This window comes from Mesoplodon bidens, assembly GCF_964165515.1.
Source record: "Mesoplodon bidens genome assembly, chromosome: 17".
Taxonomy (NCBI): domain Eukaryota; kingdom Metazoa; phylum Chordata; class Mammalia; order Artiodactyla; family Ziphiidae; genus Mesoplodon; species Mesoplodon bidens.
The window spans coordinates 76,477,403-76,599,298 of NC_138174.1; the positions used below are offsets into that span (position 1 = coordinate 76,477,403).

Consider the following 121,896-nt stretch of genomic DNA (forward strand, 5'->3'; position numbering starts at 1 on the left):
TCTGTTTCTCCGGAGAATCCTGACAAATACAGACTTGGGTCCCCCTCTAGAATCTAAGTACAAAGTGCAGAAACTGTCCTTCATGGTCAGGGTCATATCCTCAACCAGCCAACCAACGGATGCATTAACACCTCAGTCATGAGCTCAGAGGAGCCCATGGCAAAGAGCCCCAGAGGACCAACCACTTGCCTCCCCAGATGAGCCTTCAGGTAAGCATGGGCCACCCTGTGGGATGGAGCCACGCAAAGTGCTCGTGGCCCACACACCCAGGTGGATTAGCTCTGGTGACATGGCAGAGACAAGGAAAAGAGGTAAACCCGTAAAAAATGTCACTTTCATGTCCTGAGCCCTCTCTCAGCCCAGCTGCCCATCCTGACCAGGGGGACCCTGCCCCCCGCCCGGGGGGCAAACTCGCATGATGTTGAGGAATTCAGCATTTCCTCCGAGCTGAGTCCTGGTCGGAAGGCTGCTGAGAAGTTCATTACAAAGTTCGTGCATCTGGAGAGCTTCAAGTCCACTGGGCACGTGGGGCCCACAGGACCCGCCTTTCTCCAGAGACGTGGGCAGGCTTGGGGAGCCCCGCCGGCGGAGAGAAATCCCCCCTGAGAAAGTGAGAAGAAGGTCCCGGAGAGGCCGGGTGAAGAAATCGCTTGGAAGGACTGAAAAACAAAAGGTAAAGTTAGCAGCATAATGATGGCACAATTTCCAAATACTATGTGAGAAGCAGCCTCGAGACAAATATTTTTGAATTTCTAATGGAAAAATGGCATTTCTTTTATTTATTTTTTATGTATGTTTGAGTGTTAACAAATAGTTCTAGTGATAATTAGCATCTTTGTATATTTATTGAAAACCAGCACTAAATCTGTATGTTTACAGAAAAACGCCTTCGACATAGATAATAGCACAATTCCATGTTGGTGAATTGACGGTTTCCTCTAAACATAGAGTAGAAACTCAGCAGTTGTCACTACAGCTGTTTGTGAAAATTTGACGGTAGATAAATAGTGACTAGAAATCAATCTTCTCATTAGAATGCAAGAGACAGAAAAGTATCTAAAGGAATTTTATTATTCCTTTAGCAAGTCCAGGCTAGTCTTTAGGAAGCTCCTACACATACATTTCGGCGTTGTTTCCATTTTTGTAGACCCAGAACCGTCTTTTTCTTTTCAAAGACGTGCATCGCGTTGGGGGGGGGAGGGGGTGTCTGGGGGGCGGGGCCTGCACGCCTCCAACGCTTAACTCACCTTTAACACACCTGCCCGACTTTTCGTCGCTTACTGAAGCCCTGGGCTGCACACACACACACTCACATATACACACTGCACACACACTCACACACACACAGATGGTGCTTCAACCAAAGGGTTCACACTCCTTATTCCGTCCACTGACTGGACCAGCCAACGTGTTCTCGTCCCAAATAACCCCCTTCCTCAAACAAAACAAAACAAAACAAAACAACACACAAACCAAAACTATTGGCTTGTGTCTTAGCTGTTAATTCACTGAAAGCCTTGAGTTAGACCTGATCTGCGCCTGAGAATTAGCTGTGTCGTGGGCTCTTCTCACAAAGAAGAGATAGGAACCACGATCAAAGCAAAGATGGAGAAACACGGTGAGCCACATTCTCTTCGGCTGTCCTCAGCAGGAAAAGGTGGAAAAGCTCCATCTCCCAGAACAGCCCAGGTGCCTGGAGCCGACGGCACAACTAGACAGCGGAGGGTCAGCCTGTGGAAGAGCAAGCAGAGGAGGATCTTCAATAAGAGCCTCCGCAGGGTGCGTGCCTGGTTGTCACCTTGTAGGGATGTGGGCAAGGAGAGAGAAGACGCTGATCGTAAACCAATCTCCACCCAAGGATCCGGCCGCTGGAAGCCCCTTGTCTTGTGATTTCTGGCATTTCTTCCTCGTCCCATCTTATCCACGGCATCTGTACACAGGCACGTGTGAGTGGACGTCCATCCCCGAGCTGTGGAGTGACCGATAAGGTGACCACTCACACTGGGGGAACGGGATAATCACCATCACGGGAGCCCACAGAGTTTACAGATCTTCAGTTTCACAGCTTCCTTAAAGGATAAATATAGTACTTTCCATTTTGAAGCTGGAGACGTTTTCTTTCTCTTTTCCCTTCTACCCTTCTTAAATAGTCCATGTTTTGGATGAACTACAGCGGGGGTGTGACCTCACACAGGGAAATTTTACAAGTGTAGCAATTGCTTAGAAATTAAACAGAGAAGTCGGGTGTGTCTGGAAGCGTGGTGTCACCCCTTCCACCCAGACGAGGTGCCCTCGCCACCTACTGCGGCGTGGCCTCCGGAAGGAGATGCTGCCAGAGCCACCTTGCCACCCCTCGTACGGCCTCGGGGAGGGGGACAAGGCTGGTCCCCACCCGTGGGCAGCACCTCGCCCATGGTCGGGAGCAGAAAGCAGAGCGTGGGTGGGTGGGACTCTTGCTGACACGACCGTGTGACAGGTGAGCCAGCCTGGAGGCGGGGGAGCTGATCATACCTGTCCGGAAGATGATTCCTGCCTTGTCCAAATGTCTTAGTGGAGAGGAAAGCCCTTGAATGCATCTTGTGAAGGTCTCTGTGCTGGGTCGTGGTGGGGATGGGCGTGTTGCAGTTGCTTGTCTGGGAAACACACACTGACTCACTAGCTGTGAAACGTCCTTTCTGCTCAAGGCTGGATGCTGGGGATCCCAGGACACATGTGTGTGTGTCATGTGGTGTATAAACATGAGTAGAGGGCGGGAGAAGGACCAGGAGGACGTGGCCGAGTCACCTGGGGAATCCGGGTGGTCTGGGTGGAACGTTTCTGGACTAGCTTGCACCCCTCTTGCAAAGTTTCAGTGAGACCGAGACGATGTTAAAGCTGCCTCTTCCCCGACAGCTCCAAGCGCCGGGCAAGGCTCGAGGGCAGCAGGAGTTGAGGTCCCTCCCACCCCCTGCATGCAGGGTTCTGCCGGCCTCCCGCCCCTCCTCCCCAGAGCCTTCATGGGGGTCAGCCTCACCAACCCACATGGCTGGCCAGGAAGAGGGGTGGCTTCGCAGAGGGAGGCTGGGTTCTGTTGTCAAAAGGAGGGGACACGGTGTTGTCACCCGCCACGAAACTCTACCCAAGTGGTCTGTGTGCTTCACTGCTCCTGGTCTACTAAGCAAAAGCCATCAGACCACGATCACCAGAGGTAAAAAAAAATCTGCAATTCCAACCCAAATGGTCTCGGGATTAATGAAATCGTGCTAAAGCACAATTCAAACCAGCACTGGGGCCTCATGGGTTAGGAAAACGGTCATATTCTTTTTGAAGAAAACTATCTTCCTATTTGTTTACAAAAGCACTTATTTTCTGCAAAAATGGAAATGGACGTGGTCAACGAGGTAATTTTATCAAAGTGTTCAGTGACATACAGTAATTGTGATTAAGCACTGAAATCCAACCAAAACCAAGCCCTTTAAATGAACTCAAACACATAAGAAAACATCAAACTGGTGTAAAATGTGGGGTTGGAATCTTCCGCAATCCCTGCAGTGGTATCACTCAAAACAGGACCGAGTACAGGGGAGAAGCCCCTCGGAGCCCAAAGACAATCTCCAGAATAAAGCGGGATGGAAACAAACCTTTTGTGTACTTTAAGTAAAGCATAGAGACAATCCTGACCCCAGACAGCGCTTTTTGCATATTTATTTTCTGCCTTTTAGGTGCTTAGGTGATGGTAACATTTTAACACTGCTCTGGAATAAGTGCTTTTGTGAGAAGTTCATCCTCCAGGTTCAAATAGACTGAATTTCCTGGTAAAATTTTAGTTTGCAATTAGTCCACTTTTAAAAAAAATCTTCATGCCACAAGATGCAAAGTCCAAAATATTTATGTTCCTGATTGTCAGCCTTTCCTTCTTAGAGATGTCAAAGCGAAAACAAAATAGACAACTCATTTTGTTGAAGCAATACAGGCATATTATCACAGCAAGATTGGAACTCAGGTGCACAAAACCTGCATTTTCAGAGCCCAGTAAGGAAGCGAGCAGGTGCTCAGAGGCACAGCAGGTAACTAATATCAATAAAGTAGCCCAGATTCGAGTTCCAACAACAGAGAAAGGGTCAAACTGCAACCCACAAAAGTGGTGAAAAGCAGACCTAAGGCCAAAGTCTCCCTAAACCACCTCACGTCTCGGGGAGAAGCTGCCACGTGGGGATACATCCTGCATCTCCTCCAAGGCTCCACCACAGAAAGCCCAGGACTGGGTTAGGGGCAGAGGCAGGTCCACCAACGGTGACCGGAGCAGGACGGGTGACTGGGCACGGGCACCTCCGTGCGCGGGTGCGTGGGCACCCTGTCTCTCTGCAGCTCTCACCCCACGCATCCTGGCTGCCCACCCATGACCTGACATCCCCTCCCCTCCTCATTGGCCTTCTCTGTGCCCAGGTCTCTCTGCCTGGCGATGTTCTCTGTTCCAGAAACAATCTTATAACAAAATAGAATAGACCTCCATCACACTCAAGGAAAGCAATACTTTACAGTATTTAAGCTCACTTCTGAAGGTACTGAATATACATATAATTTGAATGTAAATGTTGTGTCTCATTTGGCTTCCAGAGTCTGGCTCTAGAACTTAAACTACATGCAGAGTTTCCTTCAATGAGTCAAGAGCAGACTCTAAATATAGAACATTTTAGGGGTTCGAGTTTGCCCGGCTGACTTTCAGAGCAAAAAGAGCGCTGTGTTCACGCGCACGGGTGTGAGCTAATCCTGACCTGGACCACACAGGGCCACCGAGGTGACAGGTGGCAGCCCCAGGGTGTCACCCAGAGAAGCCCACGACCCAGATCTCTGCGCAGAGGAAGGTTATGAGAGTTTGGGTTTACTTTTAGGACATCAAGACGCTATTTTCAGATATGTGAGTCATCATAATGTTCCCTGAAAAGACCGTCTCGGTCCTGAGGGTGACTGCACATGGACCCCGCCCAGCCCGGCACCAGGCTGAGCCTCAAACCCACCGCCTGCCCCAGGGCCAGTGGCACGGGGGTCGTAGCCACGGTGCTTGGCCCATGAGCAGGTGGGTGCAGGTCACCCAGAGCCACAGGGTGGCGACTCCAAGCCCCCAGACAGCCCATGGGGTGGCAAGGCTGGGGCCTTGGCGGGGCCCGGCACCCACTCACCTGATCCCTGGGGGCCCAGGGCTGGCGACGCAGCATGGCCGGATGTGGCAGTGCCTGGACCCGTTAGGGACCAGACAGTCTGGATGCAGCTCCATCCCAAGTCTTTGTGCGACCGTCCTGGGCCTGGCACCCCCGGTGGGTGAGGACTGACCAGGGGGCAAACGGCGAGCCTCACGCCCGGCACCGTCCACACCAGTGCCGTCACCCCGACACCCGAGCACTTCCAGGTGTTCATGTGCTACGGGTCCAGCCTGCCTCCCGCCCGCTGCCCATTTCTCACCCACCCCTGAGCCGACCTCTGGCCCCGCACCCTCTGAGGAGCCAGCCTCCTCCTGGGGTCGGGGTGCGGAGGGGTTGAGGTTCAGAAGTGGGTCAGGGAGTGTGTTTCCATCACTCCAGGGGATTCAGAAACCCCTGGGAATGTGGGCTCTGGTTTCCAGCTCGCTTCCAAGGGTCCAGGCCCCCTGCCACATCCAGCGCCCTGAACGTCTGGGGTCTCGCTCCAACGTCCACACCGGCTGTGAGTGGCCCTGCCCGGCCCGGTGTCTGCATCTTGTTGCTGCTGGTGGCTCTGGGTGGGCCTCTCTGGGCCTGGATCCCACCCGCACGCGGAGTCAGCAGGGCCTCGGGTCCCCTGCAGCCCCCCTTGCAGGTGCTTGCTCGATGCTGGGTGCAGATGTGACCTCACAGTACCTTCTGGGTGGTGCCCACTGGCCATTCCCCTCTGGGTCCATCCAGACCCGTGATGTCCTGCCCGGCTGGGCTCCTGCTTCTTCAGGAAAATTCCTTCTTCTCCGTGCCGAAGTTTAATTCCTTGCAGGACCTGGCCTGTGCTGTGCAAATAAACCTGTGCTCCTTGTATGAAGGGAACTCGGTGTAACGTTCGAAGAAAGACGTAAAAGCTGCTCTCTGTTTAAACCTTGGAGACCATCCTCTGCCCCGTGGGACAGCGGCCAGTGGCTCAGGCTGTGTCTGCAGGTGCACAGAGGCCATGTGGCTCCTACAGGCTGTTCTGACTGACTTCTCTGCTCGAGGGCACAGACTGATCCAGGACAAGTGCGGGGCGGGTTCCGCCCTTGATGGGGCCCCGGGAGGACCTCTCCAGAGCGGCCCGGGGCAAGGCTGACTGTGCCTGGACCCGCCCAGCCCCGGGGCTGCTTTCGTTCTACGATGTGATTCCAGGGGCAGGGAGACGCCCTCTGAACCCCGCACTCCCTCCCACCCACTCCATCCCCATGGACGCATGGCGTCCACCCACTGGAGCTCTTTCTCTCCAAAGACGCCTCTTTAAAGTGCAAGCTCCCTTGGGTTTTTTCCAAGGCGCGTACTCACAGGGGCTGCCCCGGTGGCTACTTGCAGGCTGTCCACCCACGGGACAGGGCTGCGGGGTCCGGGGACAGAGCTGGACGTGGGGTGGCAGCTGTAAGGGGGGGGTCCACTCATGAGCTCCTTCTGCCAGTGACTGACCCCCAACGCCCTCTACTGGCTCCTGACGTGAGGGGCGGGGAGGCCAGGGTCACATCCAAAGAGAACAGATGAGACTGTATAGCCTCTGAGCAGGGCCGCCCCCGCCGCCTGGGGTATTTCCACAGCCTCAACCATCGCTGTGGGAGGTTAGGAAATCTGATTCAGTACGAATATCCACAGCATGTGACTTTAAGTATGGGTGTCAACCTGACGGAGCACCCAATAGCCAAATCCCGGACAATGTAAACTAATAATAACAATAATGGGGTATTATATCCCATGGGAGAAAACAAATACCCAAGAGCTTACACTGGTACAGATGAATCATTGCATAAATGAAGGGGAAAGGAGGCTCTTTCTTCCAGTGGAATTCCAATGAGTAAATGCAGATGGAAGGACAGAAACAGAAGCCCCATCGGCAAGCAGCACAGTAATAACTGTCGGAGGCTGAAGTGTCAGTGGTGCTAAGATCAGTGAGAACATAATGAGAAACAGGCTATCTAGGTCTTTCCAAATATCTTCCCATGAAACACTTAGGAATTACAAAAGGAAAAGCCACCAGCTCACAACAGAGGGGCTGGTGGGCGGGACCCTGACGACGGACCACAGCCGCCTTCCCCAGGAGTGACGGGACGTGACCCCCGGGGGCCTGGGAAGGACCCAGCACCACTTCCTCAGCATTCTCACCAAAAATGCGTAACCTCAGCTTATTCATGGGGAAGCCCCAGGCAAACCCCAGCTGAGAGGCGTTCTAGAGAATTCCAGCCAGCACTCTGCAAACCGCCAAGGACACTGGAGGAACGCACAGTGAGGAACCGCCCCCGACGCAGCGAGGTGCAACAGGGGGTCCGAGATTGGCTCTCGGACCAGAGAAAGGACATTAGTGGGAAAATCGGTGACATCCGATCACTGATCAATGTACTGGTGTCAACAGTCTGAGGTCGATTCTGCACTGTAATTCTGCAAGATGCTTGCGTTTGATGGTGAGACCACCCAGAAGTACTGTGGTAACTATTTTGGAAGTCTGCATTATCTCAGAATGAAAGTTAAAGGCTAAAGTAAGGCTGCTGCCGAATGGCTGTTTCTTGGGATCTTCACTCAGGACCTGCTTTGATCTGGGGCGCCACCTGCCCAGACCCCAGCGTGGAGGAACTGCTCGGCCCACGGTCACCCTGAGCACCTGTGCAGCTGCAGTTTCTCCTCCCCCTTCAAGGCCTAGTGTCCCCGGAGAGGGGCGTGTGCTTCAGGTGGCGTTTGGGGCCAAGGTGACCCCAGAAAACTGCAGCCAGTTCTTCTGGTTCTTAGTGAGACTCTGAAACATTAACAGGCTTCGAGACCTCTGCAAAAGGACCTGGGGACATTTATCAACCTCAGGTCGACACTGGCTTTGGTTGGGCGTAAACGGGACCATGGGCCACGTGGCAGAAAGGGGCCCTCAGGGGCTGTGAGATCACGTCCACTTTCCATGGCTGGACAAGGAGACATTCGTGCTCTGCTCGGCATGGTCCTGTGAACCCCCTAAGAGTCGGCGACAAAAACTGGCAAGTGGGACGTCCCTGGTGGTCCAGTGGTTAAGACTCCATGCTTCTGCTGCAGGGGGCACGGGTTTGATCCCTGGTTCAGGAACTAAGATCCCGCGTGATGCACAGTGAGGCCAAAACAAAAAACAAAAAACAAAACCCAGTGAGCTGTTCCATCAGGACCCAGGCAGCAGGAAAGAGCGCTCGTCACCCCCCCCTCCAGCCACCGAGGCCACACACACCAGACACGGAGCTTCCAGGGCCTTCTGAGCTGCTGCGCAGTGTTGTGTCGGACTCATTCACAGCACGAGTGGTACCAAAAACTTGTCCTATCTGGCTCATCAGATTCCAGGCCACCTCTGGTGATTTTCGTTGCTTTAATTTAATTAACTTTAAAAAACCCGCAGCATATTGGTAAACAGCCTCTCGGGGCACATCGTGGGGATGGGTAACGACCTGGCCAATTACAGGAGGGGTCCCGACCCCCGCACCTGGTAATTAAAATTGCTAATCACCAGCAATTTTCTGGCTGGGCTTTAGAGGCTGAAGAAACTGTTTGACCCTTTGCCCACGGCAGGAACAATGTTTGCTGTCCATCGCCGGGTGCTTAGCCAAGCCTCCGGCCCTGCCTATTAAGTGCCACTAATAGGAAATCAACAAAAGAGCCGTGACATCTGCGGGGGCGTCCGGGCCCCAGGTCTGAGAGCACAGGTGCCTCGCAGGGCTGCCAAAGAACGCGCCGCCGAGCAGGGAAATCCAGCGGTAATTAAGCGGCTGTATTTCTGCAAAGTTGGCAGCCGTGCCCAGCAGCCGGCCTCCAGGCCTCCACTGGGTCCCAACCCCCGGGGGAGAGAAACGCCAGGCGCCTTTTGTCCTGAAGGGCGCTTGGACAAAGGCACTGGATGCGGGTTTCTTTTTTCTTCTTTTCTTTTTAATGAAGCTTCCCCCTGCTCCAGCACAAGTGGGAGAGGTTGGGTAGGCTTTTCTTTGGTGGGGAGGTTGGGGTTTTCCTCCCTCGTTCTTAGAGGTCGTTGCTGGGTTGAAGGGCTCCCAGGCCAGACGCTGTGATCTGCTGCTGGGAAAGTCCTTAACCAGTTCAAGCCCCCAAGATGTGGCTCCCGAGCCTCCCGGTATCAGCACAGCCCACGCCAGGCTTCCTGACATCATCTCCTGAGGACACGCCTCCCCATTCATCACTGTCCTCCTTGCGGCTTCAGGATGAAGCGGTCCCGGGTTAGAAATACGTGCTCAGAGTGGCCTCAACTGCTTTGGATATAAAAACAGTACAAGATGGAAATTTGGATGGAGCTGCCGTGCGGGTGCTGTGATCTCAGACTCCGTCACCAGGCAGCCTGCGAGGGAGAGGACGAGTGATTTCTTGCCAGCCGAGGGTGCTGACGAGGTGATCATTCTCCACAGCTTCCGTTGGTCCTTCATGAAAAAGTAAAGTGAAATCAAGTGTCATACACTTAAAGACAAGGATTCTGAGGGAAACACACAAATAAAACCAATAAAGTGAGACGCTTTGCCTTTGCATGTTTCCGTCCCCGCTTTCCCTTCTCTTAGCCTCCCTCTCCCTGGAGCCCAGGGTGACCGGTGTGGTGCCTGGTGGGGAAGCGGGCATCTGGCATCAGCAGGACTATTCTACCCAGGGCTGTTCTAACAAGCGGAGGAGGAGCTGGGGTGACCAGAATCTTCTGGAAGCCACAGAGTCATCACTCAGGTCTGGTTTCCATGCGTTCCGTGGAGGGCACAGCTGGTTCTGGAACTCAATATGCAAAGGGCTTGTGGGAAGCAGAAGATGGGGGTTCCTTCCACGTCCCCGATTTCCTCTGCTGAGTTCCTGCTCAGGGGCTGGCCTGGACTCTGAGTCCCTGCAGAAGGTGATGGGAGGGGTGGCCTCTCCCACACGCCCTGGAACCAGACCAAACCCACACCCCTGTCGACCCTTGTCCAGAGCCAATGCGACTGGATGCTCCAGAGGCAGACGTGGTCCAGTCACCGTGGTGCCCCCATGCCTGGAGGTTAGGAGATGCTCACTAGTTACTTGCAGAGTGGATGCAGGATAGGACCTGACTCCTGATCCCCCCGGCCTCTGCCTGACTCCTCAAGTAGCTGGGGCCCTGCGTTTTCTTCCCAAGCCTTTATCCTTCTCAGACTTGACGTGTCTGTCTATTCTCCTGTCCCCCAACTTTTCTGCCCTAGACCTCACAAGCCTGCGGCTCCTGACCTGTCTTCTCCCCACCGACCTCACCTCCACCCTCTTTCCAGCATCCCTGTTCCGTCACAGCCGAGCTCCACACCCACTGTCCCCAAAATGTGGCTGTCAGACGTGTGGGGCCTCCAACACCCTTTCAGGGAGTCAGTGAGGTCAAAACCCTTTCTGTCACAACGCTAAGATGCACCCTTGCCTTTTTCACTGGGTGGACACAGGCGGTGACGGCCCAGAGAGATGGGGTGCAGACTGCGGGCGCCTGAGCGTGAACCAGGCAGGGGATGAGGAAAGAATCAGTGAAGACAGAGCCGTGGAAATCACCAAGTCTGAGGGGCAGAGAGAGGCTGCAAAGAGGATGAGCAAAGTCTCCTGTGGGCCCGAAACAGAAATCTAATGTTTCTGTCACTGGAGCCTCAGAAGACAAGGAGGAGGAGAAGGCTGACGGTATTTCAAGAAATAATGACTGAAATCTGGTGATAAATGAAGAAACCTTCAGAATCAAGAAGCCAAGCAAAGTGCAAACAGGATAAATGCAAAGAAGTCCACGCAATACTCAACCTTCAAAAAACTGAAGGCAAAGACTAAGTCTTGAAACAGCCAGAGAGAAACGATGCCCATTTACAAGGGGAAAAACACAAGGCAAAGACAGCAAATTGCTCATCAAAAACACTGGAGACAAGAAGGAAGTGTCACAAGTGCTGAAAGAAAAGAGCCGTCAACCTAGGATCTTATTTCTTCAGGAATTAAGGGGAAATCAAGACACTCTCAAGGAAAATGAAGAAATTTATTGTCATCAGAAGAAGAGATAGAGGGAGTTCTCTAAACAGACAAGAAGAGTTGAAAGAAGGAATCTTGGAACATCAGAAGGGAAGAACAGAAAGAATGAAGATACGGGTAAATACAATAGACTTTCCTTCTCCTCCCGAGTCGTGTGACTCATGTTTGTCGGCTGAAGCGCAAATGACAACACTGTGGTTTTCAACGTATGTGGAGGAAAGCTCAAATGGAGGAGGATAGGGAGACCTAAAGAAAGTTTCTATACTTCACTTGAACTGGTAAAATGACACCAAAACAAAATGCATAAAAGAATTGTATAAATAAAAAATGAAATAATTCAAGGATTGCAGAAAATTTCAAAAGAGAAAACTCAGTGAGGATGGAAGGGGGAACTCACAGGGCGGCCACTGGGACGTCAGCTGGGGGTGGGACAGGTGGGGGGAGGACACCTCCCTCTGAGCCCTGCGGAAGCCAGCTGAAGAGACGCCACCTCCTGCCCTGCACACAGTGAGACAATCAGGCAACCTCCACAGCCCCTTGTAAAGTGGAGTAAGAATTCGAAAGCCAACAATAAACGCTGGAGAGGGTGTGGAGAAAAGGGAGCCCTCCTGCACTGTTGGTGGGAATGTAAATTGGTGCAGCCACTATGGAGAACAGAATGGAGGTTTCTTAAAAAACTAAAGACAGAGCAAACATATGACCCAGAAATCCCTCTACTGGGTATATGTCTGAAGAAAACTCTAATTTGAAAAGATACATGCACCCCAATGCTCATAGCAGCACTATTTACAACAGACAAGACATGGAAGCAACCTAAATGTCCATCGACAGATGAGTGGATAAAGAAGATGTGGTACATATATACCATGGAATACTACTCAGCCATAAAAAGGAATGAAATAATGCCATTTGCAGTAACATGAATGGACCTAGAGATTATCATACTACATGAAGTCAGTCAGACAGAGAAATACAAATATCATATGATATCAGTTATATGTGAAATCTAAAATATGACACAAATGAACTTATTTATAAAACAGAAACAGACTCACTGGTTAGAAAACAAACTGATGGTTACCAAAGGGGAAAGGTGAGGGGGGAGGATAAATTCAGAGTTTGGGATTAACAGATACACACCACTATATATAGAACAGATAGACATATTATATAGCACAGGGAACTCCACTCAATACTGTGTAATAACCTATATGGAAAAAGAATCTGAAAACGAATAGATATATGTAAATGTGTAACTGAATCACTTTGCTGTACACCTGAAACTAACACAACATTGTAAATCAACTATACTCCAATATAAAACAAAAACTTAAAAAAAATTAAAAACATGGAAAAAATTGCATACAAACAAAAGAAGTAAAATTTAAAAAAATAAGAAAGTATGTATATTAAAAATGATAGTTTTCCCTTCCTCTTTTCATTGATGAAGTAAACACCATTAACAGTTTGCTGTGTACTCTTTTCTGTGCCTATAGAAACATAAATATACGTTGATATATATATATATATATATATATATATAGTAGGTTAATAGGGAATCATACTTTGTATAGTATTCTGCAACTTGCTTTTTTTTTTTTTTTTTTTTGCGGTACGCGGGCCTCTCACTGTTGTGGCCTCTCCCATTGCGGAGCACAGGCTCCGGATGCGCAGGCTCAACAGCCATGGCTCACGGGCCCAGCCGCCCCACGGCATGTGGGATCTTCCGGGACCAGGGCACGAACCTGTGTCCCCTGCATTGGCAGGCGGACACTCGACCACTGCGCCACCAGGGAAGCCCGCTTTTTTATTTAACAGTATAAAGTGGACATCTTTCTAATGTGCACATGTATAATTATTTCTCCTGGCTGCAGAGTATTTTACAGTATGCATGAACCACTATTTATTCAACTATTTGCCCATTAATAAACATTTGTTTTGTAAAAAAAAAAAAAAAAAAAAAAAAAAATCCAAAAGCCAAATGCAGTGTATCTGCTCCAATCCAATGGTTCTCCACAGCCCCTCTGCTTACTAAGATGTAAGAAATACTCAAAGCCAGTAGGCTTTCTTCCTGTCCTGAAATGTGAGGGAGGTTTAACACTTTTAAAGAACTGTAGTGATGTGCAGACGGAGGGCTGGGAAATCTACTCTTTGGTGGTTTCCTGGGTGCTTGTTCTCAAGCGTGGCTGCAGGTGAGAACCCCCAGGGGCTCCCAAAATTCCTGCTGCCTGGGCAGTACCGGCCGCAGGCCCCCCGGGTCCAGGCATCTGCCCATCTGTCAGTCTGTCTGAAATCTAATGTCACATTTCACTCTAGCAGGCAGCCAGGCGACCGATGCTCTGGAGTGAATACCAGACCTTTATCTAGTCTTCTGAATTCAAGAACCTTTTAAAATCTCACTGTTGACCAGAAGCCAAAGAAACAGCAGGTGACACAGCCAGAGGATGTGGGCACTGAGGTCTGGCGTCAACCCCGGCTGCCGCGCGTCATTTCTGGACCTTGTGGAGTCTTGTTGCCTCGTCTGCAGGATGGAGATGGTCCCAGCCTTGCTCGGTGCTTGTCAGGGTGAAACCCATGAGGGGGTGGATGGCGGTGCCCAGGAAGGTGTGTCCACATCCCAGCGCCCGGAACCTGTGACAGTGACCTTGTCTGGAAAGGGGGGTCTTTGCACATGTGACCAAAGATCTCAGATGAGATCATCTGGGATTCTCTGGCCCTGAATCCAGTGACGAGACAGAAGACGTTAAAATTGGCCCATTTCCCTTGTGATTAGAACCACGATATTGATCACAGCACTGTGAAAAAGAGCTTCGCACGTGTGTGTTCATGGGGGCGGGGCGGGGGGCTGGCACGTACAAATAAATAACTGTGTCCACACCTGTGATGGTTAATTTTATGTGTCAACTTGACCGGGCTAACGGATGCCCAGCCCCCCAGATGGCTGGTAAAACATTGTTCTGGGTGCTTCTGCAAGGGAGCTTCTGGAAGTGATGCGCGTTTGAATCTGCGCGCTGAGTAGAGATCGCCCTCACAGGGCCGGCAGGCGTCCTCCAGCCTTGGACTCTGACTGGGACCCACACCACTGGTTCTCAGGCCTTCGGGTTTGGACTGGAACCGACTTTCCTGGGCCTCCAGCCTGCAGACAGCAGTTAAAGGGACTTCTCAGCCTCCATCGTCATGTCAGCCGATTCCTCGTAATAAATCTCTTTCTGTGCATCTCTGTATATCCTACGAGTTCTCTTTCTCTGGAGAACCTTGACTAGTACAGTATCTGGACATACACCTAGGCATCTATCTATCTGTCTATCTATTATCTATCTATCTATTTATCATCTATCTCAAAAGCTATTGAATTTGTACAGGGGTTAATAGGAGTAGACTTTCTAAAGGTTTCCTTTCTCCCATGCAACTTACCATAGTTTTCCTTCTTGCTGAATGTGCATTTTTATTTTACACATTTTACTAAAAATTTCTCTAGTTTAGGATTCAGAAAGAATGGGACCTATTGCCATACAGGCCACCTGCAAAGCATTCCTTTTTTTCTCTTCTTTAGATCCTAAGACATCCATAACATGGGCAAGACGAGACACGCATGAACCTTCTCCATACTTTCTTCCAGGGACAAGAGCCCTGGACCAGGGGCTCATCAAGAATCAGAGGGTCCTTAAGGACACCTGTCCCTCTGCTGTCCCCAGCAGACAAATGTACAACAGGAGACCATTTCTCAACATCCTGTTAGAGAAGTGTAAGGTGACACCGCCAGTGCGTATTCAGGGTTCCACGCTCATTAAGTTCTCCAGGGATGAGCTGTTCGTTGAAGAGGGTTGGGCTGTGCTGTGCCTTCTGTGACCAAGAGAAGAGGTGTCCCAGGGGTCCACCCAGAGCAAGGCGCTGCAGGAGGGCCAACCTCACAACACAGGATCCTGAAGGTAACGGACTGCAGAGTCCATTTGTTTTCTGGAGAGCGTCGTTGCAATGATGTCATAAACACATCCTGTGGTCTGATAACCAAAGCTTCAGGTTTGTTTGCTTGCTTGTTTTTTAATTGTGGTGGAAAACACAAACCATGCCATGCACCACCCTTACCGTGACTAAGCGCTGTCAGCTGTGCACAGGCTGGCGTGGGGCTTCGCATCCTCACCCCAGAGCATCTCCCCTTTCCCTCCCACCAGCCCTGGCCCCACATCAGCTTTCGGCTTTTGAAACTATCAACAAGGATCTGATAGAAAACTACGGAAAGAAAGGAAATTCTGACCAAAGGAAGTGGGGGCCGTGAGAAAGATCGAGGGTGTCTCTGGAATGGGGGGAGGCCCGGTGCCAGGTCCCGGGGTCTGCGTGACGTCGGAGCCACAGCTGTGTGACCGACGTGCGCGGCTTCCGGGACTTGAGAGCGTCTGCCCCCGTGCGCCTGTCTTTCACGACTGTTGTTGCTGACCTCCTGCATGAAAGGTGCCAATCCTTGTCAATCTCGCTCTCCATGAGGTTACGTTGCTGCCCCCGGCAGTTCTGAAACTTGCTAGAACCCTCTGCTTCTGCGGGCAGATTGCTCCCCAGCACTCGCAGGCCCCAGGGGACACTTTAAACCTCTGGCATTTGGGGAATCGAGTTCGCAAGCCCACGCCCCTGCCTCTGACCCTGCCTCTGCGGTGGAGGTGGCCCTCAGTCCCAGCACGGGCACAGCCGGCCACCAGGGAGGGGACCCAAATGTCCCAGCACGTCCGCAACTTATATCACAGACTCGGCTCTTTATGGAGCTCACGCACTGCCGTTCGTGTCCTTTCCACACACCACGAACCCAGCAACCGTATTCATTGTGTGGTTCTCACACTGATCTTCTCATCAAGAAACCCTCAAGGTGATGGGACACTGTGACAAGGTCGCTCCTGAAGGGAGAGCCCGAGGCCAGGGGAGTGGTGTTCTAGGTGGACGCCCAGCATCACTCAGGCCAGTGTCCCCAGCAGAGGCATTCGCACGCAGCAGGAAGGCTAGCGGGGCCAAAGCCTCACACACAGGCCTCCGGAACCCCACCTGCGCCGGGAGCGGGCACCCGGCGTCCCGGAGCGAAATGTGTGTGGACCAGGTGCCATCTGGGGCCAGACCTCCTCCGTGCCATCCTGGGGACACCTGGCCTCAGCCGTCCCCTCTAGGGGCTCCGGGGAGTAGACGCCAGCAGCCTCAGGCTCAGACCAGTCCAGGGCTCTCGGCAGGCCAGGGTCCCCTCAGGGGACGCCGGAGGACAACACCCTCTGCTGGCCCAGCGGCCCTGTCAGCACTCATCAGAGGCTGCGGGAAAATCACTTTGCACGGAGTGGGGGGGAGGCAATTCCCTGAGACTGATAACACTAAATATGAAACCGCATGTACCCCATCCATGAAGCAGGGAATCAGAGGCGTATTGTTAGTGGAGAGATGAATGGAACTTGAGATAACCTTGGCAAATCAGGCATATGTTAGCATTAGGCTTTGTCACTAAGCAGGCTATAAATTACAGACATATTGTAAGTCCGTAAACTCTTCTAATGAATTGAGTGACAGTGGTAATTCAATGCGGGACATGCCAGCTTAACCCTTTTAAGAAATTAGCCCCAGGTCGCTACAATGCAACAAGCCAAAATGCGTTCAAAGTTAGTGTTTAATATCTCCCGGGGGAGCACAGGCAATTAGATACAAATACCTGGTTAAATGTTCCCACAAATGAAAAACAGAAGTTCAAGACCCTGTGGGCAATTACATTATTTCACAGTTACTTCTTTTAGGAGATTTTTTTTTTTCCTGCACATAATCTTCATTATAGTCCTTTTCCCCTAAAATGATGCCAGTAACTAAATGGCAGGCGTAAGTCCCAGCGTGCGTGCAGTTCTGGTGATGACTGAACTCATCGGGGTGCATTATGTGCTCTGGGGCTAAAGGCTCAGACGCTTTAACCAGAAATGGGGGCAGTAACTCCATACAAATGTACAGCCCGTGGCGTCTTGTTGCCATAATGAAGTGGAATTTATAAATAAAACTAAGGTGCAAAGACAGACCCCGTGCATTTCCTGGCCGTTACTGACAGGTATGACACTGGTGACAGCTAAGCTGGGGTCGGGAAGCGATTTCAGAAATTGCTGTATATTTTAGTAAAAGTTGCATGTAGAAATAAGTGACAAATCAGTGTTGATCAAAAGAAAACTGTAAATTCAAATGCGAGAATTAAAGGTAATATGTCATGATTTAAACTGTGTTGACATGGTAAAAAGCATTCTTTCGTTCTTATTCAGATGGAAGTAATGCAAAACAGCACCAGCGGATATAATTATTGTATAATAGGTACTGCTCTGGTTCCTAATGTTACAAAACTAAGAATTTTAAGACTAAGTCACCGCTATCTAGGTATACTTTCTCTCTTACAGAACACAATTATATTTTACTATAGGTGTTCAAGGGAAACGCGCTTTTTATTTCTTTTATCGTGGGACCAGCATTCTGTAGCCCTCTCTCTGCCACGGCAAGGAATTCTAAGCAGATTCAACACCTGCAGATCTTACGTGAGCAGACCCACAATTTGCTTCATTTTCTCTGGCTCCAGGACAAGGTGTTCACAGAACATTTCTATCCAATTGAACTGTACGATTTACAAGAACAGGGACAACAAGTACAAATCATAATTTTATTTCACATATTCTAACTGTATCTTTACTCAGGTGATCTACAAGGACCTTGGCCAGAAATGTCAGAGAATAGTCTGTTTCAGTAACTTATGAAATGGGATCATTCTTTTAAATTTTTAATTAAATTTTATTTAATAAAGTTTTATTTTTTTAATTTTAAATTTTTGGCTGCATTGGGTCTTCACTGCGGTGAGCGGATTTCTCATTGAGATGGCTTCTCTCGTTGTGGAGCACGGGCTCTAGGCGCGCGGGCTTCAGTAATTGTGGCACGCAGGCTCAGTAGCTGTGGCTCGTGGGCTCTAGAACGCAGGCTCAGAAGTTGTGCTGCACGGGCTTAGTTGCTCCGTGGCAGGTGGGATCTTCCCAGACCAGGGCTTGAACCGGTGTCCCCTGCATTGGCAGGAGGATTCTTAACCACTGCGCCACCAGGGAAGCCCCTGGGATCATTAAAGAATCTGAATCATTTACCTAAAAAAATCTAATTCAGAAAAACAATCCATGGACCTGCCATTAGCCGTTTATGTGGGAAGCAAAGGACAAACTCTGACCTATCGAATTTCCATTAGTTTTCTGGGGGTGCATGCATTCTTTTGTTAAATTGGACCCTAATTTTTGAACTAAGTAAGCGGGCGTGGTTTCAGCTTGCAGGCGAGCAGGTGCCTTCCTTCTGGGGAGGTCAGTGGCGGTGCACCGGCACGGAGACCCCGCCCGCCCGGCTGCTGGCTCTGCTGATGGAGGGGACAGACAGGGCACAGGTTCGCAGTCCTGCTCCCGGGCACCCTGCTCTCCTGGTTCTTGCCCCCCTCTCCTGGCCACTGGAGTGCCCGTGGGCACACAGGGCCCTTGATGGTCACTCTTGGTTTCTGTGAATGAAAACTGCTGCTGCCGTATCAGTAAGCCGAGGGTGGTGCATCCATCAAGCCGTCACATTCCAGCTGCCCCCACGGCGCCCCTGAGGGGACCCCGGGTGGGAAAGCACACCCGGGTGGGAAAGCACAGGACGCTGGCCCCAGAGAGCTGAGGTGCAGATCAAAGGGACGATTCCAGTGAGCCCCGACCCCCGTGCCTCGCCACACATAGAGAAGCGCTACATTCCTTAACTGGAGATGTCTGGTTTTCTCTCATGAACAGTAATCTTTGGATGTTCCGACTACCTGGTCTATGTTGCGGAAACTCCTGTATATCCTGGCTCCCCCCCTCCCCCGACCTCTTCAGAGGAGCCCCTCCGAGCCGTCTGAGAGGCTGCGTCCTGGGCTGGAGTCCTCAGTTTTGTTTGCCAAATAAAACATAATGTTATCAACTTCTGGTTGTGCATTTTTTTCAGTTGACAGCTTCAATGCAGAGACGAGCATGACGTTGACGCCCAAATTTCGAGAAGCTTCTCCGCCCTCAAGGGTGGCCACAGGAGCTGAGGGGGCCATTGGCTTGTTCTGTTGGGCCTGCTAAGTACTTAAGGTGGCAAATTCTATGTAAAATGCAGCTGCAAGACCTCTCTCAAACATTGGGCCCGACCACGCAGAGCTACAAGTCTGCAGGCCCCCCGCTGGCATCGCCAGGGCCTCTGCTCAGAGCACATCACCACCCACCCCGCCCTCCCTACCTGGCCCCAGACTCACGAAACACCCAGGGTGGGCGTCTCCCGCTGGACCCTCTGCTCGGTGTGTCTTTCCAAGCCCAGGTGGGCTTCAGCGCGCAGAGACTGTGGCCGTTAGTACGTGCTCATCAAAGCACGGCCCGAGGGCCGGTGGCATGGCCACCACGTGTTAGAAATGCCATCTCAGGCCCCTGCTGGGATCCACTGGGTCAGAGCCTGCTTCGTCCCGGGATCCCCAGGCCCATGTGAGCACTTGAAAGTTTAAGACACCACGAACAGGCCCTCTGGGTGCTCAGTCAGTACAGGTGGTGGCTGAGAGGGAGGTGGTGAGTAGTGACAGTGCTGAGCCTGATTTTTTTTAAGCAAACTAATTAAACCTACACTCAGATAAATTAAAAAAGTGAGCTGCACCTACTCCAGAATTCTCAGATGGGGGTGCGGTGGGCTGAAATTAAGGAAACTGGCCAAAATTAGCAATTCCTGCCTTTCAGCTGGCCACTGCACTGGGGGCTGAATCACAGCTGGGACTTGCATTCACCAGGTTTCCAGAGGACCGAGCTCCCCTCGCCGGACAGGGCTGAGAAGCGTTTCATGTCACCTGTACGAGCCTGGCATTCATGCCGCTGAGAGCTGTGCTCAGGGACAGAGAGGAACCTTCACCACAGGCCCTCGGGAGCCTCCGTCTGGGCCCCGACTTTGCATGTTTCCTAGTGCGTCATATGGAAGATGCCAGGAATGGTGGCCATGGGCCCAGAGAGCCTGGACAGCTTGTTACCCACGTGCACCCCACACCGGAGGGCCACAGGCCGAGGCCGTGTGTGCTTGTCTCGCTGGTGCACGCACACTGGTGCAGGACTGGGGCTGTCTCTCACTAATGCTGTTCTGTTCCTGTCCCGTCTTTCTAACATTACTGAATTCTGGACGACCCAGGACAATATGCCCCTTGGGCCCCACGTGAGGACAAACCAGAGGGAGGTTTGGATTAGTCACATCAGCAAAGCCTCGGTGCTCACCCCTGCTGCTGACGCCCCCCCTGTGGGCTCGGGAACCCGACGTGAGGACCCAGCCCCTCAGCCCCCTTCTACCCACCGCCACACCTGAGCCCGTCTGCTGGCTGCGGAGGGAGCCTGTGGCCCCCTTGTCTCTGGGCCCCGTCGTGCCCCTGCGACTCAGCGCAGCTTCACGGGTCCCCGAGGGCAGGGCCGGCTTTCCTGATGGGCTGCCCACCTGCCCCTCACAGCCGCCCCACGTGCAGAACCCCCTCCTCCGTGTGGCTCCCACCCGCGGGCCAGGCCTGCTCAACGCCCAGGGGCAGGAAGCACCCACCCAGCTGTCCCATGACGCCACCAGAACCGAGGGAGGAGCACCGGCTGTACGGGCCAGAACAGCATCGGTCTTCAAATCTGCAGGTGAGAAGCTCCAAAACCCTCCTCCGGCGCCTACATTCTATCATGAGACGCTGTCACGGTCTCACTGTTTCCCAGTCGCTTTCACCACAGGTGGAAGCACCGTCACGTGTGGCTCAATAGCAGCACCTGCGCAGCTCTGTGTTCAGGTGCCGTGCGCGGCTGGGGACGCTGGTCCTCGACTGTGGGCGGTTCTATATGGTCGTGCGCGGCTGTGGACGCTGGTCCTCGACTGTGGACGGTTCTATATGGTCGTGCGCGGCTGTGGACGGTGGTCCTCGACTGTGGGCGGTTCTATATGGTCGTGGACGGCTGTGGACGGTGGTCCTCGACTGTGGACGGTTCTATATGGTCGTGCACGGCTGTGGACGGTGGTCCTTGACTGTGGACGGTTCTATGTGGTCGTGGATGGTTGTGGACGGTGGTCCTCGACTGTGGGCGGTTCTATGTGGTCGTGCGCGGCTGTGGACGCTGGTCCTCGACTGTGGACGGTTCTATATGGTCGTGGACGGTTGTAGATGGTGGTCCTTGATTGTGGATGGTTCTATATGGTTGTGGATGGTTGTGGACGGTGGTCCTTGATTGTGGATGGTTCTATATGGTCGTGAACGGTTCTATATGGTCGCAGATGGTTATGGATGGTTCTATGTGGTTTAGATGGTTGTACATGGTTGTGGAATGTTGCAGTGGTGTGGATGGTTCTATATAGTTGTGAAAGGTTCTGGATGGTTGTAATGCTTGTGGGAGGTTGTCCATGGTTAGAGATGGCTGCCCATGGTTGTGAATTGTTGTCTTTGTTTGTGGACAGTTGTATATTGTTGTGATCAGCTGCAGTGGTTGTATAAGGTTGTCCATGGTCGTGAATGTTCTAACAGCTCTGGAGGGAGCAGGGTTCATCTCGCTTACTTCAGGTGGATGAGCCTCTACAAACTCTGCATCTCCTCGGCAGCACCTGGGGCCACAGGATTTCACCCAGAACAATCTGAATGTCGTTTCACTTCTTAAACTCAAACGGATTCATTCAAAAGAAGTGCAAGTCTTGGTCCATTTCATTTTGCTCCAGGATTTACATGTTGAAATAGAAACTATTATAAACTAATTTCCTTTTATTACAGTTTGTTTTGATTAATTTCCCATTAAGCATGATATTGTTTTTCAGGTGCATAGATTACTACATTAGCGAAGACTCTCATTCCAGGGAAAGGGAGGTTACAACCTGTTTGTTACAAGAATGGTGGCATTGGTTCGATTCGGTTGTAAACTGCGGTGTGGACATGTGGCCTGCTTGGGAGCACGTTCAAATCATCAGCTGATAGACTGGGCTCAGGCAGGCAGCTCTGTAGGCGCTCAGTGGAAAACACACCCGCTTTCTATGATAAATAAATAAGTAACACTTTTGGTAAAGCAAGAGGGCCGTCTACAGTCTGCATCTGCCCACACCCAGAAGCTGCTAGAGTCATGAAGCCACCAGAGTTTTTGCATTCTGACCCAACCACACAAAGCCAGCAAATAGCTGGAGCTCTGAATTTAATACCAGCTTTTTCAGAACAAGGAGCTCTTGGAGCCTCATAGCTAAGCCGGCCCCAGTGGCTCTCATCCTTGGAACCACGCATCTGCCAGGCGTTCGTGGGGAGAGCTGACTAAGGACGATCCATCTTCCCAAAACATTCATTGTTTTCGACCAAATGACAACCAAAGTTATTTCAGAAGTTTCTTATTAGCCTCATCTCTTGAGGACACTTCATCTCAGAAACTTCCCTTGACTTTCAGTCTCTCAGACACTCCCAAGGAGCCAGGGACCTTGCCTGGCTGCCAGAGCTCAAGGGTGCAGTGGGTGGATTCTGGGTGGTGTTTTCAGAAGAGGAAATCTTAAAACGCTTCCCAAAGTCCAATCAGTGGGCAACAGGCTGGAATAAAACGAGAGGCCAAGAGGAGAGTGAGGACAGTGGGTGAAGGAGAGACGAGTTCAGTTAAATCCCAGTAGGATGGACAGGTCACCAAATATCCAAAAGCCTTTCAAGTACTTGGCGGAGGTGATGGCTTCTGTGCCAGTGGGGGGCACGCCGGCTCTCTTGAGACTGAGAAGCAGGTGGCATTGCCCTTCCACAGCTCTGAACACTTCAGAGTCAGGAGGCGCTGGGAGCTGGGTCAGGAGGAGGTCTGTCCACCTGAAGGAGCCTGTCCTGCTGGGCCCAGCATGGGAGGGACGGGGAGCCAGCCACGGCGGGACCCCACTGGAGCCCGGGGTCGGTGAGGGTCAGGGACTGTGGCGGAGAGGCGGAGGGGATGGCAGAGTCGGACCCTGACCCCAAAACTCCGGGGGGAGCGGTGCCAGGTGCTCACCTCGGAGGGGCCTTGGTGAAGGAGCTCATGCTCCCTGAGCCTCCAAGAATGGCACCCGGGGAAGTGACCGTGACCTCTGACCCCTCCATTGCCCCTACCACTTGGCCACCCGGTGAAAACACCCAAGCTAACACTCAGGTCCCCTCCTGCCATCTCTCCTACCTTCACCTCCTGCTGCACCAGAGAGGGGATCCCACCCCTGGACAAAGCAGCTGACAGGCCTAGAGCGGGGCTGGCCCTCTGGGGATGGAATAGCCCGGCCTCAGGTCCCAGGTGCACAAGGAGCCCCCGCCCCCCGAAGCTGGCATGGCGACTCAGAGGTCCCCCAAAGCCAGCGGGCTCAGCACGGCAGCCCTGGGCCCCCCGGGGCCATAGGGCACCTGAGCAATCGCCCTTGATGCTGTGTCCTGATGTGAAATTTGGCTGCAGAGAAATGCATCCGAACACAAAACAAGAACCAGCTTTGATTTCCTTCCCTTCAGAGTGAGATAAAATTTGAAATGTTCAAGTTCAAAACAACCCTGTTGTTCAGGTTTTTAATTTAGACGTTGCCTTGTTTGGCTAGGTCTAGGTTTTCCACCTCTGGCGCCACCTACCCACTGAGTCCATTAAGTCATCATTTGCAAAGAAAGGACTTGCCGGGACTTCTCACGTGGCGCAGTGGTTAAGACTCCACACTCCCAAGGCAGGGGGCCTGGGTTCGATTCCTGGTCAGGGAATTAGATCCCACGTGCATGCTGCAATTAAGACTTCACATGCCCAACTAAGGAACCCTTGAGCCTCAACTAAGGAGCCTGCATGCTGCAACGAAGACCCAGTGCAACCAAATAAAATAAATAAATATTTAAAAAAAAAAAGAACCTGTAAGCATCCAGCCTGGTGTCCCTACACATGAAGGGACGTGGCTCTGCAGCAGAGCAGTCACTGGGCCAGGGCCAGGTTTGGGTCCACTTGGCTTCCCAGGCTAAGGAAAAGGCATCTTTCTTTTTAAGATCAAAATTAAGTTTTAAAATCTCCCTCAATTATTTCAGACAAAAATCTGAAGAGAAGTGCCAACAAAATCACTGATTGTTGAACTTGTGATAGATCAGGACAGTGTTTTTGGCAGGAATCTCCCAAACCCGCCTCCTGTTGTCCACAGAACGACGCTTCCTTAGTTGTGTGTGCCCACGAATAAAGATTCAGAGGGTGCATTCACCTACTTGTGCCCCAACCGCCAGATTTTCTGTACTTCAGCCATGGCATTGGCCTGTGACCTGCTAAGCGTTTGGCATGAATTTGATCTCGGAATAAAATTAGCCCTCGATTCCTCATCCCAGTGGAAATTGTATGGCCTACCCTCTCCACTTTCTTAATGGCTCCTTCACTACAAAGCCTCAATTGAATGGCCAAGTCGGCCATCAATAAGATTTGGAATTAGATGTACCGACCGTAAATCAATAGAAAGGAAATCAAAACTAAAAGGCCAGAATTATTTTTGCAGCTCGCTTTGTGCAAAACAACTTTGCATTGAACCTCCAGGCCACCTGGAGATTCCAGAACAACTCTGCATTCCCGCTTCAGGCCACTAATGTAATGAAGCAAGTTTTATGAGCAGCCATTAAAGACAATGTCCATTAAAATGGGATTATATACCTGGCCCATTCACCTCCAAGATCTACTAGATAACAAAATTAGAAAATTCAGAATTCCAAGTGTTTGATTCCAAATTGAAAGAGACGATGCATTTGCAAGGGTTTCAGCTGTCTCTCCATGGTTCCTGACTCAGATTTCCACAGAATTTCACTCTCTTGTGAATTTAAGATGCATCGTTTCCTTGATTCAACAGGCGGAGATATGAGGAAGCCCTTCAGGCTCATTTAGAATTGAGAGGAAGTTATCATCCTCCCTCCAAGACAACCTCCCCCAGAGCTCTGGTCTTTCTCCAACAGGGCACACCAGGTAGGGACCTTCATCCATCGCTGCTGGCCCACCCTGGTCCTGTGCCTTCAGACTTGCCAACCCTTTATCACATTAGGAAAGTGATTTTCCAAGCTAATCAGCTCTTGGCTACCAATGGCTGGTCAATTATTAACATGTTATCCCTTCCAAAAGTATTTCATCTTACATGGTACCCCCAATAACATAATATTTTAAGCAAAGGAAGAACTTTCTAATGGTAAAAACTCAGCCGTCTGAGCCAATGAGAAGACAAGTTTGTGCCTTTATGGTTTGAAGGAGCTGCGTACTGTGTCGCCATCTATGGTTGGATCTGTGAACTGCAGATCCCTGTTGTATTTCCACAGTGGGCAACCGAGCCGTAAAACATAGCAGAACTAACTGTTCTATTCTGAACGTTTATTAGTCAAGAGAACCATTTCACTTCCACCCTTCCTTCTAGTTCCAAAGCATGGAAACTTTTATTTATTCTGCATTGTTATAAGAAACATGAGTTCTTACTCACAATGAAGCGTAAACTCTGATGAGCGGGTGTTGGGATGTGTAATTTCAGGGTGAAAGGAAACAGCAGACCCAGCTGTCTCAAGGTTGTGGTGTTATCTTAAGAAAATCAGCACCTAGAGTCTGTCATACAGAGTGAAGTAAGTCAGAAAGAGAAAAACAAATACCGTATGCTAACACATATATATGGAATCTAAGGAAAAAAATGTCATGAAGAACCTAGGGTTAAGACAGGAATAAAGACACAGACCTACTAGAGAATGGACTTGAGGATATGGGGAGGGGGAAGGGTAAGCTGTGACAAAGTGAGAGAGTGGCATGGACATATATACACTACCAAACTAAGGTAGATAGCTAGTGGGAAGCAGCCGCATAGCACAGGGAGATCAGCTAGGTGCTTTGTGACCGCCTAGAGGGGTGGGATAGGGAGGGTGAGAAGGAGGGAGATGCAAGAGGGAAGAGATATGGGGACATATGTATATGTATAACTGATTCCCTTTGTTATGAAGCAGAAACTAACACACCATTGTAAAGCAATTATACTCCGATAAAGATGTTAATAAATAAAAAGAAAATCAGCAAATGAGAAAACTATTTTTCACTCATTCACTGCAAAATTTAACAGCAGGCAGAGTGAACTTTTCTGCTAAAGTTGATCTTACCTGTAGAACACTAGAATGACAGAAAGAGATCTTTGCACTTTTTTTAAACTGACAAATTCTACCTCTTTTCTGGAATCTCTGGGTTCTGGGATGCACTTACCGACATGAAGAATAGAAGAGAGAATTTCTATGGGAGAATGGAAACAAAACATGAAAAATTGGTGCTAAAAAAGAAAAAAAGTGAATGTGTGTGTGTGTGTATATATTACATATATATATGTGTATATTACATATATATATATATGTAATAAATAAATACCTGATGGGATCTGCATGTTTTGAAATAGAACTCAATTCTATTTTGAAAGTGAGGTTCTTTCAGTACCCAGACAATGAGCGGTGATTGATGACCTTTGATATTTTTCTCCAAGACTGATTTCAGGTTAAATAATATGTTCCATGTTAAGGTGAAGTTCTCACCAAATGTAAAATTTTACTGCCAGTTCACACATTCAGCCCAAAATTCCTTTAAGTTAATTATACATTATCTGAACAAGTGTATACACGTTCAGTCTCTTCATATCTGTACACATTTTCTAGTACTTTTGTTCTGATTTTTAAAGAACCTTGACTAATTCACTTTAGCGTGAAGCTAATCCTACACCGGGGGGGCTAAGTATAAAACAAGTGACATTCTCAAGTGGGTGACAAAAATGAACAGACTGGGGACAATTAAGTCTCATTAGCTGCGTGTTGTCACATTAACTACGGGGTGTGGCACCAATTTTCTCTTCCCTGTCATGAGCCAACACTCCCCCCGCTTTTATGGAGCAAGCCTCTTGGTGATGAGATGCCCAGAGCAAGCCCTGGTTCAGCTCTGTTCATGTAGAGCCCTCTGGACTTTATTTCCATTGCCACAATCTTAGAAGTTCACCACTCAGGTCTGTTGGTCACAGCGATGAGTAACTGAAATGGTCAAGTATCAGAAAAAAACTTCTTTCCCTGCTACTCAATCCGCACCGCAGTTAGAGCCATGGGTGGGAACAGAGTGATTTTATTTCAAGTCATGAGTTTAGAATCTTAAAGGCGGTCATGAGACCCAGACATAGAGGATGCCCAGTTTTAATTCTTAGTCACTTAATCCCAACAATTGTAGGACAGACAACTGTGGATTTGTGAATGCACCCAGGGGTATTAACTGTTGTCTGCTTTTCCACAGTGATGGGGAAAAACAGCAGTTAGGCTGAAGCACACGTATTAGTGGGAGTGTTGCTGGTTTAAAAGCATCTTTAAAGTTTCTTTACCCTGTTTCCCTTTTTGTCTCTCTCTAGTTAATGATGTCCTTTGGGGAAAAAAAACCCTGCATTTAAGCTCAGCTAACAGAGGTCCTACTCCATAGTGGTATGTTTTGCAAGGAGTGGGTCTGGATAAACTTTTCTGGCACAATTTTATATCTAAGCCCTGATTGCTTTTTCTTTGAATTTTCCAGTTAATACTTAATTCTATGTAAGCAACTTTTTTTCCCCTTTAATTGTAAGGTGAGCCCATCCTCAAACAACAGTGTGTTTTGTATAATATATTGGATTTTGCCAAAATTATTTCTTAAAGCAATATTGGATTCTTTATCTGAATTCAACAGAATGATACAAAACAGAAGCTGAAAACGGAAGTGGTCTCAGGGAGCACGTCTGCCCAGATGTTCTAGGCCAGTCTTTGCCATCCTGAGGCGCTCACAGCTGAGCAGCTACACTGACCAGCCATTGCCAAGAGATGGGATTTTATTACATGTAGAAATGTGTAAATAATCTGATTTCCTGTAACAGCAACATTGAAACACAGTCTTCTCAGAAAACACAGCCCATGTGGAGACAAAGAGGATGAATGAATGAACGGATGAGTGGATGGATGGATGGATGAACGGATGGATGAACAGATGGATGAAGAGATGGATGGATGGGTGGATGGATGGATGGATGGATGGATGAACGGATGGATGGATGGATGGATGGATGGATGGATGAACAGATGGATGGAGAGATGGATGGATGGGTGGATGGATGGATGAACAGATGGATGGAGAGATGGATGGGTGGATGGATGAAAGGATGAATGGATGGATGAACGGATGAATGGATGGATGAATGGATGAAAAGACGGTTGGATGGATGAATGAAGAGATGAATGGATAAATTGATGAATGAATACAGAGGTGTTCTCATGGGTCCCCTTACTCAGGCGAATCCTCCCTGCTGCTTCCTCAGCAGAGGTGGCATTTCCCCTGGGTATTTCACTTTTCTCGCCCACACTTAGAATTCCCAGTAGAGGGGTCCTGGAAATGCAGAGCTATTTTGGCCCATTGAGGTCAAGGTTGGGGTCCCCGAACGCAGCGCCTGGTACCACCAGCAGCCTCGGGCTGGGCAGTCGCAGGGCTGGTCTGCTCGGACTCACCTCCCGTGGACCCCCCACCCCAGGTAGGAAGGGCCACTGGCCACAGCCCACGTGGCCTCCGTGCGAGACCCAGGTCCCTTACTGCCTTTACAGTGTCCACATAACCAGTCCCTACAGTTAATCCGTGAAGCATCAGAACTTGGTGACTCTGACACAGTTCATCTTTCCCAGCAACTCTATTTAAAACTTTCTGAGGACAAAAGTAAGGAGACAATTATACAGATTTCGGAGACCAGAGAAAGAGCAGGAGCAAGAGAAGCTCGGAGAGACAACCACAGTGGAAAGTGCACAGCTCAGCAAATAACAGGGCACCGTCCCAGCTGATAGGACGACGGCCCAGCACCTGAGCACATGCACACGCCTGATTAAACACCACAACACACATCCAGGAAGAAGACTGTAAGTTGGGATATGTCTTTGCAAGAAGCAGCACATTAACCGCTGCTTGTGTACTTCAACTACAGTCCTTTAATTCTTTCATTTAGAAAACAGTTTACATTATAATAGCCAGCATCACTTCTGTTTTAAAACAATTGATTATATGGCTATTGCCAAATTATGGATCCACTGGATATTTTCATAAGTGAAAACAACTGCAAATGTGCTTTGAAAATGACCTTTAAATGGGGAGTCTGGTGACACACAGAGGCACGGCCTAAGGGTCCTGATGCCCCTATTCCGAGGCCTCCCGGGGGTTGAAACATCTCCTCTTTCCTCTCAAGTTTTCTGGGAGCAGCGGGCTGCTCTGTGGACTTGGCAGCAGGAAGCCCGTGAGCTACAGCCCCTGCCCCCCGCCCTGGGGTCTCTGCCCCGCAGACCCCAGCCCTTGCAGACCGTCATACTGCATCGGAGGGCCACACGCTGGTGACTCCACGCGTTCATTCTGTGGCCGAAAATGCCTCAAACAAATCTTCCCGGAACCTCAAAATCCTGCCAACCCCACCAGCTCAGCCCCCGGCCAGCAAGGAATCTTCCCAAGTCCTAAACATCTCAGAAGCCAAGGTGCGGCAGCAAACAGCAGAGGCCCAGAGATCAAATGCCCCCGGGGTGAGAGCAGGGCCTTGAGGAGCTCCTTCAGGGACAGGAAATGGCACATTCAGTGGGGGGTGGAGGGGGCGTGGGAGGGGGGGGTTGGGACATGACCCCCGAGGCCAGACCCAGCCCAGTGATCTCAGCATTAGCCAGAGACAAGTGACCCAGCCCCCAGGGGAGGGCCGTCCTAGTGGGATCAGTGTAAGAGGCTTGTCTGAAGTCACCACCCAGCACAGTGGTTAAGCTGGGAAGTCAACCAGCCCCTGCCACTGGAGCCGACCTCTTAACCGTGGTGCCCATGGCTGCTGCAAAGCTTAACCCAGCTGGACGTGTGCCCCCCACGTTTCACAGGGAGCCTGCACGCTCTTCTACTGCATGAACATTGGAGCAGACATCTTTTTCCCTGGTCTTCTCACTAAGCACCACGAAAAGCCCTGGTCGTCACGGACACAGCAAACACGGGAAGCCTCTGGACGGTGCAGAGGCAGCAGAGGGACAAGGACCCCGAGGCCCAGCTTGGCCGGGAGCCCCTAGTTTGCGGTTTGGCTTGTGGCTCCCACCAGGTGCTGGAGAAACTTGGCAAACCTGGAAACACCCTCAGATCCATACAAGAAAGCCTGCTCTCCAGCCTAAGGACCAGATCAGTCGGCCTCCCAAGACCAGCAGTGTTTCCACAGTAATGGCTCCACCCCAGCCAAACAGCACAGAAGAAATTCAGGCCCTGTCCCCAGCCGGCCAGCAGAAGCTCACTGGCGAGTCAACACCTGCACCATCGCGGGGATGACAAAAGGCGGCCAGCCCATGTTTGGGGTCGTGGTGGAGCAGGCTGAGGGGGGAACATGGGCTTCCAGCCCAGCCGACAATAACACGGTGCACTGGTGCAGGGTCAGGAGCCTGCCTGCTCGAGGACAGGTTTAAATGAGATCCAGAGTCTTATAACACACACACCACCCACGTTTCCATCAAAGACCATCCGCCACACCAAGAACCAGGAAAACGTCATATGGAACAAGAAAAGAAGCTCAGTAGATGCCAACACTGAAATAACAGATGTTAGAATTATCTGATAAGGACGTGAAAGCTGTGATGGTAAAAATCCTTCAACAAACATTACAAACACACTTGAAACAAACGAAGAAATAGTCTCAACAAAGACATGAAGGCTTCAGCAAATAAATAGAAAATACAAAGCAGAACTATCTAGACATTTCAGAACTAACCAATATTGTATATGAAACAGTATCAGATACAAATATTGTATCTGACCCACAAGGTTGGCTCAACAGCAAAATGGAAAAAACAGAAAAAAATCAGTGAAAAAAGGTAAAACAATAGACATTCCTCAGTGTAATTGACCATTTTAGCAAGCTGATGAAGAAAGAGTCACACAATCATATCAATTCATGCAGAAAAAATATTTAACAATTCTCCTCAAATTGATGTACAGGTTTCACACAAATTCCATCAAAATCCCAGCAAAATATTTTGCAGATATAGACAAGATTATCCTAAAACCTATATGGAAAGGCAAAGGAACTAGAATAGCTAAAACAATTTTGAAAAAGAAAACTAAAGTGGAATTACTCTACCTGTTTTCCAGACTTTTTATGTAGCTTCAATAATCAGGGCAGTGTGGTATTGGTTGGGGCATAAACACATAGATCAATAATACAAAAGAAACAGAATAGAGAACCCAGAAAGAGCCCCACACAATGACGGCCAACTGATTCTCTAAAAAAAGCAAAAGCAGTTCAATGCAAGAAGAATAGCCATTTCAAAAAATGGTGCTAGAGCAATTTTAAATCTTAAGGCAAGATAATGAACCTTGAACAAAACCCACAACTTATCAAAAAGTAACTCAAAGTTGACCATAAATTTAAACGTAAAATTATAAAATTTTTAGAAGACAGGAGAGAAGCTTCAGGACCTAAGGCTTGGTGAAGAGTTCTCAGACGTGACACCAAAAGCACAATCCATAAAAGGAAAAAAGCAATACATTGGGCTTAGCACAATTAAAAACAGCTGTCGTTCTACAGAAGACCTTGTAAAGAAGAATAAAAGGCAAACTATGGACTGAGAGAAATTTTTTGCAGACCAAGTGTCTAACAAAGCACTCATAGTTAGAATACATAAAGAGCTCTCAAGATGTAACAGTGAAAACCCCCAAACAATCCAGTTGGATAATGTGCAAAAGATGTTGTCTGCAGAATAACGGTGCCCCAAAGATACCCATATTCTCAGGCCTGTAATCTCTAGAACCTGAGAATATCTTGAGTTTTATGGCAAAGGATAACTAAGATTGCAGATGGAGTTAAGATGCTAGTAAACTGAATTTGAAGACGGAGATTATCCTGGATCATCCACATGGGCTGTGTTAGGGTTCTCCAGGAAGCAGAGCTGATGTAGTAGGGATGTAGGTATGTATATAGGTGTAGGTGGTGTCGGTATATATATATATAGGTGGAGGTGGTATAGGTATATATATAGAGAGAGAGATTTATTTTAAGGAATTGGCTCACACAATTGTGGTGACCGGCAGAGCCAAAATCAGCAGGGCAGGAGGGCGGGCTGGAAACCCAGGGAAGAGGTGATCCTACTATCTGCTGGCACAAGTCCCTCTTGCTCAGGAGACGTCAGTCTTTTTTTTCTATCCCGGCCTTCAACTGATTGGATGAGGCCCACCCACAATCTGCTTTACTCAAAGCCCACCAATTTATTTTTTATTTCCTTTGATAGCTAACATTTATTGAGTACTTAATACATGCCACGGACTCTTCCATGCACTTTATATTTTTAATATTTTTTCCCTTCCAATTTGAAAAACAACATAACATAAAATTTACCATTGTAACAATTTTTAAGGGTATAGTTCAGTGATATTACGGGCATTCATATTGTTGTTCAATCATCACCCCCATCTATCCCCATAAATCTTTTTCAGAAAAAAAAGACATTTATTCAAAGAACAGAGTATACTTAGAATTGTGTGCTTCGCAAAAGCCCATTTCCCCCAAGCTTTAACTTTATGATTTCATATTCAGCAGTGAAGTTATTTTACACAATCGAGTTAAACAATTTTACAGAAATAGTCCCATCACTCTGTTTATCTTGTGAAACATACAGTCTATACGTTCTGCCCTCACTCTGCTCCTTGCACCTACCCATCTACTTTCTATCTCTGTGATTTTGACAACTCTAAGCATCTCATAGAAGTGCAATCAGACAGTACGTGTCTTATTGTGACTGCAGAGCCCACCAATTTAAACCTAAACCTCACTCCAGACACCCTCACAGAAACAGCCAGAATAGTATTCGGTACATGTAGGCACTGTGGCCCAGCCAGAGCGGCCATTGTAATCACAGGGATCTATAGATGTCGCAGCAGAGAGAATCAGAGACAGGACAGGCTTTGAAGATGCAGGAGAAGAGCCACAGCCCCAGAATGTGGTGGCTCCTGGGAGTGGGAAAAGGCAAGGACACAAATTCCATGGAGCCTCCAGAAGGCACACGGCACTGCTGACACCACGATTTTAGGCCAGGGACGCCCGGCTGGCGCGTCTGGTCTCCAGAACCAGTAAGATTATAACTTTATATTGTTTGAAGTGAGCGTGTACAACACACCTGCCCAGGGTGGGTCTCTCTGGCTTTGCTGTCCACACCCTTCCAGGGAAACGTCCAGAGCTTCATTCGTGAGAGCCCAGCTCTCTCTGCTTGGTCTAAATTGGAAGTGGAGACAAAAATTAGGAAAACTGTCAGTTACTGATCAGATCCCGGCAGGGGCTGTTGTTTACCTACCTGGAACTACCTGGACGGTTGCTGTGGATGGCAATTTTTGCTCCTGGATGGTCACCACGGACACTGGTTTCCCTTCCCGGGCTGGTCACTGCAGACGGTGGGTCAAAGTTCTACATCCCTTCATGGTGCTGTTTTCCATTTGAGGCTGCTGGTCAAAGGACCACACTTGAATGGAAAGTGTCCAGACCACTGGTCTGTGTGTCATCAGACCATTAATTAACTCAGATGGGACACAGAACCCACCATGCCACCTGCAAATGTAAGCTGTGCTTAAATTCAGCATGTCCATGGACACTGCAAACGTTTGCAGTCTCCTCCGTGGCTATCCCTCAAGGTAGACTGCTTACCACTACATCTACCGGAAGAAAATCTTTAAAACATCTGCAGTAGTTCCCCATAACAGCAATAAAAACATAAAAGCCAAAAGATCCCTGGTGGGCCTGCCACCTTTGGGTCCTCCCCGGGTTTAGGGGGCACCGTTGTTGTGCATCCAGGACCACCCCCCTGTGGTTGGAGGACTGTCCACCTGGGACCCAGCCCTGCCCTGGGGTGGACCAGCTACCCCATTCTGAGCCCCAGACATAGGAATCGGTCCAGGATTCGGATATGGGATGCGGCATGGTCCAGGCAAGCCAACCAAAATCCTGTGGGATTTTCTCACTGGTGTGAATGGAGCAAGAATCTCTGAGGGATGGAGCTGGGAGGCGGCGCGGGGGGACAAGCAGCCTTGTTCCTGCTGAGATGGAGGGGGGACTGGGGATGGTGGGGAGACTTAGGCATCAGCCCCTGCCCTCCTGCTGGCTCCAGCACCTGCCCTGTAACTCGCTGAGCTCCCAGCCTCCTTCCAACGCGCCTCTTTTCCCCGAAACTGGCTTTGTTGGGTTCTGCCAGGTCTCAGGGCCTGCAGGACTGAGGGACAACCGGAACGGGCAACAGAAGTAAGGAGAGGGGATCCCCGTCCCCCAAGGCCCCAGGGGTCTCCCACATCTTCCTGTCTCTGCCACCCACACAGGCAGGACCCTGCTCACTTCCTGCCGTGATGTCACACACCCTGGACATTCCACAGTGTCCTGGAGACCACGCGGGAGAATCTGAGGGGACCTCAGGAGAGAGTCGTCCTTCCGCAGCTGGAGGAACATGGCAGCGAATACAGGAGTGGCCGTCTTCGTCCTGCTGCTTTACTGCGGGCAGGGAGCTGAGCTCCGGCCGATAAGAATGTTTACAGGTACGGTCACGGGGCATTGCTGTGGCCGGGAGAAAACGGGCGCCTCCCCGGGCTGAGTCAGGTGGGCCGTGGCCTTCTCCTAGGGGTCCCTCACCTTCATGCCTCCCCAGATTTACCACTTATTCCCGGGTGAATGGAGCAGGTTGAAGTCTTGTTCTATATTTGAAGCTTTTTTCAGATCCAATACTCCATGTGAGAGTAGCATACATTATATATTTTAACTTTTAATTATGGAAAATTTCTAGCTTACCCCAAAGTGGGGGAATCATGGAAACTCCATCACCCGGTTTCAATCGTATACGTTTTGCCATCTTGTTTTACACACACACACACACACACACACACACACACACACACACTTTAGTTGTTACTGGATCATTTTAGCATCGTCCAAGATCTCTTATGATTTTTTTTTTTTTTTTTTTTTTTTTTTTTTGCGGTATGTGGGCCTCACGCTGTTGTGGCCTCTCCCGTTGCGGAGCACAGGCTCCGGACGCGCAGGCTCAATGGCCATGGCTCACGGGCCCAGCCGCTCCGCGGCATGTGGGATCTTCCCGGACTGGGGCACGAACCCGTGTCCCCTGCATCGGCAGGCGGGCTCTCAACCACTGCGCCACCAGGGAAGCCCCTCTTATGATTTTATGCAAACGCCTTCTTGCTAAGATAAAGGCATTTTTCTCGTACATACCTACAGTGTCGTTGAAACACTAACAAAATTAACAAAAATCCTGTGCAGGGCTAGTACCGGCCCACACTCCAGCCTCCCCCCAGGTCTCAGAATGTCCTTTACAGGCGGCTGGTTCGAATCCCACCCAAGCAGGCCCCACTTGGCTCCGGCTGTTGTGTCCTGACCTCTGAGTTGAGGAAGGGGACAGTGGACGCGCCCCCTTTGCTGGGATGTGGCTTGCTGGCTGAGGAGGCCGAAGGTGCAGACAGGGGCGGGGCCCCCCCGACGCCCTCTTCCTGGCAGGAGGCTGCAAGCCCAGGCCCCCTGCTCCCCCTCCCCTTCCTGTCCCCCCCAGAGGTCACCAAGGGCGAGCTCGAGGAAAGGGGCCCCGACAGGCTCCCGGCCCAGCTCCCAGGCCAGAGGAGCAGGCCCTGGAGAGTCAGCACAGGGCCCATGCGGCTCCCCTGAGAGCAGGACGTGGCCCAGGCCGGGCCCAGAGTTACCAGGGGGGCGGCCCAGCCCAGCCTGGGTCTGGAGGTCACTCTGCCTGACCTCGTCACGAAGAAGCTACTGTTTCCAGCTGCTTTCCTGCAAGAAACTTTGAGTTTTGAGGCTCCTACCAAGGACGGCATCCTCTGGGTGCTGGGGTGTCGAAGGGTCTGCAACAGGTGGGGACGTGTGGTCACCCCACACCGCTGGGCTCCCCCGGCTGCCCGTTCCTTTCACGACTGTTGGGCCCCCGGTGCCCCGGGCGCTGCTCCCACACAGGCTTGACCCAAGCACTCCTGACGCAGCCCCAAGTCAGCCCGTCTCCTTGTGCAGACAGAGACGTCCGCAGGTGACCGTCAAGGGCTTGCCAGCTCGGTTATCCTAACGCGGGCACAGGGCGGGTGGGAAACTGAGAATGTCAGGGAGAGAAGGAGGCGTCAACAGGCAAAACACGGCGAGGCGGCTACACTTGACAGTGCACTCTGCAAACCGCCGAGACCACAGAACGTAAATTTTCTTCTGCATGCGCTCACTGGCTGGCTGGCACAGTGGCTCCATTATAATTGGGGACAGACACAAAATGAGAAGAATATTTTTAACAAAGTGCTTGCACGAGCAGCTGTACTCGTTCGTAATGACTCGTTAGTGTTGCATCCAAAGAGGACTGTACTTTTGTTCGCTGCGTTTACGGAGGTCAGCGCACTGGGGAGCCATTGTCATCACAGCACGGCCCGCTTTATGCCGGTTTCCTGTATTGTTCTAAGCCGCGGGCGCGCAGATGAGCCGATTGGTATGCAGATTGTCCATCATTAAAACTGTTTGAAAATCAGCGTCGTCACTGCTTTAGTGCTGGAACTTGAGCGTCTGCAGGCGCCACCTGAGCGCTCTGTGTGTCCCGAGGGGAAGGTGGCCCTGCCCGGCCGGCCCCTGGGGGCGGCTCTCTGCTCTCTGCTCTCCCCAGGGGCTGGAGGAAGAGGCTGACCCTGACCTTGAATGGAGGACGTGGAGCCCGACACCCGGCTCTAAGAGGAGGGGTGGGGGCCCTGGGTGGTGCTGCCGGGGGACCGACACTCAGAGTCCCCGCCCACTGCCCGGCCCGCGAGGCTGCTTCAGGTCGGCCAGGCCGGGGAGGCCGGCGGCCAGGAGCCCGGGGGCCCCGCAGAGGACTGGCTTCCGGCGGTCAGCTCCCCCAGGGGACTCGGGCCACCCGGAATCGCTCGCTTACGGAAGAGGAGCCGGCGGGGCCGGTGTCTCTGCCCCCACCCCCCCCCGACCCAGAGAGGCACAGGGCAGGTGGCCGTGACGGTGTCCCTTCCTGCACGTCACATCCTCAGCCCGCCGGCCATACGGGAGCAGCGTGGGCGTTTTACGGAAGACGTGCGGGTCCCTCTTCACCCGCCCGGCGCTCCTTCCCCCCCGAGGGGCGGCGCCAGTGAGCGCTGCCCGGGAGCGCGGGTGTCAGCTCCAGCGCCCGGCGCGCCACCCGTCCTCACCCCTCCCTCCCGACGGGCCCCGAGTCCCAGGAGCCCCGTGCAGGGCCCCTCCCCCTCGAGCAGGTGGTCGGCCCCGCAAAAGCCAGTCTGCCGACGGACAAGTCGGTGCAAATTCAGGGAACGTTGCTAAACTATTGGGGTTTTTTATCTCCCCTCCAGGTCCAACCGCTGAAGTGCGAACCACTTCAAAAAGTCAGGAGGAAATACCCGGAGAATTCGGTAAGCAGCCTCCTGTTATCACACATCTGGTCCACGCCTGGAGGGGGTGGGTGTGTCCCAGATAAGCTGGGGCAGCCGCACAGGGTGGAGAGAGGTGACTTGGTCTGAGGCTAGGGTCACGTTCCCACGGCCCGCGCAGGCCTGAGCTGCGGGGAGTGAGACCCCCTTCAGGATGCTGCTGGTTAGGACGCGCAGCTCTGGGGCCGGCCGGTGGTCAGCTGAGCGCTCGGGGAGAATCCGGCGCCACCAGGTCAGGGAGTGGCTGGGACGAGGTCTCACACTTGCCTGGCGGGTCTGACAGTTACTGTAGCGGAGAGTTATAGTCCCGACACCAGCACCCGCTCCGCCCGGGCGGCCCACCACCCAGAGCCCCAGACAACCTTTGGGAAAAGGTCAGAAACAATGGAGTCACCGGGATTTCTGATGATTTTCTGGGCCCAGCAAGCTAACCCTGCAGGGGAACTGCAGCCCCTGCCCTACCCTCACCTCCCAGCTAGAAAGTGGAGAGCGTTAGAAGTGAAAAATCCTTGTGTCTGGAAATAAGCCAAGGCGACCCACATGAGAACAGCAGAGGTGCTGATTCAGAGCTCGCTGTGCAGCGTCAGCCACCGTCACTGGCGTGTGGCAGAGTCTCAGGCAGGTGGGGAGGGGAGAGCTCATGGTGGGAAAAGGGGTTCAGGGGTGTCCCGGGGGAGGTACTGGGGGGACAGCTCAGGGGTGTCCTGGTGGAGGGGCTGACCAGAAGCGGGTCCGTGTGATGGGTTAGGGGAGCACGTCTGACTCTCTCGCGTCCTGAGTTGGAAGCAGGGAGGAGCACGGGAAGCCACCAGTCACTGATCAGGCCCGGCCGTCAGAGGGGCATCGATCCCTGCGGGCGGGTGTTTGGCCTCCGGCGTCAGCTTCCTGTGATGTCTGGGTGGCCAGCTCGCTGCCCTGCAGGGCGCTCACACAGTGGGCCAGAGTGTTTTCTGTGTTATGTAGGTCTGGTCATTGTCCATTTGCACGTTCAATATCTCATTTCTCAAAAAGGAAAATTTTAAGTAGAAAAAGGACAAGGTTTAAAAACACAGAGCTTTCTCACCTTGCACACCTGGTTGGCTCATGTCTACCTGAAGGTTTTTCCAGCTACGATTATACGCACACCATACAGAGGTGTGGAAGTTTCCGGCAGCTTTTGGTTTTGGTTTGCCCACCTTTGGGGCGTCCCCAGCCCCCACCCCTGAGGGTGACTTTGGCCCCTCTCACCCGAGGTTGTCCCTGCCCGCCAGCAGGGAGTGTGTCCTGCTGCAGCTGGGCTGTCACCACCCGCTCGGGGACCTGTCAGGATGTCTGCGGGTCATGGCGTGGGGGGTCCCCGGAGGCCACCCCAGCGTCCTGCGCGTCACACTGACCCCAGGAGGCCTCGCTTCTCTGCGCTGGTCGGCCGAGCCGTGTCCCCTGCCTGGCTGCCACGCCAGCCCCGGGTAGGGGCCCTGTGACAGCCGGAGTGCTGTGCACGCCTCCTCCTGCCCTCACACACTGCTGGATGCCTCACGACAGAGACCAGGGACCAGGGCTGGGCCCTGACCCTCCAGCACCCAGACCGTGTCTGGTACTCAGTAGGTGCTCAGTAAATGCTTGTGGTTCCCATGAGTGTCCACTCTTCCCCGTGACCCCCAGTCTAGCCTGACGCCACGACGTTTTCGGGACTTAGCGGTGGTCCTTCTGCACAGTAGCTGCCAGCAAAGGGGCCGAGGCCGGCTCGAGGTGGGGGAGGTGCTGCGGAGCCCCTGCAGAGGCCGCGCGAGCGGAGCTGGCAGGGGGGCAGCCCTGCCCCGCAGGGTCCAGTCCTGTGTCCCCAGCAGCCCCACCAGGAGGCCGCGCCCCTGAGGTCACCCTGGCAGGCCCTCCAGCTTGTGCCCCGGGGCCCCGGGGGGCGTCCACAGCTCTAGACGTCAGGGCCGCCACCAGGTCGTCAGAAAGAAGCAGGGCTGCAGGTCCAGACGCTCCGCACATCCTGTACCCCCCACCCCGGCTGCAGGGGTCTCAGAGTGCCCCTGGGTGCACACAGCCAGGCCCTGGCCAGGCTCAGGCTCTGGGGGGAGGGAGCCACAGAACTGGGAGAGCCTGGCCCCGTGTGTGGGGCGAAGTCTCTGCTGCCCGTGATGCTTGCGGGCTTCTCCCCTTCCCGTGTGTCTCCACGTGAGCTGGAACCGGGGCACCAGCCAACAGCTTCAACTTCCCTGGGACCGAGGGGCTCCCGGGACTTGGGACTTTCATGCTGAACCAGGAAAATCAGGGCTCGAGTCAATACAAACCCAGCGCGTGGATGGCCGGTCACATGACCACCGGGCTCACAGCTGGGACTCAGCGCTGCCGTGTATTCATTTAGCCTCAACCCCACCCCAGTCTGTGTCAAGTGCTCCCTACATGCCCTGCTTCATTTGAACCTCGTAAGAATCCCGATGAGATAAGCACAGACCCCGTTTTACAGATGTGAAAACCCAAGTTTCAAGAGAAACGTGTGTAAGAGCACAGCCAGTGAGAGCAGAACCAGAGTGTGGTCCGGGGCTGCCCGACACACAGTCCAGGACGCCTATGTTAGAAGCTCCCTGGCAGAGGTCAGAGTATTTACAGGAAGGAAACCCTGCCGCATTAGGTAGAAATCAGGAAAGGTGCTCGTGCCTGCCTGGCGGGGGACAGCTAGAGGGAGAAGTCTCAGAGAGCAGACAGAACGGCAGCCGGGGCAGGAAGGAGAATTACGACGACGCCCGGGCCGGGTTTCCAGCATCGTATCTCCGGGGTACCTGGATGATCTCAGGTTTTCAGAAGTTATTTAGGGAGGTGGTGGTCTCCCCCCGAGACAACGTTCTTTAGAAACCATGTCCATCTCCACGGAGCTCCTTGAGACCCTGTGTCCAGTCCAGCATTCGCCGCCTGCCTTAGGTCTGTGTAGAGCAGAAGGATGTAAGGTCTTGCATTGCTGGTTTAACTGTCCTTGTGTGCTTTTTCCAAGGTGAAATTCCGGTCCAAGAGATGTTGGAGCCAAATAAATCAGCATTGTCTAAAATGCAAAAGGGTGGAACAACGTTATCAACAAGATTATTCAAGGAAAAAAGCAAGTACACATTTTTTTTTTTGCGGTACGAGGGCCTCTCACTGTTGTGGCCTCTCCTGTTGCGGAGCACAGGCTCCAGACGCGCAGGTTCAGCAGCCATGGCTCACGGGCCTAGCCACTCAGCGGCATGTGGGATCTTCCCGGACCTGGGCACGAACCCGTGTCCCGTGCATCAGCAGGCAGACTCTCAACCACTGTGCCACCAGGGAAGCCCACAAGTACACATTTTTTAAAGCCTTATTACATGTATTCCTAGAGGTCTGTGGTATATACACACAATCCCATCATGGTAGCATTCTTTGAGGCCAGCTACTTCTGGGGCAAAAGCAGATGGAGACGTGGATGAAACAGTAGTCCCAAACACTTCTTATACTCTTCCCAAGATTGGGGAGGTCACACCTAGACTGGCAGAGACAAGTTCCTTTATCCTGGCTGGTCTCTGGGTGCACGTGCAAGAAGGGCCTTGTGCTTGGGATGCAGGTGGGGTTTAGCCACTGCAGGAACCCGGGGCGCATGGAAATAGGAGCTTTCGACCACCCGGCACGTTTGATGCTCACCTAAACCTCTGAGAGCAGGGCAGTGACTAGGACCGCATCCGACAGGGGATAAAAGTAAGGTCTGGAAGAGGACTGGCCCAAGGCCCCGGAGCTAGTAGTGAACAAAACCATGTGCTTTCCAAACTGCAGCTGCATGTGGTCCAAATGCGTACAGATACGTAAAATAGCACCCTGAGACCCAAGACGGAACATTTGGTTGACCCTCACTAAGGAGAGGGCCACGTGACAGAAATCTACACGCAGCGCGTGAAAATGCGTTCAGCAGCAGGGAAGTTCAGCATTTTCTTGAAATGTTGCATCCAGGTGTAAGTTCCAGTAGCTCATGGAACATCTGCCAAACAGCTGGGTTCAGGAGGTCAGGTGACGCCTGACTGTTTACGTACTAAGTTGCCAGAGCACGTTGTCACTAGAAGTTGAAAACTGTGTTAGCATCCCAAGCTAATGTTTTCAAGTACGGTACGGGTCGGAACGCTCACGGGAGTGTACATTTATGTTTTCCCTCATTTTTTTCCATGCTCTTCATCAAAGATGCCAGCCTTGATGAGAACTATCAAGTTGGTGGTCCTGAGGATTACCAAGAGCTCTCAGATATTTCATCATTATCTCTGGACCCTGAGGACAAAATTGTCAATAACGGTAAATGCAGCCTGGCAGGTCCCAGCCCGAACTCAGACGAGGTGGGAGGACGGGAGGATGTAGGCAGAGACGCCTCCTTCGTGGGGGACGAACAGCGTGGTTGGAGGGTTGGAGAGCGATGCTGCTTCCGCCACTGTGACACCTCCCTGATCAGGCAGATTTCCCCCCTCCTGGGGACGGAGAAGACAAGAGCTGACTCCAAGACACATTCCCGGGCCCATCGAACGTCTCTGCAGGTGGAGCCCGGGAATCTGCATTTCAGCCCATTCCCCAAACAGTCTTTCCAGTGAGCCGGTGGGTGTCTGGTGTTTGGAAGATTGAACAGGAATAGGGTTGCAGTTACAGTTAATATTTCTAACACCTCTGGGTGTGTCCCACACATTGACCTGTGCAGATTGCCCGATGGCCAGCGTGGTGTTTGCTGAATGGCAATTGTTTATTTCTATCATCCTTCTCTGATATTAATCGGGATTCTGGTTTAAGGAAGAGCTTGCCCTTTATACGTATGTATGTACGTGCGTATTTAAATGTTTATTCATATCCATTCGCGCTCATAAATATTTATTCTATCGATTTTAGCTCATTAATGTCATTACTGTCTTGTCCAAATTGCCCCACATTTGCTTTGGGAAATCCTTCCATTTGGTTCTTCTGTCCTTTTAATGCCTCATCCCTTTGGGGCGCTTCCTTACTTTCTGGCACCACAAGATGTCCTGGGCCTCCTGTACTGCACCTGCCCCAGCCTAAGAATCTGGTTTCTTTTACTGGAGAACTGAACTTAGAAACCAAAGGTGGGTGCCAGGTAAATTCAGTGGAATAGCATTGCTTCCAGTCTCTCTCAGCAGACGGAGCTGGAAAACATATGAAGACACACAAACACCCATGCAGATGCAGACGGAGACACATGCACACACAGACACAGATGCACACTCGCACGCAGACACGCACAGACACCTCTGCGCTGACTTCTCAGTCTCCCTCCCTGCTTTCTTTGTTTCTCTGTATAAACCATGAGTTCACACTGGCACCTCTGGTTCCACTCCAGTATCAATTTCAGGGGCCCTTCTCGAAGCTCCTTCTCGGTACCACTTTGTTAGGAACCTGGCTCCCACTTTCCACACAGATTTAACTGTTTGCTTAGTACTGGAGTTCAGAATTGCTATCCCCACCCCTGAGAACATCCAGTCACCCCACAAGAGAACAATATTTTTCACCGGTCCTTTCATCTCTAAGTGTCATTGTTTTCCAGTGTCGCCAGGGCCATCCTCCCTGCCCACCGGGCACCCTGCATGTGGCTCATTTCTCATGCATAAGGCTCCTTGTTATTGTTTGCTTTCCCTTGTCGGTCCCCTCATCCTGTTAATTATAAATACTTATTTACATTTGACTCTGTGAAGCATCACCATGGTTTTGAAAGTCACACTCTAGAAAAAGGAACACACAAAGCTCCCCGTAGCCCATCATCCCACCTGTATAGGGGACCAGTCTCCTTAGTTCCATCTTCCTATGTCTCCTTTTGCACAAATGAGGAGATGAGGGATATTCGTGCATCCCTCCTTTATTGCGTGAGGGGTACACACCATAAATCTCCTCTAGTCTTTTTTTCCACCTAACAATGAAAACTGAAAATCACTCCACATGAGTTAATATAGATCTCCCTCTATTTTTCACAGCTGCAAAATATTCCACAACATGTGTGAACCATACTTAGCGCCCTGCTATCTGTGTACAGTCTTTTCACTTGGTTCCAACCTTCTGCAGTTACAAATACTGCTGCAGTGAACAGCCTGGTGCATAAGTAGTTTCCTATTGTTGGAGATGTATCTCCAGGGTAAATTCTTAGAACTGGGATGGCGGGATCAAAAAATGAGTGACTATGTAATCTGAATAGTCAGATAATGCCTGATTCTATATTTACACAATAACTTTCCAAAATGCTTTCCAATAAAATTTGAAAATAACATGAGTGTTTCAACCCAGCCTTTTAAAATGAAGTGTGAGCCAAAATGTTCATAACTATGTAATCAAGGAAATGCTCCCCCATTTTTTCCATGTTCTTCATCCAAGAACCCAAAATTGAGGAGAGTTACCAAGTCGGTGGTCCCGAGGTTTACCATGAATCGCAGCTCTCCTCTGGCCTTGAAGACAGGTCTCGCAACAATGGTAAGTGTAACCTGGTGACTACCCTGGCTGGCATCCCGCGTGCAGTGGAGGGACGGGGCGTGGGCATCGAGCATGGCTGGCACAGCAGCCTCACCATCAGTGTGTGCTCACACTCGTAAATTATCACCAATCTGATGGGGGAGGAGGGTGTTTCTGTCTTGTTTTAATTTGCAATTTTCTAATTATGAGCGAGTTTGAACATCTCATATTTTAAAGACCATTTTTTTTTATCATTTCAAAATCTTTCCTTTTATCCTTTCCCTTCAGTCTTTTTTCAAGGCTTATTTTTAAAATATAGTTGGAAACATACAATATAAATTCTGTATCTTGCTTCTTTATGTAATATGATCATGATTTTCTTTTTTTCTTCTAGTTTTATTGAGATAGAATTGATACACAGCACTGTGTAAGTTTAAGGTGTACAGCATGATGATTTGTTTTACATACATCATGAAATAATGATCACAATAAGTTCACTGAACATCATCTCATTTAGATACAAAATTAAAGAAATAGGAAAAAATAATTTTCCTTGTGATGAGGACTCAGGATTTACTGTCTTCACAACTTTCATATATAACATGCAGCAGGGTTAATTACATTTATCATGTTGTACATTACATCCCTAAGTACTAATTTATCTTATGACTGAAAGTTTTTACCATTTGACCACCTTCACCCCATTCCCCTCCTCCTGAGCCCTGGTAACCACAGGTCTGATCTCTTTATCTGTGAGTTTGTTTGTTTGTTTTTGAACTATAATTGACTTACAACATTACGTTAGTTCCTGTTACACAACATAGTCAATCAATATTTCTATACATTTCAAAATGATCATTGCAATAAGTCTAGTTATGATCTGTCACCACACAAAGGTATTACATAATCGTTGACTATATTCCCCACACTGTACATTTTATACCTATTACTCATTTAGTTTGCAACTGGAAGTTTCTACCTCTTAATCTTCCTCAACTATTTCTTTTTTCTTATTATTGAAGTATAGTTGATTTACAATGTTGTGTTAGTTTATGGTGTACAGCAAAGTGATTCACTTAGATAGATAGACAGGTAGGTAGATAGATAGATAGATATACATATATATATATTCATTTTCAGATTCTTTTCCATTATAGGTTATTACAAGATATTGAATATAGCTCCCTGTGCTATACAGTAGGTCCTTGTTGTTTATCTATTTTTTTATTTTTATTTTTTTTATAGTGTTTATTTTTACTTGTTGACAGTTTGCTTTATTTATTTATTTATTTTTGGCTGTGTTGGGTCTTCGTTTCTGTGCGAGGGCTTTCTCTAGTTGTGGAGAGCGGGGGCCACTCTTCATCGCGGTGTGCGGGCCTCTCATTATCGCGGCCTCTCTTGTTGCGGAGCACAGGCTCCAGACGCGCAGGCTCAGTAATTTTGGCTCACGGGCCCAGTTGCTCCGCGGCATGTGGGATCCTCCCAGACCGGGGCACGAACCCGCGTCCCCTGCATCGGCAGGCAGACTCCCAACCACCGCGCCACCAGGGAAGCCCCTGTTTATCTATTTTATACACAGTGGTGTGTATCTGTTAATCACAAACTCCTTATTTATCCCTCCCCCTCCCTTTCCCCTTGGTTAACCATAAGTTTGTCTTCTATGTCTGGGAGTCTGTTTCTGTTGTGTAAATAAGTTCGTTTGTATCATTTTTTTTAGATTCCACATATAAGCGATATCAGATGATATTTTTCTCTGTCTGACTTACTTCACTCAGTATGATAATTTCTAGGTCCATCCATGTTGCTGCAAATGGCATTATTTCATTCTTTTTTATGGCTGAGTAATATTCCATTGTATATATGTTCCACATCTTCTTTATCCATTCCTCTATCAGTGGACATTTAGGTTGCTTCCATGTCTTGGCTATTGTCAATAGTGCTGCAATGAATATAGGGGTGCATGTGCCTTCTCAAATTAGAGTTTTCTCCGAATATATGCCCAGGTGTGGGATTGCTGGATCATTTGGTAGCTCTATTTTTAGTTTTTCAAGGAACCTCCATACTATTCTCCACAGTGGCTGCTGTAATATTTATAAACCTTTGGATTTGAATGCCTCTAGGTTGGCAATACTTCTATAGGTAGTCATCATCCTCAATAACCCCTCCTGGCATTCATGTAAAGTAAGTGCCCAGGGGAAGCAAGGATCTAGGTGTTTAAATCCTGACAGTGAAAGAATGTTCTGATTTCATTCTTTTCCATGTAGCTGTCCAGTTTTCCCAGCACCACTTATTAAAGACACTGTCTTTTCTCCATTGTGTATTCTTGCCTGCTTTGTTGTAGATAACTGACCATAGCTGTGAGGGTTTATTTCTGGGCTCTGTCCTCTCTTCCATTGATCTATGTGCCTGTTTTCATGCCAATACCACACTGCTTTGATTACTGTAGCTTTGTAGTATAGTCTGAAGTCTGGGAGGATTATGCCTCCAGCTTTGTTCTTTTTCCTCAGGATTGCTTTGGCAATTCTGGGTCTTTTGTAGTTCCATATAAATTTTAGGGTTATTTGTTCTAGTTCTGTGAAAAAATGTCTTGGGTAATTTGGTAGGGATTGAGTTAAATCTGTAGATTGCTTTGGGTAGTATGGCCATTTTAATTATATTAATTCTTCCAGTCCAAGAGCATGTGATATCTTTCCATTTCTTTGAATCGGCTTCAGTTTCCTTTATCAATGTTTCATAGGCTCAACATATGTCTTTCACCGCCTTTCCTTTATTTTCAATCATTCAGCATCACTTTAAGTATACAGCATACTACATATACTTGATCTTGCTTTCTAAGGAGTATTGCAAAAAAAAAATTTAATGCATGAGTTAAGCCTACATACACTGTAAAAGCCTAAGAGTTTCACACTGATAGAATTTTGTTTTAAAACAAACTGATAACTATGGGGTAAATCCAAACAAGGATTCCTAGGTAAAACAACAATCATGAGGCAATTCCTGACTCATCATGATCATGCAGCCATGAGTGCTGGTGACCCCTCTTTCAGGTGCTGGTCGACCCCCAGCCTCAAACAGACGTTCCTCCTCCCCAGCCAAATCATCCAGGCACGTTTCACTGCCTCTGCGTGATGAGGAGTTGGTGCGAAATACTCCCCCATCTCCACTGCCACCACGTTGATACTTGTTCAGTCTTTTTCACTGCATGAATGTAATGTTTCCTATTTCCTGATCAGGCATCGATTCCCCCTCCTTTTGCTCTGCAGGCGTCCATTTCTGATTTTGCAGGGCATCTAGGATGGCGGGATACCAGGGCCAGGAGGGGTCGGGATGACCCACCAGGACCTGCTAGTTTCCAGGGAAGAATGGATTGGCAGAAGGGCTACACAGCCAGTCAGTGGCTGGTGACATCCTGTTAGAGGTTCAGCCCATTTAATTAAAGGGAAACGGCGTCATGAAGCCCAAACCTGCAGGGTAGGTGTCTGAAGACTCTGAATGAATGAACAGGCAGATGAATGACTGAAGTGTCCCAGCTGGAAGTGAACACTGAGCCTTGGAGCTCACCTGAGCAGAGGACCGGCTTCTACAGGCATGTGTTTCATTAACACGGAGAAAAGGCAAAGTCCCATCGTGATCTAGTAACTTCACGAGCAGCTCAGATGCAACCTGACAGAGTTTCTGCTGTGGCAGAAGGGGCGGGTTCTGGGGTCCGCAGGCAAACCCACCGAGGGCCTCGCCGACGTGCTCACTGTCCTGTCGGGATCAGGCCAGGAAACTGTGCCAGAGAAAGACCCTGTGGTCACGGAGGAACTGGACTGGAAAAACAGTGGGGAAAAAGTTAAAGGAATACTCCTCCGTGTTCACTGAAGGCAAAGGGCAAAGATAAAGTCTGGCAGAAACAGAGGGAACATCAGACAACAGCACGGCTATAGCTGGAGAGGAACCCGTCTTCTTGCTGGGGGTTAGGACACAGCTGGTCCCTTCAGCCCCACCTGGTGGGCTGACACCTTTCCATGGGAAGGGGAGCTCCACCAGGCCAGTGGTTTCCAAGCCACTGAGTGGGTCCTGAAATCAGTTCATTGGGTTGGCACCAACATCTAGAAGAGAAAAACAGAATAAAAACAATGCATGTGTTGATGAAACTTTTGTTTTGAGAGACAGGATGTGGTCACTGGTCACGGTACAAAGCGCCTTCCTAGCTGTGTGGGGAGATTCAAAGACTGTGAAAGCCACAGCTTAGGGGGATGCGCTCACCCTTCTGTGAGTCTGAGATCTGGGCCGTGTGTGCATCACGGGTCTCCTCGCTGCCCTGGTTGGAGCCAGGACCCACCTCCTGCTGGGGAACCTGCGGGTGCATTCTGTCTACACTCGGGCCCCCCTTCCCCGGCAGATGTCGGTGCTTGAGGGAACTGCTTGCTTTCAGCTTCTCATCCTGAGCAAGAATGAGGCCCATCGCTGGCACCTGCGGCCAGTCCATCCGCCTGTGTCCGGAACAAAATACTGCAGACCCGGCGCCAAAACACTAGGAACCACCCGCCTGTCGGCTATGCAGGCAAAGTCCAGACCAAGGGGGACTGGGCCCTTAATGTGCTCCATGCCCCCTGACCCCAGTTCTGGTGGTTTGCACGGTCCTCGGCTTGTAGAGACATCACTCCATCTCTGTCCCTGCCATCACCTGGCCTCCGTCCCCGTGCACGTCTGTGTCTGCAGCTAAATTTCCCCTTTTTTCTTTTTTTTTTTTTTTGCGGTACGTGGGCCTCTCACTGTCATGGCTTCTCCCGTGGCGGAGCACAGGCTCCGGACACGCAGGCTCAGCGGCCACGGCTCACGGGCCCAGCTGCTCCGCGGCATGTGGGATCCTCCCGGACCGGGGCACGAACCCGTGTCCCCTGCATCAGCAGGCGGACTCTCAACCACTGCGCCACCAGGGAAGCCCTAGTCTTAGATTCTTATTGGCATCTGTCATAGTCCAGAGGAATCCAACCTACCCTCCTTCGTCTTTCTCTGCTGAACAGGAGCGGAAACGGAGAAGTTTCTGTGAGACATGGGGGCGTGGGGAACAGTGCAGGGTGGAGGCCAAGAGCTGGTCGGATCCGGGCTCTGCCTCTTATTAGCTGTGCAACCTTGGTTAAGTTACTTCACCTCTCTGAACCTGTTTCATCGTCTGTAAGCGACGGAGTTACTGTGAGGATTAAACGAATTGACGGAGGGTAAGCAACTTGGGGCAGACAGAGTCTGGTTCATAAGAAATGTCAGGCATTATTACAAGACTTTTTGGTTTTTATTAAGGTATAATTTACATACAGTGAAATCCATCCTTTTTACCGTCCAGTCCTGCAAGTTTTGACAAATACATAGGGTCACGTCGCCATTGCAACGAACAAGACAGAACAGGTCCATCACCCCAAATTCCACGCCTCCACTGTAGTCAATTCCTTCCACCACCCCCAGCCCTAAAAGGGACGGACCTGTTTCCTGTGCCTCTAGCGCTGCCCTTTCCGGAATGTCGTCCACGCGGTGTCGTTCGCTGTGTAGACCGTGAGTCTGGTTTCCTCCGTCAGCAAATTGCCATGTCGAGTGTGTATCTGCCATTGCCTCCTTCTCAGTGAGTGATGCTCCGCTGGAACCACAGTTTGTTTATTCCTCACCAGCAGAATGACATCCAACCTGTTTCCAGGTTTGGGAACTACAAATAAAGCCACTGTAACCATCTGCATAGTAGTTTTGGGGTGGATACAGATTTTCTTTTCACTCAGGTAAATATCTAGAGATATGGTAACTATGTTTTACTTTATAAGAAACTGTTAAAACAGATTTTTGCATTGACTAGAAGGATTCGAGTTGCCCTGGGTCCTCCTCAACATCTGATATTTTCTATTGTTTAACCAATCTAATGAGCCTGCAGTGGTATGCTATTGTACTGTTAATTTGCATTTCCCTAGTAACTAGCAATGTTGAGCGTCTTGTCCTGTTCATTTGCCATCTGTATATCTTCTTTGGTCAGATGTCTGTTCAAATATTTTGCCCATGATTTATTAGTTTGTTTTCTTATTATTGCATTTTGAGAGGTATTTGTATATTTTGGATACAAGTCCTTCACCAGATATGTGATTGGACAATATTTTCTACCAGTCTGTGGTCTGCATTTTCATTTGCATAACATTGTTTTTCAAAGATCAGAAATTCTTAATATTGATCAAGTCCAATTTATCCATTTTCATTTTATGGATCATGCTTTTGGTGTCAAATATCAGAAATCTTTGCCTAATTCAAAGTCAGAAATATTTTCTATGTTCTTTTCTAGAAATTTTACAGTTGTAGATTTTACATTTAGGACTATGATTTATGTTGAGTTAATCTGTGTCCATGATGAAAGGTATAGATATTTTGTTTTGGTTTGATTTCTTGCATACTGATGCTCCATTGTTTCAACACTATTTGTTAAACAAACTCAGCTTTCTCTGTTGAGTTGCTTTTGCTGACACTTTGCTCTTTGAATTGCCAGATGGTGACAATCAGTTGATCACATATGTGTGGGTCTATTTCTGGATTCTTTCTTTTGTCCCACTGACATAAGATCTATTCTTTTTCAGATTTCACATTGTGTTGGTCACTGTATGTTTACAACAAGATTTGAAATCAGGTAGCGTGAATCCTCCCAATTTGGTCTTGATTTTCTAAATTGATTTAGCTATTCTGGTTCCTTTGTCTTCCCATATAAATTTAAGAAACAGCTTGTTAATTTCAACAAAAAAAAATTGGGTGGGATTTTGATTGGGATTGCTACAGATCTGTAGATCACTTTGCAAGACGCTGACATCTTGACATATCCAGTCTTCTGACCTTGCAATGACTTCATCTCTTTAGGTCTCCTGTGACTCCCCTCATCAGCAACAAAACCCGCATAATTAGATTATACATAAATATTTCCTGTTTCTTGGTGCTACTACAAATGGTACTTATTTTTCATTTCCAACTGTCTGTTTCTAGCATATCGAAATGTGATTGTTGCACACACGGACTCTGTAACCCACCACCCTGATCAACCTGCCTTCAGTTCCAGCAGTCTTCCTGTGGATTCTTCAGGATTTTCTACAAAATTATATTATCTGTGAACAGTTTTGTTTTTCCTTTCCAATATATACACCTTCTATTTATTTTTCTTGCCTTATTTCACCAGCTCCAATACAATGTTGAAGTTAAATAGGAGTGGTTAGAACAGACATCCTTTCATAACTTAGAGTGAAAACATTAAGGATGCTTTTACTAAAGCTGATGTTAGTTGTGGGCATTTTTAATAGAATCCTTTTATTAAGTTGAAGAAGTTACCTTCTTTCTACTCCTAGTTCGCTGAGCCTTTTGATCACAAATAGATGTTGAAATTTGTCAAAGTTTTTTTCTGTTATCTACTGTAGGCATAGTGAACTTTTTGGTAAAAAGTCAGATAGTAAATATTTTAGTCTTTGAGGGCAATATGGTCCCTGTTGTAACTACTTAACTCTGCCATTGTAGCACAGAAGCAGCCAGAGACAATACATAAAAGAATGGGTGTGGCTGTATGTCAATAAAACTTTATTTACTAAAACAGGTGTTGATCCTATTATATCTTATGGCCCATAAGCCATCATTTGCCAACCCTGATCTTTTGAAATCATCAGCTGGGTTTTTTTAACCCTGTTCATATGATGAGTCACATGTGATTGATTTTGAGTGCTGAACCAGTCCTGTATTCCCAGGATAAACCCATTTGGTCATGACATAGTTTCTTTTCTATATTTTTGAGATTCGATCTGCTAAAATTTACTTAACAATTTTTGCATCTATGTTCATGAGTGATATTGGCCTCTGGTTTTTTCTCCTTCTGATGTTTTTGTCTAGTTTTGGTTTCAAGGTAATAATGGCCGCTAGAATGAGTTGAGAAGTATTCCCTCTTCTTGATATGTCTCTACGAAATGGAAATTATTCCTACCTAAAATGTCTGGTGTACACACACACACACACACACACACACACACCTCTGGAATTCTCTTCTGACCCCGTCTTTGAACTCCAGCTGCTTTGGCCTCTCCCTGCCCCCAACCCCATCTCCTCCGCACATTGAGACCTCTGGGCTCGGCTGTGTCCCTCATCGCTGTCTGGCCTGGAAAGTCTCCAGGCAGTAAACTGGAGGAACCATAGGAAACCCTTCATTAGTTTCCCCTCTCAGGGATTTCTATCCTTTGCTGCCTGTCTGGTGTATGCAAAATCAATATTTCATATATTTTTTTTCTAGTTTTTAAATTAACTTGGGAGGATAAATCTGTTCCTTGTTATTCCATCTTTTCCAGTCATGAAAATTCAAATACTAGGTTATACTGATGTGGTTCCATTGGGAATCCTGTAGCTATGAAAATCTCTGCATTTTAACCCAGAGAGAAGATTCAGGTGGCCTGGAAAGAGCAGAGGCCAGAGACCCTCGCCCCCTGGGTTCTTTCCCAACTAGGTCACCTGCGGCCCCAGTGACCTTAAGCAAAATCTGCCTCTCTGGGGTCTCACCTGTAAAAGGAAAGTAAATATCATTCCCGAGCTTCGTCAGGTGCATTGACGGTCAAATGGAACCCCACCTGCATAGGGACCATGTGAACGTTGTCATGATATGTGCTCCCTTGGGACTCCCAACTCCACAAATAAGCAAATTTAAGATGTAAACTTTTATATTTATTGATGAATTGTATGTTTTTCCATAAATTCCCTGCCTGAATTATCTGTCAAATTTTCCTATACGATTTCCTCTTAAAAATACAGGTGTGGTTTTAAATATTCAGTGAGAGGATGATGTTGGTAATAATCTCTACGATGTGGAAAATCCCTGGAAGGACAGGGACACAGGGAGGGCATGACAGCTGTGGCTCCAAGAGGAAACTAGAGTCAATGACTGGAATGGCCTGACTTATCACGGACAGACTTTTTCAATTTAAAAATTGTACCATTAAAAATACAAATGTGGTACTTAATAAAATTCAGCTTAGTATTTTTAAAGCCTGAAGCATCCTGAAGGATCCTGGAACCGCAGACACCTTCCCTTCCTTGTTGCCAGCACAGCCAGCTCTACCTCTGTGATTTCCGGGGTGTCTGAAAAGTCCTCTTGGTCCCCGACACTGTCCCTGACATCCTGACTGTGCCTAAATGCCCAGTTTAGACGTGGGGCTCTGTTGAGATCAAAGTGTCCCACGGGATAGATATAATTTTATGCCATAATCATTACTTTCCTATTAACATTAGCTTTAACAAAAGATTCATTCACTCACTCAGTAACTATCTACTGAGCATCTGCTCAGAACAAGGGGTTCTTTTCCAACAACCCACAGAGTAGCCAACGACTAGTTATTTCTCATGGGTTCAACAAATATAAAGGTCCAAACCTGAAGGTTTTTCTTAAGTGTTCCAGGCTGTACTTATATGAAGTTTTGGGAAAACCGAACGGAAGCAGGTCTTCTTGGTGAGCTTCGTGAGTAGGGCGGGTGGGAAGGGCTGCTTCCTGCAGGGGAGGTCGTCCCCCGACCACAGGGACCCTCACGGGCAAAAGCTGCCTGAAGTGGCCCCCGGCCCTCGTGCCGCTCTCTTCCTTGGCAGCGGGACCAGTGAGTCCTACACAATTATGCGTGCAAAGGGGTGGACAGGAGGGAGGGTGGAGAATCGCCCTTTTGAGGAGTGAAGCATCTTATAAAATGTGTGTCCAGGACCAAGGACAGCAGCCAAGCGGTCAGGAGCATCTCCACAGAAGGAAGCAGTGCCAGCACGCACAGTAGACGACACAGATGACGCTAGCGTGTGCTCAGAGCCAGGAGAGGCGCACGGGAAGCATGTAGACGTGGCCTCCACCCCGTGCCTGAGTGCCCAGCACGCACTCTCGGCTCTGGGCTCCTGCAAGGAAGGATGTTTCGACAGCCTCACCTGAGGCCATGTCACGTCACGTGCTCTGCGGAATACTGCTTTCTCAGAGCTCATGGTTGTCTAAAGCTGAAAAGATGTTTGGAATCCTGCCTTAACTCTTCACCAAAGCTTGATCGTTATACTTATTTTTCCTCCAGGAAAGAAGAACTCAGACGATGATCAACACGCGAAACAATCGGTTCTGGACACAATCCTTCAAAATATTGGAAAATCTCCAGGTAAATGGGAACAACAGTTTGGCTCTAATAGGGATTCTCTTCCCTGGTGAGAAGGGACGTAAGGCGTCCACTCGAGGGCCCCGCGTGCCCTGAGAGCAGCTCTGGAGGAGCAGGTGGCGCCGTCCCGGGGGCACCAGCGTGGGCGCGCAGGGGTCTCCTGGCCCACCACGTGCGCGCTGCAGGAGTCCCGGGCCACCTGCGGGCGTCGCCTCCCTTCCCGCTGAGCCGAGCGAGGCTGTGCCTCTTTCCCAGGAAGAACTGGGACGCGGGGCCCCGTGACACAGCCACGTGCGGCGGTCTCCTGCCCCCGTGACCGGGCCCAGGGAGGCCCCGCGCGGCCTGTCGGATGCGCCCTCCTCTGCAGGCGCCCCCCACCGTGCCTGGGACCCCGCTTCCCCCACCCGAGGCCTCTCCAGCTACGACCCCCTCACCGCTGAAGTCGGTCCCCGCACTGCCCCGCGCCTCCTGCCCTGGGCCCGCGCTTGTCACCGGAGCCTTCCTCTGAGCCTCTTCCCTAGGCTGGCCTCCCGGCCTCTCCGAGGTAGACTTGGCAGCCACGTGAAGGCTCCAGGCCACTCCTCGAGCGCACCTGTCACCCACGACCGGCCTCACCTGACGAGCCACGAGCACCTGCCTCACGCCAGGCACTGTCTCAGGTCCCCGCATTTACCACCTCCAAGCCCGACCCAGGGCCCCGCCCTGGCCGAGCTCACGTCCTAGGGCGTGGGGGAGGCTCAGGGGGCCTCAGCGGCCCAGCCTGTGGGAGCCTCTGGGTCCTGGCGCTTCCTATCGGCTGCTCCCCCAGGCCCCCATCATCCTCAGACGGCAGGACCTCCATCCTGTCCTGGGTTCAACGCCCCTGAGGGCGGGGTTCCAGGCTCGGCGCTGGGACCTCCCAGGGGCTCAAGGTGTCGCCAGGCACAGGCCCAGCTGCTCTGAAGTGGGGCCTCCCCACCTTGGACTTTGGGGCCAGAGCTGGTCCGGGGCTCCCCCCTGACCTTGGCCGAGGCCTCTTCTTCCCCCAGAGCTGCCGGCTCTCTCCCCTCCTGGCTCACTGAGCGTTTCCCCTCAGCCCACGCTCCCCACTTCCCTCCGCTTAAACATGCCCGGGTCGCCTGCGGCTCTGTCCTGCGTCTTTAACATCCTCTGAGCCAACCGGGGTGACGCCCAGCACCTTAAACTCAGAACGCCCGGCCGGCCTCCGTCCCCCACTGGACGCCCGCCTCCCCCGTGTCCTTCCAGCCTCATAGCCCTTTCGCTTGCTGTCCACACACCAGGGGCCCTGGGAGGGGTCTCCGGCGTCTCCAGATGGGACCCCACGGGAGGTTCTGAAGTGCAGGCTCACGGCAGTGCGTGGAACTCTTAGAATTTCTCAAGGCAATCTCTCTCCGAACAGGAAACTCTTTCCAGTAAGTGGAAGAGGAGGAGGGGGTCCCAGAGAGTCGCGGAGACGGTGTGGGAGGCCGTCTGCTGAGGGAGCCCCCAGAGCAGCGAGTCCAGACTGCGCGGAGCGGCCCCTGCCCTTAGCAATAAAGAGCTCACATGTGCACACACAGGCGGGCCGTGAGCCCTCCGCAGGCAGAAAGTTGTTCTGTTCATGTGACCTTAAGGAGAGTTCGTTTATTTAAATGTTAAGCTAGAGGGTATGTGCTTTTCTTTCTGTTTTTGTTTTGGTAAAGAAACATGGAACCAAAAATAATTCCATTTGAAAGGAAGAGCACTGAAATGTTCCTCTTTTCGAACAGGATAAGGTTTGAGATCCTCTGAGAATTCTGTGAAGAATCAGAGCCTGAAGGCCTGAACGGCAGCCCTCCGACCTCCCCTTCTCAGGCAGCAAAGTGCACACGCGTGTACAACATGCACGCAGACACACACACAGACGTGGACGCACACACAATGCCACTGTGTCCTCGCGTTTGCCGGGCTGGGGAAATGCAAACTGGGTCTCTCTGGTGTGGGAGGTGAAGCCGTGCTCCAAGTGGGGTTTCTGACCTATAGTGCTTTCTTGGCGGGGCGACTAGAGCACAGCTTTCGGCAGGTTATTTTTATCCAAACCCATTCTGACTGTGGGGAGGTTGTACCTCTGCCTGACTCGTGGAAAGAGTTCCTTAGGACAAAGTGGGGTTGTCCCATTTCTCCAGAAAGGCGGGTCTGGAGAAGGTCGTGAATCCTGCCTTAGAAATAACCACGGAGAGAGAACTTCTGTTCCGAGGTGCACACTTGGCAATGGATTGGTGTTGGTTCTAAAACCCCACTTTTTTAAAAAAATAAAATTATTATTTATTTATTTATTCTTGGCTGTGTTGGGTCTTCGTTGCTGCGCGCGGGCTTTCTCTAGTTGCGGCGAGCGGGGGCTACTCTTTGTTGCGGTGTGCGGGCTTCTCATTGCGGTGGCTTCTCTTGTTGCGGAGCACGGGCTCTAGGTGCGCAGGCTTCAGTAGCTGTGGCACGTGGGCTTCAGTAGTTGTCGCTCGCGGGCTCTAGAGCGCAGGCTCTGTAGTTGTGGTGCACAGGCTTAGTTGCTCTGCGGCATGTGGGACCCTCCCGGACCAGGGCTCAAACTCGTGTCCCCTGCACTGGCAGGCGGATTCCTAACCACTGCGCCACCAGGGAAGCCTTGATACTTGGTTTTAATGACTATCACGTCTGGAAAAGATTCCTTACCAGGACACGTAGATCAGAATGAGAAGCGCATCACTGGCTGGACTTCTTCATCGCGTTGGGGGTTAGACCAACCTGTCGACCGATCCTACAGGGGATTTTGTTAAAGCCTGGGCAGTAAATCTCTGTGCTCCACGACCACCACCAGTTTCTGCTCCAGACCACTTAGAATGTGTTGCATTTTAACAACTCTAATAAATGGGCCCCACCAACTGAAACCCTCCGCTTGGAATACCTTAAAACAAGTTTAAAAAGTGGATTCCCAAGTTTTTTAAGTGTTTAAGCCCAACTTACAAAAAAATAAGGGATACATATCATTCTTCACAATAAAATCCCGTAACGATTATATAACATTTCTGAACGTTCATTTTCAAAATGTTTTCTCTGCAGAACGGTCACACCGACGGGCACCCAGCTCAGCACGGGCGGCCGGGAGCCTGGCTGGAGCCGCGACAAAGACACCCTTTTCTTCCCACACCTTCAGCCTGAACACTCGCGATCCAACAGCCCTCCCAGGACCCCCTCCCCCTGCAGCTGGAGACCCTCAGCCTCTGTGTCTTCCAGCAGCGTGAGGACGCCGCCCTGTTATATCATGTTATGCCATGTTATATAAAACACATTTCTTTTGAAAACTAGCTGCTTCCTCACTTGCCACTCGGGAGGTTCCCCTCGCGGCCGGCTGCGCGTCTGAATGCTGTTGGAAATGTTTGTTCAGTGGCCACTTCTCCTCAAGGGAGGACCCGCAAATTTGGACATTTATTGTTCAGTAACATCGAACATCTGACTGTGAAGGCTCAGCCCTGAGGTCACAGGGCATCACAGAGGACTTCCGGGGCCTCTTCCCATCTCCTGGCAAAGTACTGTGAAGGTTCCACTACTTCAAGGGTCAACTGATGCTTCTGCTCCCGCTTGGGCTGTGAAGGTCAAGTGGAAAGGGGGGCGGCCCAGCTCCTTCCCAGGCAGGGCCGTCTCAGGGGCCCATGTGCAGTGATGTCCCAGGAAGGGGGGCAGCGAGGAGGGGGCACATCCGAGACGATGCGAGGCCTGTGGTCCTGGAGGAGCCGTGCCCCGCAGACCCCCGCGGGGCAGCTGAGACGCAGGAAGAGCGGCCTGGAGACCCCGAGAGAAACGCTGGGGCCCTCACTCCGCTGGGGGCCGGCGTGTGGGGTCCTATGTGCCCCTGCTGGGGACACTCAGGAAGCAGGCCCCCTCGCCCGCCGACCGCAGGGCGGAGGCTTGTCCGGGGGGACCCCTTCCCCCACGTACGGCTGGTGTCCCCGACACACGGGCGGCATCGTGCCGCGCCCTCCGGCAGTGCTCTCAGGGTTCGGAAAGCTTTGCATTCCCATGTTTCTGAGCATCCGTCCTCCTCCTCCGCAGCCCCAGCCTGTGACCCCTCCGGCCCCATCAGGGGCTCCCAGCTCCCGCCTGTGGTGCCGGGGTCACCGGGGCCCCCAGGGCTGGAGCACACGGCTCAGCCCTTCTGGAATCTGCCCTGGAGCCTTGGGTGGACCACGTCAGGCTTCAGGATGCCCTCAAAGGGCTTGGCGCTCCCTTGAGGGGCCCAGGGGTCAGGCGCAGCTGCTCTGGGAGCCCAGGCTGGTGGGGTGACCCCAGCCGGCCCAGGCCTGCAGCCCACAAAACGAAGCGGCCTTCCCCCAGCCCCACGCTTCACGTCAGGGCATCTAAGGGAAGGACCGCAGCTCTCCGCCAGGTAGGGTGGGCAGCACAGGCTGCACGACAGGGCGGCCCGTCAGGTGTGGGCGGAGGCTGAGACAGGCCACCCTGGCCCAAGCATCCCCGCGGGCAGGGCACCCGCAGGCCCTCCAACGGCACGAGCCCAGCTTTGTGAGAGGAGGACGAGCAGAGGGTTGCTCTGACGGCAGAGGCTGGTCCGCACGTCCGGCGGGGACAGATGCAGGCTGCCGGGCTCTCTGGCGTCCCTCGGGGGGGACGGGGTTCGACTTCCGGTGGAAACGGGAGAACATATGAGAAAGCCAGTCGAAAGCGCTTGTCAGCAGCATGAATCTGGGCTCCAGGCAAGTTGCTATGCGATTTTCCCTGGCTGCATTTTTATTAAAACCTTAAACCGGAATAAAGGCAGAGAGATACAAATTTATTTCTCTTCTTGAAGAGACACCTGGCAACACGTCCACAGAACAATATCCATAATCACTTAGCCAAATTTCCATACCATTTGACTCAATTTTCTGGAAAGCAGAGGCATATTTTCAGTGCAGAGAGATCCGTGTGTGATCCACGGCCCCCTGCGCCCCAAGCCCCCGCGGAGCTGGGCAAGGCCGGCGGGGAGGCTGCGGCGGCAGTGCCCCGGCCCCGAGCGCCTTCTCCAGGCAGGCGGCGGGACCTGACCCAATGTCGCCAGGGGCCCAGGTCCCAGCGCGCAGCTTTAGCACCTGGCGGCCCGCTCTGGCCGGGCCTGGCGACCTCAGCCACCTCAGCCCCTGAACCTGGGTCACCCCGCAAAACCACAGCAACGGAGACACCTCTGGGGCGGCTGGAGGGGAGGGAAAGCGCGGGCGCTGCCCGGTAGCCCCGGGGTCCGTCGCAGCCTTCCCGCCCCCCCCCGCCCCCCGCTGCCGTTTCTGTCGCGTCCCCCGCTCCCGTGGCTGTGGTGCCTCGTGACCCAATTTGAGTGTAACGGTGGCTATTTGATCAAAGGGCTCTTTTCCCACCAAGTGGGATTTTCAGCTTGGCTGTGCCCTTCTGCCCTGCAAAGCCTGCAGGACACATCCTCCCCAGTGACAGAGAATCACACGCTGGGAGTTCTGCTGGTGACATGGTCCAAGGCTAAGCCATAAGGCGGGAGGGTGGCAGGTCCTTCGAGCCCTAGGACGGCCTTCGGCCTTCAGCCTCGGCAAGTGGCCTCCTGCGTGGGGGGAGGGCTGGGCCTGCGGGGGCCCAGGCAGGGCCTTCTCTCCACTGAGCACACGGCCCCAGGACCACGGACCTCATGCGCCAGGCCCTGCACGCAGCTCCCCAGCCGCGGCTACCTAAAGCTCAGAATGATTACCACCTTCTGGGTGAAACGACGGTCCTGTCCTCCCGGGGCCGCGCGGGGCACCTGCCTCCAGAGATGGCTCAGCCTGCAGTGGGCTCTCCCCTCCCCACCCCAGCACGGAGCCCCCCGCTCCCCAAAGCCGCTGCCGACTCTGGTTGGCGAGACCCTGCTCGGGGGTGACAGGCTGCCTGACCCTCTGCAGTCAGCGCCTCCGTCTTCCAGGCCCACAGCCCCTCCTGAGTGAGCCCCTCGACCCGGCCCGGCCCGGGCTCCTGTCGGAGCGACTCCACAACCCACGACTCAGCCTGATTACCTGACGGCTCCTAAGTCAAAGGGCATTTCTGTCCCCAAATCTAGAGTGGCGTTTTCTAGAGTGGCTTCTACTGAGGAGTCATCTCTGGAGAAATGCTTCAGATAAATTAAAAGCAGTGTCCAAGGTCAAAAAGCTTCCAGCAGTTTCTCCGGGAGATACACAATACATCATCATTTCTGGGAAGCTCTGCAGTAGAGAAACCTGCTTCAAATTTCTGATTGTATGAATTTTTAAACTGAAATTAAACGTATATCCTAAGAAGTTCTGACCTTCGCCCTGGGTCCATCTCTGCACAGCCAGCACCCCTGATGCCCCTTTTCTTCTAAAGGGACTCTGCACCCAAAGAAATCGCACGTGGGTAAAAACTGAAAGGATGCATCACGCAAGCAGCAAGGGGGGCGTTCCCTCTGGATCTGCACTGGAAGTTGCACACGGTCTGATTTCTTGGTTTCACTGATTCAATAATTCACATACTGAAGCACAAACTCTGCCAACCCCCAGCCACCGAACCTGGCAAGTGAACTACGTCTCTTCATAGACAATCAAGAAAGAACCAACACATCTGAAAGATAATTGCTTTTAATTTTCTAAGTTTTCACTTACGCAACATGATAAAGGCAGATTTATGTGACTCGATATGACATTTTTACAAAAAAATGTCCCCCCAGCATCTGGGCAGTAGTATATAAATATTTACAATGAAAAAATAGGCAAGGAAAAAGGAAATCTTCATTGTTCAAGACAGTTTCTTTCCAATGCTTATCAGAATCTTGAAAATAAAATACTTCATTACCTTTCTTAGTCATCCGTATTTACATGTTGATTCAGCTGATGGTTCAAGAAATCTAGGCTTAAGGACGTTTTGTTCTACATCACTCCTGCTCTTTTTCTACACTATTTTCCAAGTTATCTGAGAGTAAATTAAGTATAAAAATGTAAACTTTGAAGGAAGAGAAAAAAAGAACACGTGTAAATGCACTGATAGAAAGGTCCTTACAGAGGTTAATATTTTACAACACTAAAAACCAAAATAAAATGCTCTATATATTTCTTTAGTAGGGACATTTGGTTTCAATTTAATTTGATTATATTAACAAAAATTGTCTCTAAAGAGGATGCCAAAAAACCAGCAACGATGTTACCACCCTAACTGATGAATATCCATCACCCTAATTCTCTCTAAAAGAAACTGTGGTTTTTTTCAAAAAGTGACAAATATGAATTACATCACAGAGAGCTTAAAAGCCTCAACAAAGTGTGGTATCTTTTAAATATGAAGACTTTGAAAAATAAATTTGAATAGTGCAAGCCAGCCTCTTTAACGTAGTGATATTACAAATATGTTCAACTCCAACCTAGGAAAGCGCGACCCTGCCGCCGCCCGCCGCCGGGCTGTCGAGGTTGCCGGGATCGAGGGCAGCAGGCGGTCCCCGAGGATGCGATGCGAGCGTTTCCATGACGACGCCTCCAGCGGTACCTGCCGCCCTGCAGCCGGGGCCTCACGTGTGGGAGCTGCGCCGGCCCCTGGCGCCCAGGGACACGCGGAGCCGCGGCTCCCGGGCACGGTAATGCTCGTTGAAATCCAGCCTGAAGCTCAGGAAGCGCAGGCTCTCATCGGGGCTGGTCGTCAGCAACACCAGGAACTGCTGCACGATGCCCTGGAGAGACGCAGGGGACACACGCCCATCTCAGGTCCAGGAAGGAGCTGCCCACACAACCGCCCCGCCTTTAACCCCCCCCCACCCGGGGTTATTTCCACCAACACCCACCCTAGCGGTTGTCCCTGGGACCAGAGTTCACCCAGCCAAGGGCAGCCCATGGGGAACAGATGCCCATTTCCACAAATGCAAATTCACAACAGTAATTTCATGGAAAAGAACTAACCAACAGATTTTTCCTTTTTGCCCCTAAGTTCTACAAGAATTAGCGAAACAGCAAAGCAACTGGTGGGAAAACATCCTATTTTTTAAATTTTGAATAGATAACTTCAGCGTGACACTTTTCATCTTTCACATGAGTTATGAAAGAGTATTCAACCATAAAGCCCTGACGGAAGGACAAACCGAGAACACCAGGAACGGACACGTGATGTCAACCACGGCCTCGGGGTCCCGGCGCCTTGGGGGGTGTCGGGCTGCGACCGCCCCCGAGGGCAGGCGGAGTGCGGCCCCATCACCTCCTCATCGGGGGGTTTGCAAAGACGACGACAGGGTGTGAGAGGCGTTCACTCAACTTATCAGAACAGAATCCCCAACTGCTTCTGTCCGGGCTGAGTCGCTGAGTGAGGACACCCCCATCCCTGCCAACCCCCCGCACGTCTCACGTCAGCTGACCGTCACCTGCTCAGGGGAAGCGCTCGGGAAAGCTCTGATCGGCAGAGAAAAGGTCACCGACACACCGTTGTCCATCTTCCTGAACTGTCGGGGTGGACGCTGCCCCCCACCCTTGCTTCTGGTGGAGCTCCTGGGAGCTGGGACGCGTGCAGATGCGTATATGTGACACGAGTCACTTTACACTGAGCGAACACACTGCCTGCGTGCGTGTGTGTGCGTCACCGTCTCTCTGGTGAGGAGGACTTGGGAGAAAGTCCCTAAGGAACCATCTGCTCAAAACACTGCCAGGGCTTCTCGCGAGCGTGAAACTGAAACACGCCGACGAAGGATGCCTCCACCAGGACACGTGAGGACATGCCTTCCCGCGGGGCCGCGCCCAGGGCCGCTCACAAGCAGCAAAGCACGGATGGCTGTTAAGACTCTACAGTGTTTCAGCCACCGACACAAAGAAGACAGCAAAGGACTTACGTGTTCAAGAAAAGAAGTCTGAACGGTAGTGATTTACAAAGATCAAGGTTGTAATGTTTTTGTTTTTGTTTTTGTTTTTGCGGTACGCGGGCCTCTCACTGCTGTGGCCTCTCCCGTTGCGGAGCACGGGCTCCGGACGCGCAGGCCCAGGGGCCATGGCTCACTGGGCCCAGCCGCTCCGCGGCATGTGGGATCTTCCCGGACCAGGGCACGAACCCGTGTCCCCTGCGTCGGCAGGCGGACTCTCAACCACTGCGCCACCAGGGAAGCCCAAGGCTGTAATGTTAAGTGATGCTGGGATTACATTAAGATTACTTTTTAAAAACTGTACTAACTCTACCGGGAAAACATGTAACCACCACTGTCCTTTTAGAAATCAGCACTTGGACACGTTTTAAGTTACTGAGTACTCCTCTGCAGCTGGGCAACTATCTTAATTAACAGCACGAACCTAACCATGAGGCACCCATTTCTGAGAATTATGAACCCACACCACATATGTGACCTGGGTCAAGACAGTGCTTCATCATCAAAACACCTGCCCAACAGATATTTTTGCAGTGGACATAAACCAGTCATTACCACCATTTATGAAACATGTTTTCAACAAAAAGGTAACAGGAGGCCAATGCCAAAGTGAGGCCACTTACAAAAGGGACATATTTACCCCTTAGTTATGCTGAAGAAAAATTCAAAATTAAAAAGTATGAGGACCTTGGGAAGCAAACGGGATGCCTAGGGAACAGGGTCGTGACGTTTCGTTTAGAATTCTGAACCAATGAATACATAGCACAAAAACATAATTTTTAAAGGTCTGGGGTTCGACGCTTGATTTGTCTAATTAGTTACCAGCAACTGAGTGGAAGAACTCTTCATACAATCTTTTCATCTCTATTTCCATCACTAAAATCACCCTGAGAAACATGAAATCAGAAACCAAACCCTCAAAAGAGACAGACAACGCAGAGCATGTGGCCTCCGCGGCCCAGCAGCCTGAGGCCCGGCCTGCAGCAGCTCCCCGCACGCTCCCCGCGTGTCCGCAAAGGAGGGGGCCGCAGAGCCGCGCCCACCAGAGCGGCCATGGGAAGGGCCACCGGAGGCCGCACAGCACCGAGGGCAGGACTCCCACCCGGCGGCAAAGGCTGGACCGGCTGGAACGACGCCCCTTCCGTCATCCGGCATCGAGCGTCAGTTACGGGAGGACAGCAGTGGGACGTGGGCGGCCCCGTCGCCAGACACGCACCTGGTAGAAATGCGTCAGTATGCGCAGCTGCGAGCACAGCCTGGGTATCGACTCCTGGAACTCCCGGACCCTCTGGTTCTCCTGCTCTTCTTCTGCGGCCGTCACCCCCCACTGGCCCTGAGAGTCAGAGGGAAGCAAACGGGTTAGACTCTGGATGGAAGACGCTGCGGGGTGGGGCTGGGGTGGGTGTTAGCGGCGGGGGGCTGGTTTCCACCCTCTGTGCTGCTGGAGACGTCTGTGACCGTTTCCTGGTGCCCATCTGTTCTCTAGTTACTCTTCTCAATTAGTAACCTACCTCGCAAGTACTTCACATCAACACACGTGAGCACACGGAGAGCTCCCGCACTGCCCTTAATAATGGTCCTCAGCCACAGTGTTACATCCTGTGACGTCCAACAATTCAGATGACGTGTCACAGCTCACCAGTCTTCTGCTATTAGAAACAAGGCTGTAATGAACAGCCTTGTATCTGTCTGTCATTTTGTACGTATTTCAGTGCAGATAGTTTACGTGCCTGTAAACTGAACCCGATGGTTCAAAGCACTGGCACCCTCACACGCTGCATTAACTCCTGACTTGAACGGGAACGTTTCTTACCATTTCCCTTAGCCGAGATGCACGTAAAAGACTGTTGTTCTCAGTCACTGGGGAAGCTGACTAGCTGCTTTCCAGCAGCACACGCAGGAATTATCACAGGATCATTTCTTATCAATTAACATGGTAAATTACAAGAATAGATCTCTTGAACCCCTGCATTCCTCAAATAAACCCCAGTCTTGGTGAATTATTCTCTCAATATTCTGTTAAATGTTTCCACTGTATTTTCTGTAAGACTTTTCCCATCAACATGTACAACCTAGGTCTGGTATAAAGATTCTCGCATCTGGTGTCAACTTCACAGAGCTTCCCAAGCAGGCTCTGGACGCTTCCCTCCCTGTGACTGAAGTGGCGCACGAGCACAGCGCTGTCCACGCCGCCCAGAGGTCCGGCCGCTCCCCCTCTGGTGGCAGAGCTGCTGCTAAGCGACTTTGCTCCTTGCTGAGCTGCTGTTCTGCCTAGAATTTGCCCTCTGTCCTGGGGTCAACTCTAGCAAGTCCAGAGAAAGCCCTTCATCTCCCTCCCGTGTGCAGGCTGACTTCACGGATCCGAGCAAGACTGCAGGCGGCATTTCCTCACCGCCTCGGTGTGTCTGTCTTCCCCCCACGGCCTCCTGGGTGGGTGCCCGGCTTGTTCTGCTCCCCCTGGGCCTGGGACGCCCTCCGTCCACGCTCACCCTCATCTCACCGGGGCCCTCCTCCTGCTGCCCGGCCGCCTCCGGGTTTCGCTGCTTCCCCAGCAGCTTCAGCGGGCGTCTGGGTGACTCTCTCCCCGTTTATTTCCGTCGACATGAGGGTTGTGCATTTTCAGAATCGCGTCCTGGGGCTCCGCGGCCTGAGAGACACGGGTCACCTCTAGCGCCCCTCCGGCCCTCCCGCCGTGGCGGGTCCTCACCGCAACCCCTTCCTTCCATCACAAGCTGGCCCTGTCCTCTCTACTGCCTTGTGCCCTCGACGGCAAGCCGCTTCCCTCTGGACAACTTCAGTGCCCGGTGCGTCGTCCGTCCTTTCCACTATGTCCTGTCTCTTCTGTCCCAGAACCTCCCGACCAAGCAGGTCTGCCCAGACGAGCCCTCAGCCGTGGGCGAGCAGGCGACGGGTCCAGAGGGCAGCCCCAGACCAGAGGTTACCCAGAGGCCTTTCCTTTGATGAGGTGGGTTTAGCCCCGGCTCCCTCTGTTGATAGGACAGACACGTCTGGTTTCACTGTCATCGTATCAGTGAGACGCCTTCTGGTCTCCCTGACGGTGGTCATCTTTTACCATATGGTCTGTGTTTCTTCTGATAACCAGAAGACTTCTAAGTTTGTTCCAGTGGTTGCCTTTAAAAGGATACCTTCATAATACGGGCCATCCCTGTGCTCTATTTCTTCAGACAGCGTTAACAACCAACCTGAGGGCGAATGATGAGCGCCCCCATCTTGCTGCCTGATTTCAGAAGACATTATGTTCGTGTCTGTATCTTTTAATATATGTATACCTGTTTTACCTACTTCATGAGCTTTAAAAAATATCTTTCGATGCTGGGTTTTAAACGGTGAAGTAATCACTAAACTTATGTTACTTTCTATCTCTTCTTCCCCTACTACCTTTTGTCTTTTCAAACACATTTTTTAAATATTCTATTTTACTGTAGTACAGTACATACAAAAAAGCACAAGAATTCTAAGTGGATAGCATGATGCAGCGTCACAATGCGGTATACGCCTCACAGCTGGGCTGACACGCACATTCACGTCAGCAGCACAGCGGCTGCGTCCAAACACTTTGTCTTGTACTTGCAGCCAGGTAACGATTTTACATAGTTAAATTCAATTTTTGTTTTATAAATAAAAGCTATCCCTAATAATTAAAAGCAAAAATGAAACCAATTAATCTAACTGGGTACTGAGCTGGTGGCAAAACCTTACGGGAATAGCTATTTCAGGGAGGTCACCTTGCGGTAGCGGACACGTAGCTGGGAAATCGCACGGCTGCTGCACTGTGTGTGGGGGGGTCAGGATGCCTGTTCTGAGACCGTGGTGTGTACAGGTGTGTACAGGTGTGTGGGGGGCAGGTGGAGTCAGAGAACAAAGAGCTGGGTGAACTCCTGCTAGAAAACAAGATTTCCGATTGTGAGACAGAAAAAAGAAGAAAGGAAAGGCCTTTAGCCCTAAATGTGAATTGGACATATTATCACACACGGCTTTGAGAAGTGGAAAGAAAGCAGGAAACTGAGGGCAGGGCCTGAAGGAGGAAGAGGCCCCGGGAGCCCCTGCCCAGCAGCAGCAGCAGCAGAGTGCGGGACGCTGCGGCGGGGGCGGGCAGAGGCCCCGACCAGGCGCCCCGGGCCCTCCGAGCCGTCCTGCACAGCCCCTCCAGCCCGCGGGGGCCTCAGGCCTGACGACAGCGCGCAGATCACGCTGCCTCACGAACGTTAACCATTCCTCGGGCACCCGCAGCCCTCCCCTCTCCCGCGTAGCCCGAGCACACCTGAACAAACGCGCTGAATAACCTGCCTTATCAGGCAGATCTGCTCCGAGGTGCTGACGGGTAACAGTCTGGAGAGTGAGCCTGGGTGCCCCCAGAGCGCCGACTCACAGCTCAGTGATTCCCCAGAAGGGCAGAGCTCTGGGCAAGTGGGCAGTTTGAGAAACCACAGCCGTGGCTGGATTCACTGGACACTTAGCAGCTGACATACACCAGCACATGAAAATAAGGAGCTCCAGGGGAGTCTGTTTGTTTATTATCCCTCCCATTCTACAAACCAGGAAACTGGTCTCAGAGAGGTCAAGTCAGCAAAGGCACAAAGCCAGTGACGGGGTCGTGGGCCTTCAGTCCGTCTGGTGTGCAGGCTTCCCGGGCCCGGCCAGGAGGCCCCGGGGGGCAGGGGTCGCCAACTCTGACATCTCAGCCACAAACCCCTGCTCCTGGCAATGCAAACAAAGTGAGCAGTACACCCATCTCTAAAACACCCTGAAGGCACGACACATACACGAAGCGCTGTGACCCGTCCAAGTTAACGATCCTCTAACACAGACTGTAAGGGAACACTCAAAAATAAAACTAATCCAACCGCATCAACTGAACAATCTGTCTGTCACCACCCCAAGAATAAGCATCTTGAAAAAGTGACTGTACAGATTATATCCAATACAAGAAATCCCATAAAGACTCAAACTCATTCAGTAAATCTCTGTACTTCAAGGTCAAGAAGGACATGAACTTCAAGGTCATGAAGGACATGAACTACTTCAGTAAGGTCACTGAAAATAGCCGACGTGCAGAAATCCGGTTCCCACGGGTAGACATGTGTCCACCAGCTCCAGAGGAGAGCGATGCAGAGTCGGGCCCCACCCAGCGGAGACCCTGATGCAGACGAACGTCTCAACACTTACTGAGGAACGCTGGCCAGAGGCCAGCGCTTCCCGTGAACGCTGCCTTCGTCTATTTGTAAAGCTGAGGATGGTGACGGTGCCCCCGCCCCCTGTAGAAGAGTCCACAGCCGCTCAGGATCCCAGCCGGACGTGGATACGAACACAGCCCCAGCGACGTTTCAGCGGCAGAGTCTCTGCTGCACTGGTAATCACTGTGGCAACAGGTCACTATCTAAACCGACAAGCCCACCAGCACCAAAACCGTACCTCGGCTTCACGCTGCTGCTTCTTCTCCTCAAACTGCAGGCGTCTCTGTAGCTCTTCCAGGGCGGCTCTGTAGATGGCATCCTGAGTGTTCTGAAGCTCGATGATTTGATCAAACACGGCCCTCAGCTGGTTTAAAAGTGCCTGGGGAGAGAAGACAAGTTTTTTCTTTTTATGAACAGAGCCCCCAACACGCTTATTACTAAGTTTTTCAAATAAAATATCGACACTTAGTGAAATTCTCAAGGCGCTCTTTAGCTGTTCATTCATGCATCAGCAGACACTGACTGAACACCCACCCTGTCCTGGCAAACAGGCGAGTTCTGAATCACCATAGCAGCAGCAAGCGGACAGAGCCCAGGCTCTCGGCCAAACCACCTCCCACCCTCACCGAGACCTGGCCACCCGAGGTGCTGCCCAACTCCAAAGTGTGGAGCACGTAGCTGCATCCGCAGTGGGACTGCTCGAGGATTAGAAAGGGGTGGGAAAACACTTTTTGTTTTTGGTGGCACATACCAAAATCAGACACGGAGAATAGGAGAGAGGAAATTCTTTAAAAAGTATACAAAGCAAATTCTGCAAGGTTTTTTAGAAAAAGGTATCATGCTTTACACCAGGAATGAAAGGATGGTTTTAAACCAAGGGGGACAGTGCGTCTCCCTAATTCACGGGGCTCCTCAGGGCACATACCTACCGCAGGTCACGCGTCCTTTCTCTAGTGCGGCACGGAAGGGAGGAGACCACAGCACAGAGTCTTGTATGTACGCCAAACGATACCCACGCACCATACACATCTCACGCAAGGCTGTGCGGCGAGCACCACGACACCGGCGCCAGCGGAGGGGAGGGGCAGGGGGCTGGAAGGTACCGTGAGAGCCAACACCCACGGGGCCTTTCGTGGGCAGCAAGCAGTGCGCCCGGCTCGGAGCTGCCTGTTCCTGGTGGGGTCTCGGCCGTAACACAAAATCAAAACAAAAACTGGAGACGACTTTGTAACAAGGATTCGTTTCTTCTAGTTTGTTTCTTTATTGTAGTCAAATAAAAATTTACTATTTTTGGAGCTGGGGTGACTTACTGCCGTTTACTCCAAGCTAAGAGTGCAATATGTGCTTCTGTTATCAGCAATCTGTTCAGACAGGGCGACTACAAAAGTGCCTTCTGTGCTGATACTGGTTTGCAACCATTTACAGTGTGACTCAGGATTTTTCACAAGAAAGCACAAACAGAAATTACAAAAATGTATACACACACCTGTCACAACCTCCAATTTCAAAATTACATGTATCAAACAGCCTTGTTTTTCTTACTAAGTGACGTAATAAGAAAAATACATTTAATTTATGTCAATAACAGACTGCCTTAATTTGTTTTATATATTGGGTTTCTTAAAAAAAAAAAAAACCCTCTAGTGATTACGTTAAATAAACCATCAAATTAAAAGTAAAACCCTCAGTAGACGGACCATCTCAGGAAAGATCATTAAAGCCTCGGCAAACGACTCCTTCCATGAATATAGCCAGGACCAACTCACACGTAAACATTTACTATCATGAGAAAGTCACGTTACAGGCGGAAATATTTTCTCCCTTGGATTCTGTTCACCCCTGCAGACATCTTCGGCAGTGAGCGGCGTGGCCTCTAGCTGTTTACAAGGGAATCTCCACACGTGCAAAACGGGCAGAGACGCCACTGGAGGTGCACGGGCTCCTCATCCACCAGCCTGGGGACAACCCTCAGCCCTTCACACGTTTTCTAAAAAGCATTAGATCTAACGATCGTAAATCTCCCCGCAGAACACGCACACACAAGATGACTTTTAATTGTTTAAAAACGGTAGCAACTCACACGTGCCAGGCACTACGGTGACGGCTTACGAGCAGCACACAATTTAATCCTCACAAACGCAGGGAAGAGAGAGGCATGTCGTGCTCTTTCAAAACAAGGGAACACCGGGCTCAAAAGCTGAGAAGCAGGACGGAGCCTCAGGTCCACCTGCCCGCAGTGCCCCGCGCTGTGCGAGTGGACAAGGTCACGGTGGCAGCGAACGCCTGCAGCCCATCAGGTCGGGCCCTGGACACTCATCTACCCGGACTGAACATAAGCGGCTCAGCAGGCAGACCCCTCACAGGACCTGCCCACAGCGCTAGCCTGATATAGACGAGGTGCACTGATCAAGGCTGAAAGCCCTGAGGTGTGCGCTTCTTAAGTTCTCCTTACGCTCCAAGTATTTTAAATTACTCCTGTGCCACTGTTTCAATATATTTATAAAACATTCTATATAGAAGCATCTTTGATCTGAAGCATCTATAAAGAGGTACATATGATCAATAATTCTCTAATAATGAAATCTGGCATATCAAAATACCTGTTTTCCCAGCCATGGATGGCTAACCAGATATACTAAAAAAATCAGACAAGTATAGCTGATTCACTTTGTTATACAGCAGAAACTAACATACCATTGTAAAGCAATTATACTCCAATAAAGATGTTATAAAAAAATGATTAAAAAAACAGCACTAAGATATAATTTCTCACCTATCTATCACACTGGCAAAAATTTAAAAGTATGACAACATGTTCTGTTGGCAAGGCTGTAGGAAAACGCACTCTCACGCACCTGCTGTTGGGAATGCAAATGCACACAACGCTTCTGGCAGGGATTCTGGCAATATCTAATAAAGCTATCTCCTTAAAAAAAAAACAGACAAAACAGAAGCCCTTTCAAGCAGCGTGTTCCCACAGAAGGACCCCTGCAGTGCGTGGGGGTGCAGTGGGAAGCAGCCCTCTGCAATCCCGAAATGTCTTTAAAGTCAGACATTTAATGTCAAAAATGTACTTGAAATTTTGCTTCCTACTTCACATTTGTCTCACGTGAAAGCAAAGTGTTCCTTATTTTCCCAGATCTCTGAATAAAATCTAAGCTCTGGGAAGACTTGCCACGTGGAACACGCAACTTTCAGCAGGGCCTACAGGAAGGAGTGTCGGCAAACCAGCAGGGGTTTATCCAGACAGACAGCCTGTCCTGACTCTGCCGCAGAGGCTCCGGAAGGCCTGGCCTCCGCCCACACCCCCTGAACTGAGGAGCGGGCTCTGAATGCTTGTTCTCACACTGCCATCCCTCAGGACAACTCCCCCCCGAGCAGCACGCGAGGACGTCGCTGCCACCCCCAGGAGGTGGATGGGTGCCACCAGTCTTCATCCTTTCATGCCCAGTTCAAGGCACGTTCTGCCCTGAGCACTACTGCTCCAACCCTGATGGGAAACATCACACTAACAGCAAGACCGTCCCGACTACCAGGGCTGTGGCTGCGCCAGGGGACGAGCCCAAGGGAAGGACTGGCTGACCGTCCGTTCTCGTCTTACCCTGGAGTCGGCGTCCAGCAGACAGCGGGAGATGATGGTGTCCAGGAAGGCCTCGTGGGCGGCGATGATGTGGTCCAGGTCCTGGGCCTGCTGCACTTTCTTCCAAAGTTCATCCCAAGAGCACTCAAGCACCTGGAAATGACGAGAGCCTGAGAGAGGGGCTGGCGCAGCACCTTGTACGGAGCACAGCACGCAGGCCTGGGACAAGCTGACCTCACCCAGAGCCGGGGGCTGACTGGAACACGTACCTCAAACGTGATGTAATACTGCATCTGGTGGGTGAAGTGGACCATCTCGGAAGCCAGCATGTGACAGTGGTGCAGCACCCCAGCGAACTCTGCGGAGAGCCAGGCCCGCCGTCAGGCGCCAGCGCGGCCCGCCCTCCCGGCCGCCTGCAGCCGGCCCGCCGACTCCCGCGCCGACACCCTCGACCCCTAAAGCAGGGAACGGCCTCTCCAGAGCCCACCTCTGTGCTACTGAAGCGCGTAGGTAGCCACCGAAGCATGCAGGGGCACGTGACTGCACGGAATATAAGGGTCTAACAAGAGATGGCGTAAGATGAAATAACTGCATCTGAAAACTGGAGAAAGTCTGTTGTACACTAATGCAACATCGTGAGCAAATGTAAGCTCAACTTCATGGTTTCTTGACAGTCACTCAGTCTGCCTACCGTGTGAGACTTTTACTATTCCCTAGCTATTTGGCGACAAAAATGACATTTCCTGAAGTACCAAGTGTGACCTGGTCACCTGAGAGGAACATGAACTTGGACGGGGGTGGGCAGGGCCCAGACTCCACTCCTGTTCTCTGAGATTATAAAACCAGGAAAAGGCAGGAAGGTCACCAGGGAGCAGCCATTCTCTGCTTGGACTTTTCATTTTTGTTCAGAGACTCCGCTGGACTATTATGGGACACTACTGTCCCTGAAGGCTCCGCTGGGGGAATGCCTTTAATTATGGGTCAGACCGGACATGTTTCTGTTACCGCTCCAAGGGCCTTCAATTAGTTACCCAGACAACTCACTTGTCGCTGCATGCGGTTATTTGAGAAATCATTCTTGTCCCTTCCTCAAAGAGTAATGACGGAGTGACGTATAAACAGGTGTGAAAAAAACAACAGTAGTCCTTCAAAAAACACTGCTTTCTACAAGCTGAGGACCGAGCGACACCTGTGGGGATTCTGGCTCGTCTAGCAGGGCCTCCCCGGCCGGGGAAGAAGCAGCACGGCCACCTCAGAGGAGCGGCACCGGCTCCAAAGCCTGACATCCCCCGTACCATCAGGAATCTGCAATCCATGAATACGGCAAACATTCTTCTGAAAGACAGCTATGAGCTTCCAATTTCACTTGGAAGTCCAGAGTGAAGGATGTAATTTTCCTACTAAAACCATCAGAGGGGCTAAGATTTCTAGTCTAGCACTCAAAGTCTATTTAACTAAAATTACTTTTCAATGTAAAAAGGCGTGAGAACACGCTGTTTTCAGCCATATTCATCTGCATTATGGTTTAGGTAAGCTTCTCAGAGAAGTAACCGCAGTGTGCAACTCCATCTGAGGTTTAAGCAGCGCTGGAACGGCGGGCTGTCCTCCCCCGACGCCAGGCAGTCCCCCTGGAGAGCCGTCCGTGTACATTCAAACATCCCACAGGCATGCGGGCACGTGCCAGTCCGATTCTCCAGATCTTTCTCGGTGTGATATGATTTCTTCGTAGAGCGGCAAAGTTCCATGAAACGGTCTGTGATATGCAATAGTCTAGAAATCCCTCGTGGAAGGGTCTGTTTCTTTAGTGTTCTTCGTGTCATCACAGACCTCGGGTGGACCTTTCCCGGAAGCCCAGTGTCTCTGAGGCCTCGTCCAGCACAACCTCACCAATTCCGAGGGCACGGCTCTGCCCGCACTCACAGCAAACGGGGGCAGCCTGTTTCCCAGCCTCGTGAGGCGGGTCTGCAGTTTACACTAACCCAGCCTGACATTTTCCCACCAAAGAAGGTTCAAGATCGCAGGCAGAACGGCAGGTCTCACGCCGGCTCCGGGCGGATGACGTGAGAACACCGCGCGCTGCCCGGGGCCTGGGTCGGTGCAGAGGCCAGAGCACATCTGCGGCCACTCGCCAGCTCCGGCTCCAGGCCCATCTTCCACACACACATCAGGGAAGAAGCGCGACTCCAGGTTTCACTGCTCTGTGTAGTCTGGGTCTCCTCTAAGTATCACCTAAGCTGAAGTCTTTTCCTCCTGCCCAGATCTGTCTTGGGCTGCAGATCCATTTACCCTTAAAAACATCTCACATGGGTGCGCCTGACCTGGCAGCCCGGCCCTGCTCCTCCCGCAGTGCCTGGAAGCAGAGGCCCAGGGGTCCACCCTGGCCACACCTCCCACCCCACGGCTCTCAGCCCCAATGCTGCAGGCTCCCCGGGCTGTGTAACCCTTGCACACCGTCATGGTGGACCGGTCTGCTGGCCTCCAAGCTCACCCCTCGGGGCGGACCCTCCCTGGCCTCCGCTGCACTGAAGTCACACCGGCTCTCTCGGCCTCGAGGCCCTTGCACCTGGCCCAGCCCCCCTTCTGAACACGCTCTTCTGCCGGGCCCCCGGCCCTCCCCCACTCCCCACTCTTCCTGTCTAACGCACTCACCTCCAGATGCCAGCCTGGGAGCCCCTCCATCCTATGACGCCACCTGGTGGGGGTCTCCCTCCCCTACTCCCACAGCACCTGGTCTTTCCCACGTCAAACGACGATCAAAGTGCCCTGAGTGCCTGCTGACACGTCCAGCTTGCCTGTGAGACAAGACGCTTCCTGACCACAGGGACCTTTCGGTCACATCCACCGCTGGATACCCAGAACGGGCAGCACCGAGTAGGCCAACCATTATTCACCGAGTGAATCATTTCGATCCTCAAAATTTAAGGAGACAATCTGCATCATCTATGTCTTGACTATTTCATTCACATCCCCTTCAAAAGGTTTCCATGACCAAGGCAAATCTGGCAACAACGTTAAAATATGTGTTATTTTCTTTATAGTCTTCAGGTACTACCAAATGTATTTTCACTCTAGAAAAGTCACCTGTTCTCGAGTCTGAAGGGAGCACAAAGGACAGCATCTTTAATGCACCCTCCTTCTAAGATAAAGCCTCTGCGAGTGAAGGGACCCGAGGGCACTGCCTCCTGAGAAGGGATCTGGTAAAATAACCCACACGGTAAAGTCTGCAATCCCTCTAACACCTCAGTGCTTCCCTTCCCCACGGGGGAGCAGCGCAAGCGCTCTGAGCTGAAGCGTTTCGGAACTGCTCACTGCCCAGTTAAGGCTCTAACGACTATGAACCCCATTCATACAGAGACTGAATTCACAAGGTATACTTTGGTCCTTTAACTCCTAAAAAATACAACTTACACCTGAAACAGCCCTTGAATCTCTTTACCCAGAACCTTGAAAATACACTTAAAACATACTTAAAATAAAAGTACTTGTGGGCTTCCCTGGTGGCGCAGTGGTTGAGAGTCCGCCTGCCGATGCAGGGGACGTGGGCTCGTGCCCCAGTCCGGGAAGATCCCACATGCCGCGGAGCGGCTGGGCCCGTGAGCCATGGCCGCTGAGCCTGCGCGTCCGGAGCCTGTGCTCCGCAACGGGGGAGGCCACAGCAGTGAGAGGCCCGCGTATCGCAAAAAAAAAAAAAAAAAAAAAAAAGTACTTGAGTTTTTATAATCGAACCACAAATAACCATATAATTCTAAAAATCCCCAAAGCAAAGCAACATTCACCCTGAGGTCCAATAAATACATAAATACAGTACATCTCCCGCTGGACTAACGGGGCGGCAGATAGCTTTGCAGACACCAAGAATGACCATCTCCCCTCTGGCGGACTTAGGCGTGAGACGTTAGACCTGTCTGTAATCCTCCACTGCCCCTCAAGGCTGCGGCAGGGACTTCAGGGCTTTAAAATGCACCAGCAGCTCTCACAGGCTTGACCGTGTGGTTTGAACATCTTTCCCAGAAGCTTCTGACCAACTGGAGATGCACTGGAAATAGCCTTGAGTGTTGTTAAAAATTACAGAAGTTTCTTTCTAAAAAATACCCTAAAACAACTTACTCACAATTTCAAAATCACCTCCTTCAACTTTTATCTACAGCTGAGGGGATGATATTTAAAAGTGACTTCACCAAATTACCCATGAGATTCATTTCTCAAGGCTATGGAGTCAAAGGACGTTGTTAAGATCCTGGGTCTTTCCTGTCTCCTGGGTACAAGACCGCTGGTCACCGGTCAGGGCCTCCTGCAGCCACCGTCTGGCGTCCTCTGTCTACCAGGCAAGCGTGAGGACACCTGTCCACGTGGGGCTCCCCGAGGGGTGCTGGGCTGAGCGCTGCCCAGAGTCCATCCTGGCAACCCTTGAAGGCAAGTGCTGCCAACCAGCCCCGACCCAGACGAGGACTCCGAGGCAGAAGACTAAGAATCAGCTCGAGGCCACAGCCCGACCTGGCAGCACAGCCCAGCATCTGGGCAGAGCAGTAACCGCTTGGCTCAGCAGTCTGGCACACAAGAAGAGAACCCTTCACAGGCGTGTAATCACCGAGGACTACCCCCTCACCCACGTGGACAAGAAGGACACACACAAAAAGGAACTTTCAAAGAGAAAAGCATCTACTCATCTTTGAGCCACCATTCCACTAAGTCTAGAATGCCAACTGTAAGATGAATCGTTATCATACTAATCACCAAGAAAGGAAAACAAGTCCCGTGCCAGCAGGGGAGCCGACCACTTCCCCTACCTCCTCCTCGTTCAGTTTTATTGCCAACGAGGACCAAAAAGGAGACTATTTTAACACCATTCTTTGGGGAGGGGAAGCTCCATGCACTCCCTCCCCCCAGGACACAAAGGCTGAGAAAGAACGCAGCAAGCTCATTTACCTGTAGTTCTGTATTTGTCTATTTCATCTGGCTAAATGTTATCTGAAATACACATTTAGTTGCCACTAATAGCAATGGTTTTTAGATTAACTGAATCTAACCAAAGAACTTCCACTTCGTTTTAAAGGAAAAAAATCTTTAAACCATTTCAGATCAACAATCTTTTCTGTCTAGCTAAATGGCAAATATATATAAAAATGGGTTTAATCGGCTTGGCATACCATTATCAAAAACTCTTGCTCTAAGCAAATCATTTTCAGGCGTAACTATTTACTCCAAACAACTTATTTTGATGAATATTATTAAAATTATATCTGGGATGATAATCATGGATCCTGTGCACATGACCAAACACACACGTGCATATGTGAAGGACTCCACGGGCTGCTTTCAGAAGCATTTTCCGTATTTTTGCCTCAGATTTATGGTTGGTGGAACATTTCTCAATCTGCTGTGTTAAAAAGACTAACTACCTGGTTGATCTCTGTTCATCAAGTTGCCTGGCCATTAATAACTAAAACACTTCCTTATAAGTTAAAGGTAAGAACGCTGCACTCCAACAGAAACATGAGCAAAAAAACAATTTCCTGAAAAAACAGACACAAATGACAAAAAAAAGAAAGAAAGAAAGAAAGGAAAGTGTTTACATTCAAAGATAATTTAAAAAGCATTAAAAGGAATTAAAATGAACTTCCAGGGAATTCCCTGGTGGTCCAGTGGTTAGGACTCCGCGCTTCCACTGCAGGGGGCACGGGTTTGATCCCTGGTCAGAGGAACTAAGATCTCGCATGCCATGGGGTGTGGCCAAAAAAATTTTTTTAATTAAAAAAAAAGAAGAAAGATGAAAGAAAACAGCAACACAGACAATTATCAACCAGTGACAGCTGTGCTTACGGGGATGTAAATTAAATTGGTACCAACTTTTCAGGTACAAACTTTCCTGAAAAGTAATCTGACAATATGTATCAACAGAGTTAAAATATAAATACTAAGAAATATAAGTATTAGTAAATGTAAAGTAAAACTAAGATTCGTATCTGTTAACCCAGCAATTCCATTTCCAATACACCTATTCTAAAGAAATATTCAGAGGCATATAAATATATATTTACACAAAGCTTATGGCATTATTTATATTAGTGGAAAAATAGTAAAAAACATCCCCAAAAAACTATATGTCCAACCAAAAAGATAAAATGATATGTCCACAGGAGGCAATATTATGCTATTAAAAATATTTTAGAAGAAGTTTTAATGACAAGGGAAAAGGCTCAATGAAAGAAGCTGAAACTGAACATGATATAATAGGATCAAGTTATGTTAAAATTACACAGAAAACTGATCAAGTAAATGCATTAGTTATCTTCAAGTAGAAAACAAAACTCATTGCTGACTATTCAAAATAAGAGAAAAGCCAATTCGCATAGACACTGCTGATATTCAAATCAGAAAAACGTTATCAGAACCAGCTAATACTTAGAACTGTTACAGAGCTCAGATTTCCCACAGCTAAAAATAATACAGCTGTTTATTTCGAAAGGAGAAGTGATACAATGACAAATATCTGCACTGCGCTGAAATGATCTCGATCAGACACTGAGGAAGATGAGACCCCTCTGCTCACAGGGAGGGGGAGAGGGCAGGCCCAGTGGACACCTGGCAGGCGCACCGACCGTGTGACTTCCGACCTGTGACTTCCGACCGTGTGACTTCCGACCGTGTGACTTCCGGGGAGGGCGGCAGAGGCAGGAGCCAGCGCCTCCGCCCTCATCGACTAGAAAGTGGACGCTGAAGGCTATTTACCGTCCACAACCACGAGAGGCTTTCAAAGAAAACGCCCCCTCTTGCCTCCTTCTCAGCTACTTCAGAGGGACCCTACCGTTAATCTTCTCGAAGTGAGTCCAGAGGAAGCTCGGCCAGGAGCCTAAGAGCATCACGACCACTTGTTAATTAAAACACTTAGTGAATTTTAAGTGAGCCAGTGATTTATTAAACAGCTTTCTTTCCTTAAAAATTCTGTTTTTTTAAAAAAATTAAAGTACATATATGAACACTACATGATTCTAAAAGAAACTTCAATGTCTAAAACAACCTAACTTGACTCAATTTCTTTTCCTGATTTGCACTGAAGTCAAGATAAGCATATTACAAATGAGCCTCTTCACAAAAGACAAATCCAAAAGCACAAGAAACCACTTTTCAATTACTTTAAGAACACTTTTGTTTTTGCGAAGCTGCTAGAAACCAAGGGCCAGGTGGGGACACGCCCTCTGCCGGGGTTTACCTGGCATATTTCTCAGGAGCTTGGCGTTGCACATGTGCCCCTTCCGGATGTCAGTGAGGATGTACTCCATCCGCTTGGCCCTCCAAAGGAAGTTAAACACTCTCAGGTAGTGGCTCATACACTCTCGAGTGAACACCTGGAAAGAGCAGAACACAGGCTGACAGGATCCTGTGAGGTGAGGGTCCTCCCAGGGCAGGGCTCAGTCTTTTTTTTTTCCTTAAACAAAAAGCCAGAGAACACACAACCAACTCTAAGACGTTCTAAGTAGTATGTAAGCAACCAACAGCACACTTCAGGAAAGCGTCATCACACAGCAACCACGCTGATCGTTTATGTGTCAGAGCACGTTCAACGGACCTGATGTACAAAAGTTCAGTGACCGAAATTCCTTACAACTATGAACTGTCTTGAGGGGGGACATTCACATCCCACTGCATTCACACAGGGAAACAGCACCCACAGGACGTGGTCCCTCAGTCCATCACTTACTGCAGAATAAAGTTTGGAGGAACATTCAACAAATAAGCTCCTGACACCTCATGTAATACCCTGGAGATCAAGGGTAGAAATAAATGGATTTTATCCTGCCCATTGTCAAAATGACATTTGTCTTTCCAAATCCTTCTTCACAGAATTTGTAAGAATCTAAAATAATGCCGTGTTATAGAAGATATAACTATGTAACTAAGATATGTACCCATTCTAATTAAATCTATACAAAAAATGACAATCTCAATGAGAATAGAAAGGAAATAGAGATTAATATGGTAAATTAAACAGGGAAAAATCAGGAAATCCATTTGCTTCTAAAATCCGATTCTAAAACCATAAATTTTTAAATAAAATGTAACTTCTGTATCCAACTGCACAGAATTTAATGTGATAGTTAAAAATCATCTCAATTTCTAACGTTAGTCTGATTATCTGCAGTTGTATAATAAAATGGCTACAGGTACAGCCACTCCACTGAGAACATGCCAAGCCAGGACATACGCCGACCCTGGGACTGGGGGGCAAAGACCGGACAGGTAAGAGGCCACTCCCTGTGTGAGTCCTGGGCAGACTCCACCAACCAATTACACGACCTCTTCTCCTTCCAATCCAGCCTCTCCCGTCGGACCATCAACCCACTGGAGTCGGCAAGGAAATTGACACCTATTAGCCATAGGCAGGGATCTATCTTAAATTTCTTTTTAAATACATCTATGATATAAACTTCTTTTCTTGACTCTACTAGAGCTTTTAAAAGTCTAAAATCTTGAAAATATAACATTGCGTGATCAATTGCTTATGCACAAGGTATGCAATGCATAACGTCAATACTCTTAGTAAGATGTGCAATATCATACAATAATTAAGTAACCGTGTATATAGACCATGTTCAGTGTATCTATTACTCCAGGCACCTACATTTTGTGAAATAACCGATGCAGCTGCCTTCACTATGGTATCACTTATACTACGAAAAAAATAGTATGTAATATATGCAATATTAACAAGGTAGATAATATGAAAGTTTCTAACAAATAATTTGTTAAAATATCCTGTTTTGTACATTATAATTACTTAAAACTATTTATGACATACATCAAAGGAGAAAAAACTAATTTGAATATGACCAAAAATTAAGTTTCAGCACAGTTATATATTGAAAATGTAGTAGCTTTGACCTGGTAAAATTTAAACACTGGGAGTTTATGCGTAAAAAGCCTGCCCCAGTAGCTACCGGCTCACAGGAGAGAGAGCCACCTGTCAGCCCAAAGGGAATGCAGGAGAGCCCGGCTTCGGTACAAGCTCTGCAGCAGGAGACGGGCCCACATCACACCTGGAGAGGAAGGACAGCCACGGGCTCCAACTCTGCAAAGACCACTAGGGAGACACTGTAGAGCCCAATTACACTACTTCTTAACACAATATTTTCCCAAGAATTAGAAGAAATGCATGTCCTTCTTCAAGATTTCAGATATGAAAATGACTGAGATAAGTTCAAAGAGATACCTTGGTCAAGGAGAGTTCACTCAAGCCTGAATAAAGAAAAACTGAGCACTAAAGAGGGCATGTTAATTGCAGACACACAAGAAGAGAGCTGTGCTGGTCAATCCTTTATGATCTGGGAACCATTCAAGGAAATAGTACTTTTCTTTAAACACAGTGAAAGCACTATGAACAATAGGACAGCTATTTTCTCATCAGTTTAAATGAATACTAAATATCAAATTTATCCAAGTAGTAAAAATACAACGCCACTAAAATACTTTATAGTTCCCTTCAAATTACCCTAAATTAGTCACTACAGGCTAAGAATACTGGAACAAAAGGAATAACCTGTTTGTTAAGTACTTGCGGGAACCTATGATGAGAACAAATGATACTAAGGGTTCTTCAAATAATCCAGCACTCATTAGTGACTGTTGCACACACACGCGCACACGCACACACACGCGACTCTGGCTCGAGCATTCATTCAATGGATGCATCCGGGATGCGAGCGGGCACTTCACGAGGCGCTCTAGAGGGAAACCGACTCTGAAGCGACCGACGGCGCCCAGCGGGATCTTACGGTCGCGATGGGCCCATCGACGTGGTAATCCAGGCTGAAGACGTCCCAGCCGGTGTCACCTGGAGAGACCTGAGAGCAAAAACAGACACACAGCTGCAGGGCTTCCCACCACTGTGCGGCTGTCGAGTGAAAGGCATTAAAATAAAGCCCAGTTTTTAAAAACCACTCAGCGGTTTTGAGCGTGAGCTGCATGAAAGCAGAGGAGGGCCCCTTTTGTCCACTCCTGTGCCCTCAGCACCTAGACAGTGACAGGCACGTACGAGGTGCCCTGCAAATATTCTGGAATAAAGAGCATATTTTCCATGAATATTGTAAAATCAGTTTTAACATTCATCAGCATTTTCTTAAATGACAAAAACCCACTGCCTTTTGTGTTCCTAATCCTTAAAAGTAAACCTTTGTTTAAAACCCACAGGTTCTGCTAATGGTCCTTCATCATACGTAAGCACACAGTGGATTATGTTTATGAAATACTCATTCCCCTAAAACACGCCATCTTCTATCAACTAAAACTAAACACCTCTGTTTGTGATCGATGCTACTGCGATCTGTCACCTCTATGCCCGGTATCGTCACCAGCAGCAGCAGCAGCGGAGGTGACTAAGCGTCCACGTGGCCAGGCCCCAGGACAGAGCTGCATGTCCCCTGCCCGCAGCCCTGGGGGCCCTCTGTCAGGAGAACACACTGAGGTGCGGGGACCTGTCTGAGGCCACAACACGCCAGGCCACCGGATGGAGATTCCGATGCACGGTGGCCAGCTCCCTCCCACCAGAGCAGAGCAGCATAGAGCAGCACAGAGAAGAGAAGAGAAGGGAAGGGAAGGGAAGAGAAAAAGAGAGAGGAGGAGAGAGCGGAGCGGGGCGGCGGGGCCTCAGGCCACACGGAGGGCGCCAGCGAGGAGCCCCGGGTGGGACCAGAGCTGCGGTACCTCCAGCAGCCTCACATCCAGTCTTCTGAGGGCCTCAGGGCTGTCAAACTGGGCGTTGGTGGCTCTGACAGCTGTTTCAAGAATTCCAGTCAAGTTGTGTTGGTACAAAGTCGTAGCCGGACGGACAAGTTCTGGTCTTAACAGATTTTTGTAAAAGTAAAAGAGAATGTTACTTGAATTCTTAATGCACTTCCCAAAAACTTAAAATCATAAAGAGTTCAAATTACAAAACCTAAAAGGACAAATGGAACCAATACAACATGGTAACAAAATGACTATAAAATTTGAATGCTACAGAATTAACTATAAATAAGATTTCATCAAGTATCTTGGGGAGAAAAACACTTCTTTAAAATTAATTTTGATTCAGCTTAAAACGGAAAATCCTTAAGGGAGCCACACATGCTAACAAATACAGTTTTCAAACTTAAGCCTGGCCTACAGTAGCATGAACTACTGTAACTTCCTGTACAGATCCAATGGGCAGAAAGGACTAGATTAAATCAAACCAGTTGGCTGTGTGGACACCATGATTCTAAAGGCTAAAAACGACTGCATTACCAGCAAACATTTAAGGGTTACTGACATCTGCATTCCTAAATATGAAGCTAATATTTCCGAGATCTGCCCCAGGTGTGCACAGGGTGAAAACGGGGCAACGTCAGTGTCGCTCAAATAAATCTGAGGCAAGCTAGAGACTGGTGACATTCCCCTTTTAAAACTGGAAACTTAAAACAGGCTTTTGAGAAGAAATAAAGTTTTCATTTACTATCAAGGATGAGACACTCTAATTATTAAAACGCAGCATAAGGCAAACACGGGTACGTCAGCTAAATGATGCGATCTGCAACATGGCCACGGCCTCTAAACGTTCACGAAACGCCTGCTCTCCTCCACCCCAAACCTGCACACTTGCCCCCCACCCCCTGGGCCACTGAAAGAACATCTCCCCCTAAAAACTCATCTCCACCCACTCCCCACAGGTGCTGCCCCGGGACCAGTACCTAAGTCACCAGCGACCCCCTTCCTTACAGAGAGCAGAAAGGCTCCTTCAGGAAGTATAACCACCAAAAATTCATGTTCAGCAGATCAAGTCTTTCATGAGCTAATTCCTCAAACAAGGTTACCCCTGAGCCTGCTATGTGTGCCCCCAAAACTCAATCATCTTTCGTACTGAAGATGGCCTTCTGGTTAGGGGTGTAACTATGGAGCTTCCGTGGCTGAAGCGGCCTCTCAAGTGCAGTCCCCATGACAGCAGCTTCCCCTCGGCCGGGACCCTCTTAGGGATGCACTGTCCTGGCTCCAGCCCAGAGCCACGGAGCCGGGCTCTGCGGGCAGGCCCGGCCGTCCAGTCCAACAATCCCTGGAGGGGATTCCGACACACATGGAGTCTGGGGAACAAAGGCCTGAGACACTGCTGGACTCACACAGGCATGACTGAAGTGTCCCAAAGGCAGCGCCAAGAAGCCACATGTCCAGTCCTAGGCGCACAAGTCCACGCTGTGCCCACCCTCGGCTGCCCGGGGCCCGGCTGTCTGCTACAGAGCTGGCTCTCCTGTCTCTATGGCAGGAAGGAGGGACGCACACTTCCTTCTAGAAAGGACGGTGCCAGGAGGAACGTCATGGAACTAAATGGAAGGAGTAGTTGTATTTGTTCTATAAAGTTGTTTTGTTTTTTGGTTTTTTTAGCAAGAAATAATGTAAACTAAAAACATGCAAGAAAAAGTTCCATTTTAAAACATACATTTTATTTCTTAGACTACTCTCAAACTGAAGCTAGGCTAAACGACCACACCACGCACCCCTCACACCCGTGCCGGTCGGTGCCAGCGCTCAAGGAGCGCTCAAGCCCCGCGAGCAAAGCACAGGACAAGCAGAACTAAAGGGACATCGGCTTGACGATGCGACAATTTTCTCTCCTCGGATTTCATCTTCCCAACGTTCTATGAGAATTCAACACATTTCCTCTAATGTCGCTTATTCTTTTAAAGAGAAGCTGTAAAGCTCTTTATCATGCTGAAATCTACTGCACGTTTACAAAAAAACCTCAAGAGCCTTCTTACTTGAGCAAATCCATCAAGTGCCTGATAAAGTCTCCTTGACCGAGCAGCAAGTACCGCCGCATGGCCTGCATGTGGTCCAGCAGGCTGTACTTCTTGTTCAGAACGTCCAGTAGGTACTTGCTGGTCTCAAAATAAGCCGCGTCAATTTTCCCCTGAAATGCATTTTCCAAATCTGTGAAAAAATCTGCAGCTGTAAAGAACAAAAGGGAAAAGTACACATACGTACATAATCTGCATTTTACGAAGGAGGAATGAGAGACTCACACACACAGAAGTCACCCCACACCCGCTCACAGCTTCGCTGACAGCCCGAGGGCGCAGTCAGGAGGGCTTGTTTGTTCTTCGGAATAATGGTCCCATTAAGAAAAACCTATTTTAGTACTGCTGCTGTTCTAATTATACACTACTGCGGAGAAACTAAGGTGTCCACAGTGAGGAAAACGTAGTTTTCTGTAGAAGGGGAGGTCTGATGGTGCAGTAATGTGAGGACGCCCGGCGCCGAGCTGACCACGGTCATATTGCGGGGATGGGGGAGGGGGAGGGGCAACATACATTTCTGTTGATCTACGTCACTTTAAAAATGTCAATATCCTCCCCCGGAAGTGTTCTTACTGTACCAGTGCTTGATTCATGAAGGGTTTTCACGCCAAAGAAAAGGTCTGATGCCAACCAACGGCAGCCAAAGCGCCTCAGAAGACACACGACCCAGAGCCTGCTGGCCAGTCTCTGTTCCTGGAAACAACAGCTCCCACAGGAAAACATTTACCCTTAACTCTCTAGGCTCACTTTTAAATTTCCAAAATTTTTCACATATGAGAAATATAAATGTGACTTTTCCCACTGCTTTTTGTATCATTACCAGCAGTCCTTCCGAGTCCGCGTCTCCCATCCTCCCAGCGGTACTGCCAGCCAAAACAACCTTGCTCCACAGAGGGGAGCAGTGGAGGGGGAGAGTCGCCGACTGAGGCCCAGCGGTCTCCTGCACAGCCGCCACGTGCCGGGCGCCGGGCGCTCGGTGGTGCTGGCCTCCCCCGCAGGCCTCCCCCGCAGGCAGGGCACTTGTCCTCCCCAAGTACTATCTTCTCCGGCCACGAGGGAAGCGTCAAAAGGCATCAAAACAACTCTTCACCTGGCTCTCCCTCCTTCTTCTACCTTTTCAACACAGGTGTTTCCAAAAATTCTGTACGGGGACCTCCATATCCTAAGAACTAACCTGGCACCTCTGAATCCCTAAAACGTTTACGCAGAATAGAGCGTGTCAAACACACCTGAGACGGGAGCCAGAGGGGCGAGAGGGAGACGTGTCTGGCCCGTGGCTGCAGCCGCAGCCGCCGCCTTGCCCTGGAGCCCTGGCCTTAACTGCATGGCAATACAGGTGTGACCACATCTCCCATCAGCCCTGACCTTGATCTGGGTTTTCAGTACAACTCCAGCACATTCTGGAATCTCCCCTATAGTGAGTCCTCTCAGATGCTGAAAATCAAGCTGGGCCAAAAGGAACACAAAAAGGTGCTCAACATCACTCATCATCAGGGAAATGCAAATCAAAACCACAGTGAGATTATCACCTCATGCCTCTCAGAAGGGCCACCATCAAAGTCAGGAAATTACAAGTGTTGAGGAGGACATGGAGAAAAGGAAACCCTAGTACGGCGTCAGCGGGAATGTAAACTGATGCAGCCACTGCGGAGAACGGTATGGCAGTTCCTCAAAACATTAAGAATAGAACTACCATACGACCCAGCAATTCATATCCAAAAAGGAAATGAAGTCAGGATTTCAAAGGAATCTCTGCACTCCGTGTTCACTGCAGCATTACTGACAAAAGCCAAGACGTGGAAACAACCAAAGTGTCCACGGACATATGAAAGGATAAAGAAGATACAGTGTACATCTCCGATGGAACATAATTCAGCCTTAAAAAAGAAGGTACTTCTGCCATTGGTGACAACATGGATGGACCTGGATGACATCATGCTGAGTGAAGTAAGCCAGACAGAGAAAAGAAATACTGTATGATCTCACTTACATGTGGAATCTAAAATAGTGAAACTCATAGAATCAGAGCGTAGAATGGTGGCTTCCAGGGACGGTGGGGAGGGGGAAACGGGAAGGTGAAGGTCCAAGGGTACCAAGTTTTGATTATACAAGATGCACAAGCTCTGGAGACCTGTATATACCAGATGGCACAGTGCCTACAGCTGGCAGTACTGCACTGTGTACTTCAAGCACGTTATCTGTACACCTCATTTCATATATCACTTTCTACCATTTACTACGTATTGATTATTTCACTTTATTGTACATTTAATCTCCATTCCTAGATCATAGTTCATGAAAAGCATCATCATGGTGAATTCATACCGTCTTCCCTATAGCTACCACAACGCCTCACACAAAATAAACTCGAATGAGTCAAGACAACAGTATAAGTAACAAATGTAGCCAAGACCGGACAGCTGTCCGTGTACGTCAGCCACACAGAGAATACATGAAATTACTGAGGATGGGGCAGGCAGCAAATGGGGAAAACGGCAGAGAGGACACTAGTAAACGAGGGAAAACCACAGAACGGGTAGCACAGTGCGGCATTCTGAATACATAAACGCTGGGAATCGTGCTGATTTCTGACCAAGCCTCTGAGTTCATTAGCAAGTGCTTCCTTTATGTCCTTTACTCTGGCAATACTGTCATTGCATCATAAAAGGGTAACACAAGTTACCAAGGAGAGTAAAATAGCTACACCTAGTTATTGTGTAACTGTACAGGAAAGGAAGTTCAAAACTTACACAGTAATAGATATGTTATATGTGTCATACTGTGTATTAAGGTATCTCGGAAAATAATTCAGAAAATCTGTCAGTCCTATTGAACGAAACATACTTCAAGCAAATATATAGCACTGTCACCAGCACCATCCCCAGCGTCACCCCGACCACCACTGTCACCATCACCACCATCGTGCCATCACATTATCACCACCACCACTAGCACCACCATCATCGTCATCATACCGTCCTGGGGTGACTCTGCAGACTTGGGCACAGCTATCATCTTTGTAGTGGGCGTCTGGTCATGACAAACCTGGTGCAGGAAATTTATTGATTTTCCTATCAAAAGGACCTAAAAAAAGGAAAATATTCTAGAGTTACCTTTTTTCAAAATTAAAACGATCAAACATCCAAGCACTACAAATATTCATAAGCAACAAATTATTCTATTGATTAAAAACTAAATATAAGAACATCTGGGATAGTATCAAGTGAATTCCAGGAACTGAAAAAATTGTTATTAACAAACACATATTAATACGTTGAGGCAGTCAATTAACATATACTTCATCTCAAGAATGTAAATCCTAAAATGCCACAAAACTGTGTTTAACTGAAGAATGGTTTTGTCACCGGCTGCAGGTTAATACAGCATTAGCACATCACAGTCACAGCAGTGCCACCCCACCTTCCTGGACTGGTCCATCGTCATGAAGGATGGGATCATTGACTTCCTCAGGGTGTACTTGTCGTGCCACAGCCGGTCTGTCTTCACTGTTGGATCTGATGCTACGAAAAACTGAAAGGAAAGAGGCAGTGAAACATTAAAAAGTGGTATTTATGGCAAAATATTAGCTAACAGCAACATCAAGAAATAAGTAATTCTAGGAAGCAAAATTCTCCAGATATTGGGAGGCTTACCATTTATACAATGAATCTTATCTTAAGAGGCATTTCGATAGATCTCCCTAAATGGAATCACTTATTCCCCACTTTTTAAAACCAAAATATACTGAAAATAAGATAAGCTTTTTCTTGAAGACATGTGGTCGCCCTTGTAAATATAATATCAATCACAGCCTCTGCTGCGTACATCATGGATCTGAGTGTGAGGCCTGCCTAATGCACACGGACTCTTCCCACCACCTCAGGAAAGGCACACGAGCCTCTGGGGCTGTTTGAATATTCAGTTCAAGCCAATTCAGAGTCTTCCTCTCCTGCTTCCACCAATCAGCTGCATCTCCTCCTGTCGCTGCGCCGCCGCCTGCAGAGGCCCCAGGTCCACCCGCAGCACTGCAGGAAGCGACCTTCGCGTGGCGCTCTCCCGAGAACCATTGCGCTCAGAAGCTTCCCCTGTTCACTTCCTCACCTTCCCTAACCCCGCCCACCGGCCTGTTCCCTGACATCCAAAAGGGTACATACGGGTGTTAAGGAGAAAACTAGGCTGCTGTTGTGTCCAGCTCGTTTGCTACTACACTGAGGCCACTCCCCCTTCTCAGGCATAGTCCTAACAGACTTGTGCTTTTATTTCTATAATCTCGATCTCTAAGAGCAGAACTGCTGAGTCAAAGTAATTTCTAATTTTTATAAACAACGCCAGATCTCCCTTCCAAACGGCCCCGTCAACTGACCCTCCCACCACAGGAAGCTCTACATTTCTGCATCCTTGCTCGGTTTGAATTTTGCCAATCAGGCAAAATCATGGTTGCTTGTACTGTTCTTTTACTGACAACAAAGGAAGTTGGGCCTATTTTCATAATGCTGATTACCACATGATTTTCTCCTGTGAATTGTCTTTTCATATCTTCATCCCATCTTTCTACTGTCTTTTTCTTACCAATACACAGAGGCTCTTTGTTATATAAGGGAGAGCGACCATTTGTGAATCATTAAGAATTACAAATGTTTCCAAATTATTGATCTGCCACTGTTTACGGTCTGCTCCATGTTTTGTCTTTTTCTTTCTGGGTCATATTGGTGACTGTCTTCCTTTATGGCTTCTGGGTTTCCTGTCTTCCTAAGAGCTCCCCATCCTAGATTACGGAAATATTCTCCACAATTTTAGTAAGCACACTGGGCCCTCTGTATCCATGGTTGGGCGAGTCCACGGATGCAGAACCCAGGGATGCGGGTAGGGTGGGCACCACACCATTTTACACAAGGGACTTGAGCATCTGCAGACGTTTATCTGCGAGGGTCCTGGGAACAATGCCCCATGGATACCGAGGGGCAGCTGTATTCCCGCTGCGCTGTTCTCGTTCCTTAGATCTTCCGTCCCTGCACACAGTAGACACTGGGGTCTGTTTCCTTCTGGGCTGCATTTTCTCTTTACTAGCCAGGCCAGCACCTCTTATGTAATACACACCCTTTCCTCTGAGCTAGCGTCCTCACCAGGAGCGATCACTACAGTCACTTACATCGAAAGATTAAAAGGGGAAAAACTGACTCCACCAAGAGACGCTGAGGAGTGTCTGATAGTATGTTTACACCCGTCCACGGCGACTAGTTAGATGGACTGGAGCGCATCTGGTGCTTCGATCCATCTCGGTTACTATCCCTCCCGGCGTCCCGTTGCCCATCCTGGGAGGGTGGAGTGCCTTGAGCTGACGCTGCGTCCTTCAGACTCCACGCGAGGTGCCTTCCCTGCTGCTGGCCTGATCCAGGCTCTAGGTTCCGAAGCGTTCATTTCTCCCCCGACCTAGAATCAGCTGCTTCTCCAAGGAGCCCCAGTCCCTTTTAGGAGAAATGGCATTTGGACCACAGCCTGAGTACTTGGCAGTACTTTAAGTCAGCAGCTGGATGTCTGAGACGCAGCACTGGCCTCGTTACACGTGGCAGCTTGGTCCTCCCACTGGACTGTAAAATCCATTTAAGTCCTAACATACCTAAATGCCTTTTTGTTGATTTTTACATAAATTCCAAATCACCAATTGGTGAATAACACACAACCCTGGCTACAAAGGTGTGTCTGCAGATACAAAATGGATTTAAAGAATTTAAAAAATATTTTTAGCAAATATATAGCAATATAAAATTAATAGCTTCCTAGCAAAAAGTAAATAACCAAAATAAACCTAAGGAAGGGGCTTGAGAAACAGAGGAGGGAGGGAGAGAGAAGACTCTAAAAAGAGCAGTATCTGTAGAAGAAATCAGAAATGTAAAGACATGGGGCCTACTAAACTGTAAAAAAAGGTATCTTTCTTATATTATTATAGACCACGGAAGAATGTGCGGTACCTGTTTATTTAATGAATCTCGTTTAACACAAGCTAATCCTGATAAAAATAATGCCCCAAATGGAAACTACAGACCACTTTCATTTGTGAATACAGATGAAGAAAGTCTGAGTGAAACATTATCCTTGCGTTACTGGAATAAAGTATTTTGGGGCACAACATACTTCTAATACACACTAAATGTGTAAAAATGAATTACAGAATATTATCATGCAGTCATTAAAAATGAAGTCTGGGAATTCCCTGGCAGTCCAGTGGTTAGGATTCAGCACTTTCACTGCATGGCCTGGGTTCAATCCCTAGCCGGGGAACTAAGATCCCGCAAGCCACGTGTCATGGCTGGAAAAAAATTAATTATTAATTAAAATGAAGTTTGTTAACTATTAGAAGGCATTCTGAGAATCTGATGAAAACTACAGATTTTATTCCCAGGAAAAAAATGCTTATATCCACAAAATACACAGTTTTATGTGCTATTCAGGAGTTTCAGAGATCACATTTTAAGAAGTCTTGGTATAGAAGAATAATGTCTAATGGCAAATTATTTTCTTTATTTACTTCAAATAAAAATAGAGGTTACAGGACTTCCCTGGTGGCGCAGTAGTTAAGAATCCGCCTGCCAAGCAGGGGACACAGGTTTGAGCCCTGGTCCAGAAGATCCCACATGCCGTGGAGCAACTAAGCCCATGTGCCACAACTACTGAGCCTGCGCTCTAGAGACCGCAAGCCACAACTACTGAGCCCACGTGCCGCGGGCCCATGCTCCGCAACAAGAGAAGCCGCCGCAATGAGAAGTCCACGCACTGCAACGAAGAGTAGCCCCCGCTCGTCGCAACTAGAGAAAGCCCGTGAGCAGCAGCGAAGACCCAACGCAGCCAAAAATAAATAAATAAATTTATTTTAAAAAAATAGAGGTTACAAAATACTATGCGTGGTATGATATACACACACATAAAAATATATAAGAATACACTGTAAAAAAGGGATATACAAAAATATTAACAGAGGTTATAGGTTCATGATGAGATTCAACCAATTTTAATTTTCCCCTCTGTGCTTACACACTCAAAAACGTTTTAATTGCACATTTGTAAATCAGAAAAAAATACTGTTCAAAAGAACTGAGTAATTCAAGCCAATGAGTGAACATATGGTACAAGTAAGAATTTTTTTAGAAACAGTTTTCCCAAGGCGATCAACTAAAAAAGATTTTTTTTTTCCTGTTCACGGAAATCTGCTCCCAAGGGTAACTATTTAAGGAAACAAAATTTCTAATAATGTTAAGGTCTTATATTTGATCCTTGTATTTGATCCTAGATGGTATTGAGCCATCTAGGATCAAATACAGCCAGTTTCCTTTAAGTAGGCATCTGAACAAATGCCAACATTTTTATGACCATGAGGATGAGATTGCTACATTTATTTCCAACTCATATTCTTATCTTTAGATATCAATTTAAATTATGAAAGTATTTATTGATATTCTTTTTAGACTTTTTTGATTTATATTCCCTTTCTAATTTTAAACACATAACTAACAACTGCTTTCAGTACTATTATAATGAGGCTATCACCACTTTAACATAAACTCAAATCAGCCCTGATAGAAATTAAAGTGTCACAAGCTCACCATGAACAATCTAAGAGGTTACCCAGTCACCACAGTAGGTCCGCTCTGTGGCTTGCCACTCAACAGATTAGATGAACTGCATATAAATTGTTATTTATCTGTTATTCACTTAAACAGAAGAGCTAGTTTCTACAGACAACACACTAATTTATCCTGATAGTTGGAGTACAGCTGGATTTTTATCAGTATGAACAATAAGAAAATTTAATTTAAAAGATAAAGAACTCAGGCATTCAGTCATCTTTAGAAGTTATGAAAGCATCGCTTCATCTAAGGGCAAAGTAGCACTCAATCACCCTACTAGCAAACACCTACAAGCAAACACCGAGAGGCCTGGGCATAATTAATCTTGCAAAACATGTAGTTACAGAGGAGAAGAATCAAGGTCAGAATATAAGTGCAACATGCTTTTATTCTACTGATGCACTTTCCACTCAAGGCTCTTTAATTTTCACCACTATGTCAAACACAGAAAGAAGTGAGGGAAAATATAAAGCATAATTGAACCATGATTTCTCATGAAGTGCTGGACAAATGCCAAGGCCTTCCTGCTAAAAACAGAAATGAAGAGGGTAATTTCCTCAGCAAGCGACTTATTTTCTAAGACCAGATCCATTCATTCAGACCACAAAGGACCCCAACTTCAACGGGTCAACAGGCAGGCCGCCACCAAGAGACCCCCCCTCTGGCCACGCGGAGAGAAGCCGGAGGCTCTGGACCAGGGGAAGGCCAGAGGGAGCTGACCAGGCTGACTGGCAGACGACAGCTTTCAGGGGTGGGCGTGAAAGTGCCAAAGTGTAAGACAGGTACATGGTCAACCTTTAAATCCAATAATTCCTAGCAAAAGTGTAAGAGGAACAAAATAAGGAGAGTGCTGAAGGCATCCACAGAGGTAGTCCAAAAAGCAGCCCCCGCATTCTCTCTAGTTAGTGCACTGACCTTCCAATCCAAGGATGCAGATTTGGGAGCATCATCAGAGCATTTCAGCTAACATTTGATTGCTGTCTGAAATTTTTCTAATTTTGAAAGCTAGAGTGCTGACTTTTAACTTTTCCCTTATTTTCCTGTTCCTAGTTGAAGGCCCCAATCCTTTATAGCTCTGACAGGTTTATCCAAAAGGCAAAAATATAAAACAAATGAACACTGAGGTATCATGTTCTTACCTTGAACACACTGGCATAATTTGTTTACCTCTCTCAGCTTACCGGGGAGAGAACCCACGTGAGCCACTAAATGCCTCATGATAAGAGTTTCCCTAGATAGTCCTTGGAGCAAAATGAAAAACTCTGGTTTCCTTTTACAGTTACTACTTTGTAAGAACCAAAAATAATTAGAAACTTCTCCCCAAACACTGAAACTACTTTCTACACTAATCATTCAGTGCATCTGTAAAATCTTTTTTTTTAACTGAGCTATAGTTGATGTACATTATTATATAAGTTCAGGTGTACAACATATTGAATCACGATGATTAAAAGTCCATTTACACTTATTATAAAATACTGGCTATAGTCCCTGTGCTGTACAGTATATCCTTGTAGCTTGTTTTATACATGACCGTTTGTACCTCTTAATCATCCACTTCTATCTTGCCTCCCCCTTCCCTCTCCCCACTTGTAACCACTGGTTTGCTCTCTACATCTGAGTCTGCTTCTCTTTTGTTACATTCACTAGTTTGTTGTATTTTTTAAGTTCCACATATTAGTGATAACATACAGTATTTGTCTTTCTCTGACTTATCTCACTTGGCATAATGTCCTCCAAGTCCATCCACGTTGTTGCAAATGGCAAAATTCCATTCTTTTTATGGCAGAGTCGTGTTCCATTGTGTGTATATGTACCTAATCTTCTTTATTAATTCATCTGTCGATGGATACTTAGGTTGCTTCCATATCTTGGCAATTGGAAATAATGCTGCTATGAACATCGGGGTGCATGTATCTTTTCAAATCAGTGTTTACGTTTGTTCAGGTATATACCCAGGAGCGGAATTGCTGGCTCCTATGGTAGTTCTACTGTTAATTATTTTGAGAGCCCTCCACAGTGGCTGCACCAATTCACACTCCCAGCAACAGTGTACGGGGCTCCCTTTCCTCCACGTCCTCGCCAACGTTTGTTATTTCTTGTCTTTTTGATGATGGCCATTTCTGACAGGTGTGAGATAATATTTCATTGTGGTTTTGATTTGCATTTCTCTAATAATCAGTGATGTTGAGCATCCTTTCATGTGTCTGTTGGCCATGTGTATGTCTTCTTTGGAAAAATGTCTATTCAGAGGACATCTGTAAATTCTTACAGGGCTCTAGTCTTGCCTGCCTTTGCACTTAATCCTAATACAAGATAAACAAAATAAAAGCTGGATACTAATCCCTGCACCACTGGACTAAAGGATCATATCTTTGTAACAATTAAAAGAAAAGTCCAGTCTTCCCTGGTGGTGCAGTAGTTAAGAATCCGCCTGCCAATGCAGGGGACACGGGTGCAAGCCCTGGTCCGGGAAGATCCCACATGCCACGGAGCAACTAAGCCCGTGAGCCACAACTACTGAGCCCATGTGACACACTACTGAAGCCCGCACACCCTAGAGCTCGTGCTCCGCAACAAGAGAAGCCACCACAATGAGAAGCCCATGCACCGCAACGAAGAGTAGCCCCCCATTCACCGCAACTAGAGAAAGCCTGCGCACAGCAACGAAGACCCAACACAGCCAAAACTTAATTAAGTAATTAAAAATAAATAAATAAAATAAAAGTAAAATCCCAACTGGTGGACCCAGAGGCAGTTTTAATGACACCACAGAAATAGCAAAGCTCAGAGGCCACCTGGAAGTTTTTCTTTCAGATAAAAGGACTGAAAACTCATCCTTGGGTTGCAAGTCAGTCAAACCCAGAGGCAGCCAAGGTGGGACACTGAGCGTCGCTCTGCAGCAGGAGGGGGAGAGAAAAGCCTCCCGGGAACCAGGTAAACATGGGCGTTTCAAAGAGCTTCCTGGAAGGAGCACAGGATGAAGCCACGTTACGCAGGTGAGCTCTGCAGAGCCGTCGACAAAGACCAACAGGAGCTGCACGCAGGGAAGTCACTGGGGAGGAGTGGACGGCGGGCCAGAGAAGCAGGTCCAGGAGCCCCGCCGGGCAGACAGCGGCAGACACGGCCCCGGCCCCACTCCGGTCACATCCGCCAGTGAAGCCACCTGGCCCTGGGCTTTTTTTGTGTGTCTGTGTGTGTTACGCGGGCCTCTCACTGTTGTGGCCTCTCCCGTTGCAGAGCACAGGCTCCGGACGCGCAGGCTCAGCGACCATGGCTCACGGGCCCAGCCGCTCCGTGGCATGTGGGATCTTCCCGGGCCGGGGCACGAACCCGTGTCCCCTGCATCAGCAGGCGGACTCTCAACCACTGCGCCACCAGGGAAGCCCTGGGCTTTTCTTTACTGGAAAGGTTTTCAGAGCACTGATTTATTCTCTTTACTTGTTATAGGTCTATTTAGATTTTCTATTTCCCATGAGTCAGTTTGATAGTTTGTGTTTCTAGGCACTCTCTCAGGTTTTATCTGGCAGAATCGACAAGCTAATTCTAAATCTATATGTAAGTAGAAATGTGCAGAAACAACAAGGACGATTGTGAAAAGAGCTGCTCCTACCAGATATCAAACTTTAAAGCTATGTTTAAGTATTACTGACAAAGAAATAGCAAACCAAAAAAAAGAAGAAAAAACTAGTCCAGGAGACTCGGGTGTAAATGGGAATTCAGTATACAATAAAACATGGCAAAACCAACATTTGGAAAGCATCCGTCAAGCCTATGATTCTCGGTACTATTCTTTCACCTAAGACTGAAATAATGTGAAAACAAATGGTTGAAGAAAAATAATTAAAGGGAAAAAGTGCAATTACAGATACAAGATATCCAAATGTATAAACCCATCCCATGATTCAACTCTTAAAAAGTCAGACAAATCCACAGGACAAATGGGGAAACAATACAAACAGCAATTAGTACGACAAATAAAAATAACCAATACACATGAAAAGCCAGTCAATCTCAATAGTAACCAGTGAAACACAAATACATAAATACCATAGGAGACATCACATCTCATACATTAGATTAAAAACACTTTTACTCAGGTTGGGTAACACGAAGTGCACACAGGAAGGAGGAATAAGCCGACAGGGGCGCATGGGGTGTGGGGACCGGGAAAGCCACCCAGCGCTCAAGACGGAGTCAAACCTACAGCTGTGCCCTCCCCACAGCTGAGCCAGCCCATCTCCCAGGACTGACTTCAGAGAAGCTCATAAACACTCCCAGGGAGGCACATAAAGTGGTGTTCACTTTAATAACGTGGGTAAGATTTAAAACTAAAAGAACATAATCCGCTCGGACAGGAGAGCTGTTGGGCAAAAGGGCTGTGTCCAGGCAGCAGGTTACAAGCCCAACGCTGCACGGGAGGCCTACAGGGCACTCTGGGGGCCTCCACAGCACACACGCACATGTGGATGCCGTGTGTGTCCCCAAAGCACAAAACAGTACCACCTACGGTCAGATCTGCTGCCATGATTGCTTACGTGCAATTTCACCCGCGAAAACCCAGGTGAAAACAGGAGCCCAGCCACACGGGCCACACGAACATCCCCACAGACGCACCTGAACGTGCCCTGCCGCCTTCACCCACGCGTTCCAGCAGCCACGACCGTCCGTCCTGCCTCTGCCCACAAGCTCATACCAGGGCTTTGTCAAGGTCAAGGCCGTATTTGCTCTAGAATTTACCCATTTCTTAACCATTTAATATGTGTTAAAAACCGTGCTACAGCTTCCATTTAATTCCTATCCTTTTTTAATGTAACATAATGACAAGGTTTTTGAGTGTGGTGCCCCTCACTCTACTTTTTGTCAGAAGTCTGGTTTTTACCGTATGATTTTGCATGGCAGTGATTTTTAGGGACAAATATGTTACATTCTGGCGGAACTAACTGTATTTCAATAGGTACATATACATATACACATATACAAATAACTTGTGTCATTAAAATTGTCAGTACCACAGTTAACCAGAATGAGTTTAGTTCATACAGTAATGGTGCAAAGCATCAGAACATGTAACACCACCCTGCCAGAAAAACCGGACTAAGACTGGGGACACCTAGTCCTAGCTTTGCCGCCAACTTGCTGATAAACAGGGACAAGCGATCCGACCTTGCTGAGCTTCCCACTGTTCAAAACGAGGTTAACAATTTCTTACTAACCAAATACGGCTCTGATCAATGAGGTAACTGGCAAAATAGGCCAGGCATGCACGTGAAGTGTGGTGGCATCACCGTGAAGAGGAAATCGTTTTTGGAAACAGGTCAAGAGAGAGTAACCGCTCCCATGCTGCTCAAAGCCGCGCCTGAGAAGGGGCCGCGTCCCTTACTTCGTGGTACGTGTCCTCAAGCTCCCCATCGTAGATCCACCGGTAAAGGAAGCTCAGGACAGGGTGCGACACCAGGCTGAGGATGTGCTGCACCAGGGACCTCATGGAGGGGTCCCCCGTCTTGGTGTAGGCGTGGACGGCTGAAGCCAGCTCACCTCCCTTCCTTCCTGGGAACACAGCAAAACATCCACATTGATACTCACAGCAGAAACCAACAACTGAACACTAATGCAAACGGCCAAGTCACGGAGATAAAGTGTGGCTGCTCTCTTAGGACAGTTTGGACGTAGAAGCAGCAGTCAACACGTGACGGACCAGGAGCCCAGAGGCCTAGGCTCTACGTGGGCTTCACGTGACTCTCCACGACCTCTATGGAAAACGTGACTCGAGATACGATCGAGAACACAATTCTTCACCTTTTCTTGACTGAGACCCACATCAAGACTCACACTTTATACCGCAATCCAATACACAAATAAGCATATATAGAAAACAAGAGTTTTACAAACAATATTTACACTTTAAGATTTTCTATTTTTTCCTTTTTCTCTTTTGGTATAATACGCTGGTCTCAACTCATTAGACTGATGTCATAACCCATTAACTAACTGGTGGCCCTACAGTTTGAAAACATGGCCCTGTGTTAACAGTGCCTGGTGTCCCAGGAGCACAGCTCAGCATAAAATATCGGGAGTGGCAAAAACCAGATCCAATAGTATAAGCACACGAAGAGTTTCCCATGTGAATAATTCTGGAGTTCATTAGATTGCAGAAAGTTTTTTTTTTTTAACAGCTTTATTGGAGTATAATTTCTTTACAGTGGTGTGTTATTTTCTGCTGTATAACAAGGTGAATCAGCTGTACATATACATACATCCCCATATCTCCTCCCTCTTGCTTCTCCCTCCCTCCCACCCTCCCTTTCCCACCCCTCTAGGTGGTCACGGAGCTGATCTCCCTGTGCTATGCGGCTGCTTCCCACTAGCTATCTATTTGACATTAGGGAGTGTACATATGTCCAAGCCACTCTCTCACTTCGGCCCAGCCTCCCCTTCCCCCTCCCCGTGTCCTCACGTCCATTCTCTACGTCTGCGTCTTCGGATTGCAGACAGATTTTAAGGAAAGGACTGATGTGCTCTGACTTTAGTAAGATCCCTCCTGGCATGTGTGCACCAACAGAGACAGAGCCAGTTGGCAGGTTGTGAGGACAGGGCATGACGAAGGCCCGGAGCGGGGACCCCAGCATCCCCGGGAGGGCAAAGCCTGGGGGCCTAGGGAGGAGCTGGAGGCGCCAGGACCAGGAAAGGGATGGGGGTCAGCAGGAGGACAGTTGGGGGGCTGCCGGTAGCTGGAGAGAAAGGAGGCATTTACTCACAGTATTCGACTTCTTTCTTTTGAGGAAGGTGCCCCCCACACCGTGCCCTTGGAATCAGTGACCCTGAGAACCATCCCACGGGAGGGGGGCAGCGCACGCGCAGCCAGGAGGGCAGGGTGGTCACCAGCCCCCACACCTCACCTGGCCCTCCCACCCCAAGGGGGCAGGGACCCCCAGTGCCCACGGTTACAGATGAGGAGAGACAAAGGGCTTCCTGGCCGAGGGAGAACACACAGTGAGAAAGATGCTGAGAAGCAACTAGAAACACAGGCCGAGAGCCCAGGGGAGGCCCCACCCAGACGCGCAAACAAGGGAACTTGTGACACAGCTGCTGAGCCCAGACGTGGGCCGGAACCTGGGGGGAGTGAAGCGCTAGAAGAGGGTGCTAATTGAAAGACAAATAAAAGAGGAACAGAGATAAGCAGCTGGAACACCGTGGGCCACAGGAAAAGGCGAAATCTCTGAAAACTAGACTCCGCCCCCTTCCCCTCAAGGAAGTCCTGAGCCTCTGAAGCATAAACTGGCCTATGCGGGCAGCTGGTTATTCTCCCCTATAATTTCACGTCTATTAATTTGTATTTAATCAGCATCCTTCTGGCTATTGAGCATACAAAAGGGCAGGCACAAAAGCAAACCTCGGTGACACTCCCTAAAACCCGCTTTGAAATAAAGCAAAATGACCTTGGCAGTAGTCCACCAGGGCCGCCAGGGTCTTCAGTCTTATCTTGGGGTCATAGGTCCAAACCAGGAGACGCCGGAGCGTTAAGCTACTCTCAAGTCCCAAATTCACACCCTGATCATCTTCTAACTGTAGCTGAAAAACAGGAAAGACAGAATGTGTTAAGTACAGGTCACCAAACAGGCCAAGCATGTCTTAATCCATGTGAAGTAGACACGGGGAAAGGATTATCCTCATACAAATGAAACAGAAGGTCCCTCTGAGACAGCGACAGTTCCTTCAAGCTACAAAGGAGGTCTGTTTCAGTGGCAGACAGGACCCTGAAAATTAGCAATGACCGGGCTCTAGGACACACTGAAACTTTACAGATACCCAATCCTTCCCTACAGGATTATCAGATTTTTACCTTTTAAAAGTAATGTATGAAGAAACTTAAAAATTCTGTATAGTGGCATTTCCTAACACTTCAAATCCTGAAGAAATTAAAAATAAGGTATTTACCTGGGAATGTAAAACAGAGAGTAATCGGTAGTATTCTTTGAGTTCCTGGTGCAACGCAGCACAAAAGCTCTGTGGAGAAAGGACGGAGCACAATTAAAGCAGGACACGGTCACTGCACACTACGGTCACTACACCACAACACACGGGGACCTCGCAGGACGACGCCTTGAGACAAAGTTCGGGTGTCCGCGAGATGAAAGTCTGCTTCTGTCCACAGTCCCCATGCAGGTGTACCCACAACAATAGACGCATTTAATAGCATCCAGAAAGGGCTGTCCCTCAGCATGAGCTTTGCAGGAGAGAAGGGGAGAAACACAGTGCATTTTTCATAAGCTAAAGGGCATTCACTTTAGACACTGATGCTTTATTTTCAGATTACGTCCCTTCTAGTTTTTTTCATTGAAGTATAGTTGATTTACAATATTCTGTTAGTTTCAGGTGTACAGCACAGTGATTCGGTTATACATATATATGTATACATCTATATTCTTTTCTTTGGACTCTTTTCTGTTATAGGTTATTACAGGATACTGAATATAGTTCCCTGTGCTATACAGTAGGTCCTTGTTGTTTACCTATTTTATATATACATAGTACCGTGTATCTGCTAATTCCAAACTCCTAACTTATCCCTCCCACCACCTTCCCTTTGGTAACCATGAGTATGTTCTCTATGTCCTTGAGAAACCTGTCGTCCTTTGCAGGTTCTGTCACAGGCTCTCCTCCTGCATGTCCTTAGGCTTACGCCCAGAGTTCATTCCAGAGTCTCAGGAGTATGTGAAGGTCCTTCTGATACCTTTTCAGAATTTAAGATTGAAAAGGTACAAGGCAGTTTTTAATAATGTGGATGGTACAACTGCCCTCACCAAAATGGGAGGAATTGGCATGGAGTTGCCAATTTAAAAATATTGCTAGTGAAGAACGTTAGAGAACGTAAAAGAAACATTAAGTGTCTATCAACAGGTGACTGGATAAAGAAGATGTGGTGTGGGGGGGGTGTGCACATACATACACACACACACACAGACACACATATATGCAATGGAATATTACTCAGCTGTAAAAAAGAATGAAATAATGCCACTTGCAGAAGCATGGATGGACCTAGAGATTACCATACAAAGCGAAGTAAGTCAGACAATGACAAATACCATATGATACCACTTCAATGTGGAATCTAAAAATAATACAAATGAACCTACTTACAAAACAGAAACAGACTCACATAGAAAACAAACTTATGGTTACCAGAGGAGAAAGGGAGGGAAGGGAGGGAGGGGTAAACTGGGAGTATGGGATTAACAGATGCACACTACTACAGTAAAATAGATAAACAGGGATTTGCTGTATAGCACAGGCAACGATATTCAATATTTGTAACTACAATGGAAGGTGATAAAAATACACACATATATACATGTATACGTATAACCAAATCACTCTGATATACACCTGAAACACAACACTGTAAATCAACTATCCTTCAATTTAAAAAAAATTTTTTTAATTGAATCAAGTCAAAGGGAAAACACACTAAAGTATGTAAAGTGACTCATACATGGTCAGTGTTCCTAAGTATTCATCAAACATTTTTAAAAATCGCTATATTTGATTATCTTTGCCACTATCCACTGTGCTTTCTCTTTTCCTGAGTTGACCGTGACTGACACAGTCCATTTTCAAACCTTCTTTATGTAAAAAGAACCCTCTTCAGAATGACTTTCTTATAAGATTCTAAAGAGACTGCGCATTTCCCGAGGTGCATGTCACCCCAAAACCCCACGTGTCTCCGTAACACAGAACATACCTGGCCTACAAGTCCAAACGAACGGTCTAGGCTCCTCTGGTCAGTGTATTTTCTGATTTTATTATGTAACCACCCCAACTCAGCGAGTCTGAGTGTCGTATCCCGCAAAGAGTTGTTTAGGTTGGCCTAAAAAGTAAGAATGTCCAGAGTTTGAAATAAAAAAAAATGTTTGACACTAGGAGGTTAATTATTATTATCTTTTTAGCCATTTGTACTTTTATAATGCTTAGGCTTCAACATAAGAACCTGAAAGATAACTAATACACCATCACTAAAGTGAAAGCAGTGAGACTCTAGGGAACAAAAAGCATCACAGAGCAGGCAGGGAAGTAAGACACCTCTGAGCAAGTGTAAGGCTTGGGTCCCACCGCCCCAGGAGTGACTGGCCGGGGTGCCGGCGTGGCCATGGCTGGGACAGTCTGTGACGTCAGTGGCCTCATGACTCGGCTAAGAGTCACAAAAGGACAGAGGGTCAACAAGAAGGACTGTGGGAAAGGCAGGTTCTGGAAGACAGAAGCAAAGATGCCAGGATACCTGGCCGTCAGGTAACTCGGGCACCACCGCCACAGGAGGAAAGGGAGGCAACGCGCCGAGGATCCAACCAGGGAGCAAACCAGGGTTCCACGGTGCAGGCTGACCAGGACTCCCGAATCTGCACACTAGCCCCCGTGACCCACAAACCAACCGTGCCTGCCTGGTCCTGATGCCATCTGTCTTGACTTCCGAACGCTTCAGACAGGGTTTCAGTGACCGTACCTTTCCCTCCACTTTGTAACAGTTGTCAGTGTTGCTCATCTTGACATTTCTGCCGTCTATGCCCTGGAAGACGTACAGAATATCTCTGACTAGGGCTGCCTCGGCAACTTCCACAGCACCTGTAACACGGTTTTTACAAGGTGAAATAAATCGCACAACACAATTCGCTTCAGGTAATATATTTGCAACCAGAACAAAATTTAAAAACTAAATAAATGAGTTTAAGATGAGAAAGAATATGAAGTTATATGAAAAAAGGATTTTCTGAAAAGGATATGGAGATCATACAATTTCTCTTCCAAAAGTCTTTTAAAAAGACAAAGCAGTATGTGGGAGTTTAATATATGATCAAGGAGCAGCACAAATCAGTCACAAAAGGATAGATAATGATTTCATACGATGTTTAGAAAACTGGCTACACAGCAAGCACGCAAACCTGGTTCCATCTCCATCACCATGACGAAAGGAGTTAACACAGCAGAAAGGGATTTATGACTTCCACAAACCTTGGAACAAAAGCTAACTCAGAATTTAGGTATCACCCAATGTCAGGACGAGAGGCAAAGCCCACAGATCCAAGGTCTCAGTGGGAGGAGACACAGTCAGAGCCCAGCGGGGTCAGGCTCCCACTCCAGGGCTGCATTCAGTTGTGGCGATAATGGTCTATAAATATCAGATTGCAGCAAACCGGGCCCATCGTCACTGGGGAAGGGAGAGCAGACCCAGGAAAGCACTCGGCAAGGACCTGAGGAGTGGGCGGCTCTGGGGAGGCACGGTCAGGGTGACAGGGTGACAAGGCCAGCCGGGAGGACTGAGGCTCCTGAACCCCGTCACGAGAACGAGAAACCAGGCCAAGGTTGTGGGCGTTTAAAACAAGGGGTGCATCCCTACTCACCACCTGCATCCCCTTCTCTCCGTGGCCTCGTCACGTTGCGAGAAACAGCGCTGGGGACACCTTTCGAGGTAGTGTTTTGTAAAGAAGGCTGGTTTGCAGTTAAAGTCCACGCAAGACGTGAGCCCAGCTGCTGTCGAAGACAATCTCCCACGCCCGGAGCTGGGTGAGACTGTCTGAAAGAGGAAGGGACCGTCTGTGTCTTCAAATGCCCGGCTATTCACGGAGGACGCTGAGACAGCCGCAGACACACTGCTTGAGGTGCTACACTGAGTGACTTAATCCTGAGGACCCGAGACGCCCGAGCGGCCACACCACCACCGCGCCCCCGTGTCCCAGTGAGGACGCCCAAGGCCTCCTGGGCTCCCGCGGTGGCTCTCGGGCTCTTCCGGCCACCCCCCCAGACTTCTCAACACACAAGTCACAAGCTACTGGACTTTTCTTTACAAATACATAACACACACCACACAGCTAAAACCACTTTGAGATTCACGACTGATTTTACCCTGAAAGTTAACCCCTTTCATCCAGTCAACATTTGCTGAGTTAAAAAACCCGAAACACTGCCCCCCTTCCCTGTCCTCCCTGTCCCTCCGTCTTCACAGCACTTGATACGAAAAGAAATATTGTAATCTGCAATTAGTTTTAAAAATGCACAAACATAAAATATAAGGCAAAGGCACATCCAAGGTCAAGACAGCTTCTAATAATTTGGAGAACGTGCAAAAGCTGCTCCCTGAAGATGTAGGACGCTGACAGCTGATTTCCAATGACATGTTTTGACAACCACAAAAAAATAGCGCTTCCTGGGACCGCAAAATACAGAAACGAGGATCTCAGTGGCACTACTGCTTCCAGTGGTGAGCTCTGGTTTTAACTGGTCAAGTAAGAGAGGAAAGAAAAACCTGAAATGGCCCTGACTTTTTCCTATTTTTGACGAGGGGAAAAGTCATCAACAACACTAAATTAAAACTATGTTTTTGAATAGTCCTAAATTTAAGAAAAAATTCTAAAAGACCACTTCAGTTCAAAGTTCTCTATACAGCTTTTTTTATATCATGACACTAATTATTTCAAATAGTTACTTTAAAGGTGAAAATAAGAACATCTGTTTATTCTTTTAGCCAGAATATGAGTTTAAGATTAAATTTTGGGATGTATTGTACTGTCTTTCTAAAATACTAGACCCCATTTATTCCACATGTGTGGTACACACATTCTATCTTCTAATGACTTTAACGAAATTTGATTAAGTCTCACAATGACTTATAACTGTATTACGCTCATATGGAAAAAACATCATTTGATGGTAAATCCTTGGTCACTTGTTCTCCTGGAAAAATATCCACTTTTTGATATTTTAAAGCACAGTCTGCTTTAAAGTGGTTTCTAGGAATGTGTATGGAAAAACACACAGGAGAGCAAGTCCCACGGCCATTCCGGCACTGGCACTTGCTTTCTTCTCAGCCATGAGCGCTGCGCGTACCCGGATGTACCAGCACGTTGATGAAAGCACCGGAAGGTGCCACACTCCAAGGCCTGCAGACCTCAGCACCTCAGGATGAGACAGCTGTATCTTACGTTCCTGACGTTTTAAATAACTGAGGAGAACAGCACACCCGTGAAGGGGACAACGTGCACTGAGAGAAGTGCGAGAGCCCAGCCAGAGCCCGTCGCTCAGGCACGGCCAGAGAAGGCTCTGCACGCCGCCGCGTGAGCAGGGCCCCTGCTGACGGGCCTGCGCCGTAACAGGCGGGAGTGGCCCAACCCTTCACAGGCAGCTAGGACTAAACGTGGGAAGAGCTCCGGTCTGAAACAGAGGGAGTGCTTGGAAGGGAACCTCCTAGATGAAGCACCTCAGACCCAGCGCCTAGAACATCCCTGGCACATACGAGGCTCTGCAGACAGTTTCGGTGAAGACGAAATGCCTGACTAAAGGCCGAGCATCCCCCTGCTCCTACAGTGTGAGGCCTCCCGCGCGAGCTGGGTTACCCCTGAGGCGTCGGGGTCGGGCCGCCGAGGGCGCACACGCTGATGCTGCTGATGCCGCTGCTCCCCAGGCTGCCAGAGCTCTGGGCCGGCTGGGCGCTGCGGTCCTGGTAGTTCAGGGGCAGGGTCTGAGGCCTGGCGTAGTAGTAGGGCGTGGAGTGAGCATCCCGGGGTAGCGCTTGAGCAAACAACGTGGCGTAGCTAGAAACCTGAAAATAAAGGTGTCACGAATATGGATACGAAATTACAGAATGCTTTCCCACACCAGCAAAGATAATTTACATTCAGACTTTGGTTCTATTTCTGTAACTGGATTTTGTGCAGGCAGACCTCAGAAATATTGTGGGTTCAGTTCCAGACCACCGCAATAAAATGAGTAGTGAAACAAAGCAAGTCACATGAATTTTCTGGCTTCCCAGTGCATATAAAAGTTATGTGTACACTATACCGTAGTCTACTGAGTATGCAATAGCATTATGTCTAAAAAGCAATATACACACCTTAATTTAAAAATACCTTATTGCTTAAAAAGGCTAACCATCGTCTGACAATGTAAAGTTGCCACACACCTTCAACTTGTAAAAAATGCAGTATCTGCGAAGCACAATAAAACGAGATGTGCCTGTATTTATTAAACGATAAATCAATTCTAGTTTTGAAATATGCCTGAACTGATAAAGTTCTGGCAAGTTTTCTGAATCTCAAAACTCCCACATGGTCTGATAACTAAACACTTTACTCAGAAACCAAGCAAACTGAAACTCAAGTAATTACTCAAATATTTTTAAAAGTCTGGCATTATTAGGTAATGAAAGAATGCTCATTACTCAGACTAAGGCTTTAAAGGTAAATATGACTCTTTCACCCACATTCTTCAACTCTCTAAACACTCAAATTTCTGTGGTCGAGCATCTTATTACACCAGACTCTCTGGGGCTCCGGGCGGCAGCCCAATGGCTCTTTCGAACACCACACGGGTCAAAAACTGAACGCACTGACAACAAGCTTTTCATGGTATAAGAGTAATTAATGTTCATCATGATATCTGAAAACCCAAGAAAACCTTAAAAGGTCTTCTAACCCAAAGAATAATGAAGCTGTGCTAATATTAATAACTTTACAGAAAATCTGAAAACTGATAGTTTATGCTCTATTTAACCAGACATTGTTATATTTGAAGTAATAACATGATTCTCAAAAACATCTTAAGGAAACACAGCATACTGACTAAAAATGCCCTTAAAAACAAAACAAAAACAAAAAAAGAAAGAAAGAAAAAGAAATCTCTTGACCCTCATGACTGCCCAGAAAACTATACAAATTTTTTTCCTTTTCTCCTACTATTTTCTTAAGTATGGACACTAATTCCTATCAAAATTTGGTATAACTGTTCCAGCAAAAGACACTGTGCTTTAAAAAGGCATCGGGCTGTGAAAATAGAGCCTCTCACCTTGTTAGGCTGCTTGCGTGGATCTTCACTAAGGCTTAGCAAGAGGTAGAGAATTGACCATTTATTTTTCAAAACTCCCTGTTTAGAAAGAAAACATTAAAAGAACAACTTGGTACTAGTTCCCAATTTTATCTTCCTCTCTCCTAAATTATCCTTATTTCCAAAATAGAAAAGCATTTTTAAAATTCACCTGGTAACATCAAACCTAAATTTGTCGATTTTTCAGGCACTACCATCGTGCTATCCATGAGAAGAAGGCAAGAGAACGTTCTCAAGAGGTCAAGACCCTTGGAACCTTTAACCCCCTGAAACCTAACTCCAAAGTCCCAACGCGAACATTTTTTCAATTACCCTATTCCTGTCTAATGGTATTTCCTCCCTGAAATAATTCTTATAATAACCAACTTCCCAAACACAGTGATTATAAGAATAATGCCATCACAAAATGTGTGAATGCTTTCCCTGCCTTAAGTCCAATTTAAGCCATAAAAAAAGAGTATTAGGAAAAAAGAAAATAATTCCAAAGTATAAGATGTAGGTCTCGGCATCATGCATTCTTGGGAAACTCAAGGTTCTGAAGCACTTAGATGCCAGGGTAACTACCCCTAGGTTTCTATGTAAGGTAATCATAACGGTTTCATTAATTTCCAAGCATGTATCACTCCCCCCCGATTCACAACCGTTAACAGCAAGCAGCCCGCCCTCGATACGCTTTATCCCAAATCTACAGCGCATTCCACTCTATTCCTGTATTCCTACCTTTCCTATGCATAGGCTAGAAACTATAAATACTTTATTTACAAAACAAATTATGGGACAGCTACTCACGTTGCACAAGTTCTTCATTATATGTATAAAATATTCCTAGAAAGTTTCTTTAAAGAATAAGCTCATTCCAGGTATTTAATTGATTCACACAGAATTTTTCAGAAGCAGCAAACTCCCCAGCTGGGACAACAGCAAGGAAGAAAGAGGCCAGCCCTGGCCGAGGCCTCAGCCCAGTGGTAAGCAGACGTTCGGGCAAATACACTTTGGTATCATGAAGTGCCCTTCCAGACACCGGAGGATCGCTCAGTGGTCCAGGCTCTCGAAAGGACCCCCCGAGGAGACGTGCGTCTCTCAGAAACAGAGACGTGTGTCCCTGCAGCGCGGCAGGAGGGGCTCACTCTTTCCTACTCCGCCTGTTCCACGGGAAGCCAACCAGAAGCAAGGGAGCCTAGGGGCTGCGATCCACACCCGTCAGCCCCCCGGAGCCCGAAGCAGCAGAAAGGAGGAGAGAACAGAGCTGGTGGGACCACCAGAATCAACAACTCCAGCAGCACACGTTTCAGATGATTCTAAACTACTTCAGACCCTGTTGTCTTAGACTTTGAAACTGAAAGGACCTCAATTCAGACATAAGACGTTCAACACTGTGCACACACTGAATTTTAAATGTGGAAGCACGTATCAGGGCCCCGTAAGCTCTACAGGAGCATCGGAACAAGCGTTGCACGTGCAGTTATCTCCACCGGCGCGTACCCCAGCCCACCCCTCCCGAGGCCCCGGCTCCTCTCGCACAGCCCCGCCTTCCTCCCCCGCCCGCAGCCCCTCCTCGTCTTCAGCTCTGCCCCGCCAGCCACGGTCCAGCTTCTAGCCCAGGACACGCTGCCCACACCTCTGCTCCCTGACTCCCGCCTGGGGTCTAAGGACACAATGGCAAACGGCAAAGGGCTCCTCGGACCCGCCCGGGTGCCCACGGGCACACTGCCGGAAGGCCCTGACGGGCGGGAGGGAGCACAAAACACCGACCATGGCTGTGGTTCCAAAGAAGCAGACGTTTCAGCAACAAGAAGGGACGGCTCCGGCCGCTCGCTACCATCTTCCATCAGGCAGGCTCAGCCTCCAGCCCTAGGAAGCCGGCTACTCTGTGAAACATCGCCGCTTTAGGAATAAGCATCTGGTGTTGCACACTGAACTGTGGAAAACAGCCATTTAAACTAGAAACGCCTTAAATATGTTTTCACCTAACGGCCAGTGTTAACAGACATAACAGCTCTTACTGATGAAATCTCCCTTTGGGGATCTCAGGAAGGCTAATGAGCATCTCAGGAATGTGACATCTGTCTGATAAGCAGATCTTGGTAATTTTCAATGCACAAGTGAAGTTGTTTTTAAAAGTAGAGAAAGATTAAGAAAACCAAATAATCCAGCAGTTTGAAAGTATCTGCCTGGAAACGACTGTACAAAAAAAGTTTCCTCATTTTTTTTGGATTTTATAATTTAATGTTAGATTATATTCATATTGAAAGGGTTTTTTTAAAATCATATCTCTTGCAAGGTCATTTCTTAATTTCATAAATATCATCAAAGATGGAAAAACATACTTAAAGCAGTGAATCCAAGTAAATCCAATTGAATTAAGGAATCAAAATGGTCAGCAAATAAGGTTAGGCTTCTTTTTAGGGGTACAACAGATAAACAAAGAGGAAGACTTGAAAGAACCACGAGTTCTACTACTGGCAGCATCAGGCACTGCTCCGTGCTTTCACCATCGTGAGGCTAACCCAGTATTTGTTGAGCAAAGCAGTAAACTTCTCAGGATTTCACTTTCTTCTCTGTAAGAGAAGGGAGACAGCTACCTAGCTGTCTAGCTTCCTTTATGGTCTGAATCACAAAAATCTCCCCCTAGGATTCAGTTAGTTTACTGGTATAAAGGCCAGCAGAGTCTTTTATAAAAATGACAGGTTAGACAAACCACTCATGTGCAAGTATCGACATCCAAGCACAAAATGTTCAAATCAATTTTTTATGTATTTACTGTGACAGTAATTCCCTGTAATTTATTCGCAGTAACAGCAGGAACTGCACCTGATGACCAATGTGATGCACCAACCAGCTAAGCCTCTGCTGTCGTGTGCAGACACGTCAAAGCTTCTGCTGATGTGCTTCCTCCCAGGGACGTAACTAAGGCTTCGGTGACATGCTCACTGCCCAGCAAGTCTGATCACTTTCTCACTGTAGCTTCATTCATCTTTATAAGCAATTTCACATTCAACCCAGCTAGAACCTACTTCTAACACCAAACGTCTTTGAAAAGCAAACACTATCTAGAGTTGAAAGCTACTACCCAACACAGAGAAGGTACCACGTGCCCCCAGCCACACTAACTGCCTCGCCAATGGCAGAGCAGCTTTCAGACACGTGTGTGATACCTGTGAGTGAAGTTTCCTGTGGAGTTCTGAAAATAATGCAGCATCTGTTTCTCTTCTCTGTCGGGTAACTGGAAAGTCAGAAAATGAGCATGTTAATGACACACACCAAAGTTTATTCTTATGATACTATTTCACCATTCACAGTAATGGATAACTCTGACGTCTGCAACGAATCTTGAGCTTAAGAATCAAAATAACCAGGCAACGTCACTTCAGCTCCATAAATTTCATCAGGTCACTGGATCTGAGATTTGTAAAATATGGACAAAATTAGGCTGGAATCAGAGTTTATGTGAAAATTAGCTAAAGTAACAGAAATGATGGGATTTTTTTAGATCCTATCTATAAATAGTAACAAACGGCCCAGTGAGGCAAAGTACCACAAGTTTAGCTAGTTAATAAAGAGGCCACCTGGAGGGAGGGATGGGAAGTGAAAACATCTTTGGGATCCTAACTGCAAAAGGCAATAACAAAGAAGTGCTCCATTCATGACAGTGTGACTTAAAAACCATACCTTCTAAGCATTTTTGTTAATATATATGCAGTGCTTCATCTTGCTTTGGTGTAAGATGTAATAGTCAGTTACTGTTTCAAAATCGAAATCGAAACAGCTAAGGGGCTAATCTTCACCCAGGAATTCGTTCCATGCCTGCGTGTCCCCAGGGCTCACGGCCACAGCACATTCTCTAGAAGCCAAGGGAACCAATGAGAAGCTCACTCGCTACTCGGCTCCGTGAAGGAGGACGTGGGCCTGGGAGGAGACGCTCACCCGCATCCACCACGCTGCACGACCACCTGTGCACAGGTGCCTCTCCAAGGAGTCCCGTTACAGCCGAGATAAAAGCGCCACAGCCTCACTATTCTCCAAGGAATCTCTGCGTCTGTTTACCCCAGTGTAGCAGGACTGCTTTCTTAAAATCTCATCAGCCAAGCTCACTTAGTTTAAATGTTCAAATTCTTCTCTAGAAAGACAATGACTGACTTGACAGCCAATACCTTTTCATATTCATCACCTAGGAAAGGGTCCCCGTATCACGTACTGATTGTATGGACCAGCAAGTCTCGTATGGACATACCAGAAGCCGCTTCATCCTAATCAAAGCTGTACCTCCAAGCCTTCCTGTGCAGAATGGTAAAGCTCTCTTTAAAATGCATTATTACAAAATGCATTCAACAAAATGAATGCAGTTAAAAATTCAATATAATTTACTTTTACATGTTATTTCTACAGAATGGGACTAATGCTAACTCAGATATAAAAGTCACAGGACAATAAAATATAGTAAATGATACTAATAAAAATGAACACAGAATATTCACCCCAGGGGCTTCCCTGGTGGCGCAGTGGTTGAGAGTCCGCCTGCCCACGCAGGGGACGCGGGTTCGTGCCCCGGTCTGGGAAGATCCCACATGCCGCGGAGCGGCTGGGCCCGTGAGCCATGGCCGCTGAGCCTGCGCGTCCGGAGCCTGTGCTCCGCAACAGGGAAGGCCACGGCAGTGGGAGCCCTGCGTACCGTGGAAAAAAAAAAAAAAAAGAATATTCACCCCAAAAATGATGTTTTATCTAATACACTGCTAAATAAAGGAAAACAAGCCTTGAGTTACAATGTACCTCACTTACCAATGTGAAAAATGAAGAAACCAATAGGTGTGAAATTCTGTCACACACGATGAGTTTTGCAATTTGTGTCAATATAAAACATACTAGCATTTTATATCTGAAGCCAGCCATATAAAATGGCAAGTTAACATTTCTGTGCTATTCCAGGGGGCAGAACTACCATAACTCAACTAATCTAACATACCAAAAACAATTACCAAATTTCAAAAATATTAAAATGTAAAAACTATGTCTAAGAATGAATGAAAGATGATAGACCACTGGTGACCACTCCACGCACCATCACCGACACCTCAACCACAGCTGGGCCACGTCAGGGCTGGGGACGCGGGCTGGGGGCCCAGGAGCAGCCGCGGACACCAGGTGATAACGGGCAGAAGAGACGCACTGCGTCTACACAGCAAGCCTCATTTCAAAGGTACAGAGACTACACAGAACAATAAACTGCACACGGTTACAGTTTTCTTCTTAAAAAAGGATCCTTCAGGACCCACTCAACAACATGGCTGCCAGTCCTGTAGATCTGAGGACAAACCATCTTCAGCTACTCCAAGCATGTGTAGTGCTCTCACCAGCGGGCCTGGGTCTGTACACTCATAAAGGGCTTGGTCTGTTACATACAGTGCCTAGTAGTTGGGGTTCTCACTAATAATCTAAAATGTAACCATCATCAGGGGCCAAGAAGCGAGTACAATGTTCTCAGGTTCACTTTTACAGACAAGAAAGGAAATAAGTCTCCACAGTATGATGAACAGTCCACCCCCCACCTTACACAGTAGCTACATGCCAGGTAACCCCAAGATCTGAATCACCCCAGTCCTGCGCTGCTCACCGAGCCTCCCCCAGACCCAGCCACTCACACGCCAGGGTCTCAACCCTACCCCCAGCTGCCACACCACCCAGCTCAGGTACCCAGCTCAGAAACAGGACATTCACCCAGAGCCCTGGCCAAACGGTTAATAATGCAACAGCTGAGGTAGGAAACGGTGCCATGAGAACTACCTCCGAGAAGGTGGCATTACCACTTGCGACAGCCCGTTTCACCTGGGCGGCTTAAGAGCCGGGCCCGCAGGGAGAACGCACCTGCTTTCTTAGGTGCCAGGCTGCTGCTTAGGTGGCTGGGGCCAGGCTCTTGAGTCTGGTGAACTGTGAGGAAAGGAGACCCAGCCCCTGGAGAAGAACCACCCTCCGACCGGGACAGGGGCAGCTCTCACAAGTGGGTCCTGGTGCTCAGAGCCCCTCCCTCAGATGCTGCTGGGACGCACAGTCGGACAACCATTCCTAACAGGGGGCTAATACGTGGAAAGCTTCCTTCTCTAAGGTGACAAACACTGTGTATGAAAGCTTTCAGGACCATCTCAGAATTAAAACATTCAACAGTAAGCTCTAAAGTACTGCAAGTTAACTCACTGAGTTGTTTTAACTGTCAAGATAATACCCTCTGTTATCTGGTCAAAGGGTGCATAAGATTAAATACTGCAAATCACAAGATAAGCAGCAAGTTATATGAAGTCCTTTTATCTTCCTCACATTCTTAACCCAGATTATGTTGTTACAATAGTATTTAAAACAACCCCCTTCCGCTATGTTCTTGTCCTTATTTTTAATATATATTTTTATATATTTGTAATAGTACCTATAATTAAGATGTGCTTGGGAGCTACATATATACATACACATACAAAGAAATACATACATATATAAAGAGATACACAAGTATATATATCCGTGTGTGTGTGTGTGTGTGTGTGTGTGTATACATATAAACTTAAGCTTTGACAAGTTTAAGAATGCAACACATGATAACACTTAAGAAAAATACATACGTTCTTTCTTGATTTTTTCAGCTACTAGAAATTCGTCTCTTTCAACAGTTGGGGCAAAGTTGCTGCCAATAACTCGCACAGCATACTGGAACTGCTGGGCCACATCGGCTGAAAGGTAGATAAAAGGATGCAAGTTATCACCATCACGTTACGTTGTGATCCCCTGAAGCTTCCAGTTCAACACAGTGCACTGGGCACGTGCATCTACCGTCCACCTTCCCCAGGGCTTAACTGAGAGGATGGAAGAGCCACAAAGAGGCAGAATGAACGACTAGATGAGCAGAATGACGGTTTCACAGACAAAGTGAGGGAGACAGCAACAGAAAGCCTGAAAACTCCTAGGAGACAGAAAACAGACTGGACTGATACACATTTAAAAAGGAGCAGGAAGAGTGCCAGCCCAAACCACGGCACCTGCTCAGCAGAGCCTACAAGGAGCGCCAGGGCTCACGTGCACACACACACCAGGAGTGGCCACGAGCAACCAAAACGGGCAATAACTTATGAACCATGTGTGCACTTCCAGGTAAAGAGGATGGCTTAAACACAGACATGTGCCTCCACGCCCTTCAAAAACCCCACTAAACTGAGAAAAGGGGATCTTTTTTTTTTCTAAGGCATAAACCTACAAGAGCAAAGAGAACAAGGCAGATCAGTAAACCCTGCTGACTCGACTTCTAAAAGTGTGTCCCACTATGATCACTCCATAGCCACTAGCCCATCTCAACAAGGCTCCTGAGTAGCTGGTGACCTACTCCTCCTTTTGCCCCTGGAGTAAATTACCCACACGCAGTCAGGCTGATCCTGAGGAAGGCCTACAACACTGGGCCCCTTGCCACCTGCCACGTCTCCGGGCCCAGCTCACGACACACCAGCCATGCCCTGCGGTCCTGCCCTTCCTTGAGGACGCCTCACTCACGTCCAGCTGAGAACCCTGACACACACACAGCCCCAGCTCCTCAGACCGCCTTCCCACCTCCAGCACACATACACACACACACACACACACACGTACACACACACACGCACGTGCGCAGTCTTCCTTAAACACCACTGCACCACAACACAGAAGGTGAGTGTATACATGGGGGAAAGGAGCAAACAGAAGTAACTCAAACTGTTTCTGTGGAGTCACAGGATTAGAGGGGAGATCTTCTTCCTCATGTTTTCCCACACTTTAAAAATTTTCTACACCAAGTATACATTAATTTCATAAATATTACATGTCACTGAACATCACTTATTTAAAAGGAGTGCTTGTGTAACTATTTTAGTTAAAAATTATTTTTAGATTACCACGACCCTGAGTTCTACAAACAACAGTTCATTAACAACAAACTCAAGGACATCCCAGAAAAATCCCCACTCTAACAGTTTCATAAACTTTGGAATTTTCTCCCACCCCAAATTCAAACCTCCTCGGTGCCAGACACTCTCCTCTTCCTTGTCTTCACACCTCCACACCTCTGCACGTCTACCATATCCCTCCCGCCTCTGCAGCCACACTGCAGTTTCCCTATCTGCCTGCCAGCCAAATTTCCAGTCTATCTTTCTTGTTGATGATAAAGTATTTGAAAAACCCATCAGCTATTTCTTAAACCAAATCTACCTATCCTGTGCTTCAAAGGTAGATGCATAGAATCCAGACTACGAAAGACATCAGCAGAGGCAGTTGTTCTTTCTTTAATAATGACTATCATCAATATGATATCAATGAGTATCACTGAATAACGACTATCATCAAAGATTACAGTGCAAAATATCAAACAATGTCAACTACGAATTTCTCCTGTAACACTCCCAAAACATCATTCAATTTTTAAAGTATAAGTAAACTCAATCAGTGATTCAATGAATAATTCCAAAGCACCTACTACATGCCAAACAGTACAGGCCTTAAGAATAGAATAGACAAGAAATAGTGGCTAACAAGGCAGCCTTTGTGAGAATACAAAAAAATGAGGCAAATAATACACAAGGTAATCAGACTGTGACAAGAGCTACTAGGAAATAAGCAGGACATTACGATGGCAAATAACAGGGAAGACTTCATGAAACAGGCTGGCTAAGCAAGGCCCCTCTGAGGAAGTGACCTTTAAGACAGGGAGGAGCTGCCAGGTGAAAAGCCAGAGAACCAGGCGGAAAGGACACAGTAGTGGGATGCACAGGGCTACTCGGGACACTGTTCCTCAAAGGAGGCCAATGACACTGGATTCTAAAATCCAAATCATCAAAGCCAAACTCACTCCATCAAGAGTCCCAGACAAGGAGGCCCACACGGTAGCTCTGTGATGATCTGGCTTAACCCAAGACTAAAAATAGGAGTATTCAAATTTTGGACCACGAAGTACCAGAGCACTGTCGCCCCCAATCTGCTCTGGGTATGTGCCATGGGTGGGCGGTTATCAGGAGCGGGGAAGGGGCGGTACACCCCCCGCCAAGCCTCTGACGACGTTTCTTTGAGAAGCAATGGCACCAGTGACTTCAAGGACATGCTGTCTGAGGAGCGCCAGAGAGCCGCTGCAGTGCCCTGACACACACACACTTCCAACCACGCAGGTGAGAGGCCACCCCACAGGCAGGGCCACGGCTTTCCCGCCTCTACTCAGACAAGACAAGAGGCTCCCTCCGGGATCAGAGGCCTGGGTTCCTGGCGTGGCCCTGCCCGCCGCAGCCGGAGGACAGCAAGCCGGCTTCGTCACCTCTCCAGGTGTCAGGGGCCTCGGCTATAAAACGAGGCCACTAGGAACCACCGCAACCTCTCAGAGGGCGAGCAGAGCGTCTGGCACACAGCAAGGACTCAACAAACGTTAGCTATCTTTATTATTATTAACCTGAAAATGTCATTTAAATGTACCTTTTGTCTAGCATAGCCATCCAAACTACAACTCAACACAGCACCCTTAGTTTTTAACTTTAAGCAAGATAATGGGGTCTTCATCCTGTAGGTTACAGACAGGGAACAAAACCAGCCTTCAACAGATCTGATTAAACTGTTCTCTAGAAATGACCCTCTGGCTGCAGGGTGGGAGAACTGGGAGGAGGTGCAAAGCCAGGGCCGGCGACACCATGGGACCACAGGATCTCAATTCGACACGCGAGGGCCCAGAGAGCACGCAGGTGTGGGCCCGAGAGGTTTCAGATGGAAGACGGCCCCTCTGCATCCTGAAAGGGTTATTATCCACACGTTCAGGTGAAAGACAACCACTGAACTTCACGGTGCACAAAAATAAGCGAGTCCCCAGGAATTACAAAAACTCTACAGGCGTGTGCTTCCCAGAGATTCAGAAAGTGACAGAGGACAAACGGTCCAAGTGGTAAGATTCTGCCTTCCTGCTCCTCCTCTACTTGTGGGCTTGTGTACACGTGACGCTGCTTTCGTAAAGGACAGGCCAACAGGTCAGAAACCTGAACCAGCAATCCCCACCCCAGACACAGGTCGGAATGACTGTGTTCCAGACGCCAAGCTCCCACAGACACCGCCAGGACCAGTATCTCTGGAGATGGGGCCCACAATATTAGTTGTGAATAAGTGCCACATTTAGAGAATTCAAAATGAAAAGACGTAACACTGCACACAGTAAAAAGTCTTCCCCCTCCACTGCTGTCTGGCCACCAGCTCCTCTCCCCAAAGCAGCCAGTGTTATCAGGTTCTCGTGAGATCACAGATGACTCTGATCACAGCGCTAGTTGAAAAGCAATGCTCTGAACAAAAACAAAATAAAAATCATTGCTCTAGTTTGTGGTTCTCAAACTTTTTGGTCTCAAGCCCCTTTTACACTTTTAAGATTGAGGACCCCTAAAAGTTTTTTATTTATGTGGGTTACATCAATCTATATTTACTGTATTAGAAACATAAACCATGATCATTTTAAAATACGAATTTATTTTAAAATAGCTATAATAAACCCATTAAGTACAATTTTCAAATGAAGCCTAAACTTTTAAAATTTCAATATACACATTAATAAACATTTAGTGTACATTTTAACATACACATAATAAGTTTTTTCCCCCACATAATATGTTTTGATGTATATTTAATACACATTGATTTTCTCAAGATAAAGACTACACTTTGTTTGGAACTTCATCAAGAACGCTTCACAATTTTTAAAAATCATAAAACCCACAGCAACACCACTTGTGGTTCACAAACCACCAAGATGACATCCTTTCCCTGCCTGCACCATGGCTCACGCTGCCCTCACATGGCCGTTCCCAGTCAGGGCCATCGTCTGACCTCAGTATGTGGGCTACTGTAGTCCTACCTAAGCGTTTGTGCTAAAACACTTACCTAACAAAAACTCCTGTATTTCTTCTTAATCGCTAGTTAGAAAGAGGATTACAAAGTATGAAAAGGAATGTTGCCTCTGGCAGAGCTGAAACACTGTAACATCAAGTACACTGTTTCCAAAGACAGAAATAATAACTATCCAAAGATATAATAATAAGTAAAATGTTCTCCAGGAGAGGCTCAAGGCTGTGGAGACAGAATTCTCTCACTGACGGGCACTGTGTGTTTCAAACAAATTCACAAGTGTTATAAGCTGGAAAAGGTGGGAAATAATGGTTACACTAACTTTATAAAAGTGTCAAGCATCATTATAGCTAGGTACTTTGCTTCTGAAGGTCCCTTGAAGCTAACTACAAATTAAAAAAAAAACTTTATGAAAAACTGATTCATATGAAATTCACATTAAAAGTAACAAGTGTCTATTATGCCTCAATTTCACAGTATTAAAAAAGCAATATATTATAAAAGCATAAGGCCAATTGTTTGTAAGGTCACTAGAAAATGTAGTTAATCAAATGTTCTACTAAGTTAACAGATAAAATACCCACCAATGAAAAGAAATTTTTTAAAAATCTCAAACACTGTAAAGGCAGCAATAACATTGCTCCTTTGTTCACTAGGAAGAATAAATTAAAACAGAATAAGGCAAGCTACTGAAGACATATATTCTTCAGTAAGTAGTAGCATAATTTGGAATTATGAATACAACTGTTTGGCAATCCTAGCCCTCCAGAACAGAATAAAGAGAGCATCGTTTTAGTGGATTTTATGATATATTTTACTCTGAGAGGACCCCTCAGGATCTCACAGACAGCTTATTTACTTTTTTTCCTTCCAGTTTTATTGAGATATAACTGATATACATCACTGTATAAGTTTAAGGTGTACAGGAGCCAATTTACTCTTAATTTAGACACAATTCTACATGGAGAGAGAGGACGGTGCAGAACTTTCTGAAAAGTTTTTCAACCTCCTGGAATGGGTGAAACTAAGTCAATCAAAAGGAGTCTCAAATGTTAAAAAAAAATTTGAGAAACATGATGACACCTCGCAATGAATGAATGGTCTTCAAAGTCTAGTTGTGACAATGGAAACGGATGAATGTGTGGTTTATCCCTGGAGGAAAACTGAGGGTCCACGTGTGTAACGCAAACCCTGACTTTAACATGAGTGAATCATGACCAACAATCTCAGTTCCCTGGTGTCTCCTATGATCAGGAACATCAAATCAGAAAGGTAACTCAGACACACACAGAAGAGCTGGAGATAAAAACAGAAAACAGCCAGGCCCCGCCCTCCTCAAGACCTTGGCACAGGTTTTCCAGGGCCCCTCCCTCTCTCCACCCAGGTCTCTGTTTAGGTATCCTCAGCTTTCCCTCAATATCCCTTTACCCTGGGCTTCCCTGGTGGCACAGTAGTTAAGAATCCACCTGCCAATGCAGGGGACACGGGTTCGATCCCTAGTCCAGGAAGATCCCACATGCCATGGATCAACTAAGCCCATGCGCCACAACTACTAAGCCTGTGCTCTAGAGCCCACGAGCCACAACTACTGAGCCCGCTGAAGCCCGTGAGCCACAACTACTGAGCTTGCACTCTAGATCCCGTGAGCTACAACGACTGAGCCTACGTGCTGCAACTACTGAAGCCCATGTGCAACAACTACTGAAGCCCGTGCTCTGCAACAAGAGAAGCCACTGCAATGAGAAGCCCGTGCACCGTAATAAAGAGTAGCCCCGCTTGCAGCAATTAAGACCCAACGCAGCCAAAAATAATTTTTTTTAAAAGATTAAATCTAGTCTAATAACTTGTAAATTAAAAAAAAATCCCTTTACCTTACTTTATTTTTCATCATAGCACCACTAAACAACATTATAAGTTTACTGATTTTTTTAAAAATAAGGAACGTTTCTTCCACTCTAACGATGAGAGAAAGTCTTCTTGTTTTTAATTTTTATTTATTTATTTAACTTTTTGGCTGCGCCGCATGGTATGTGGGATCTTAGTTTCCCCGACCAGGGATCAAACCTGCACCCCTGCATTGGAAGCATGAGTCTTAACCACTGGACCGCCAGGGAAGCCCCTAAGTTTACTGATTTTATCACATATCCTCCACTAGAATGTTGGATCTATGAGAGGAATTACCTGTCTCTCTACCTCTGCATCACCAGAGCCTAGCACAGTGCCTGGAGGTGGCGGGAGCCCAAAGATTTCTTAGATGAACAAAGAAAAAGAATGAAACTTCAAAAGCTGGAGCAAAAACTGTGTAAAGTCAGTGTCATTTAACAGACTGACCAAATAAAATTCATCTTTTTGCTCCTAAGACCATCAAATAAATTACGTACGCTAATTGTCAGGAATCATGAGAGGTCAAAATGCAGTCTCAATTCTTTTTCTTTTAAGTCTTCCTGCAAAAACTGCACACTTTCTTTCCCACATTATGGTGCTCAAGGAATAAGTAACCCAGTTGCTTCAATTACCCAAAAGATCCCTTCGTAGTGCATCCCCTCTTCCCCCCACCTCCCGCCAAAACAAACATCGAGAGACAACAAACTGTGCCGTATTTTACGGTTCCAGGATTACACAATGGCTTGACCTACTGCATGGGACCGGTCTGGTAGCAGGACTCGCCATGTGAACCCTGCAAAAATGGCTTTACATCAAAAGCAACCCTCAGCCCTTCATCGAAGAAAAACGTGGCAGGTAACCGTCATAGGCACCTTTGCATCACCCTCAAATCCGCTCCTTTGCTAACGTTAAGGGGAAACTGTGTGGCTCCACCACCCGGACCCCTTCCGCGGCGTCGCCCCCGAGCAGTCACGGGCGTGTGACCCGGGCCAGCCCGCCGCTCTCTCCATCCGGATAAGGGCGGGAGCGCCCGCCCGGCCCTGCGGCCGGAGGAGGCTGACGCGCGGCGGCTGACCGTCCTCCGGGCTGCACCCCGGCACCGCGCTGGGCAGCAGTGACTCAGCCGCCCCGGGACCGGTCTCCTTCCCCCGCCCAGGGGGCTGCAGCGCCCGCAGGCCCGCCAGCCCCGACCTCGCCAGCCCCGGAGACGCCTCCCAGCCGCCCGGCCAGCCCCGCTACCTTCACTCCTGCCCAGGATCCGGCAGCACAGGTTCTGCAGCAGGACGTTCGGCGACTTCTGGTCCGGGGTCGCCATCCTAGCCCGGGGCTGCCCGCGGGGGCCCCGCGGAGCCCCCGGCGCTCGCCCGCCCCGTCCCGAGCCCGGCGTGCTCGGGAGGCCCGGCCGCCCGCGTCCGCCCCGCGTCCCGCGGGCTCCCGGGTCCCCCACAGGCTAAGGGGCCGCGGGCAGCGCCGGCAAGAAGGGCGCCATTTTGACGGAACCCGCCGAAATGCGGGCCCCTCCCACAATGCCCCGCTTCTTCCGGGCGCTCGGGGCCGCGGGTGCTCCGGCCTAAGGGTTCCTCCCGACAACTGCGGCCCAGCCAGGAAAGTTCCGGAACCAGGCGCCCCAGCCGCTGCTGCTCGCGGTGCTCAGACCCACAAACGTCCCTAGGTGTCCTCGAGGGTCAGGACGGCACCGACCCCCAGATGTCCCCAGCAGAGGGTCAGGACGGCCCCTGACCTGCTGTGAGAGTGGTGGGTGCCCTGAAGCGCTTTCACAGACCATAATTTTTTTTAAAGGATCACTGGTTCTACTTACACTTTGGGTGGAGAAGTCTGCTTATAGAAGTACAAGGGTTTTATGATTTTCGACACGTGGCTGACCATCGACATCGGCCACATTGTCCAGCTTTTCATAAGAGTGTTGTTTGGCACCTCCCCACCCCCAGCCCCAGGTAACTAGTCAGTCAGACAAGAGCGAGAGAAGGGAGCAAGGTCGACCACCAAAATTTGTTACATGGTCACGTGTGGCTACTTGGGGAAAAGGGCTGGCTGATGGCAAGACTTGGGGAAATTAAGCAGCTGATGCGGTCGGGGGTAATGATGGCTACAGAGAGCACAAGGTGGGGTGGACTGTGCT

General features: G+C 48.7%; 1 protein-coding gene across 2 annotated transcripts; it reads right to left on the minus strand.

Moving 5' to 3' along the window:
• Positions 1-60,676: 60,676 nt before the first annotated feature.
• On the minus strand, positions 60,677-121,253 carry TUBGCP3 (tubulin gamma complex component 3). Of its 2 annotated transcripts, none has more exons than XM_081214750.1 (22): positions 120,996-121,253; positions 113,612-113,719; positions 110,165-110,232; positions 106,971-107,048; positions 105,524-105,729; positions 103,535-103,707; positions 102,640-102,758; positions 101,884-102,009; positions 100,077-100,145; positions 99,578-99,710; positions 97,522-97,688; positions 87,937-88,047; positions 87,492-87,600; positions 84,478-84,649; positions 82,415-82,550; positions 81,487-81,555; positions 78,927-79,062; positions 71,986-72,074; positions 71,738-71,869; positions 68,375-68,515; positions 64,158-64,274; positions 60,677-61,771 (listed from the first exon to the last, which is right to left on the minus strand). In XM_081214750.1, the coding sequence occupies exons 1-22, from the start codon at positions 121,069-121,071 to the stop codon at positions 61,613-61,615; spliced, it is 2,694 nt and encodes an 897-aa protein (XP_081070876.1). In that variant the 5' UTR covers positions 121,072-121,253; the 3' UTR covers positions 60,677-61,612. The 2 variants fall into 2 exon arrangements, with proteins under 2 accessions (XP_081070876.1, XP_081070875.1); XM_081214749.1 differs by having other exon boundaries at positions 84,478-84,667.
• Positions 121,254-121,896: the final 643 nt, after the last annotated feature.

Excerpts from the sequence above, each read along its gene's own strand:
- TUBGCP3 (XM_081214749.1), bottom strand. The coding sequence starts at position 121,071 with ATGGCGACCCCGGACCAGAAGTCGCCGAACGTCCTGCTGCAGAACCTG. Across the intron at positions 102,010-102,639 it reads GTTACAAAGTGGAGGGAAAG|GCCAACCTAAACAACTCTTT; the intron begins GTACGGTCACTG and ends CTTACTTTTTAG. Across the intron at positions 79,063-81,486 it reads TCGATGGGCCCATCGCGACC|GTGTTCACTCGAGAGTGTAT; the intron begins GTAAGATCCCGC and ends TGCTCTTTCCAG.